The sequence below is a fragment of the Peromyscus californicus genome, unplaced genomic scaffold, assembly GCF_007827085.1.
Source record: "Peromyscus californicus insignis strain IS unplaced genomic scaffold, ASM782708v3 Scaffold_39__1_contigs__length_375310, whole genome shotgun sequence".
In the NCBI taxonomy this organism is placed as follows: domain Eukaryota; kingdom Metazoa; phylum Chordata; class Mammalia; order Rodentia; family Cricetidae; genus Peromyscus; species Peromyscus californicus.
Window position 1 is genome coordinate 180131 of NW_026294550.1, and position 144179 is coordinate 324309.

At 40.7% G+C, this 144179-nt stretch overlaps 1 protein-coding gene across 3 annotated transcripts; it reads left to right on the forward strand.

Annotated features, from left to right (window-relative positions):
• Positions 1-67448: 67448 nt before the first annotated feature.
• Positions 67449-100686, forward strand: LOC128121213 (STAM-binding protein-like). 3 transcript variants are annotated; one of them, XM_052755624.1, is made up of 17 exons: positions 67449-67757; positions 71960-72042; positions 73048-73259; positions 75499-75571; positions 75828-75917; positions 76351-76642; positions 84772-84854; positions 85856-86067; positions 88307-88379; positions 88636-88725; positions 89155-89446; positions 91781-91905; positions 92648-92785; positions 95807-95919; positions 96833-96932; positions 99067-99099; positions 100251-100686. In XM_052755624.1, the coding sequence occupies exons 1-17, from the start codon at positions 67751-67753 to the stop codon at positions 100278-100280; spliced, it is 2046 nt and encodes a 681-aa protein (XP_052611584.1). In that variant the 5' UTR covers positions 67449-67750; the 3' UTR covers positions 100281-100686. The 3 variants fall into 3 exon arrangements, with proteins under 3 accessions (XP_052611584.1, XP_052611583.1, XP_052611585.1); XM_052755623.1 differs by lacking the exon at positions 67449-67757 and adding an exon at positions 68952-70041; XM_052755625.1 differs by lacking the exons at positions 67449-67757; positions 71960-72042 and having other exon boundaries at positions 73146-73563.
• Positions 100687-144179: the final 43493 nt, after the last annotated feature.

A 144179-nucleotide genomic window follows, 5' to 3' on the forward strand; every position in this document is an offset into this window, starting at 1 on the left:
CTTAGGCGTTGACCTCACGTGTTTAAATGACGGTTGAGAGTGTAGGAATTCTGGCCTCTGAGGCCCTGAAATCAGCATTTCAGTTTCCTGTCAGCCACCTCTCAGTACTGTATCACTGAGCCAGCAGGATGAGAAAACCTCCACCGATTCCCGTCTCAGAGGCAGCCACTCGAGACCCAAGTTTCTGTCCAAGGACAAGGATACTCAGAAACACTTCAGTAAGAGCGGCTCAGATTTTAATAACCGTTAAGACTCCCCTAGCATCTGGTTAAAATTAGATTTAGAAACGCTAGGGCCCGGTCTGACATTCGTGTCAAATGCATGTCTCTGTCTCCCCACACCAAGGCTTTGCGGTTATTCTGACAGCCAGTATTTCCAAAATAGACCCTTTCCTTCCCAAGTTATTTGGGTCGTGTGTTTATCACAGAAACAGAAAGCAGACTGAGACACCCCCAACTCAGAGTAGAAAAGACTAAACTTGCATTTGATATTGTCTGCTGTTCTAGGCTTAAGAAAGTCTGCTTAGAAGTGTGCTTTATCAATCTTTTCTACAGGAGAAAATGAAGGCAAGACCGGGCAGCCAGCCTGCCTGGCACACTGAGCTTCTGCATCAGAAGCATGGCACACCATGCTCCTGAGTATGCCAAAAGTCAGAACACTGAATTCTGAAGTAGTGCGGGTAGCTGGGCAGCTGGCCTGCTAAAGAGTCTGCACCCTTGTGGTCTCCTATTAGATGCTTGTCCCGGGACCCCCCTAGTCAAGGAAACCAGGGGGCAGAATTGGAAATTTTCTGTCTGTAAGAGAATAATTCAGATAGAGGTGGTAAAGTGCCTGCCAACAAAGAGAGGAATCAAAGTAAAAATGCTGGAGTTAGAAACGTTTTTGTCTGAGTCCCTATAAATAAATCCTTGGTTTTCTATAGAGAGGCTCTTTAATCTAGAGCTGTGGCAGAGAGCTTTGAATAATATGTGGAGATGGGAAGTTAGTATAGGTTAAAAGATTAGAACCCATTTCTGGGTTTGAAAACCAACCCAAACCCAGGAATCCCTGAGCCCCAAAACACACCTTCCTGAGCACAAAAGCCCATCAATCCCAAAGCTCAAAATCCCACCAATCCCTGGGCTTGGCTTGAAATCTCACCAATTCCTACCCTGGAAATCTCCATCCTGGGAAAATTCCTCCCCCAAGAAACTGTATAAGCCTGTCTCCTGTTCAGTTCCCTGAGGCTTCTCTCCTGAGCAGAGGCAGCCATCCTCCTGGGTGAGATTTGTTGTGCAGTGTGACTTTGTGGTATTCCTTGGCTCCAGGCTGCCAGGGTACCTTTCCCTTCAGAGCCGTAGCACTTACATAGGGGAAACCTCTCCTATGTAAGTGTTGTAACACTTGCACTAGGGAAACATTTCCCTTCAGAGCTGCAACACTTGTATTGGGAAAACATACCCCTCAGAGCTGTAACACAGTCAGAGCTGGACGTTCCTTGTCTGCATCTTTCTATTTTATTATTACAGCTATAATGGGTGCCTTCCTAAGGGAGAGAAAATACTTAAGGCACTACAAGCGTTTCTAGTGGCAGTTTGAGATAGGGAGAATGAAAAATAAGAACGGGGCAGAAATCAAGACGGCACTGATATAAATTCTGGCTGTGCCACAAAAGAGGATGCATCTGACAAGAAGGAGGAAGTCAGTAAGGCACCAAAAGGTGATGGGAGTGAAGGCCTCCTCTTGATGCCAAATTTTTACCCATCCTTGAATGCATTGCTTGAGCAATATAGCTTAGAAAGTGAATCTCAGCCATGACCACATTCAGATTCTTTTTTCACAGCTTTGTGCAAGTTGTGTTGATTGTTGGCTGAATGAAGAATCCAAAGTCTTGGCTTTTGCAGTGACTTATCCTCCTTAGACTTTAGCATGGTATCTGCAGGAACTTAAAACCATTCAGCATTTTGGGGCTGCTTGTTGAGATGAAAGATGTTGATTTCCATATGTAATACAATATTAGAATCTATAGACATGAATTTAAATAAGCCAGATGATTATAAGCAGCTGTCCCAAGTATACACTAGTCCTCAGCAGTTTTGACTTGGGAGGTACATAATTATGATCAATATGAACTTCAGGCTGAGAGAAATCAAAACTCAGGCTTACCATTGAATATGAATATGTTACACAGGGAAGGAGCATTATCTATTGAGCACCTCATCACCTGCTGAGCAGGCTCCTGGACCTACTCAGTATTTTGACCAAGTTTATCTATGTGCCCTAAGAGCTTGGGAGGCTGAGTCCTCTTCAGAGGCACAACAAGTTTCAAAAATTTAAGACAGGAACCGACTGAGTCTTTTACTAAATTTTTGGCTAGAGTATAATGTTGTTGTTTATTTTTGGCTCTTTTGGGGGATCTGCCATGCAGCTCCCAAACAAATCACATGCAGAGGCTTTTTCTTAATTACAAAATGCCCGGCCTTAGCTTGTCTTAGTTTCTAGCCAGCTTTCCTTAACTTATCCCACTGGAATAAGTTGCCTCTGGACTTTTTCCATTCTCTTACTTCTGTAAATCTTACTCTTAATTTGTTGCTCCTCATGTAGCTGGTTGGCTGGCCCCTGGTGTCCTCCTCCTTCTCTGGCTGCTTCTTCCAGATTTCTTCCTCTATATGTTCTTTCTGCCTGCCAGCCCCGCACATCCTTTCTCCTGCCTTGCTATTGGCCATTCAGTTCTTTATTAGACCATCAGATGTTTTAGCCAGGCATAGTAACACAGCTTCACAGAGCTAAACAAATGCAACATAAACAAAAGTAACACACCTTAAAAATAATATTCTACTACATTTCCCCCTTTTTGTTTAAACAGAAATGAAAGGTTTTGTTTGTTTTTGTTTTTTGTTTTTTCGAGACAGGGTTTCTCTGTGTAGTTTTGGTGCCTGTCCTAGATCTCGCTTTGTAGACCAGGCTGGCCTCAAACTCACAGAGATCTGCCTGGTTGTGCCTCTTGAGTGCTGGGATTAAAGGTATGTGCCACCACTACCTGGCTGAAATGAAAGGTTTTAACTTTAACATAGCAGAACAACAAAAACAGTTATCAAGTAAGAATTAATTTACAATATTCTGTCCATTTGTAGTTAGCATATTCAGAGAAAATAATGCATTATTGATCCTATCTTAGTGAATTCAAAGTTTTACACCTAACTTACTTTCTATCATAACTAAGAAAAACTGCAGCTGTAACTATCTAATCTTCAATACCATCAAAGACCCCAGAAAGACAATATTATTTGAGTAAACAAAAAGTGCATTGCAAACAACTTCCAAATCTCTGGCAATGACAGAGTCATCTGACTGCCTGGACAGTCACCCAAAGTTCGTTCTGCAACATTGCGGCATCCATCTTCAGCCTACTGGCCCATAGTATCTGGGAGACTTCTCAGTGAAGCAGGAAATTTGAAGGACTGTCCTGCCTTGTATTGGCAAAGTTTGTCTGTCGCTTTCCTCTGTGTCCTGTAGAATAGCTGACTGACTCTTCTGTGAAGTAGGAATTTTGAAGGTCTGTTCTGCCTTGTTTTGGCAAAGTTTAACAGTTACTTTGTTCTGTGTTCTGCATGTCCAGTCGGCACAGTATATAGTCAGCAGTCAAAGGCAAGAACAGGTTTTTTGCCCAGTGTCTTGCCACAATGAAAGCAAACTCTATAAGGAGTTTCTTCAATGCCTATCATCTTCTCTGAAGAAAATTGGTGCTGCCAGGAACAGATGTGTCTCATTGTCATGAAAAACTTTAACAAAACATTTTAAATGCCATATTCTGTAGGTCTTTGAAAAGTTTGAAGACCATCTATTTATCTAAAATATGTCTCTATTTGATCTGGAAAGCATACCAAACATCTCTACAATTTTGATTGTTATAAATGACTAACCACTAACCTGTTTCCTGTTTATTCTGTATAGTTTATAATAACAGCTTTCAAAAAGCAGAATTTTAACTTACATTTTTAAGTAAACTGCATAGGTACAATACCTTAAACAAGAATAGAAACAGATATACAATATGTTGTAACAAAGATAAGTTTAAATTTTTATCAATATACAAAATCCTTTATCAAGAGTAGAAACATATATACAGTATAACAAAAACTCTCTTGTATTTCCCATCTCTACATGGCTTTTTTTTGTTATTGTACTTCTCTCTTTAAAGATTTTATTATTTTTAAACTATTTCTTTCTGACTGTCCATATCCTTTTTCTTTCTTTATTAGGCCTATGCACATTGTAAAAACACACTGGAACCTGTTTAGAAGTTTTTCCTTCTGGATCTCTTTTACTGTGTATCTTTTATCCTTTTTTGACTACACAAGCAAACTTTAGACTGCTAAGGTACACTGGGATTCCTTTTTTTCCTTTGATGGTAGCCTGGAACTCATGAGGTGGCTGAGGAAGACCTTGCACTCTGATTCTCCTGCCTCTTCCTCCCAGTTGGATTTTACGTGAGAGCCACATCTGTTCTTATGTGGTATGGAGATTGATCCAGGAGCTTCATGCATGCTTGGCAAGCACTCTTCCAACATTCCTGTTCATTTATCCTGTCTCTTAAGTAAATAGTAAATTGGTCTGCACCTCTTGTTTCCTTTTCCTTGTATCCAGTTTAAATCTTGACTCATGCAAGCTGCTTCAGCCCTCAGTGGACACTGGTGATTGCCTCAAAACATTTATTGAATCTTTTTCTGCAATAGTCATTGGACTCTGTACTGCATGGCCTTTATAACATGTTAGTAACTGCTGAGAACTTCTCTTGGATGAGTGAGCTTAGAAAAAATAATTTTGCCCAAGTATTGAGGTTGAAATGTCTTGGACCCATTTTTTATAATTAAATATGTTCTTTCTGTGTTGATATTTCCCATTTGTGAATAGAATGTTGATAGATTTATTACTACTTTTTTAGTCCATTCTGTAATTATATAATTCTACTGAGGGCCTTTTTAATTTTGGGCTGTGTGCTGTGTTAAAGTTTCTCTGATTAAGAGAGTTATAGGAATGGATCCCATGTAAAGTAATGCCAGCAGAGGGATGGCTTTGTGAGTGTACATCCTGTGTGTTGCACAGGGACTCATGTAAGTGAAGGGCTGGTGCTTTCTTACTGTAGTAATTTAATAAAATCTCCCCCTCCATGCTGGGGAGCATACTCCAGCATGTGCCATGTGCCAGATAAGTGCTTCACTACTGTCTGGGCTGTGATTTAAACAGTTTCATAATTTTTGTTGAACAATTGCCACTGAATTCTCAATTTACACTGGACTTATATGTGAGGTTGGTAATCTTCAATTCACTCTACAAAACTTGTAAGAAATTGCCTAGGTATGTAGGCATTTCACGTTTCTATTTCTATCAACTATTGGCATGTAATATTGCTGAATATCTTAAATATCTTTTATTTGCAATATAATTTGCCATGTAAGAGTTGTATGGCATGACTTTCTGTTATCTGTACTTAGAGATAATTATGGAATCTAGGTTACAAAACATTTAACAGATATTTATTCAATTGCACCTGTTTAGATTCAGCTCATTATTCTATCCTGTCATGTGTGTATGTGTGTTTTTTCTGTATATACTTTTTAGTGTGTGTGTGTGTACATATATGAATATGCTCATGTATGCACAGAAGTGTGGAGGACAGAGGTAATCTCTAGCATATGTCCATGCTCCTTCTGTCCCTTTAAGTTTTTGATAGAATCTCCCTGAACATGCAGCTTACTGATTCAGCTAGACTGTCTGGCCAGTCAGGTTCTAGAATCTGGCTGTTCCCACCTCTCCAGCATGCACTGTCACACCCAGCTTCTTATATGGGTTCTGGGGATCTTAAATCTTGTTTCCATGCTTACATGGCAAGACACTTTACCTACTGAGCTCTATCCCTACCCTAGAAAATGTTTCAATTCTTCCCCTCCAGATCACATAGTGACTGGTTAGCATGCCATATCATCCTCCAAACTTGTGGTGGAAGTCTGTGGGGACCAGAGATGGGTGATTTCCTTCTCTGGAGCACAGCACAGAGAGCATCCTTTACCTTGATCATGACCAGTTTGCCTTTGGTTGACTGTTTATTCTGTTACACATTGAACCAATTTGTTATCTTCCAGTGGTCATTATGTCCTACAAATCTCATCTTTATTATAACAGATTATTTTCAGATATCCTGTTGAAACCGAGTCTTGCATTATGCTACACTCCATGTTAAAAATATTGTAATCTAATTTCACTGTAACATTAAAGATGACTTAGATGAATTTTAGAGTTCATATTGCACACAGCATAATCAACCAGATGCAAAAGGATGGGATGGAAGTAAGAGATTTGTTGGATTTCTCTATATTTTCTTACTTGCTCACAGGGATGATGTGCTGCTAAGGACAGACCACTGTGGGTGACTTATTTAGAATGGCAATTAACACCTTGCAGGGAGAACTATTCTGAATTTCAGCACCTAGCTTTCGTTTCTATAAGCTAAAATGAAGGAAAGGTGGAATTAACCATGAGTCAGGACAGTCTTGTAGTGTTAAGTTCTTCGTTCTGCATGTGGTATGACTTCAGTGTTAAACGTGCAGTTTATTAGGCAGATGCATTTGGGGACCAGTGTGGGGTATGCCTTGACATGAGGATTGGCAGTGCTTCAGACCCACTGTCCTCTGTGGGACATCACTGCACCTGGTGATGGTGCTCCACTCATGGGAGGTTTTGTCAGTTTGGAGGACAAATTTGGACTCATTTGAAGATGCTATTGCTAAGTATTTCCAATATATATTGCTTTACTTAAATTTTTCACATACTTTGACTATATTTTTCCCTTCCCCAACGCCTCCCAGATCCTATCCACTTCAGTGTTGAATTTATTTGAGAAAAGCACAACTTTTTAAATTAAGATTTAATGATGGAAAGAGCTCCTTTTGGCAATACTCATAATTCTTAAAATCTCAAGTTGTGAGGGAGATGTGACAAGAAAAAGTGTGTATGTACTCAAACTCTGTTAAACTATGTGAGGGTGATTTCTCATGTGGGTCAGGTTTACATAGAGACAGACAAAGTCACCCAAGGGCACAAAGCCTCTCTGAAATAATTCCTGAGAGTTTGTGAATAATTTTCAGAAACTTTTAGAAGCCAGAATCTACCTATTTTGGAAGATACTACATTGTTTCCTTAACAAGGTGACATGAAATTACTCAGATTGATTAGTGTGTCTTCTTAGAGCTTCCAGCAGATGGCACCAAACCCACAAAAATTACTAAGGTAAAATTTTGTAGTCTTGGAGAGAATAAATAGTATTATTTATTAGATAGAAATACAGACGGAGATGGAGAGAGAAAGAGAGACACAGGATAGCTTCGAGAGGGCCTGGGTCAATACCCAGCCACCCTAGGTTTATTCCAAAGGGCTTTTTTTTTCTTTTTTTTTTTTTAATTTATTTTAATTTATTTTGCAATACAATTCAGTTCTACATATCGGTCACGGATTCCCTTGTTCTCCCCCATCCCGTCCCCCTCACCTTCCCCCCAACGCCCCCCCCATTCCCATCTCCTCCAGGGCAAAGCCTTCCCCACAGACTGAGGTCAACCTGGTAGACTCAGTCCAGGTAGGTCTAGTCCCCTCCTCCCAGGCCAAGCCAAACAATCCTGCATAGGCCCCAGGTCCTCATTCCTCTCTCCTCCCCCAAAGAACCTTTCAACAGGTTGGAGCTGGACTCTGAAATCTAAACAATTTGGAATGATTGAGATTTTGGTCTATCTTTGTATCCATAAAATTATATATTCACACTTTGGAGAGTATAAATAACTCTTTGGTAATAGGCCACTGTTTTAGATTTTGTGGTTTTTTTTTTTTATTTGTCCACTTCTTACCTTCAATGTTAAAATCTTAAATAAGGGAGGAAAGCATAGGAGTCACCACATATGGATGTGGAGAAAAGTATAAAATGAGTAGATATTAAATTAAAACTTTTGAAAACTCGACAAACTATTGGTTGGATATTACTGATATTATTCATATGGTGAAGATGAAGAAGAAAATTGGCTCTATCTTTTTTCCTGGAATCCATCCTGACTCTATATTCTTCACACTATGTCTTGAATAAACAGAGACTTTTATGTGAAGAATATTTCCACCACTGTACTTACTATCCCTTTGAGACAAGAACATTTCCCAGCCTCTGTGTAGCCCTGCATTTGATGGTGTTGTTTTTACATTAACAACTGAGAGCTATATAAACATTTTATTGAACCAAAAAAAAAAAAATAGTATTATTTAGCCAGAAGGTGGCACTAGAAGATCCATCTTTAAGGTAAGTCCTTCTTTTTCAGAAAAAAAAAAAAAAAAAAAAAAAAAAAAAAAAAAAAAAAAAACAGACCTCAGGGATATCAACGGAACATAGCATAAAAAGTTACAATAAGACTAGGCACAAACCCTCATATCAGGGCTGAAAGAGACAAGCTAGTTGGAGGAATTGGGTCCCTAGCATAGGGAAAAGAGCCAGAGACATCCCCATTCCCACTGTTAGGAGTCCTATAAGAACACCAAGCTACACAACAATAACATATCTACAGACAGAAGAGGAGTAGATCTTGGGACAGGGAATGGGAGGAATGGAGGGAGGGGAAATAGTAGTTCAAATGTCGTATCTGAGAGAAGAATATAAGTATAGCATCACATTTGAAGGAAGTGAATTCTTCTGAATCCAAATTGATCATCTGAGTATCAAAACAGTATGTGTCTTCAGCATCTTGAATGTGTCACTTTTACAATAAATGAAGTCCACCTCATTAAATAATCTACCTCATTAAATAAAGAATTATTTCCCTACTTGAAATTTTATCACCAATGGTCTTTTTAAAGATAAAAAATATTTAAACCTTCTCATTTAACTTTTCTGTACTTTCATATGATTCAAGATTATACTTTTTTTTTTTTTGGTTTTTTGAGACAGGGTTTCTCTGTGTAGCTTTGCGCCTTTCCTGGAACTCACTTGGTAGCCCAGGCTGGCCTCAAACTCACAGAGATCCGCCTGGCTCTGCCTCCCGAGTGCTGGGATTAAAGGCATGTGCCACCACCGCCCGGCTCAAGATTATACTTTTTAAAGGTGTATATCAGACACTGCACTCTGCTCTCCTCTTCCTCCCATTCTTTATTTGGGGACATTTAGGGAGACAAGTCAGTCTTTAAGGACCCTGAGAGCCTGCAGTTATACTTTCTGACATGTCCCAATAGGAAAATTGTCTTGGGAAGTTTTTCTGTTGCACTCTGTAAACTTTTCAAAAACTGCTCAGTTTTATTTTCTTTGCTCTTTCTCTAGATCATATGCAAGTCTTTACTTCACATAAGTAGGAAATGTGTAAATAGCTCATAACATTGTCTAAGCTTTATATTTAGCAGCAGAAACTCTATTTTCTGAAAGTAGTTTTCAGATCTTGTAATTCTCAATACCTTTGTGTTAAGCATCTCTGAGATGTACCCTTGTCAGCAATCATGTATCCCCATTTCCCTAAGTTGGGCACCTGACCTGCCTTTAGAGTGCCTTCTTATGAGGCTATTCCTGCTATGTTCCCCAACTTCCAACCACTTGTCATGAGTTCTGAGAAGCATTTTCACAAATGCACAGGTGATAATCTCATCCATGATCTTCCACTTTAAGAACTTTCAATGCTCCTAAACACGGCAGCTCAGAGCATCCACCAAAGACACTCCTCTGGGCCTATTTCATGTCACTTTTGCCATTGTCTACATTCTGGGTTAGGACCTTTCTCAGACTGCTCCATGAATGTACAGGTCTTCTACATGCTCTTCTTTGATTCGGTGAAGCTGTTTTCCCTCCTGAATCTTACATTCTTCATATGAGATGCAGGCATCTCCCCACGGGAATTCACCAGGTGACTGAGGTCAGTGGCAGAGCCCTTGCCATGTACTCCTATGGCTCCATGAAACTCTCAGAGGCACATCCCTCTGTAATACACTCAGTTTATAGTAAAAAATTAGTCCCAATCTTTTTGTCCAAATTCTTCCTCGAACAATATGCTTGAGTATGTACTCAGCTGTCACATTCCCATGATAGGTTTACTGGCTCTGACAAATGTTGGTAACCTGATGGAATGGATAAACAAAGAAATATTGAGAGGACACTGGAACGTTACTGATGCGTAGGAGTCAGGCTGTCTTCCATTAGCAGGTTGTTTTCCCTACAAGAATGCTCAGGTATCACATGGTGGCTGTCAGCAGGTACCTGTAAGGCTGTCAGAAGAGCAATGATGTCTATTTTTCCTGTCTCCAAGGGCTGTCTACGATCAGAGTTTATATGGAGAACTAATCCAAGATTGAAAAAAGAAACCTGAATATATAAAATTAGAACAAACTCTGATAAATGGAGAAGGGATTTTAAGGACAGGTGTTCAGGGGTAATTAGTGCTGCATTTGATGTCAGAGGGACAATTAGGTGAATGTCAATGTCTCTTTGTGCTTTGAGATTCTGTGGAGGCCAGTGCTGAGTGAGGGGAGACTCTGCAGAGACTTGGAATGAACACATTTAGGACTTTGAAGGCCTCTGGTTTGCTAGTGCCATCTGCACCGATAGGACATCATCTGAGAGAGTGATAACTAGAGCCTTTGCTCAGGTATGTTGTTCTGATAACTGAGACTGTCCACTTCAAATGACTGCCATTTTCTTCTAAATTTTTCTGCTTCACTCATAAAATAGAAGTATTCTTTGGGCTTGGTTCATAAACCATGTTCAAATTGCTTTTGAGTGGTGGAGTATATTTTATATTTCAAATATATTAACTTGTTCAATTTTATATATATGTAAAGTACCAGTGAGATCTCTGATTCATGGTTTCATTCTTAGTTTACTTTAGGACAAAGGGCAAGGATTTTATTAGGTCTTGACCAGTTCCTGACCTGGAGACCAAAACTCAGAGTTTTCAAATACAAACATATCAATCACCCCAAGCCTCATGCTTTATAAGTTATAGAAATTGAGGTGGTGCTTCCTCAGGAAGACAGGAATCAACCTATCTCAAGATCCATATATACTCTTGGCTATATACCCAAAGGACACTTCATCCTTCCACAGAGAGACTTGCACAACCATGTTTATTACTGCTCTATTCATAATAGCCAGAAATAGAACATTTCCAAAAACGAAAACCTAATAAGTAGAAGGTTCCTAAGATATATACATCTATGAAGGCAATCTAATTGAAATTGTCAAATAACGAGAGAGACAGAGTCCCAACCTGCCATCTTTTGTAACCAAATGAAGCTTCCAATATTGTGAATGGGTTATATCTAATTGAGTTGGCCACAGAAGTCCCTTGGTAGCTCCCAAACAACCCAGGCTGTTGCCAATATTAGAACAAGAATAGGTTGTTCTCCACAAGCTGACAGCAAGGCCGCATTGATAAAGACAATACCTAAACAGCTCACTGAACAAATAGAGTTTGAGCTGGTGTCTACATAGAACCTAGGTTTGTGTTTCCTTTATTGCCTCTATTTCAATTTTCAAGTCTTGAACTGTTTCTTTCACCTGTTTGATTGTTTTTTCTTGACTTTCTTTAAGGGATGTATTGATTTCTTCCAATTTTTTGTTCATCTTTTCTTCAATTTCTTCAAGAGAATTTTTCATTTCCTCTTTAAGGGCCTCTATCATCTTCATAAAATTATTTTTAAAAGATCATTTCCTACTGGTTCATCTGCATTGGGATGTTCAGGTCTTGCTGTTGTGGAAAAACTAGGTTCTTGTGGTGCCTTACTGATCTTTATGTTGTTGACTGTATCCTTATACTGCTATTTACCCATCTGGGTTTGGGATAACTATAGGAACAGTTGTTGACTCTTGTTATATCTTTGTTCTATGAGTCTTTTGTTCCTTTATTATCTGTTTAATTTATTGTCTTTTGGCCTGAATGGCCAAGGGTTCTGGTGATTGGCTGGTTGTCAGGTCAAGTAGGGTTGTCTCAGCTGAGGTTTGTGGGCATTTGGGTTCCTAGATCCAGTATATTGTGCATTTCTTCTGGCTGGAGTGGGCCTTACTTGTGCCTATGGTGTCTGTTCTTCCAACTGGTATCAGTTGTATCTGTGCCTATGGAGTCTGTTCTTCAGGTTGTGCCTGTACCTATTGTTCCAACTGGTGTGAGTGGTACTTGTACCTACAGGATCTGCTGATGTTGCTGGAGAGGTCTGTTTATGGTGAGGCTGCTCTTCATCCAATTGGTACAAGTGATTCTTGTGCCTCTAGAGGATGTAGTTGACCAGGGGGAGGATGATGGCTTTGGTAGGTCTTACAAGTTACAGGGTCCAGTGGGTGGTAGCAGTGGTGGTATGGCCTGCCTGAAGGGCTCTTACCTGTTGGCTAGCTGCTGGGGCTGAGATGGGAGGAAGAGCCTAGGGCCTAGGGCCTAGGGACTGTGGCAGTTTACCTGGGAGACCAGTCAGTTACCTGCTGTGGTATTTGTTTCTGTATGCTGTGAATATGTGTTGCTCTGATTGGTTGATAAATAAAATGTTCATTAGCCAATTGCCAGGCAGGAAGTATAGGCAGGATAAGCTGACAGGGAGAATTGTGGGAACAGGAAGAGCAGAGTCAGGAGTCACCAGCCAGACACATAGGAAGCAAGATGACATGGCAGAACTGAGAAAAGGTACCAAGCCACATGGCTAAACATAGATAAAAATAATGGGTTAATTTAAGTGTAAGAGCTAGTCAGTAATAAGTCTGAGCTAATGGCCACGCAGTTATAATTAATATAAGCCTCTGTGTGCTTACTTGGGGGATGCAGGTGGGAGAGATTTGTTCTGGCTGGCTTGTTTACTAGATATACATAGATATATTTCAATTAGGTAGGTAATCTTCAAACACTTCAATGATCTACAGAATATGGCATTTAAAATGTTTTAAAAAGATTTTTCTGGACAATGAGACACATTTGCTCCTGGTAGCACATATTAACTTCAAAGAGGTAGATGGGCATTGAAGACACTCCATATGGAGTTTATCTTCTTCTTGGCAAAAATAGCCATTTGGGCAAGAAAAGGCTCTTGCCTGGACTGCTAATAAACTGGACATTCAAGACCCATAGGTAAATGACCACTGAACTTGCCAAAACAAGTCAAAATGGTCCTTCAGTTTCCTACTTTGCAGAGGAGACTGCCATATATTCTACAGGACACAGAGAGAAGCAACTGAGAGACTCTAGGCCTATAGGCTGAAGATGGATGCCCCAACGTTACAGAGGAACTATGGATGACTATCCAGGCAGGCAGCTGTCTCTGTCATTCTAGATTTTTGGAAGTTGCTTAGAATGCTCTTCCTGTTTACTTAGGTAATATTATATTCTTCTGAGATCTTTGATGTAGTTGAAGACTAGATAGTTATAATTTTCCTTGGTTATGATAAAAGAAAATTAGATATAAAACTTTAGACTCACAAATATTGGATAGATGATAGAATATTCTCTTTGAATTTGCCAAATATAAATAGACTAGATACTGTAACTGTAATTTTTACTTGATAGCTGTTTTGTTTTACTATGTTAAAGTTAAAACCTTCCTTTTTGATTAGACAGAAAAGGGGAAGTGCTGTGGGATGTCGTTTTGTATGCTGTGAATATGTATTGCTCTGATTGGTTGATAAATAAAATGCTGATTGGTCAGTAGCCAGGCAGGAAGTATAGGTGGGATAAGCAGACAAGGAGAATTCTGGGAAGAGGAAGATCAGAGTCAGGAGTCACCAGCCAGACACAGGACCATGAAAAAGCAGAACTGAGAAAAGGTACCAGGCCACATGGCTAAACATAGATAAAAAATAATGGGTTAATTTAAGTGTAAGAGCTAGTCAGTAATAAGTCTGAGCTAATGGCCAAGCAGTTATAATTAATATAAGCCTCTGTGTGCTTACTTGGGGAACCCGAGTGGGAGAGATTTGTCCCAAAAACCAGCTGGCTGGGACACAGAAAAACTTCCAGCTACACTTACCTATTCCTCTAGATGATGCAGGTGGTGCTTGTGCCTCTAGGGGTGCTGATTTTGTGGAGGATGGTTGGCCAGGGGGAGGATGATGGGTTCTGTGGGTTTAGGCAGGGTCCAATGGATGGTGGTGGTGGTGGTAGCTGCCTGCAGGCTGGAATCTTAACTGCTGGCCTGCTGCTGGGGATGAGATAGGAGTGGGAGGGTCATGGGATGTGCCCTGTGTTCAGAGTCTAGGGATTGGAGCTGTTTAGCTGGGATACCAGTCACTCACCTCTTCCTCCAGATGATGCAGGTGATGTGCTGTGACTCTTTAACACAGGTCCTCATGTTGCAGTTACCACCAACCATAAAATTATTATGTTGCTACTTCATAACTGTAATTTGGTTCCTGTTATGAATTGTAATGCAGATATCTGATATGCAAGCTATCTGATATGCAGCCCCCAAAGGGGTCAAGATCCACAGGTTGAGAACTGCTGTTCTCAAATGATGACACAAACCCTATGGGAATAACCAACTAATATCTGATTTGACCTGAGGCCCATACCTGACACTGTTTGGGTGGCACACCCAAGAGGAGTAGATATCAGGAAATAAACTAAGGGCTGAAGTCAATAAAATAGAAACAAAGGGAACAATGCAAAGAATCAATGACACAGAGTTGGTTCTTTGAGAAAATTTAACAAGATAGACAAGCCCTTATCCAAACTAACAAAAAGCAAAGAGAGAGTATCCAAATTAACAAAGTCAGAAACAAAAAGGGGGACATAACAACAGACACTGAGGGAGTCCAGAGAAATCATTAGGTCATACTTCAAAAACCTGTATTCCACAAAATTGGAAAATCTAAGGGAAATGAACAATACTTTGGATAGATACCATTTACTAAAGTTAAATCAAGATCAGAAAAACAATTTAAATAGACTGATAATCCCTAAGAAAATAGAAGCAGTCATTAAAAGTCTCCCAACCAAAAAAGCCCAGACAGGACCAGGTGGGTTTAACGCAGAATTCAACCAGACTTTGAAAGAAGAGATAATACCAATACTCTTCAAATTATCCCACATAACAGAAACAAAAGGATCATTGCCAAATTCATTTTATAAGGCCACAGTCACCCTGATATCCAAACCACACAAAGTTTCCACAAAGAAAGAGAATTACATACCAATTTCCCTTATGAACATTTATGCAAAAATATTCAATAAAACACTCACAAACTGAATCTAAAAACACATCAAAAAGATCATCTACCATGTACAACTAGGCTTCATCCCAGAGATGCAGGGATGGTTCAACATATGAAAACCTGTCAATGGCAATTCATCACATAAACAAACTGAAAGAAAAAAAACCCCACATGATCATGATTAGGTGCTGAAAAAGCCTTTGACAAAATCCAACACCCCTTCATGATAAAAGCCTTGGAGAGATCAAGGATACAAGGGATATCCCTAAACATAATAAAAACAATGTTCAGCAAGCCTACAGCCAAAATCAAATTAAATAGAGAGAAACTCAAAGTAATTCCACTAAAAGGAGGAAAAAGACAAGGCTGTCCACTCTCTCTCTCTATTCATTATAGTACTTGAAGTTCAAGCTAGAGCAATAAGAAAACTGAAGGAAATCAAGGGATACAAATTGAAAAAAATGCAGTCAAGGTATCATTATCTGCAGATGATATAGTATATACAAGTGACCCCCAAAATTCTAACAGGGAACTTCTGCAGCTGATAAACACCTTGGGTGAAGTGGCTGGATACAAGATTAAAATAAATCAGTAGCCCTCCTATATGCAAATGACAAACTGGCTGAGAAATAAATTGGGGAAACAACACCCTTCACAATGGCCACAAATAATATGTCTTGGGATAACTGTAACCAAGTAGGTGAATGACTTCAAGTTTTTGAAGAAGGAAATTGAAGAAGGTACCAGAAGATGGAAAGATCTTCCATGCTCATAGATCAGCAGGATTAATGAAGTAAAAAATGGATATCCTATCAAAAGTAATCTACAGATTCAATGAAATCTCCATTAAAATTCCAACACAATCCTTTACAGTCCTTGAAAGAATGATACTCAACTTCATATAGAAAAACACAAAATCCAAGACAGCTAAAAAACAATCCTACATAATAAAAGAACTTCCAAAGATATCACCATCCCTGATTGCAAGCTATACTACAGAACTCTAGTAATAAAAACTGCATGATATTGGCATAAAGACAGGTAGATCAATGGAATCAAATTGAAGCCCCAGGCATAAGTCCACACGCCTATGAACGCCTGAATTTTTTTTATAAGGAAGCCAGAAATATACAATGGAAAAAAAGAAAGCAGTGGCAGCAGGGCTTGTCTCCAACTCTTTTGCCTACTTGTGTGATCCTTCTCCTCCTACAGGTTGCCTCATCCAGCCTTGATGTGATGATATGTTCCTGGTCTTAGGGTAGATTGCTATGCTGTGTTTGGTGGATATCCCTGAGAAGCCTGATCTGACCTAAGGCCCATTCCATGAAATAAAACCCATACCTTACACTGTTTGGGTAACCAAGAACCTTTGACTAGAATGCCAAGAGACTTAAAGTAAACCAAAATATTGCTATTCTAACAAACAAAACAAACTAAAACAGAATACATAGCAATAAAATGACTCCTAATGATATTAGATATAGATCATTGCTTTACTCAGACATCATCAGAGAAATTTCTCCTAGAGCAGATGGGAACAAATACAGAGACCCACAGCCAGACATTATACAGAGAGTGAGAAACCTTGGAATACTTGGCCCTAAAACAGATGTGTCCATCAAAACCTTCCCCTCAGGGCTCAGGAAACCCTGTAAAAGAGAAGGCAGAAAGTGTAAGAGCCAGAGGCATTGGAGGACACTAAGAGACCAATGCCCTCTAACTTAACATGATCAAAGCACATAGGAACTAGCAGAGACTGCAGCAGCATGCACAGGGTTCTTCAGGGCTCTGTACCAGTTCCTCTGTGTATTTATTATGGTTTCCAGTTTAGTGTTTTGGATCTCTGCTTCTTGTGCTTTATCTTAGGCTCTTTTTCTTCTGTTTGTTTTGTCCAATTTAGATGTCTTAGTTTTTGTTTTGTCTTATTATATTATTTATCATCCCTTACTAGCCTGTTAGTGTCCTAATGAGAGACAGAAAGGTAGTGAGTCTTGGAGGAATGGTATGTGGGGAGAAAAATGGGAAGAGCAGATGGAGGGGAAATAATAATCAGGATATATTATGTGAGAAAAATATTTTCTTTTTTTTATTAAGAAAAATTTTTCATTCATTTTCCACACCAATCAAAGATCCCCCTCTTTTATGGGTTAGTTTAAATGTAAGAACTAGTCAGTGGTAGGCCTGAGCTAATGGCTGAGTAGTTTAATTAATATAAGCCTCTGTGAATTTACTTGGGTCCAAGTGGAGGCAGAACTGGCAGGTGAGAGAGATTTGTCCTGACCATGGGCCAGGTGGGACACAGTAACACTTCAGCAACAAATGGCAAGAGTTTCCACCTAAAACCTGAGAAAGCTTAAAAAAATATTCTAAAACTGAGTTAAAAACAGCTTCTTAGTTGTCTCTCTCAAGTTAGCTGCAGCCTGCGTGTTCATGGCGGGTTCACAACATGCAGGCTTGAGCCATGGACATGTAGCTGTATTCCCTTTTCAAATGACCTTGCTTTCCACACCCAAAACATCTGAGATTCCTCAAACCTTTTGAAATTGCTTCTCCTATCCATATATCATCATGGCCATGAGACTCAACAGTAATTGTTTCCCTGATCCAGTCCTCCAAGGGTGCAGATCTTGCCTTTAATGGCCTGGTTATTCTTTTGCATGCTGCATTAGAGTTCTCAAAATCCAAAGATTCAATCATTATCTACCTAGCTTCTGAATCTGGTAAAAAGAAGAGGAAGTGCTGTGGATATCACTCTGTATGCTGTGAATGTATTGCTCTGATTTGGTTGATAAATAAAATGCTGATTGGCCAGCAGCCAGGCAGGAAGTATAGTATAGGCGGGATAAGCAGAGAGAATTCTGGGAACAGGAAGGCTGAGTCAGGAGTCACCAGCCAGACACAGAGGAAGCAAGATGTGAAGGCAGAACTTAGAAAAGGTACCAAGCCATGTGGCTAAACATAAATAAGAATTATGGGTTAGTTTAAGTGTAAGAGCTAGTCAGTAATAAGCCTGAGCAAATGGCCAAACAGTTTTAATTAATATAAGCCTCTATGTGTTTGGGTCTGTGCAGCTGCGGACCCCGGGAGGGACTGGAGAGAAAACCAGCTACACCCCTCTTTCCTCCTCCTGACCCCAGCCTCCCCTCCCAACCCATTCCCCATTCCCCCCCACAAGAAGGCAAGGCCTCACATGGGGAGGCACATTTAGTAGAGGCAAGTCCAAGCCCTTCCCCCTATATGAAGGCTGCACACAGTGTCCCAACATAGGTAGTGGGCTCCACAAAGCCCACTCATGCAGCAGAAATGAATTCTGATCCTACCTCCGGGGGGCCCCCCAAGCAGATCAAGCTACACAACTGTCTCACCATGCAAAGGGCCTAGTCCAGACCCATGTAGGCTCCACAGCCTTTGATCCAACTTTCATGAGTTCCCTCTAGTTTGATTTGGTCATCCCTGCAGGTTTCCCCATCATGATCCTGATGCACTTGCTCATAGAATCCCTCTTCTCTCTTTGACTGGACTCCTAGAGCTCTGTCTAGTGATTGGCTGTGGATATCTACATCTTCTTCCATCAGTCATTGGAGAAAAGTTCTGTGATGACAGTTAGGGTATTCACTGGTCTGATCTCTGGGGCAAGCCAGCTCAGTTCAGGCACACTCTTCACTACTTCTAGTAGCCCAGGCTGGGGTCATCATTGGGGATTTCTGGCAAATTCCCTAGCACCGGGTTTTTCTCTATCCCCATGATGTCTCTCTCTATTATGGTATCTCTTTCATTGCATTCCCCTTCCCTCCCTGTTCCAGTCCAACCATCCCATTCCCTTATGCTCTCATCCCTCATCCCTTACCCTCCATTGCCCACCCTTCATTCCCAGTTTACTCATGGAGATCTCATCTATTTCCTCTTTCCAGTGTGGTCCATGCATCCCTCTTTGGGTCTTCCCTGTTAGTTAGTTTCTCTGGAGTTGTGGGTTGTTGACTGATTACCCTTAGCTTTATATCTAGTATCCACTTATGAGTGAGTACATACCAGGTTTGTCCTTCTGAGTCTGGATTACCTCACTCAGGATGATATTTTCTAGTTCCATCCATTTGCCTGCAAACCTCATGATGTCATTGTTTTTCTCTGCTGTGTATATGTCCCACATTGTGTATATGTCCCACATTCTCTGTATTTATCTTCAGTTGAGGGGCATCTAGGTTGTTTCCAGGTTCTGGCTATTACAAATAATGCTACTATGAACATAGTTGAGCATGTGTCCTTGTGGTATGATTGAGTATTCTTTGGGTATATGCCCAAGAGTGGTATAGCTGGGTCTTGAGGTAGATTAATTCCCAATTTTCTGAGAAACTGCCACACTGATTTCCAAAGTGGCTGTACTCCCACCAACAGTGTAGAAGTGTTCCCCTTGCTCCATATCCTCTCCAACAAAAAGCCATCTGAGGTGCTTTTTATCTTATCCGTTCTGACAGGTGTAAGATGGTATATCAGAATCATTTTGATTTGCATCTCCTGATAATTAAGGATGCTGAACAATTCCTTAAATGTCTTTCAGCCATTTGAATTCTTCCTTTGAGAATTCTCTGTTTAGCTCTATAGCCCATTTTTTAATTGGATTGTTTATTATTTTGATGTCGAGTTTCTTGATTTCTTTATATATTTAGGAGATCAGCCTTCTGTCAGATGTGGGGTTGGTGAAAATCTTTTCCCGTTCTGTAGGCTGTCATTTTGTCTTATTGACTGTGTCCTTTGCCTTACAGATGTTTCAAGAGGTCCCATTTATTAATTGTTTCTCTCAGTGTCTGTGCTACTGGTATTATATTTAGGAAGTGGTCTCCTGTGCCAATGCATTCAAGACTATTTCCTACTATCTCTTCTATCAGGTTCAGTGTAACTGGTTTTATATTGAGGTCTTTGATCCATATGGACTTGAGTTTTGTGCATGGTGATAGATATGGATTTATTTGCAATCTTCTACATGTTGACATCCAGTTATGCCAGCATCATTTGTTGAAGATGCTTTCTTTTTTTCACGGTACAGTTTTGGCTTCTTTGTCAAAAATCAGGTGTTCATAGGTGTGTGGGTTAATGTCAGGGTCTTCAATTTGATTCCATTGGTCCACATGTCATCTTTATGCCAATACTAAGCTGTTTTTATTACTATAGCTCTACAATAGAGCTTGAGGTCAGGGATTGTGATGCCTCCAGAAGTTGCTTTATTGTACAGGATTGTTTTAGCTATCCTGGGTTTTTTGTTTTTTCCATATCTAACTAGAACCTAGGTTCTTTGGAATCTCTCTGGTCAAAGGAAATGCTTACACGCCATTGAGATACAGAGGTCTGTAGAGTTAGAATAGATTTATTTGTGGCAGAGGATGGGTTTCTTACTCCAAGGATTGACTTGAATTTCAATCCCAGAGCATATGAAAAGCCGATCTTTCAGAGATTCATAAAATATTTGGAGATGTGTCTTTTCTGTTTTAACTATTTTGAGACTTAAGCAGTTACCATATATCAGTTTTATGGCACAAAATTTCTGACCAGAAAGAAATCAATAAAGACTGCCATCATTCATTGTAGCCTGAAAAATAACAAGATATCAATTGTAATGATACACACCTCAAAAGAGGTGTTGAGGGCGTCAGATGGTAATTTAATTATCTGTACAAAAAGTATGGCTTGATCCATATTCAGTCTTCTTCTCCAATGTACAGAGCATGACAATCCCCTTCCACTAAGCTCATGGCCAAGGTTGGATTCACAAAGAAAGGGAACATTTTCTGTTTGAAATTAAGTATTGATTTTCAATGATATATATTTATGAGGTACAGCATGGTGACTTGATTAATGTATACCCTGTGCAAAAGCAAATCATGGCCCTTAGCACTGTTGTTTTCATACACATTTATTATAACACCAATATTCAATCCTTGTGAATATTTATGAAAGCAAGGTACTGGTTTGATAAGTGCAGAGAGTGTGTTGTCAGTCTGACCAACAGGTAGGGTGGAGGCAGGACCAGTCCAGCCAGTCTCTCCCTTGGGGCTGAGCGGGATGGTGAGTGTTGATGGCCCAGATGCCCCCTGTCCACCTGAGAGAAGCACGCTGAGCCAGGAGCCTTGTCAAAGCATGAACTTGCTTTATTTCATCAGGAGTAGACTTACATAGGTTGGGGTGACAGGGGGTGAGGATAGCAGGCCAATGAGATGATGCCTTCTCAGCAGTTACTAGGCAGAGGCGATTCTGGGTCAGGTAGTGCTGAGTCACTCGTATGCCGAAGTCAGGGAAGTTACACTGGGCCTCATGCCCAGGCCTTATGGGGCCCAACAGTGTGTGCTAGTCCAATTGGGATAATTACTGTTTTATTTTCATATTATATTTTTTATATGCAGGTTTTATATTCCTCTCTTGTGTTTCAGATGGATGACAGGCAAGTAGCTGTGAATTGGTGTTGTAGAAAACTAGAACACACCTCCTTACAAAGACTTTTGTGCAGTCTCTCTGGCATCTGTGGATGTCTTGGATACTCCTTTGAATGTTAGTTACAGCCCTGTGGTTAAACCTCTTACACTTCACGTGCATCATTCTGCTCTAATGTGGTATTTAGCGCTTTCCCAGCACCCCCTCCATCAAACCACAATAACTATTGTGTAATCATGGTTTGTCTTGATCACTGGATTTCACTTCTCTTGCCCCACATGCTTGCAGTTGTCTTATACAGTCTTGGTTCTTACCTCTCCCTATCCCTCTAATCTAAGGTTTGTAGCTCAGGAAGCCATCACAGAAGGACCATTAAGGTCTTACTTAATGTATCATGAGTATCACGAATAGGGGTGGGGTGGCTAGGAATACTTTCTACTTTTCTCCTCTTTTTGGACCATGTTTCATAAATTAGTCAGTTTATTTTGTCTCTGTATTTCACTGAGACTTTGTCCAATTCTTCTATAAAGGCCTTCTCAACCTTCTCTGTTGCAATTTTCTCATATAGCTAAGTGTAAAATTATGTTTTTCTTTTTCTAGGATACCTCCCTCTTCAATGAATTCTTAATAAGCTTGCACTGTGTCCCATGGTCTTATTAATTTTGTAGTATTAGAACTATTGCCAATTGGGTAATTTTATGTAAATAAAATGTTTGTTAAGTTCATGGTTTCAGTTTCTGTAATGCCCAAGATTGAAGTGCTAGCTGCATATGCTGAGAACTTTTTTGATGGTGGGGACTCTGTAGTCCTGTTGCACATGTAAGGCATGGTACCAATAATTACATCAAGACAACTGATTTTCTAATTCATTAATCCATGAATTGATTGATTGATTCATGAGTGTAAAGTCCTCTTAAATGTAAAGTTCACATCTCTTAATAGTTTAGTAGGGACATTTACATCATAGCCGCCAATCAGTTTAGCACTTAACAATTTTGTTAAATTCTCTCTCTCTCTCATTTCTGCCTGCTGTCTCTTGATGTGTTCCTTTTGCCTTGTTTATAGTTGTTATCATATTTCTTGCTGCTTTCCCAAGCACATTTACACTACTGTTCTTCCTTTACAGAATCTCTTCACAAGCAAATAAAAATATTTAACAATTTTTTTCTCCATTTATAGACATTTTCTGTGATTTCTGGCATATTGTATTGAAATCCCTTTGTGAAGATAGTTAAAGCAATGCTCTAAACTTCTCATTATAATTTTAAAAATCAGTTATTGTGTACTATTGTTAAAAGCACCTGTGCTTAGATGAATAAAGGAACTCAATGCACATGGACAACCTAGAATTCTCCACAGAGCATGCTTATCTCAAAGTAGCAGCATCTTTTGCCTAGTCAAGGAATATAGCAGGTGCCTTTTGTTGCAGATATGTTGTGTCTTCTCAAGGTCATGAGAAGATGAATCCAGTTCATTGCCTTGATAGTTGAATGTGAATGTTCAAAGGGAATCTCAAGGTAGAGTCCAATAATGCATGTGTTACCATCAATCCTTTTTTTTGGGGGGGGGAGGCATTGAGACAGAGATTTTCTGTATAGCTTTGGAGCCTGTCTTGGAACTCACTCTGTAGACCAGGCTGGCCTGGAACCCAGGTCCACCTGCCTATGCCTTCCGAGTGAGTGCTGGGATTAAAGGTGTGCACCATTGCTGCATATAAGCTATGAACTCAGAAAGGTTGTCTAACCCATTTCATCCCACTGAGTATTTAAATATAGAAGGTCTAAACTACCCTTCCTTGTTCTAAGAGTGTCCTTTCCAGATACCATGATTTGGAACATTTACATTTTGCTGAGCTATTTAGTTTTATTTTTCCTTTTTGTTAAATATGTTTATTGTTGAGTTATAGTGGTAATAATATTTATCATAGACTCTGGGATCCATTGACTATGTGATTTAAAACAAAATACTGAGTTATGTTGGTCTCATTCATTTCATACATGAAATTAGTGTATGAGTTGCAGTGATAAAATGTGTATGCAATTATAAAGTTTAGAGCTATAATTCTTATTTGTTTACAGGTATTACATAGAATTAGATGATAATGATTGTGCTTGTCTATCAAATGGATGGCAGTCTAACACCTTGTCAATAAAGTTTTTAGATAAACAATGTTCTGTTTATTCTGAAGGCCTCCCTCTTTGCTGCTGTTATTAGACTGCATCCATTTTATCATAACTTCTGTGTGTTATTATTTTTTTCATAGATCCATGTAGGCCCTGTGCTTACACCTTCAAACTCCATGAAGTCATATACTCCTTGCTTCATTGATTCAAAGGGCCTTGCTCTCCTTCTATCTCTATCCTTTCTGTTCTTATAATCTTTTGACCTCCTCTTCTACAGGAGTCACTGTGCACTGAGGGGAGGGATTTGATGTAAACTTCTAATTCAGACTCTGCATAATGTCTGGCTGTGGGTCTCTGCATCTGTTCCCATCTGCTACCAGACAAAGCCTATCTGATGATGACTGGAGAAGGCACTGATCTATGAGTATAGCAGAATATCATTAAAAATCATTTCATTGAATTTTTTTTAGACCAGTAGTATTTGGTTTTACCTTAGGTCTCTGGATTATCTAGTCTCTGGTTCTTGGTTACCCATACTGTGTTTGGTATGAGTTCCTTCTTATGGAGTGGGCCTTAAGTCAAACCAGACATTGGTTGACTATTCCCACAAGTTCTTTGCCACTGTTGCCCTAGCATATTTTGTATCCAGGATAGATGTAGGTCAAAGGTTTTGTGACTGGGTTTGGGTCCACACTTCTCTTTTGGTAGCCTTCAGGATACATTCCTGAACCAAAGAGTCTAGAATGTAGGGGAAAGGTTCCATGTAGGTAGGCACAAGCTCAACTTTTCCATGTTCAATGAGTTGTTTGCGTGTTATCTTGGCAATGGGGACCTGCTGTTAGTATATAGAGAACAATCCTTTTTCTTAGCAACAGACTGGGTTGTTTGGAGATTTCTATTGGGCCCCCCTTGGCCAACAACTCAACTGAATGCAGTGCATTCCCATCACTGCAAGGCTTATCTGGCTACAAAAGATGTCCAGTTGAAACTCTGTACCCTCTATGATAAAGTGGCCTCATTAGGATCAGGTTCATAGAGTAGAGAAAGTTTTCACTGCATTAGGTTTCCATACCTTGACCCAAATACCCTCCAATTTCAGCTGTCTTTCCCCATATTCTCTGCCTTAATTTTATCCCCCTAACCTGATATCACCACATTGTCCCCACTTGCCCCCAGGCTACCCTAAAAAGTCTTTTTTATTTTACTCTCCCAAGGAGACCAGGTTTCCCCCCTAGATATTTGTCTTTCACTAACCTCTCTGGGTCTCAGGACTGTAGCTTGCTTATCGTTTACTAAGTATCTTATATCCACTTACAAGTGAATATATACCATATTTGCCTTTCAGGGTCTATGTTACCTCATCCAGGATGATTTTTTTCTAGTTTCATCCATTTGATGTTGTGTGATATTTGATTGCATTCTGATGCTCTCAAGACTGACAATAAAGTTTGTTTTGAATCAGAGGGTAGAGCTAGCTACTAACTGACTAAAATTAACCACAGAGGTTTTGGAGGACTGAGGACAGATAGGAGACAGGAAGTAGTAGCATGGGGCTTAGACAGGGTCTCTCCCTTTTTGGATGGAGGAAGGAGAGAGAGGAGGTCACTGGTTGCTTCTCTGATCATTCAGATTCTTACCCCAATATCTGACTCCTGATTTTTCATTGATTAAGAGTAATTAGATAAACACATCAATTTACCTATACATTTCATGATATCATTAAAAAAACTGAGTAATACTTCATTATGTAAACAAATTTTCTTTACACATTTTTCTGTTGAGGAATATCGAGGTTGTTACTGGCTATTATAAATAAGGCCACAATGAACATGCTTGAGCAAGAGTCCTTGTGGTAGGTCGGAGTGTACTTTGGTTATATGCCCAAGAGTTTTATATATCAGTGTCTTGAGGTAGATTGATTATCTACTTTCTAAACAACCACCATAGTGATTTTTGTTGTAGCTGTACAAGTTTGCACTCTCACCAGCAATGAAGGAGTATTCCTCTTGCTCCACATCCTTGCCAGCATGAGCTGTCACTGATATTATTCATCTTAGTCATTCTGACATATGTAAGATAGAATCTCAAAGTAGTTTTGATTTGCACATCCCTGATGTCTAAGGATGTTGAACATTTCTTTAAGTGTTTCTTAGCCATTTGAAATTTCTCTAGTGAGAATTATCTGTTAAGATCTGTATCACAATTTTAATTGGATTATTTGCTTTTTTATATCTAGTTCTTGAGTTCTTCATATATTTTGGATTTTTAAAAATTTAATTAATTTATTTTACATCCCGACTACAGTTTTCCCTCCCTCCTTTCTTCCCATTCCCTTCCCCTTCCCATCTACATCTCCCTCCCTTAATCTACTCCTTCTTTGTTTCTGTTCAAATAGGGGCAGGCCTCCCATGGATATCAACAAAGCATGGCATATCAAGTTGTAGTAAGACTTAGTACCTCCCCTTGTATTTAGGCTGGGCAAAACCATCCAGTAGGAGGAATAGCTTCCCAACAGCCAGCCAAAGCATTAGAGACCCTTCCTGTTCCCATTGTTAGGAGTCCCACAAGTAGACCAAGCTACACGACTATCACATATATGCAGAGAGCTGAAATCAGTCCCATGTAGGATCCCTGGTTGTTGCTTCAGACTCTGTGAGATCCTATGATCCCAGATTAGTTGATTCTGTGGGTTTCTTTCTTTCTTTCTTTCTTTCTTTCTTTCTTTCTTTCTTTCTTTCTTTCTTTCTTTCTTTCTTTCTTTCTTTTTCCTTTTTGTGAAAGGGGTTTTCTATTCAGCTTTGGTGCCTGTCCTGGAACTCACTCTGTAGACCAGGATGGCCTCAAACTCACAGAGATCCACCTGCCTCTGCCTCTTGAGTCCTGGGATTAAAGGCATGCACTACCATTGCCAGGCTCTGTGTGGGTTTTCTTGTGATGTCCTTGACTCCTCTGCCTCCTACTATCCTTCCCTCTTTTCAGCCAGATTCCCCTAGCTCAACCTAATGTTTGGCTATGGGTCTCTATATCTTTTCCCATCAGTTCCTAAATGAAGTTTCTCTGATGACAATTGGGATATTCACCAATCTGATTACAGGGGACAGCCAGTTCAGGCTACCTATCCATTATTGCTATCAGTCTTAGCTGGGGTCGTCCTTGTAGATTTGTGGGAGTTTCCCTTGCATCAGGTTTCTACCTGACCCTGAAAGGCCTCTCTTTCTAGTCCTGTCTTTCTGTATTCTCTCCCTCAAGCCATACTCTAACCTGAACCCTCAAGTTCTCATGCCCACCTACCCACAATCCACCCAAGAGATCTCTTCTGTTTCCCCTTTCCAAGGAGATTCATGTGTGTCTCCTTGGAACCTTCTTGCTGCCGAGCCTCTCTGGGTCTGTGGATTGTAGCATGATTATTCTTTACTTCACAGTTAATATTCACTTACATACATGCCATGTTTATCTTTCTGGGTCTTGGTTACCTCATTCAGGATGATTTTTTTCTTTTAGCTTCATCAATTTTCCTGAAAATTTCATGATTTTTTTTAACCACCGAGTAATACTTGATTGTGTAAATATACCATATTTTCTTTATCCATTCTTTGGATGAGGGGCATCTAGGTTGTTTCCAGGTTCTAGCTATTACAAATAAAGCTGTTATGAACATAGTTGAGTAACTGTCCTTGTGGTATGATTGAGATTCTTTTGGGTATATGCCCAAGAGTGATATAGCTGGGTATTGAGGTAGATTGATTCTCAGTTTTCTGAGAAAACACCATATTGATTCCGAAAGTGGCTGTACAAATGTTCAGTTCCACCATCAGTGGAGGAATATTCCCTTTCTCCACATCCTCTCCAGCATAAGCTGTCATTTGTGTTTTTGATCTTAGCCATTCTGACAAGTATAAGATTGAATCTCAGAGTTGTTTTAATTTGCATTTCCAAGATGGCTAAAGATGATGAACATTTCTTTAAGTATATCTCATCTTTTTGAGATTCTTCTGTTGAGAATTCTCTGTTTATGTCTGTATCCCATTTTTAATTGGATTATTCAGCTTTTTGATTTCTAGTTTCTTAAGTTCTTTATATATTTTGGAGATTATCCCTCTGTTGGATGTGAGGTTGGTAAAGATTTTTTTCTTTTCTGAAGGCTGCCATTTTGTCCTAATGACATTGTTCTTTGCCTCACAGAGGCTTTTCAGTTTCATGAGGTCCCATTTATTAATTGTTGATCTTAGTTCCTGAACTTTTGGAGTTCTATTGTGGAAGTTGTCTCCTGTGCCAGTGTGTTCAAGGCTATTCCCCACTGTCTGTTCTTTCAAGTGCAGTGTAACTGGATTTATGTTGAGGTCTTAGATCCACTTGGACTTGAGTTTTGTGCAGAATGATAGACATGGATCTATTTGTATTCTTCTACATGTTGACATCCAGTTATGCCAGAACCATTTCTTGAAAATGTTTCTTTTCGCCATTGTATGGTTTTGGCTTTTTTATGAAAATCAAGTGTCCATAGGAGTGTGAATTTATGCCTGGGTCTTCAGTTTGATTCCATTGATCCATGTATCTGGTTTTATGACAATACTGTGCTGTGTTTGTTACTACAGCTCTATAGTAGAGCTTGAAATCAGGAATAGTGATGTATCTACCAATTCTTTTATTGTACAGGATTGTTTTAGCTGTCCTGGTTTTTTTTTCCCTTATGAAGTTGAGTATTGTTCTTTCAAGGTCTGTAAAGAATTGTGTTCGAATTGTGATGGATATGGCATTGAATCTGTAGATTGCTTTTGGTAAGATTGCCATTTCTATGTTAACCCTTCCAGTTCATGAGCATGAGAGATCTTTCCATCTTCTGTTGTCTTCTCCAAATTCTTTCTTCAAAGACCTGAAGATTTTATTATACAAGTGTTTTACTTGGTTAGAGTTACCCAACATACTTCATTTTATATAGTGTTACAGTGAGAAGTGTTGTTTCCCCTGACTTCTTTCTCAGTACATTTATAATTTGTATGTAGGATGGTTACTGATTTTTTATAGTTAATCTTGTATCTAGTCACCTTGTTTGTTAGCTGTATGAATTCCCTGATGGAATTTTTAGGGTCACTTACATATACTATTATATCATCTGCAAATAATGATACTTTGACTTTTCCTTTATAATTTGATCTCCTTCAGTTTGCTTTAGCTAAAACATCAAGTACTATATTGAGTAGATAGGAGAGAGTGGAAAACATTATCTTGTTAGTGATTTTGGTGGAATTTCTTTGAGGTTTCTCTTTATTTAATTTGATGCTGGCTATAGGTTCACTGTAAATAGTTCTTATTATATTTAAGTATGTCCCTTGTATCTCTTAATCTCTCCAGGACTTTATCATGAAGGGGTGTTGGATTTTGTCAGATGCTTTTTCAGCATCTAATGAGACAATCAAGTTTTTTTTTCTTTCAGTTTGTTTATATGGTGGATTGCATTGACAGATTTTCATATGCTTAGCCATCCATGCATCTCTGGGATGAAGTCTACTTGATCATGGTCGATGATTTTTTTGACATGTTCTTGGATTTGGTTTGCCAGTATTTTATTGAATATTTTTGCATCAATGTTTATGAGGGAGATTTGTCTGTAATTCTCTTTCTTTGTTGCATCTTTGTGTGGTTTGGGTATCAGGGTGATTGTAGCCTCATAAAAAGAGTGGACAATGTTCCTTCTGTTTTTATTGTGTGGAGCAATTTGAGGAGTATTGGTATTAGTTTTTTTCTTGAAATTCTGGTAGAATTTTGCACTGAAACCATCTGGCCCTGGGCTTTTTTTGATTGGGAGACTTTTAGTGACTGCTTCTATTTCCATAGGAGTTTAGGTCTATTTAAATTGTTTATTTGATCTTGATTTAATTTTAGTATATGGTACATGTTCAGAAAATTGTCCATTTCTTTTACATTTTTCAATTTTGTGGAGTATACATTTTTGAAGTATGACCTGATGATTATCTGGATTTCCTCGTTGTCTGTTGTTATGTCTACCTTTTCATTTCTGATTTTGTTAATTTGGATGCTCTTGCTCTGCATTTTGGTTAGTTTGGATAAGGGTTTGTCTATCTTGTTGATTTCCTCCAAGAACCAATTCTTTGTTTAACTTATTCATTGTATTATTCTCTTTGTTTCTATTTTATTGATTTCAACCCTCAGTTTGATTATTTCCTGTTATCTACTCCTTGTGGGTGAGTTTGCTTCTTTTTGTTCTAGAGCTTTCAGGTGTGCTGTTAAGTTGCTAGTGTGATATTTCTCCAACTTCTTTATGTGGGCATTTAGTGCTATGAATTTTTCTCTTAGTACCGCTTTCATAGTGTCCCATAGGTTAGGGTATGTTGTACTTTCTTTTTCATTGAATTCTAGGAAGTCTTTAATTTCTTTATTTCTTTCTTGACCCATTGGTGATTCAGTTGAGCATTATTCAGTTTCCATGAGATTGTTGGCTGTCTGTAATTTGTGTTGTTGTTGAATTCTAACTTTATGGCATGGTGGTCTGATAAAATACAGGAGATTATTCCAATTTTTTAAATATCTGTTGAGATTTGCTTTGTGACTGAGTATGTGGTCAATTTTGTGGAAGTTTCCATATGGTGCTGAGAAGAAAGTATGTTCTTTTGTGTTTGGTTCCATTTGAGTCATAACATCTGTTAGTTCCCTCATTTGTCTGTTAAGTTTTTGTCTGGCAGACCTGTCTACTGGTGAGACTGGGGTGTTGCAGTCTCCCATTATTAGTGTGTGGGGTTTGATGTACAATTTAAGCTTTAGTAATATTTCTTTTACATATGTGGGTACCCTTTTATTTGGGGCATAAATGTTCAGAATCGAGATTTCTTCTTGTTGGATATTTCCTGTCCTTCTCGATCTGTGTTGATTGATTTTAGTTTGAGGTCTATTTTGTTGATATTAGAATACCTAAACCTGTTGTTCAAATTTCTAAAGGTCTTAAATGGTCTTTTAATAAAAAACCCTGAGTCAGATATTGGGGCAAATGCTAAAAGATCAGAGAGACATTGGAACAAGCTACTGTTGGGTCCAGGGTCGCATAATAATAGTGGACAAACCACAAAGTCTATTAAACCAGAAGCAAACTTTCTTCCAGAAAAATAAAAATAAAAAAAATTTGAAGAAATAAAATAAAACACTTCAAGGCACAAAAGCTTATCAGCTAGCTGAGACCACAGCCAATGTTGGAACTCTAGGGCTGTAGCTACGGAGGCAGGTACTGGCCCCTTTTATAATGTCAGGCACGGGATGCATGCTAGGAGTCACGTAGAAACATCAGGCATGGGATGCATGCTAGGAGTCATGTAGAAATATCAGGCATGAGATTCATGCCAGAAGTCATGTAGAAACAACTATTAAAAGTTAACATTGGTCCAGGCAGTTGTTGGCTATAAGGGGCAAAGGGTTAAAAGTTAACCCCTGATTGTTGACAGAGGAGCTGGCTGTAATGCAGACAGTCATTGTTAGCAGTTAACCTTTAGAGCTGATGACTGTCAGTTTTTATCTTTTAAGCTTATAATTTTATATTTCTATATTCCTGGACCCTTCACCACAGCTACTACTTACCTCGCCAATTCCATGAATCCTCTGACGGAATGTCTCTGAGTCCTCCGCCAAAAGGGATCCAGTTGAAAGGGGCTTCCAGCTAAAAAGGCTCTAGTCAAAAAAGCTTCAGCCAAAAAGGGTTATATCCAAAAGGACTTCAGCCGAAAAGACCTTCAGCAGAAAAGGCTTCAGCCAAAAAGCCTTTAGCTAAAAGGGCTTTCAGTTGAAAAAGGGCTTTAGCAGAAAAAGGCGTTAGTTCGTTAGTTCCTGTCTCCTCATGCCTTATATACATTTATCTGCCCAACCATATTACTTACTTCCTAGTGCTGGGATTAAAGGTGTGTGTGCTTCCCAAATATTGGTAGCAGAGGCATAAGAACTCAAGTGCTGGGATTAAAGGCCTGTGATTCCCAAGTACTGGGATTAAAGGTGTGTGCTACCACTGCCTGGCTCTGTTTCTCTCCTAGACTTAATCAGTCTCATGTAATCCAGGGTGGCTTTGAACTCACAGAGATCCGGATAGATCTCTACCTCCCGAATGCTAGGATTAAAGGTGTGTGCACACTGCTTGGTATCTGTTTAATTTAGTGGCTGGTTCTGTTCTCTGATATTCAGGCAAATTTTATTAGGGTACACAATATATTACCATAGATGAGTGGGTATCTCTTAGTGTCTGCATAACCTCTGTCTAAGACCTTCTGGCTTTTAGAGTCTCCATTGAAAAATCAGGTGTTATTCTGATGGGTCTACCTTTATATGTTACTTGGCCTTTTTTCTTTGCAGCTCTTAATATTTTTCTTTATTCTGTATGTTTAGTGGTTTGATTATTATGTGTCAAGTGGACTTTTATTTTGGATCCAGTCCATTTGGTGTTCTGTAAGCTTCTTATATTTTCATAGGCATTTCCTTCTTTAGGTTGGGAAAGTTTTCTTCTGTGATTTTGTTGAATATATTTTCTGTGCTTTTGAAAGCTGGTATTCTCTTTCTTATTAATTATAAGAATTATAATAATAATTAATTAATAATAAGAATATTATTATTCTTAGGTATGGTCTTTTCATGGTGTCCCAGATTTCCTGGATGTTTTGCATTATGACATTGTTGGCTTTAATGTTTTTTTGTTGTTGGCTTTAATGGTTTTTTGACTAGTAAATCTATTTCCTCTATCCTATCTTCAATTCCAGAGATTCTTTCTTCCATCTCTTGCATTTTGTTGGTTATGCTTGCATCTGTAGTTCCTATTCATTTTCTCAGATTGTTCTGTTTCCAGAATTTCCTCAGTTTGTGTCTTCTTTATTGCTTTTATTTCAATTTTCAGGTCTTGAACTGCTTCCTTCACCTGTTTGATTGCTTTTTCTTGATTTGGTTTTCTTGACTTTATTTAAGGGATTTATTGATTTCTTCCAACTTTTTGTTTGTTTTTTTTTCTTTGATTTCTTTAAGGGAATATTTCATTTCCTCTTTGAAGGCCTCTATCATCTTCATAAAATCATTTTAAGGTTGTTTTCTTCTGCTTCTATGTTGGGATGTTAAGGCTTTGCTGTTGTAATCCACTAGGTTCTGATGGTGCCATATTGCTCTTTGTGTTGTTGAATGTATTCTTACACTGGCATCTACCCATCTCTTCCTCCTATCAGTGCAAGTGGTGTCTGCATCTTAGGGAGATGCTCTTGGTTCCATCAGCATTGGCTGTGTTTGTGTCTCAGGGAGCTTCTGGGGTCTAAGGGGATGGGTGGGTTTGGGGATGGAGTGGGACTTGTAGGTTGCATGGTCCAATGGGGTGGTGGTGGTGGTGGTGGGCTGGCCTTCCTGCAGGAGTCTTGCCTGCTGGCCTGATACTCTTGATTCAATCACAGCTGTTAGAGTCTGTGTCTCAGGGAGCTGCTGAGGTCTAGGGGGATGGGTGTATTTGGAGGACTGAGTGGGGCTTGTACACTACAGAGTCCAATGGGGGTGGTGATGGACAGGTCTGCGCGCAGGAGTCCTGCCTCTGGCCTGCAACTGGGGCTGCAATGGGTAGGAGTAGGGGAGCACAGGTTGTGTCACTGGGCCTAGGGTTTAGGGGGTGGGATGACCTGCTGGAAAAACAGTCACTCACCTCTTGGTCCAATTGGAGCTGGTGGAGTCTGTGTCTCAGGGAGACGCTGAGGTCTCAGGCAATGAGTGGTTTGGGGGACTGAGTGGGGTTTGTAGATTACAGGTTCCAATGGGGGGTTTGGCAGGCCTGTCTGCAGGAGTCTCGCCTGCTGGCCTGCAAGTGGGGCTGCGACAGTGGCATTTTTAAGACAGAGCAATCATGTTCATAGCAATGAAAGTCTGTGTTGTGTGCTGAGTATCAAAAGATAAATTTTCACAAGACTCTATCCTCAAACAGATGCTAAATGGTACAATAAATGCTCTATTATCAACTCTCTATGCACCCAAATGCCCTGAATATAGAAAAAAAGTGGTTCCCCATGTTTGATTTGACTCAACTCTGATTCTCCCTCTAAAACTGAAAGGCTTGACTTTGATGACTTGCACTCAGTAGATAAAACACTTCTAAAGTTTTGTGGCCAGCCTTGCCTTGGAACCTCCCTGCTGAAATAAGGACACCTGGGCAAGTGTTCATCTTTCCTCACAGTTCAACCCTTACGTTTCTCTGTGTCCTAGGGACAGAGTACAAGAACAGCCAGAGTCAGGATTTTTTGTCTTACTCAAGAAGAGAGAACACTGTTGTGTGTTGTATGCAGAAAATAAAAAAAATCCAGTTTTTGTGTGTATTCTTATCAGGCTAACTATTCTAGAGATTGACTTGAAACACAAGTTTCAGCAGCAATTTTGATATGTATGTTAGAACTAAGTTTTAATATAAATCATAGATTGTATTTTTTATCAAAATTTTTATATTAACATTTCAGGGAAATGTTATATTATAACAATATAAAAGGCTTTAGAGAAGAATTGAATTTGAAGTCAAGAGTAAAAATTGAATTGTGTTTTTTTAGTATTAAATTAGCTTGTTGTAAGCAATTACTTTTTAAAATGTCTTCTAGGACAGATTATTATTTTGCCACAGACAACTGCAGGCAGATACAAAGTAAACATACTGAAAGCAAACTGAAAGTGAGCAAAGTAGAATATAGATTCATCTTGAGGTCCGCTTTGCTGTTGTTTTGACATTTGACCCAATTTACTCAGAAAGTTGAGCCAGGTTAACCTTTCAGGATGAAAAATAAGGTATTTTCCTACTGTCTCATCAACGGACTAATGAATTCTTGCCAACAGAAATAATACAAAATCTTCACTGGCTGAAATAACCAATTACTGCACACCACCATTCTGCAAACATGGTACTCTGGTTATTCTTTATCTTGGTGTAAAGTGATGTGCTGTGAAGTTGCTCATCTCCAGAGTGCAGTGAAAAATAGGTGGAGTGTCTTGAGTAGGGAAGGGGCCAGTGTGGATAGAGCCTCCTCCATGAGCTCATGTCTTGGGCGTTACTGCTGGTAAAGGAAACTCTATGGCATCATTGCTCTGTTTGTGGAAGACTTTTTCATTTTAGTAAGGTTCTACTCTTGCAGGAGCAGTACAAAGACATTGCAGAGACTCCCGTCAGGTATCACACTGGAGTGACTTCCCATTGTTAACTCAGTGTCGTGGGCTGAATTAGTCACACAGCATGCGTCAATCTGACATATTATTATGAAATAAAGTAAACATTTCACACACGTTTGATTTTACACACAGCCCCTTTTCTTTTTACAGGTGAAAGTGTGAATGCAGGCTTCACTGCCAAAACTGTGTGCTTGAGTTTGCCTCATCTGTGGAAATCACAGAAGTGAGCCATCCAGAGAGCAGTGGATGAGCCTCTCCATGGGAAAGCCACTTTGTAATGACAGTATTTCCCCTGAGAGGTGAATGCAATGTCCTCTCTGTTGGCTTCTTGGGATTCCACCCAGAATTCTCCATGAAACGTTGTCCTCATGTCCTTGTCCATGCTGTGAAGTACTCCACCACCAAGTTAAAGTCAGCCCACTGTGAGTGGTATTTTAAACTACCCAAATTTGTGCTGGGACATCCTCATCTCCTCCCTGATTCTCAGGCTTTTCTGGGTTGTTAGTGTACAAATAGTACATTGTAGGGTTTTTCAGCTTTTGTGATTATATGGTCAATTCTTTTAATAGCATACAATGCCCATTATGAAAACTGATTACGTGTGCTCATGTTTATATGTTTGTGTGTGATGTGTCTGTCTGTGAAAGAGCATGTATCTGTCTCTAAGAGTGTGTATTCATGTGTGTATGAATGTGTATATTAATGTGTGATTTTGCATGTGCTTATGTGTGTCTATAAGACTGTGTGTGTTCATGCGCGTGAATGTATATGTACATATTGGCAAGCATGTGTGTTCATGTTTGTGTATCCATATGTGTGTGTGTATTCCCATAAGCATATTTGTGTCCCTTTGTGTGCTTGTGTGTATGTGTGTGCTTGTATGTATGTGTATGCTCTATCTTTATATGTGTGTGTATATGAAGTGTGTATGTATACACTTACGTGTGCTTTTATATATATATATGTGTGTATGTACATATATGTGTGTGTTTCTCAGTAAATTTTGATTGAAATACCACTATACAGACAAACTACTGAGTTTCTGGCTTTTTTAGAGTGGCCTTGCACTTGCAGTCTTGGTAGATTCACTTTTTTATTAATTCCTGAAGGATTTTTATCCTGTTGGGAGCACTTTCTTCATAGACAATAATATTTGAGTTTCATGGCTTCTTTCCTCCATCTATATATTGTTGTGCCTTTTCTTGTCTTGTTTTCCTGCGTTTTTATTTCAGCACTAACTGAACAAGAGGGAGTGGCAAGGGAGGACAATTTTCCTTGCTCACCCTGAAGCATGTGGTTGATCATAGGCTTTTATAAACCAATTTATTCTTTTGAGGAATTTTAGAGTTTTGTTTGGAGTGCATATTGCATTTTATCAAGTACCTTTCTGTATCAGTTCATATGATCATCAGTCATTTTCCTGGATGGCTTAAGGCCCTGGTGCAGCCTTTGCCCCTGACATGGCCTTGTGCTCCAGAAGGAACTGCTTATGTTTTCTCTTTCCTCTTCTAGAATCCCAGAAGATCTTTCAGATTCTTACTGTGGGAACCATCCAGGCTGGCTGAGCTTGAAAGGCTGAGGTCAGCAAAAAAGTAGCAATTCCAGAAAGGCCTCCCAAAGGTTTTTTGGTCACAGTAGCTTCTACTCCAGGTAAGCAGATTGGAGTTGTATGTCTGTGGCTGGAACAGTCTCCGCATTGAGAAGTGAGTCATTGCATAAATACAAGTTCCATGATGTGTCTAAGAAAATCACAGGTTTTCATTTCAGAGGATTTTCTGGTTACTAACAAGAAGCTGATTCTAAGCTTCTCACAACTTTCAGATGAAGCAGGTCTTCCCTTGTGAGGCCCCATACATTGTGTAGTCAGTGACACTACAAATGTCTTCATAGTGTGGGTTTTTTAGGAGAACATGTTGTTGTCAGAAATAAAATAGGAGATACATCTTTCACATGGAAACATGAAAATGATTGGGTTTTTAAAACATACCTATGGCTGAGGTTGAAAACATACAATTTATTAAATATCTCTTGTGATAAATATATAAATTCATAGCCGGGCGGTGGTGGCGCACGCCTTTAATCCCAGCACTCGGGAGGCAGAGGCAGGCGGATCTCTGTGAGTTCAAGGCCAGTCTGGTCTACAAAGTGAGTTCCAGGAAAGGCGCAAAACTACAGAGAAACCCTGTCTCGAAAAACCAAAAAAAAAAAAAAAAAATCAAAAACCAAGTTATCGACAACAGATTCTTCCAGAACACAAACCCCACTACCAAATAAGCTCAAAACAAAATGCTTTTCACTTTCATTTTTATCAATCAAGAATACTGTATAGTAAAATGTGGAAGCTCACAGAGACTCCATCTTGACTCAAGGTCAGAGAGTCTGAGCTTGTTTTGCCCAGCAAGGCTGCATAATAGGATGTTTTGGCCTAAGGCGTGGTTACCAGATGTCTTATACTTCAAGGCCTAATTACAGGATGTTTTGCAGTAAGGCATGGATACTAGATGTTTTGAGAATTAAGGAAGTGTTTACACTTGTCTGTACTTTGTAGCTTGAACCATGGTGTCCTTGAGAGGGGAAGGTCTTTTCCTGCTCCCTTGCTGGTGTATAAAAAGCCCATGAGGAATAAACTCAGGGCGACTGTGGTATTTACCCAGAGTCCTCCCCTGATTACTTTTTAGCCACTTTTCAAAATACCTGGACCAAGACACATAGCATTGTCCTCCTCAATGGGGAAGGACTGTGCTGAAGCTAATGTCCACAGCGCCCATGGAATCTGGTGTCCTTTCTTATTGGTATTCTGTGTCAATTCCTGTCTTAAGCATCCTGCATGGTCATTGGCTTGTCCCTGTGTATTGACATTTTCCAGCTGTGGCTGCTCTCTCTTCACACAATAGACAGGTGGAAGAGGAAGTGTTGGGAGTCAGTCCTCTAGAAGGTAGCCTTCCTCCATATCCAGTGTTGTCTCGTGGATTGGTAACTACAACACACTAGTTAATTTACTTTACCATAAAATGTTACTGCACATTGACACATTTCTCTCACTCAGTGCTTTTTTAAAAGATGACTGGCTCATGGTCAGGACAAATCTCTCTCACCCTCTAGTCCTGCAGCCACTCAGACCCAACTGAGTAAACAGAGACTTATATTGCTTACAAACTGTATGGCCGTGGCAGGCTTCTTGTTATCTAGTTATTTTATCTTAAATTAAACCATTTCTATAAATCTATAAGTTGCCACATGGCTCGTGGCTTACCGGTATCTTCACATGTTGCTTGTCATGGCAGCAGCTGGCAGCATCTCCTGACTCAGCCTTTTTGTTCCCAGAATTCTCTTCTCTGCTTGTCCTACCTATTCTTTCTGTCTGGCTACAGGCCAATCAGCATTTTATTTATACAGAGTGATATCCACAGCACTACATTTTTATTTACTTCATTCATTTTGTGTGTTCATATGAATGCACATGTCATAGTGCAGATGGGGAGGTCAGAGTATCAGAAGTCTGTTCTCTCCTTTAACCACATGGGATATGTAGATGAAGATCCAGTTGTCAGGCTTGGTGGCAGACACCTTTATCTACTGAGTGGTCTCACCACCTTCACTCCACGACTTTATCTATTTATTTATTTTACAAACATAAAACCTGGTTGTCAACTTGAACATTTAGACTGCTAATTGTCCTCATTTTTTATTCTTCTCCAACTCAATTAAACAGTTTCCTTACACTCCACCAGAGTGGACTTCCTGCTATCCAAAACACAATTACTGTTAGGCACTCTGGATCTGTTAAGTTGTGTGAATAATTAGACTCTGAATTTTCAGTGCAGTAGCACAAAGCAGCCCAAGTTTTGCTCCCTCAAAGGTGATTCTGGATCAAGAGGTGTAGGCCTCCTGGAGCAATCTATCCCACACAGGTGGCTGCTAATGTTGCAGTGAATTAGAAGGTCAGTTACACAGTCTGTTACAACTCATGAAGCCTCACAGCTGTGTCACACTCTGTTTGAATGGCCCCCAGTTTCATATATTTGCACACTTAGTCCCCAGTGATGGATTGTTTGAGAAGTGTTAGGACGTATGGCCTTGTTAGAGTATATGGTGTTTATTGAAGGAAGTATGTCACTGGGGTGGGCTTTGAGGTTTATAATGTCCATTCAAGTCTCCAAGTCTATCTCTGTCTCTGTCTCTCCCTCCTTCCCTCCCTCCCTCCCTCTTGTGGATCAGGATGAAAAGCTCTCAGCTATACTGTAGAGTCATGACATGATGTGTGCTCTTGACATGATGATCATAGACTGACTCTAAAATTGTAAGTAAGCCCCCAATTTAATCTCTTGTCAGAAAAGTAGCCTTGGTCATGGTGGCTCTTCACATCAGTAAAACAGTGTCTAAGACACTCACCAAGGACATCATCTGTGCATATAAATACATTGTTATCTGTTGAAATGTGAAAATCATGTGTCAATGATAAATGACTTTATTAATGACCACTTGTAAGAAACACATGACACTCTTCCTGAAATAAGGGTCTGGGAGTAGAAACTGTCATGTCTGGTCTGTGTGCTTTCAGCTGCCCAGATTGCAGCCATGTAAGGATGCTCTAGTCTACCTGCAGGTATCCAACTGTCCCTTGTTACACATGGCTTCTGGGATACCAATATGTTTTAATCTGCTTTATGTTACCATTCCACCTTTCAGCCAATTAGCACCAGATAGTCTTGAGGTTACCATGGAGTTTACTGACCAAATTTGCCTCCATGCTGAGCAACTCTGATGCTGTACATATGTGATTTTTTTTAACTGTGAAACCTAACAACCTGCTCTCTCATCCCTTTATCCAGATCCTACTCCTGTTTTGTTCCTGACTTGAAGATGTCAGGTAGGAAAAGAAACTTTAATGTTTGTTTAATTGGACAGTTCACTAAATTGGGAAGCATCAAAACAATGTGGGATAAAGGGGAAAGTGCTGAACAAGAGGCTGGTGCCCTAACGTGGTCTCGGCTCTGACATTTCCTAGGGTTGAGATTTGGTTTGGACAGAGTATTTCCTCATCCTCTCACTAAATCTTCCTTCATCTTCCTTGGTGAGATAACCGGCTGGCAGCGCTCAGGGCTCTCTGAGGTATTGAGTCTTAAGGAGCATGATAAAGAGAAGGTAACCAAGAGTTTCTGGGACTGTTTCAGCTGAAGCAGAGAGAGAGAGCTGGTAGGCATATAGTCAGGAGAACTGAGGGCCAAGACACTTCCCTCAACACAATATAATAATACTTCACATTTGGTACTGGTCAACATTAGTGGTGAGATATGAGAGAATTCAAGAATATATCTGGCAATGTTCAATCAGCAGCTGAGATTGGCCTACATTTTCTAGCTAGGCAGATGTCCCTTCCTCCTCTGTGGCTGCAGAGTGTACTGAGTAGGTACATCACCTTCCTGTTCCACAGAGGATACACAGCTCTGGTTTGGAGATGAGCTCAATTACCACAGTTTGCATTTCCCAGCTTGTACAACTCCTAGAACATGGTTTCTTTTTTTTCCATTATTGGTGTTCTGCAAGGTGAAGGCAGACTCCCGAGATCATAGTAAACATCCCTCTCATTTCCTCTCCTTTCCAAAGACAAAGTACTCTTACCAGGGCACTCGTGTGTTCTCACAGACATCAGGTTGTCACACTCAGTTTTTTCATCACACCCTCCACTCAAGAAGACTTTCTGACATAATTGTGAATCTTTCTTGGTTCTTGTACTGATGTGAGTGTTGAAACAGGTTAGCAACTTTTCTGGGTGCAGCATCTCACTAGGTTCCGCAGCATAGCTCCTCCTAACTCTGAGCACCCAGAGTGTCTCCTGTCACTATTTAATGCTCTCTGAGATGATGTTGTGCTCTGTTTGGAAACAGTACACTAAGGTGCTGTATGTGCAATGATCTGTATAGGTATTGAGAGTGGAAGAAAAATATCACTGTATTTATTTCCTGTTTTGAAGTTCAGGATGATGGCCTATTTTCTCAAGGTTCTGTAGGTCCACTACCTCTATCTGCTGCCTCCTGAGTGTTGGGATGACAAACATGCACTGCGTCAGCTTAGCTATATTTCTTGATAGCTGATGTTTGCTGAATGTACCAGTTTAGGAGAGTGAGGACCTTTCTTTCTCTAGGCACTAGGACAAAAATGGATATGGGATTTCAGTGTGTGCCTCTTCTCACTCCAGGAACTTCTGAAACCCTACATGGAGAGGCCAAATTTCCTCAGGACCTCAACTAGTCATTTGGAACTTTTCTGTACATCTTAGCCACTCTGCTCTACTTCTTTAGACTCCTTGTGGTGAAACTCAGAAAGCCCCAGAATATCAAAACTCTCTTGCCCCTGGAAAAAGGTTCAAAATCCTCAAGGTGGGTCTTCATTGTCTATGTAGCTGACATAAAATCTCCAGTGCAGCAGGGAGATACTTAGAGAAAAGCTATAAATCATGACCCTGGGTAGGATGGGAGCTGATGCTGCCTTAGCATAGCAGTACAGGGTAGAGGGATGGCAGGAAATGGGGTTCAAGTCATGCATGAGATACTACTGCCTCTCCTCATTTATTTTCTTTCCCTCTTTTCTGACATTTAGAACTGTTTTAACTCTTCATTTCAGGGTTTTGTACTGCAGACTGTAAATAAGGTTTTCAAAAGGGCTGAGACTCTGAAGGGCTGAAACTCTGAAGAGCAAACTCCTAAAGCAGTACACCAGGGAGTATGAGGGCTACCTGGCAGACAAGATCAGTATGTGAGCACAGAGACAGCGTATTGTATGTCACTTAGTCAGCCTGTGTCCTGGGACTGTGTTGTGTTGTTGTTTCAGTGAGTCTATGATTCAATGGATAGGCTCCACCCTCACTTGAACACACATGCACTTTATCCAGACAAGCCAACACTCAACACACACACACACACACACACACACACACACACACACACACACACACACACACACACACACAAAGTGCAGTAGGGCACTGAGAATATTGAGACTTGGTTGTCACTGAAGGTGGCTATACAGGAACTAAGGTGGTGGTGGCTGTTCTCCATAGAACTGCTGCTCCATGAGCCCTATGCTGAGATGTCAGACCTAAACAGACCTGTACTTTGAAAATCTTTTTGCTGGTAAGACTTTTTCTTCTGGGATTTGAAGACGTAGCCTAAATCTGTTTCTCCTTCTGTAGAAGAAAAGAAAAGAGGAAGAGGCAAAAAAAAAGACATTCTGGGAGGATAGAAGAAATCTCGAACAAAACTCCCCAGACTTCCCCAAATTCAGCTCTCTTCTGCATAGATTTGTGCGTCGTGGAAAGGTGGGTCCCAGCCTGATGTCAGCATCTACAAAGGCTGAAGAGCCTTCAGGAGGAAGCACACCTGTGAAACAACCAGTGGTGTGTGGCCTACAGGAAGCCATTGAGGAGATAACCCCACCCCTTCAGCAGACACTCACTGTGGGGAGACTAAGATGATGAGAAGCCCAGGTGAGTCACCACAGGTCCATGACTTGGAAATGACTTGTGTATAAGTGTTTCCCATTGCACCTGGGTCAGCCACACAAAACTGAGACTGCAGTTCTCCAGTAAAGTAAGGCGGTGCTGGTGCACAGGTGTCTGAGGTCTAGAGCACTGAGCAACACAGAGAACGTTCCTTCCCCTTGTCCATGTCCTCAGCCGTTTGCTTCCATGGATCCACTTTGCTGTGGTAACAGAAACTCATGTGATGAGTGTTGTCTCATTCCTTCCTGCCATCTGACTGTCTTGTCAAAATAACCTTTAACTTAGTTTACTCAGATAAGTTTCCTCAAAACTTGTTGGACTTCAGTCCTCATCTTTTCTGAGCTCTGTAGAAGAAGCACATTAAGAAAATACTAAATCATCTCCCATCATAAGGAATGTGCTGTGCATTGTTACTTTATGAAAGTCAGAATCTCAGATAATCTTAGGACATAATGGAGAGATGTGAAGGCAACAGAATTTCGAGTGCATGAGATTATGTTTACAGCCTTTGGTAGACTCTCACAGGAAATCCTCAAGTAGGGCCAGGGAGATGATGACTCTGTGGGTGAAGCGCTAGCAGTGACAGTGTCAGAACCTGAGATGGAATCTCCAGAAAGCACGTGACAATGAGGTATGTTTGGCCACCTCTACATTCAAGGTTCTCTTCAGGTGAGATGGGACAGGGAGACAGGAGAAGACCTGGTTTCTTACAGCACAGCTAGCTGGGCAGACACGGAAGCACAGACGAGATTCTGTTGGATCAAAGGGGCCAGGGAAGATCAGCACTCCAGGCAGTCAGTTCACATCTGCAGATGTGCTGAAGCACCTGTGCATCCTTGCTCACACATCGATGTGCACATTCCGAAAAACAAACACAGATCATGGACACATGCAAACACACTTAGAGTTCATACATAAAGGATTTTAAAAGGGAAATTCACAAATATTGCAGAAAAGAAGTTCTCAAATATTTTAGCTAATATGTTTTATTTTATTTTTTTCCATTTATAACATCTGGCTTTAGAGCCTGAATAAACCTGACTTTAGATCCTGCTGCCTCAGCAAGCAAATGCTGGAATTCCAAGTGTACATCACCAGGGCTGGGTTTTCAAAAGTTTATAAAATATTGGTTGATTCTTGTCTTATCTTGCATAATTCAAAATATCTTCTTGAATGAGGAGGAGCCTGAAACCAAATTGCAATGCTCTGTCTCAATTAGGCACAGGTGAGAGAGTCGGCCTTTCCCAGCCATGAGCCTGTGCAGTCAACAATCCACACATCTGTATAATATAATGAAGAAGCAGGAGTAAGATGATTAGTTCTTAAGGGACTGGGAGAAATAATCAGGAAAGGGATGACTGGTCCCAGCTAAGTTGAGCAACCTGTCCCTGTGGCTTTGTTGGGCTTAGTGCATCATCTTCACTCATGGTTTGTAGTCTTGAGCTGAAATTTTCTAGGGTGATGTGCACAAGGATTGTCCTGATGTTCCATGGTCTCAAGGGTCTCCCCCTTGCCTCCAACATGCCCTGTTTGAGACAGTGAGTGTTGTTCTGATCTTGAGACAAGTCTCTGCGTATGTTTCTATGAAACTGCAACCTTTGATGGTATTTCTCATGTCCTCACAGCTCTTGGGAAAAATGGTCTACATGGCTGAGCATGTCCACAATAGGTGTTCTTTAAGGTGGAAGTTCTGGAATACTAGTAGTTTGGCTCAGTTATTGTCTGAAAGGCACAGACCATGGCAGATACTTTTTGAGACTCAATCTCAAGACCCATGAGGACCCAGGGAAACAGAAGTCCAGGCCTGAGATTCTAGAGGCCAGCAGACCTGGAGATATGAACAAGAAATAAAGATGTGTCTGTCCTCAGAGAGACACAGCAGAAGTTTACATTTTCTCTGTTTGTTTGTCCTGTTTAGCTTCCTTATGCCTTCATGTTACCCACCAGAGTTGAGAGGGCACTTTGCCCACTGAGTCTGTGATCCCACACAGAAATTTCTTTACAACCAACTCACAGTCATACCCAGAAATATGTTGTTCCATCCACTCAAGCTGACAGTAAAGTCCATGCTCACAGCTACCACTCAGCTGTGGCCAGAGCTTAGAGAAGAAACTCCCTGCCTGCTTTATAGTTCCATCATGGGGAGAAGGGATGCTGGAGAGAATACCAATGACTGTGTTTTTCCTCCATGCTGCCAGGCTGAGTTCTGCTCAGGGACACCAGGCTCTGTAACCTTAGACTTCTCTTTTCCATTGCAGTTCTGAACTCCAAAGGCCTCCACCCTGTGGTCTTTCTTATGGATTTATGGGATCAGTTCTTCCATTCTGCAAGGAGAAACACCAAGAAAGGACTAGAAACATGCGGTGTCTTATGTGGTACCATGGTAAAGATATGAAAACTCCTTCTTGATCTGAGAGTGTTTCTTCCCCCTTGGCTTCCCATGACTCCCAGAAAACATATCCAGGGGCTGTGTCTATACTTATCACTCCACAGAAGGAACCATGGATGACAAGACCTGGCCACCTTGAATTTGATGATTTTGCAATTGGTTGCTTTTCAGAGTCCCTTGAATTGAATAATTTGTTTCAATGCTATAGTTAGAAATTTTCACTCTAGTGATGGCTAGTGCCTGTAACCCCAGTAATTGGCAAACTGAGGCTGGAGGCTTCCTACAAGTTCAAACCTGGCTCACATACAGAGTGAGACATTGAAGTAAAAGCAGGCAGGCTGGCAGGCAGAATGTCAGGTGAAAAAGCCTCTGTGAGTGAGGCATCCCCCCCATTCCCCAAGCCGGTTCCTGCCCAAGCTCCTGCCCAAGCCTATGGCTTCTACCATCTCACTGTATCTCTGAAGCTGCTCAGAAGCTGCTTGGTTAAAATAGATGCTGAAGCTGTCCCCTGGCTGGCTCCATGAGGGCGCTGTTCCCAAAGTTGCAGAGGCACTGAGAGGGGCTCAGAGTGATGCCTGCCAGCTGTCATCCTTGTCACTTGGAGCTCTCCATGCCCTGAGCTCAGGCCACTCAACCTCATATGCCAGCCTCTTGGCTGAGGGAAGGGTGCTGAAGGGCCAAGCAGGCCATGAAAGCCAAGCTGAGCCCTGAAGCTGCAGGGAGTCATCGGAAGGTCTGCCACTGCCTTGCTGCTGCTGCCCACAGCTCCTCCACTCATGCACATGGGACACTCAGCTCCCACCTGCAGCTGCTACCAGCCAAAGTCTTCAGCAAGACTTGCTTTAGCGTGACACCTGCTGGCCAAAAAGCACTACTACACCCAAAAAAACATCACAAGGACAGTAAGATAAGCAAGTCAGTGTTTTACTTCAGGTAAGAGTACTTGATAATTTTACACCTTGAAACTGACTAACAAATTTTGAGTATTTCTTATAATATGGCTGAAAACATTACTTCACAAAAATTTAAAAAACTTTTTTGCCTGTATGATGAATGACATTTTCCTGGAACTATACAACCTTCCTAAGGCATATCTGGCCTGTACCATTTTGGCATTTACCATAATAATTCACACAGCATTCAAACACTGGTTTAATAATAATAACAAAGATGAGTCATTATTGGGACTGATACAGGCTGCACAAGATAGCACTGAAAGCTTACATAAAAAGATCCTTTCTCTGGAATCTGCTAACCAGGGATTTACAAGATAGTAATAAAAATTTACAAAACAGGCTTTTTCGCTTAGAATCTACTAACTTATGACAAGAATTTCAGTCCATTAATAATAAATGTATATCCAGATTTGATTTTATTGATAATAAATATGAATACTTAATGGATAGCACAATAACTCTCCAAGGTGAATTTGTCACTACTCAGACATTTTATAAGGAAGAAAGATTATCATTAACTGATAAAATAAGGTCTATGGAATCGTGTTTCAGAAGAACATAAAAGGTTGTATGATTCCATGAGAAATCTGGAATCCCTTGTAAGAGAGGAGGTTCACTCCCTAGAACAGATCCTAGGTGCTCGTTTGCAAGCCCTGGAAGAAACTCTCAGGAAACATGACAAGGGACCTAATAAGCAGAAGGGCAAGATGACACAGGTTGTAACATCCCTAGATGGCTCTCATACAATGGCTTATCCTGTCATCATCCATGAAAGGCCAGTAGATGATAGCTACCCTGAGCCATATGTAGCATATACATTACAACCAATTTCGATGAGAGATTTTTAAAAATATGAGGAAAGTGATAGTCACATGTGACATACACTCAACATATGTGAGACAGATGTGAAATTCATGGTCTACCTCACATGGAATCATTCCAGATGACTGGAATCAGTTAATTTAAGCTGTTCTAGAATATAGCCAGCAGTTACAATGGAAAAGCTTGTTGAGAGAAAAGGCAAGAAATTTAGAGCAACAAGGTAAACTCAGAGGTTTTGAGATCTCCCAAGATCAAATTGTTGGTGAGGGATGTTTTGCTGATAGGGATGTACAGGTCACTTATGATGAGCATACGATATCCCTGTGCTGTACAGCAGCTCTAAAGGCTTGGGAAAAATTCCAGAACAAGGGAAACCAACTGAGGTATACACAAAGGTATTTCAGGAACTGCAAGAACCCTTCACTGATTTTTTTTTACAAAGGCTGACCACAGCTATAATGAAAGCTGTGTCAGATAAAGAATTAAGACCAATTTTAACTGAGTTCTTGGTATTTAACAATACTAATACAGAATGCAAAAGAATACTTACACCATTAAAGGTCAGATCAGCTCCTTTGGAAGAATGGATTCAGTGTACTAATGGTGTTGAGTCTCTTAACTACAGTAATGAGGCTTGAATAGGAGAGGCAATTCCCAGAGGTGGAAGAAGGCCCCATGGTACCAAATATTTTAAATGTGGTGCACCAGGTCATATAAGTAAAAATTGTAAATGGGGTGCTCCTAGAAGTAATACTCCTTCTAGAAATAACCCAAACAGAAGACCCCAACCTTCTGGATTATGTAGAAGATGTGGCAAAGGCTGACATTGGACCAATGAGTGCAGATCAATAATAGATATATGAGGCAACCTTTACTGGCAGGAAACACCTCTGGAGGCCTCTTGCAGGCCCCCAGGGGTCTCTTGCAGGCCTCCAAATCAAACATGGTCCAAACATTTTCAGCCACTATGGAGGAAATTTCTCTCTAGGACAATTAAATAAACCAATGCCTAATGTAAAGAACAATACTGCACTGGATGATAGAACAGCTCTGATAGATGATCAAAAATTCCAAAGAACACAATAAAATGAATAATTTGTCATATTTCCATAAATGAACAAAGACCAAAGCTTAGAATTTGAATTAATGGCTTTGTTCTGGAGGGCCTGGTAGACATGGATGCAGATGTGACTATAGTTACACTGAAGTCATGGCATCCAAATTGGCCTTTTCAAGAGGTAGATGTCCAATTTTTGGGGATTGAAACCCTATCTCAGATAAAACAGAGTTCAAGATGGGTTGAATGCATAGGGCCAGAAAGACAGAGAGAAAGGCTGAAGCCATATGTAGCAAATGTAGCAGTGAATCTTTGGGGCCAAGATCTGTTACAACAGTAGAATACCAAGATTAAAATTCCTACACTCTCAGAAAAGGAATACAGACCAATGCATGTTTCCAGGAATAATATTATAACTTGCTATTTAAAACAATCACCAACCATTCAGGCTGTACATAAACAAAGTACAACTTGCTTTTAAAATAGCTAGCTAATAAACCTGTCTGGGTTGGACAATGATCTTTGACAAAAAAGAAGCTACAAGCTTTTGAACATCTCTTTCAAGAGCAGTTAAATGTTCAACACATTGAAGAATCTACCAGCCCTTGGAAATCTCCTGTATTTGTTATTAAAAAAAGTCTGGAAATTGGAGAATGCTGACAGATCTGAGAGCTATTAATAAAGTGATTCAACCTATGGACTTCCTACAGATTGGGATGCCCTTGCCCTCTCTGCTACCCAAAGAATGGCCTTAAATGTGAAGACTGTTTCTTTACCATATCTTTACAAGAAAGTGATAGAGAAAAATTTCCCTCCACAATACCTAATTATAACAATTCCCAGCCAGTCAAGAGATATCAATGGAAGATCCTTCCACAGGGAATGTTAAACAGCCCTACCCCGTGCCAATATTTTGTGCAAAAACCATTGGAGATAATTTGTGTGAAGTCTCCACAATCCATAATTTATCATTATATGGATGATATCTTATCAGCTGACCCAAAGTTAGGTACATTAGAAATCATGTTTGAAGAATTAAAAAAAATTGCCTTGCTGGGGACTGCAAATTGCTCCTGAAAAAATAAAAAGAAGAGATTCTATTAATGATTTAGCATATAAGATATAGCTAAAAAAAATTAGACCCCAAAAGGTACAACTAAGGAGAGGTCAATTGCAGACTCTTGATGATTTTCAAAAATTTTTAGGAAGCATTTCCAACTTACTGGGTATCATGGGAATACCCAAAGATGGACTACAAAATTTGGCTAATACTCTAAAAGAGGACAAAGAATTAAATAATAATGACTCCTAGAAATAGATTGCATAATGGTTTATTAACCTTGAATTTTCTCAATACTGATGAGAAAGGAATGACAGCTGTGGAGAGACACTGCATGACAGACAGAACTTGTGAGCTAAATCAACTGGTTTATTTAAAAGATGTGTTGACCTCAGAATGGAAATCAGGATATGTACTACAATGGGGAAGGAGTTTTGCTTTTGCTTCTGCAGGAGAAGAAAAGCTATGGATACCAACAAAATTAAAAATTCGATTTGAACAGGAGAAACCCCTTGACAAGGAGAAGTAAAAGCTCATTCACCAATGTGACATCTCCACAAGTTTTAAGAAAAATTTAACAAACAAGGGTTGGAATAGGGTTCTGTTTTTGTCTTTACAGGACAATAGAAATACCCATCTTTCAGAGATCCTAAGGCATTGGATATCCAGACATCTACAGCAGAAAGAAAGAATCTGTTGGTACCAATCTACACAGGGTGATATCTCATGTCTAACATCTATATCTCTTTAAATCTAGAAAAGTTGTGGTTCCATTCAATTATATACCAAGCTGGTGTTGAAGTTGGCATTGGCTCACTCCTTCTCTAATCCCAAGCATATTGCTAAAAGAAAAGGTTGAGAGATTCTGTCTCATATCAGAAAAGCAGTCTGGTATGGGACAGAAGAAAACCAATAAAAAGGTACCATTGTCTTCAAGATTTTACTTCTCTCCTTGCTTATTATTGATTTCTCGGAATCCTTTCTTACATATCATGTTATCTTTAAATCAAAACTTCCCATTTTGATACTAATAATGTTCAAGGTTTTTGCAGTAAAAAATAATTTTTTTCCAATAGCAATCCCTGAAGTCTCCAAAAGAAAGATGGGGCCCCACAACAACAATGCTACCCAGACCAGAATGATGCCATGGTATTCACAAACAACACTCAATGATCAAACTTGGACTGAAAACTTTACAAGATAATTCCATTATAAGATAATTCATCATACTACACATCTAGCCAGAATCTCAAGCAACCTTGCCCATTACTCTGAGATTGGCTGCAGAATCTACAGTTAGTCCAACTTAGACTTAACTATCTGAGCTTTCTTTTTTTTTTTTTTTTTTTTTTTTTTGGTTTTTCGAGACAGGGTTTCTCTGTGTATCTTTGTGCCTTTCCTGGAACTCACTTGGTAGCCCAGGCTGGCCTCGAACTCACAGAAATTCACCTGTCTCTGCCTCCCAAGTACTGGGATTAAAGGCGTGCACCACCACCGCCTGGCTATCTGAGCTTTCTTACAGAAAACCACAGAGATACCATTGCCCCCTGAACAGCAGGAAGCAATTCTAAGAAAATTATGTCCCCTTTCCCCAAAGGTTTCACATTTCTGAGGGTTATGAATAATGGTTATAGGGTTGGGGGTGGAAGAAAACATTGGACTCAGCATTCCCCTTAAGAAAAGAAAAAAAGGGGAATGGATAGGTATAGAATATTAAGGTAGATTATTGTATAAACTAGTAAACTAATTTAGTAAAGTATCAGCCTTAGATAAATTGCACTGTTATAAATTCTTGTATATTGATACAAATGTAAACTTTTTTATATTTCTATTCCAGATAATTTGTATATTGATACAAATACAGGACCATATTTGTTGTAATGTACATATATTTCTACTCTTATTTGAAATGTTTTGTATATTGATACAAAAGTAAAATTATATTTGTTATACTTTATGTTATAACTCTGTTTAGGATATTTGATATATTGATACATATTCAGGATTATTGTCATATTGCATGTTGTACTATACATTCTTACCTCTGCTTTGGCTATTTTGTATATTGTTACAATTTTGAGGTCACTGTCCTTTTACTGTACATTTGCTTACAGACTTTTTACCCTGTATAAATGAAGCCTTAGTTTATCTAGGTAGATAAGACTTACAGATGTATAGTCACATATACTTATCATCTCTATAGTTATGTTAGTTAGGTTCTCCAGACTTACAGAAACATATGTCAGATGGATAGGTAGTCTTATATACACTTCATATACTTAGAGAATATAGCATTTAAATGTTTTGATAACTTAGAATTCTGTTTAATGTGAGACACAATTTTTCCTGGCAGCACCGATTTGATCCAAGAGAACATTGGGCTTCTGAAACATTTCCGTTTGGAAGTTTGTCTTCACCTTGGCATAAAATGGCCTACAGGGCAAAGAACTCAACTGCCTCAACTGCTGACAGTAAAATAGTCTGACAGACACTCTAGGCCTGTAGCCATTTTGAATGCACCAGCATCACGGAGAAACTTCAGGTGATTGTCCAGGCTGCCAGCTGTCTCTGTCTACTCTTGCAAGACTCCCAAAAGTTGCTTGCATCCTTCTCTCATTTCTCAGGTATTATTATATTCCTTCTCAGGTCTTTGATGGGATTGAAGACTAACAGTTATAGTTACAATCTTCTTGTATCTTAGCTAGATATTGAGTATTAGATTTAGGTTCTTTAGGATAGGACACCTTTTGGAATAATCTCTGTAATGTGCCATTTACCTATGCTCCAGACTCCTCTGGACTTTAGTATTTTAGTGTGTGTCTCTTGTTTGATATTGTTCATGTTGGCTGTAGTTCCATCTTGTCTAGGTAATTATCCCTCATTCCTTCTGGACAATATTTGATAATCATTCCCATTGTAGATAGTTTTGTATTAGATTAAAACTTTCTTATTTAGACAAAAGGGGGAGATGTAGTGGGTAGCTGTTCCAGTTTTGACTTAGAAGTATTACCCCTAGTGAGGCTTCTGATAACTGCCACACCTATCAATGACCTGCCTCTGGGGTGGGCCTGAGAAGAGAGCCCTTAAGACCCAAGATCCAGAAGTGCTGTCCCTCTTGATTCCTTGTAATCCTGGATTCTGGATGGTAGACTAAGCAGAGTTCTCTAGAGAACCTCACTGGACTGTACCTCACCTCTCCTGGATCCTGTAACCAACCCTTTTACAGGCTGTAAGTCACCCCAAAATAAACCTCCTTTTTAACTACATGGAGTTGCCTTGATAATCATCACAATAACAGACATATGCAAAGATAGGTTTAGGGTTTTCACAGGATTAATAAAAGCAGTTTTACATTAGTGGGTAGTTGCTGTAAAATCATAAAATGTATATGTAAGTGTGAAATTTTCATTGGAAAAATACTATAAAAGGGCACTTCCAATATCAAATCAATGATATATTAAATGCTTAATTTTATTAATCTCTGGTTAAATAATAGTTATAATGCAATAGCAATACAAGTGTGCAAGAATGACTGCAAGTATAATCCTAACACGACCATAACAGAGACTGTGTGGAGCTGGAATTGCCTTGCATGTCTTCTGGAAGCTTAAAATTAGCAATCAATTTATTAAATGTTCAGTAGTATCTTCTAAAGATGATCATTTTTTTATGATCTAACTCTTGTGATCCCCATTATGGGTGTGTAGAAATCACATTGAAAAGAGCAGATTATGGCTACCAGTGCCTGTTATGTAAGCACCAATGCAGAACAATGATGAATTTGAGCAAAAACGCTTTGATAAATAACAGATCACCACACCATGAGAAACCAGTCCATACTGAAATTAGAGGATTGGTTTCACAATGACATCATTCATCTCACAGTTCAATGACTTCTCATGTCTAGAATTTTCAATTCTACTCTCTCTATCAAAGTGATATGGTGAGTACTTTTGGTCATGAAATTTGGTGAGGGAGAATAAAAAGGAATTTTATCAAGACAGCTTCATCTTTAGCATTTTATTCCAGAAAATCATCTCAAATCATGTTCTCCCCATGAATGGCAGAAAAAATAAAACCATTCCTAAATGAGACTAATTATTATAGATATAGATAGCATTTGATTTTCATTGAACATTATTTACTTATTTATTGTTTATTAATTTTTTATGTGTACTTTAATGTATTTTTTCTTATAAATCATTTATTAGTGCAATTTCTGAAAGATAAACAAGCTAGTAAGTAGTTTCTTCATTACACTCTAGCAAACTTGTGTAAGGAATAATTCTGTTGTGTAGAATATAACACGTGCCCTTCATTTTCACAGTTGATAATGATGCTGTAGAATATATTCTAAGTGTGAACTTAAACAAGATATAAAAATAACTATTTCTAATACTGACATCTGATAGAACAATAGTTTAACAAAATATTACTTTAGTTCACTTGCGAAGACTGTATTAAAAATGTCAGCTATGACACTTGTAAATAAAGTTTAAGGCTCATATTGAAAAACTGACATCATTGAAGAATAAGTAATTAAACTGAGCATGGTGGTGCACATCATTAATCTCAGCACTCAGGGGGCAGAGGCAGGTTGATCTCTGATTTTGAGGCCAGCATGGTCTACAATGTGAGCATGTGCATTCATATTAAAAGGTAAATTTCTAAGGAACAGAAACACTGTTGGATTACATAACTGATGGTTTGAATAAGAATGGCCCTGTGGTACATATACACAATGGAATACTACTCAGCAGAGAAAAACAATGACGTCATGAGGTTTGCAGGCAAATGGGTGGATCTAGAAAAAATCATCCTGAGTGAGGTAACCCAGACTCAGAAAGACAAACATGGTATGTACGCACTCATAGGAGGATACTAGATGTGGAACAAGGATGACTGGACTGCTACTCACATCACCAGGGAGGCTACTTGGAAAACAGGACCCAAAGAAAGACACGGGGATCACCCAATGACAGAGAAATGGATGAGATCTACATGAACAACCTGGACATGAGTGGGGGTAATGAAGGGCAAGGGTCGAGAGAAAGAGAGCTTAGGGGAGCGGGAGATCCCAACTGGATCAAGAACAGAGAGGGAGTACAAGGAATAGGAGACCATGGTAAATGAAGACCACATGAGAATAGGAACAAGCAAAGTGCTAGAGAGGCCCACAGAAATCCACAAAGATACCCCCACAATAGACTACTGGCAATGTTCGAGAGACAGCCTGAATTGACCTACTCTGATGATAGGATGGCCAAACACCCTAATTGTCGTGCTAGAAACCCCATCCAATGACTGAGGGAACCGGATGCAGAGATCCACGGCCAGGCCCCAGGTGGAGCTCCAGGAGTCCAATTGGCAAGAAAGAGGAGGGTTTGTATGAGCGAGAATTGTTGAGACCAAGGTTGGATAAAGCACAGGGACAAATAGCCTAACGAATGGAAACACATGCACTATGAACCAATAGCTGAGGAGCCCCCAACTGGATCAGGCCCTCTGGATAAGTAAGACAGTAAATTACACACACACACACACACACACACACACACACACACACACACACTTACACATACACACACACACACATACACACACACACACACACACATACACACACACACACATCCACACACATACCACACACACACACACACACTCACACACACACACACACATACCACACACACACACACACACACACACACACACACACACTACACACATACCACACACACACACACACACACACACACTCACACACACATCCACACACATACCACACACACACACACACACACACACACACACACACACACACACATATTCATAGACAGTAACAAAAGTGATAAACTTCATTAACAAAATATCTTGTGAGTTCATTGAAAACCTGTCAAATCGAAGCATCAGTTAATCTCCATGCCTGTGGTGTTGTACATGTGTCTTCCTAGGACTCTCCGTTAATCTCCATGGATGTGGTGTTGTACACAGGTCATCCCAGGACTCTGAGATTTGTACCAGGAGGATCACAAATCCAAAGCCAGTCTGAGGAACCAAGGGTTCTTCTGTCTCAAAAACACCAAAAATTTAGCATTCACAACAAAATCATTAGGTAATATAAAAAGACAAAGTTAATATGAAAGTAAATAATTTATACATATAAACAAACAAACAAACAAAAACCAGTAGAAGTAATGGAAGACATTTTATTTGACAATGCATATAACACACATGGATAATTAATCAAGACATTCTCAAAGCACATATATGAAAATCACACTGAACATCTAGTATAGCTGTTTTATCTATCTATCTATCTATCTATCTATCTATCTATCTATTTATTTATTTATTTTTACTCTTTGTGAGTCTGCCATCTAGCTCCCAAATAAACACACAGAGACTTATTTTTTCTTATGAATGTCAGGCCTTAGCTTGGCTTGTTTCTAGTCAGCATTTCTAACTTAAATTATCCTGTTTCTCTTTAACCACATTTTGCTTCTGGGCTTTTTGCTTTTCTTTATTCTATATATCTTTCTTTCCTTCTTAATCTGTGATTGGCTGTGTGGCTGTGTGGCTGACCCCTGGTGTCCTACTCTCCTTTTCCTTTTCTTTTTCCCTCTTCTCCTTTCTTTTGAGCCTAGATTTTTTTCTCCTGTTTATTCTCTCTGCCTGGTATCCCCACCTATTTCTCTCTCCTGCCTAGCTATTGGCCATGCAGCTCTTTATTAGACCAATCAGTTATTTTAGGCATGCAAAGTGTTAAACAAATGCAATACACTTTGCATCATTAAATATCGCACAGCATAAATGAATGTAATATATCTTAAACTAATATTCCACAATAATTCAGACAGCCTCAGAAAACACACACACACACACACACACACACACACACACACACACACACACACACACACACACACACACACACACACACACACACACACACACACACACACACACACACACACACACACACACAGCAACTAGGAAAATGAGTCAAGTCCATGATAGAAAAATAATACTTTGCAAACTCAGCCTTTACAATGAGATTTAGCTGTTTTACAATGAAACCAATCACAATAAAACACTAACAGAAATTTCATAAGCTAATTTATATAATCTACCACTTAGTTGCCAGGAAAATTTTTTAACATATAAAGATTGTTAAAATATAAAGTTTCCTATATTTAGAAGCAATCACTACTATTTTAACATGAATGGGTAAAAAAACAGTGTTACAGAAATTCCAAAACTAGAACAGATTGATCTGTATAAAATGACCTTATGTTTGCGATTTGTTACTTAAAGTGCACCTAAAGAGTTACAGGAGGCAAAACTAGTAAAGCTTGTAATTCCATCCTCTAGGGAGGCTGAGGCAGGAGCATTTCATGTTCAAGGACAGTGGACTCAACAGTAGCCTGTGCAACTAAGGAAGAACTCACCTCCTGATAAAACATAAAAGAGTAAAAAAGAGGTGAACACATCTCAGTGGTGGGTGTTGTCTGACATGCGTGAGGCCTGAGTTCAGTCTCCAGCACTGGAAAAAAGAGAGGCCAGAGGGCTAGTTAAAACAAAACAACAACTTGGAAGTCTTAATACACCATTAATACATAACTACATATAAAACTAAACAAATCCATAATTAACAATCATTTTGTGCCCATAGATAACTTTCTAAAATAAAAATCACAACTGAGGTAACATTTCATAGTCTGTTTTCCTTTTTTCCAGCATCTTTCTGTCTGTCAGTGACAACCCTTCCCCTCCCCTGACAACCATTTCAGTTAAGAGTCTCAGCAGTTTCTGAAGCCTCCCTTTCTTCATCTGCCCACGGGTCCGTTTTGAAATGGAAAAGAAGAAAAGGGAAGATGAAGGAAGGAACTAAGGCCTGCAGACAGCATGTTGCATTTTTCCTGTTGAGGGACTGCTGACAGGAGAGGTGAGTGGAGATGCCCCCTCCTGTGCGTCTGGAGTGGGGACACGGTCTAAACAAACTGGAGAAAAGCACCAACGTCTTCAAAACTGAGATTTGTGCAACATAGCTGTTTATCCTAACAGAAAAATAATAGAGGGTTAATTTTTTTCCTATTAGTGGCCCTCAATTAAATGCCAGACCAAAATTAATTGCATTAAGGTAGAATTCTCTCACCTCTTTGCATGCCTAGAGTAACTTACACAACTCTCCAAATGTAACCTTCATATCTTACCTGACTACATCAGGGACATGAGCAGTCTCCATGCTTCTGGAGCACTGCAAATCACAAGCACTCTATGAGGAAGGTAATATGAGATTAAATAAACAGGATCAAATGTCCTATCCATGTAATTAAGAGACACTCATTTTTATCTAACATCCACAAAATTTAAAGAATAGTTTCAATTTATCAACCTTCCATGATGTTCTCCAATTTTTCTAAATGCATTTATTAAATGGTTCATTTTTAACACCTGGAGAGTAAATCCCCATATGACTGGAATTCCCTCAACATGGTCACAGAAGCAATGGGATGAGATGGTTCATGGTCATTTGTTTTGTGGATGTGTAGTTACTTGTCTTGGTGCTGTAACAAAAGACTTGCCAAGGAATCCTAGGAGGAAGAAGTGTTTGCATTAGCTGACAATATGAATACAATATGAATATAAATACAGAGACAAACTAAATGACATGGCGAATGTTAATCTTGTGGATATTTGCCTCAGGTGAAGTTTTACTTACGTAAATACAGTTAAGTGTAATATAACAGATACCTTCTGCATAGGGCATTCCTGTCTCTATAGGAAATTCTGTCTGCTATCTGTTGCAATGCAGTCAAGAATAACATCGTAAAGGATAGAAGGGGGAAATGGAACAGGAAGATTAAATATGTTGGGGAATGAGAAGAGCATGGTAGAGGAAGGAACATAGGGAGGAATAATTAATACTAAAGGTCTTCAAAAGTGTAATATGGAAACCTACTACCATTGATGATGTTATCTTTAGACTTGCTAGAGAGGATCATCAATAAGATGAGGTGTATTTCATTTGTACCTACATTGTTAAGGTACCTAAATTTGAAAGCACATGGACATTATCATGTGCTTTTTCCCCTGTATTGAGTTGATCCTGTGATTTTCATTCTACATTAAGGGCATGATGTATCTCTTACTGATTTGCAGATGGTGAAGGATTTTACAACTCAATGATTAGACCCACTTGATGACAGTGCACAACTAGATTGGGGTCCTAGATTCTGTTTGCTGCTATTACACTCAGAGGTTTTACCAAGGAATACTGATTGCCTGTGATTTTCTTTCCTTGCAACACCTTTGCCTCATTTGGTTAAGTGTAATTATGCCTTAAGAAAACTTAAAATGATCTTAATTTTTTGAGGTTTTAGAAGACATTGAAGGAGTTTTGCACTAGTTGTTTTAAAAGCACCTGATACAATGAAACAGTGGTATTTTATGTCCTGGTCTTTTCTTCATTGTATCTGTCATAGTCAGCTTCTGCTTGCTATAATGAAATTCTTGGAATGATTAACTTATAAAGAAACACAGTTTATCTTTTTGTTTCTTATAGAGAAACAAAGTTATTTTTGGCAATCCTAGTCCAAGATTAATTAGCACCAAGTTTAGGGACTATGGGATGTACAGCACATTTTGGCAGGATTACATGGTAGAAAAAAATTGTTCATTTCATAAGCCAGGAAGATGAGTGAGAGGCTGGGGTCCCACAGGAGGCTTTGAAACAGATCTGAGCCTTCATGATCTAAGGTTCTGCACTGGGACCTAGGCTCCTCAAGCCCCATTGCTCCTCCTAAGAGCATCACCGTGGAGACAAAGTCTGTGACACCTGTGCCCTTTGGACATCCCACCTCCAATGTGTAAGAAGATAATTAATCAGTGACTGCATCAATTCATTAGTTAAATATTTGGATGTTCTGTTTCTCCATTTACGAATATTGAAAGATTATCAATTCCTTCCAGGCTTTCCAGTTTGACTTTTTATAAGTGTTAATAATCATCTCTCTTGAACCTTTGCATTTCTGTGGTATCATTTGTCTTCATTTATATTTTTATTTGACTTTTCCTTTCTTTTTTATTTCCTAAAATATTTTCCACTTTGTTTGTATTTTCAAAACACAGCTCTTAGTTTTATTAATATCTTCAACTGTTCTCCATGAGCCTATTTTATTTATTTCTGTTATGATCTATATTATATTTTTGCACATTTTTGCTTTAAAGACTATTTTGCATGCTGTATGCAAATACATCTCCATTCAACCTTGGTGACAATTTAAGTGGGTTTCATTTCCCATCATTCCTTTTCTGCCTATATAGAGCCTTAACATCTGTCTCTTGAATGTAACATATCATTGGATCTTATATTTTCATTCATTCCATTATTCTATATCTTTTTATTTGATAATTCATTGTTATTTAATGTAATTATCTAGGGGCTGGAGAGATGGCTCATCAGTAAAGATCTCTCACTAGGTTTGGTTCTCAGTGCCCACTGGGTCACTCACAACCATCTGTAACTCTAGATTCAAAGAATACAGTGCCCTCTTCTGGCCTCTATAGGCACTGCACACATATGGTACACAGACATACATGCAGACAAGAAACACACACAAAATAAAAAGAAATCATTAAAGCAATTATCCATAGAAAAGGATTTATTATTGTAAACAGTCAAAGAACAAAATTGTATTAATTTATTGTGAAGTGCTGTGTATTCTGTTTATTTATTTATTTCATACATCAAGGAAGTGTTCTTTGAAAATAGTCTCCAGCTCTTTCATGCATTATCAGCTTATCCATTAGAATTTGAAGCAATTACTGCTGGGTACTTTTCTTCTGATAGTCTCCTTCATGGTTTGTTACTGCCACCACAGTTTGAAACTGAGATTAAAAGTCTGTTGAATTGTCTTGGTAGTAGTTATTTTCAATATTTTTTTCAGCTTTTTCAATAGACTAGCAGATTATTTATGCAGCACCATTACGATATTTTAATATGATTTGGATAACATTCTTGCTTTTACAATAAATTACACTTTCATATGATTTTTTGTTTGCTAGCTGATATTCTTTCATCACTTGAAGGACTTTCTGTTCTATTTCTTATGAGGTGAAACCCCTCCTTTCTTCTCTGGGAAAACCTTGCTCTCCCCTGATCTTTCAGAGAGAACTTGCTTACATATGATACCCTTGATAGAAGTTGCTTGTTTTCTTCTCAATATTTTGAGAATTCCTAAGGAGATGACAAATAAACTAAAAAATTTATATGAAAGACGAAAACAACAAAGCATCATAACCAAGATAAGTTATTATGAATCATGTATTTGGCTTAGGGTCTCAGAAGGTTAGAGTCTGTGATGGTGGAGCAAAGGCATGGCAGAAGAAACATCTGAAAGCTTACATCTTGTGACAAAAACACAAGGTGGGGAGAGAGAGAGACAGAGACAGAGACAGAGACAGAGACAGGAGAGAGAGAGGAAAGAGGAGAGAGGGGAATAAAACAGAGACAGAGACAGAGAGGAGAGACCGAGAGACAGAGAGAGAGGAGAGACTGGGATTGGCACGAGATTATTGAAACCTCATAGTCCACTCACATTGACACATCTCCAACCAAGTCCTACCTCTTAATCCTTCCCAAACAGTTCCAATGAGGGAACAAGTATTCAATTGTAAGATTCTATGGAGCTATTCTCATTCAGACCACCACACCCTCTTATGCAATATGTTACCTTTTCCTTACTTTTTGCTTTTGAAGAATCACTGCAGTCTGTGGTGTGGATCTCTTGAAGTTCCCTCTATTGGAGTTATTCATAGATGCTATGGATCTGGCTGTTAAGTTTCTTCTTCTGATTTGGAAGTTTTCAGTCATCATTACTTATGCTAATTTCCAATGCTGTCTTTTATTCTGGTCCTGCTTAGTTATAGTCAAAGGAAGCTGGGAGAAGTGGTGTGAGCTCCTTCTCAGGACAGCACTCAATCCTTTAATGGATGGTGCCTTCACCAGTCTCCTTTTTTGACTGAATTGAGACTGGCCCTGCAACATAGAGATAGAAGGATGGAAAGTTACCAGGAAGAAGAGTCTTAAATACTCAAAGTGCCCTATGCACAGAGAATGCTCTCAGGCTATCAGGAAACCCTGGTTTCAGATTTAAGGAAATAAACATTGATCACATGTGAGCTGTTGTAGGTGGGGGCTTTTGTTGACTTTCATTAGCTACACAGCATATGTCTAAAATATAAGGCAAGTATGCCACTAAAATATAAACAAAAGTGCTAAATGTGCCTCTGGAGGAATATTTTTTAGCTAAAGTTTTAAATTTACATATACTAAAAATATTTCATCTTAAAGAAACAAAATACAGAAGTGAGAAGAAAGAAGAAAAGTCCTTGCATGTACAGAAGAAAAGGCCTAATGGAAGAGGGGTAACAGATAATAATGCTTTTAGTTGCATTTACACCCTTGCAACATTTTCTTTGAGACACTCCTCACAACTGTATGAAATGATAATATCTTGTTTTCCTTACTGTTTTGATATCATGTATTCTTTATGCCATTCTATTCCAAAATGCTGTGTCACAGGTCAGAGATGTAAGATCCTTTTTTCAAGGTGGCTAAATAATAATATTGAAAAATTTATATTGCTCAAACTTTTTAAGGAACTGGAAGATGTTGGGCTTATCTGGAATGAATGATTGTTGGATGAAATGCTCCTCAGAAACTATGGTTTCTTCTGTGACTGTATGCTACTTATGTCCAGCTGCATGGTAGAGGGCTCCTTAAAATATTAAAAGATGGTACCATTCATTCAATGTGAATTGCAAATGAGGATGCTCAGCTAATGTTGTCCCTTGAGTTGGGATTGGTATTAATAGTACCCAAATAATTTCTAGGCCCCGTAGATAATTTGAAAAATACCCCTTCTAACATTTGCCAGAGATCACTTATTTAAACATTTGCAGACATGGGAGGTTCATGAAATATATTGCCACACTTAAGCTTCACTTCAATTGGGCTTTATGTGGTTACATAAGGTTTATTTTCTGCCTAACAAATTCTATATATTTTACTCTGAACTTATTGATAAAATAAACAGTCTTAAAATGACTTTGGGAACCATAGTATACTTTTCTCCAATTAAGTTATCGGAACAAACAGAGATAGAAACTTAAAGAAGTTTACATTTAAATTTTAAATTTCAATTTTCTGCCATCGAAGATCAGAACAAAAGGCATGCATGTTAGCTCACACACATAATCTTAGCACTTAAGAATCTGAGGCATAAGGATTATCATGAGTTTGAGGCCAATATATGCCATAGAGAGAATTTTAAGCCAACATAACATAGAATGTGATTTTTCTCAAATGTAAATAAACAAATAAATAAAATAAATTAGAAATAAAAGTAGAACATTAATGCTTTTTCTTTGAGTTTTATTTTTTATTGTTGCACATTTTGGTGGAAAATCAGTTTTGGAGATAAGGAACTATTTGTTCTAAGACTTCTACCTCAACAGTTTTTAGACTCTACAGCGAGTTTTTAATTTTAAGGTCCTATATCCCTTCACATTTAGTTATGTTCTATTCCTGGGGCAGGAAATCAGAGCAGGAGACCAGGACATTGGACCTCCACATGTCAGGCTCTCAATGGTAAAACTTGGTTCAGTTTTACCATCCCTTACTCTAGACACACTTTGGAATTCCTCTGTTCTGAAGTCCCAGTACATGGCAGCCTTCGACTCTCTGGTCTGTATTTTTTAATAATTTTAATTTTTTTCTTTATCTTTCTTTTTATTGGAAATAGATTTTATTTTCTTACACAATACGTCCTGATCATAGTTTTCCCTCTCTCCATTCTTCCCATTCTTCTCTACCTGCCCTTCCATCTGGATCCACCTCTTGTCTCTCATTAGAAAACCAACAGGCATCCAAGGGATAATAATAAAATAAGGTTTAATAATATAAAATAAAAACTAACACATTTAAATAGAAAAAACACACAAAACAAACAGAAGGAAAAGAGTTCAAGTAAAGGCACAAGAACTAGATGCAGATGTAGATACCCACTTGTTCTCAAACTCCAGAATAACACAAAATGCAAAATGGAAGCTGTATGCACAAAGGTCCTGTGGGGAATAAGAGAGAAAAAAAGATTTATAAATAAAATGAAGTAAAAATACTAAGTAAGATAAAGTTTATTTGTTTGTTTTTTTAAGAGGAAAAATACTGACATAGCATTATGAGACAAGGAACCTCCAATGATGAGGCTGAACTCTTATTCTATTGGCTATATATTGCCGGGCAGGCAACCTACCCTTAAGAGCAGTATATTTCCCCAGTGAGAATCTCTTGGATGCTGTGGGATATTGCTTTTATACACTGGTTTAATAAAATGCTGATTGGCCAAGAGCCAGGAAGGAAGTATAGGTGGGGCAAGTAGATGAGGAAAATTCTGAGAAGAGCTTGTTTAAAGTATTTCGTTTGTGCAACTCATTTGAAATTGTAGTATATAGTTGAGAAATACAGATTAGTAATTAGTCATCTATGATAATCAAATTTATAGTCATGTTAGTTAATTTTTCTAGGTATACATAGATATACTTCACTTAGGTAAGTAATCTTCAAACACTTCAAAAACCTACAGAATATGTCATTTAAAATATTTTAAGAAGTTTGACTTTCTGGACATTGAGACATGTCTGCTTCTGGCTGCACCAATCTACTACAAAGAAGATAATGGGCATTAAGAAACTCATTATGGAGTTTGCTTTCTTTGTCACAAAAATTAACAACTGGGCAAAAAAATGCCCTTTGCATTGACTAACTGAGTATATGTTGTATAAAGTGGACATGCAGTACCCATAGGAAGGTGACCACTGAACTTTACAAGGTGAGATGGTCCTTCTGGTTCCTGCTTTGCAGAAGAAACTGCCAGATATTCTACAGGACACAGAGAGAAGCAACTAGGAAACTCTAGGCCTATAGGCTGAAGAAAGATGCCCAACATTGCAGAGGAACTTTGAATGACTATACAGGCAGGCAGCTGTCTCTGTCATTTCCAGAATTTTTAGAAGTTGCTTAAAATGGTACTTCCTATTTACTTAGGTAATATTATATCTTTCTGAGGTCTTTGATGTAGTTGAAGACTAGATAGTTATAATTCTCCTTGGCTATGATAAAAGATAAATTGGATATGAAACTTTAGACTCACAAATATAGGATAGATGATAGAATATTTTCCTTAATTTTGCCAAATACAAATAGACTAGATATTGTAGCTGTAATTCTTGCTTGATAACAGTTCTATTATATGTAATTTTACTATGTTAAAATTAAAATATTTCTTTTTGATTACACAGAGAAGGGAAAATGCTGTGGGATATTGCTTCTGTACACTGGTTTAATAAAATGCTGATTGGTCAATAGTAAGGCAGAAAGTATAGGTGGGGCAAGCAGAGGAGGAGAATTCTGGGAGAAGGAAGGGTTGAGTCAGGAGTCACCAGCCAGACACAGAGGAAGCAAGATGACAAGGCAGAACTGAGAAAAGGTACCAAGCCACATGGCAAAACAAAACTAAAAGAATTATGGGTTAATTTAAGTGTAAGAGCTTGTCAGTAATAAGTCTGAGCTAATGGTCATAGAGTTCATAATTAATATGTCTCTGTGCATTTATTTGGGTCCGAGTGGCTGCAGACCAGGTGAGACACAAGGAAGCCCTCAACTACAATTGGAGAAAAGTAAATTTTCACTTGCAATTAGTTATCAACTGGAAATAGCTTCTGGGTTATGGATAGGGTTATGTGTCCAGATTTCTTTTCAGGTCTAGGACCCAATTTGGTGTAGACTCATGCAGGCCCTGTGCATGCTGCCACAGTCCTTGTGAAATTCAATTGTGCATCAATATTCTTGATTTAGAGAACCTGTGCTCTTGGTTTTCTCCATCTATACTGGGCCCCACACTCTATCTGCCTCCTCTTTCAAAACACCCCCTGAGGCCTGAGGGGAAGGATTTGATAGAGACATCTGTTCTAAGCTAAGCAATCTAAATTCTTTCACTCTCTGCATAGTGCCTGACTGTAGGTCTCTGCACCTAAACCTATTGTCCACTGGGGAAAGTCCTCTTGATGACTGAGCAGTTAACTATGAGTATGTCATAGATAAGCCGTAGATATATTTGAGTATGCCATACTCTGAGTATGTGGAATATCATTAGGAGGTTTTTCTTGCTATGTTTTGTTTCATTTGGAAAGGTGTTATTTGGTTTCATACTAGATCCCTGACCTATCTAGTCTCAGGTTCTTGCTTATCCAACCAGTGTACAGTATGTGTTCTATATCATGGTGTGGGCCTTAAGTCCAATAAGATATTGGCTGTTTACTCCCACAAGAATTGTAGCACCATTGCACTAAGGATATTTTGTTGGCAGAACACCATTGTAGCTCAAGTGGTTCATGGCTGTGTTACTGCTTGTGTTTCTCCTTTGGTAGAGTACCACCTTGTACCAAAGATGCTAGACTCTAGGTGTGAAGGCTGTATGTAGGCACTAGTTTGACTTCTCTGGGTTCATGTTCAGTGAATTGTTGGTGTTCTCCTCAACAGTTGATGTCTTGCTGTCAGTTTGTGGATGACAACCTATAGTCCTGGCAATAATCTCAGTTATTTGGAGATTCACAAGAACCCCTTTGGTCAGCAGCTCAATTAGATGTAACCCAATCCTGGTATTGAAAGCTTCATTTGGTGACGAGACGTCCAGTTGGAGTTCTGTCTCCCCAGTATTTGGTGATTTCATGTAGATCATCTGCATATATGTATATATTTTAGGAATCTTTTTCTCTGTCAGATTTCTATACTACCCGTTCAGATGGCTGTTAGTTTTAGTTGTCTCTCCATGTATTTCCTTCCTTGTCTTCTTCCCTTCTCCTCTCCATGATCCTCCACTTCCAGCGCCCCCCCATCTATCCATAACTGTTCTATTTCCCTTTCCTAGAGAGATCTACCTGTATTCAGTCCTTTACTCTATAACAAACCTTTGTGGTTATATGGATTTTTGCTTGGTTATGATTATGATTGCCTTATCAGCTAATATTTACATATAAGCTAGTATATACCATATTTGTCTTTCTAGGTGTGGTATACTTCACTAAAGATGAGGTATTTTTTAATAAATATTTTTATTTTATAATTTAACTTTTTTATCAGTCATGATTCCCCTGTCCTCTCTCCTCTCACCCCCCAACCTTCCCCCCTCCAATCCACCTCCCATTCCCACCTCCTCCAAGGCAAGGCATCCCCTGGGGAATCAGCTTTGCCTGGTAGATTCAGTTGAGGCAAGTCCAGTCTCCTCCTCCCTGCACCAAGGCTGAGCAAAATGTCTCAGCATAGGCCCTAGGTTCCAAAAAGCCAGCTCCTGCACTGAGGACAGGTTCTGGTCCCACTGCCTGGGGGCCACCTAAACAGTTCAAGTTCATCAACTGTCTCACTTATCCAGAGGGCCTGGTCCATTTTCATGGGGGCTCCTCAGCTATTGGTTCACAGTTTATGTGTTTCCACTAGTTTGGATATTTGTCCCTGTGCTTTATCCAATCATAGTCTCGATATCTCTTACTCATATAATCCCTCCTCTCTCTCACCAACTGGACTCCTGGAGCTCCACCTGGAGTAGTCTTGGCTGTGGTGGCTCTTCACAGCAGTAAAACTGTATCTAAGATGCTCACCAAGGACATCATCTGTGAATATAAATACATTTTTATCTGTTGAAATGTGAAAATCATGTGTCAATAATAAATGACTTTATTAATGACCACTTGTGTGAAACACGTGACACTCTTCCTGAACTAAGGGTCTGGGACTAGAGACTGTCATGTCTGGGTTGTATGTTTTCAGCTGCCCAGATTGTAGCCATTTAAGGCTGCTCTAGTCTTCCTGCAGGTGTCCAACTGTCCCTTGTTATACATGGCTTCTGGGAATCCTATTGGCTTTCATCTGCTTTATGACATCATTCCCCTCTCAACCAATCAGCACCAGATAGAGTCTTGAGGTTGCCATGTGTGACCAAATGTGCCTCAGTGCTGAGCATCTTTGATCCTGCACAGACGTGATTTTTTACTGCAAAACCTAACAACCCGCTATCTAATCCCTTTATCCAGATCCTACTCCTGTTTTGTCCCCATTCCTTTATCCAGATCCTACTCCTGTTTTGTCCCCATCCCTTTACCCAGATCCTACTCCTGTTTTGTCCCCATCCCTCTATCCAGATCCTACTCCTGTTTTGTCCCCATCCCTCTATCCAGATCCTACTCCTGTTTTGTCCCCATCCCTCTATCCAGATCCTACTCCTGTTTAGTCCACATCCCTCTATCCAGATCCTACTCCTGTTTTGTCCCCATCCCTCTATCCAGATCCTACTCCTGTTTTGTCCTCATTCCTATATCCAGTTCCTACTCCTGTTTTGTCCCCATCCCTTTACCCAGATCCTACTCCTGTTTTGTCCCCATCCCTCTATCCAGATCCTACTCCTGTTTTGTCCCCATCCCTCTATCCAGATCCTACTCCTGTTTTGTCCCCATCCTTCTATCCAGAGCATACTCCTGTTTTGTCCTCATCACTCTATCCAGATCCTACTCCTGTTTTGTCCCCATCCCTCTATCCAGACCCTACTCCTGTTTTGTCCCCATCCCTCTATCCAGAGCATACTCCTGTTTTGTCCTCATTCCTATATCCAGATCCTACTCCTGTTTTGTCCCCATCCCTTTACCCAGATCCTACTCCTGTTTTGTCCCCATCCCTCTATCCAGATCCTACTCCTGTTTTGTCCTCATCCCTCTATCCAGACCCTACTCCTGTTTTGTCCCCATCCCTTTACCCAGATCCTACTCCTGTTTTGTCCCCATCCCTTTACCCAGATCCTACTCCTGTTTTGTCCCCATCCCTTTACCCAGATCCTACTCCTGTTTTGTCCCCATCCCTCTATCCAGATCCTACTCCTGTTTTGTCCCCATCCCTCTATCCAGATCCTACTCCTGTTTTGTCCCCATCCCTCTATCCAGATCCTACTCCTGTTTTGTTCCTGACTTGAAGATGTCAGGTAGGAAAAGAAACTTTAATGTTTGTTTTATTGGACAGCTCACTAAATTGGGAAGCATCAAAACAATGTGGGATAAAGGGGAAAGTCGTGAACAACAGGTTGGTGCCCTAACGTGGTCTCATCTTTGACATTCCCTAGGGTTGAGGTTTGGACAGAGTATTTCCTCATCCTCTCAGTGAATGTTCCTTCACCTTCCTTGGTGAGATAACCGGCTGGCAGGGCTCAGGGTTCTCTGAGGTATTGAGTGTTTAGGAGCAAGATAGAGAAGAAAATCAGAGTTTCTGGGACTGTTTCAGCTGAAGCAGAGAGAGAGAGAGAGCTGGGTATGTAATGAGGAGAACTGAGGGCCAAGACACTCCCCTCCACACAGTTTTCCACAATGATACTTCACAGTTGGTGCTGGTCAACATTAGTGGTGAAATACGAGGGAACTCGAGAGTGTGTCTGGCAGTGTTCCATTCGCAGCTGAGATGAGCTGACCTTTTCTGGCTAGGCAGATGTCCCTCCCTCTTCTGTGTCCTCACATGTGTCCTAAAGCAGTGGGGGAGAGGAAAGTCTGCTGTCCCTGCTAAAGCAGGACTGTTTGTTACAGTGAACGACAGGAACACCTGTGCTCTCTCTGGCACCTGCACACTGGGATAATGACAGGCACCTTCCTGATAATAAAAGTCCTCACCCATGTTTTGTGCAGTTTACAGATAGCTGTACAACCCTGGCCCAGACTCCATACAAGCTCCTAAATTGATTAGTCAGAGCATGGTGCCATACCCCTGCAATCTTGGCCCTTGGGAGACAGAGACAGAAGAATCAAGGAGACCATGCCCATCTCTGCTGCACAGTGACTTTGGTGATAGCCTGGGTGTTAAAGACCATTCCTGAAGAAATACAATAAAACCAATGGAGTTTTAAAAATCAGCATTCCCAATGTTTGGAGTCTTCTGTCTAGTTAAAAGAGAACTAGAGAGGAGGAAGAAACACAGGGCAGGGAGGCTGAAGCTATTGGAAGAGCACTTTGGGGCTTTTTACAAAAAAGAACAGGCCACCTGGACCTGGAGATAGTCAAGAAAACAGAAAGATGCAGTGGTGGGGGATAAAATAGAATGGAGGAAAGGGAGAGCATGGAACTTGGAGGTGTCAACCATGGTAACACAGGATTTATGGGACTGAATGCTGAAGGGAGCCAAAAGACTTCATTGAATAATAAATTTTTCTGGTGATTGAGTAATTTGCTCAGCACGGGGCAAACAGAGACGGATTTAGTGAACATGTAGGTTAGTAGACCAGGAAGTAAACTGAGGCTGGGAAAATGTGTAACTAGGACGGCAAACTTGTCAGGAAAGTAAACTTTTGTGTTTGTTTTTTCTCTGCTGTTTTCTTGAATGCTGGTGATGCTTAACAATTATGAAAATGACCTGGGTGGTGGTGCACGCTTTTAATCCCAGCACTTGGGAGGTAGAGGCAGGTGGATCTCTGTGAGTTCGAGTCCAGCCTGCTCTACAGAGTGAGATTCAGGACAGGTACCAAAACTACACAGAGAAACCATGTCTCTAAAAAAAGAAAGAGAAAATATGAAAATAAGCATGCTATAGATATATCATAACAATTCTGAGCTGAGTGTCTGGGCTCATAGGTGAAATCTCAGCACCCAGGAGGCTGAAGCTGGAGGACTGATGCTCGTTGTTGGCAAATCTAGGCTAAATGGTGAATCTCAAGCCAGCTTCAGTCACAAAGACAAACTTATTCCTGAAAAAAAATAAGAAAATAGAATTCTTTCTGCACACACTGCTAGCTCAGTTAGAAAGGACTGAGAGAAAGTGCTGGGTCCTTTATTTCTCTGACCTCTGGAGAACACATGAATTGTCGAATATGTGGCAGAGCCTATGAGTCTTCAGGATCAGCTTTCAAACTGAAGCTGCTTCTTCATCTTCACAGTCATTGTCTTCACTAGAGTACAGACTTGTAGATCGTAAGGAATCATAGAAGTACAAAGAAAAGATAGGAACCCAACAAAACTCAGGTCTGCATCTCTAATTTATTTGCTCTTTTTTTCAAGAAGTCTTTGACTAGGGTACCAGTGTAGATTTATGACATCACTCTACCTCTTAGCCAACCAGTACCTGAATGGTCTTTCGGTCTTTATGATGCTGACAAACTTAATTTTCCTCAGTGTCCAGTATCTCTGACCCTGGACATGTGGGTTTTTTGTTTCTGAATCCTGACAGTGTTTTTGTCTCTTTATCTGATTCTTATAACTGTGTTTTTATTATCTTCCCAACAATGTCTGGTAAGTAAAGAAATTGAAAAATTCCTTTCATTCAATTTTCCCACACATTTTGACAAGTCCAGAAAGTGTGGAATCATGGGTAGAATACTGAACTAGAAGCTGTTGTCCTAACTAGAATCTTATCCCTGATATATGTGGGGTTATGATTTTGGACAGAACATTTCCTCTCTCACTAAATGGATCTTTACATTCCACAGTGGAATAACTGACAGACTGGGCTCTGGGCTCACTGAGGTGTTAAGTGTTTATGAGCTCAGTGTAGACAAAATACTCAAGTAGTTCCTGAGAGCATTTCCACAGAAGCAGGGAAAGAGCCAGGTGTGTAGATAGGCACACTCAGAGCCAAGATGCTCCACTGCAGCAGCATCAACCCTCCACTCAGTTTTCCACGTTAGCATTTCCATGTTAGTGCTGTTGAGCAGTAGTGTTGGGATGTGAGAGGAACTGGTGGCCACATCTGCCACTCATCCATGAGTAGGGTTGCCTTGGAGGAGCTGGCTGGATAGGCAGCTGTGTCCTACCTAGAGATCAATGAGCAACCCTCAGGACAGGACCTTCAGGGTAGAGAATTGGGACTGTCTAGGGCACATGAGCAACTGTGTCTCCTGCTGTGGTCCCCAAAGAAACTCTCTAAAAGTAGTTCAGGGACAGGACTGCTTATTCAGGAGTGTCCCCTGAGCTCTTGGGAGCTGAGATAGCTGAGTAACCACTAGTTCATGGCTAGCACCCTCTGTTGCATAAGGAGTTCCTGGAGAGCATGCCCTAAAAATAAATCCCTGTAGAGTTTTAAGGGAATCTTTTCTATTCATTGTACTTTTTTTCTAACATATTTTTACTGATTATTTGGCAATGTTATATAATGCACCTGATCAAAATAGCTTCCCATTCCTTCCAGGGGCATTCTCCCACCCTGTGCCTGCCCAAAAGAAGAGAAAAAAAATACATAAATTCTAATTTGTGTTTTCCACGTAGTTAGTCATTGGTGCATGGTGAAAGTCTCATTGGCCAGCCCCTTTAAAATAACTGAGTCCTTCCCCACACTCAACAGCCACATCTCCTGCTGGAAGACATCAACTGAAAAGAGCTACATTTCAGCATCTTTATAACAATTTAAGGACTCTCTTCAGTGGCTTACTGTCTAGACTGTTTCCTTTTTTATTTGAAGGTGGGAAAAGTCTTCTGTGATAGGTTTCTCATTCTCAACTATGAGGCTACAGTCATTGTTACCACTGCAAAAGAAGCTTCCTTACCTGGAACAGCCAGTGGCAGCACAGCTCATTGACTTCCATATGGTTTCTGGTGGCAGCATGGTTTATGGACACCAACATGGCCTCCAGCTACAGCACAGTATCTGGAGGCTTTTTGAGGAAAACCGATCCAGAAAATGAACCATTCTCCATCGCCATTAGTGTGAGCTTCAGCAGCTTTAGGCTCACTTATCTCTGGCCCATGTATGGAATCTGCTCTGCTATTCTTCTTCTTCTTCTTCTTTTTTTTTCAATTTCATGAAACCACTTCTTAATAGCATCTTCCCATACGACCTACCATATTTTAGTTGTTTTTGAGATTCTTTGCTCTCTCAGATTCATCCTCTGCTGCCCTATCTCCAATCTGACCCTCCTTGGGTCTCTCAGGCTCCTTAGAGCTGCTCCATGGGCCTGTGGATGCCAGCAGCCACTGTCATCTTGAATTGATCTCCTTTGTAAACTCTTGAAAAAATTTATTTAATCCCAGTTTTTAAATTAAAATAGAATTCAGGTTGTAACTACTATCTCAGCCATGAAATTGCAGGATTAAAGCCTGTATCTCCATGGCCATCATGGTCAGTGAGCTAGCAATATGTAAATTAACATAAACTAATATTGATTATTGGAGAAGCAAAGTAGCTCCTTTCCTAACTACTTGTATCTGCTAACAGGTGATATTCTCACACCTTGGCTCACAGACCATCAGAGCTGTCCAGATATTAAAGGACCTTTCATTGCTGGAGCTCCAAAGAAGGTAAGTCTCATTGCTGCTGAAAAGAGAGGTCATTTGTATGTAATCATATGGAGCAAATGTAAAAGCCTGGTGCCCTTTTCTATCTTTAAACTAGTGAACCTCACTTTTTTTTCTCCCTGGTGGACATGTCTTACTTACTTTGTCTTTCATCAGAAGTGTGATCACAGAAAGCAGGTCAATAGTGTGAGCAGTTTGTCTCTAGAATTCATTACACTTCTGCTCTCAAAGACACTGAGGGCCAAGAAAGGTTCAAGAAAGGCTTGTGCAATGCTGTGGTCCACGGAGCTCACAGTTCCCAAAGGTTTTTGTTTTGTTTTGTTTTTCTGCTGCTTCTGAGCCTTAGTTCCTGGAATCTTTAAATAGCAGGAACTGAGTTTTCCTTGCTCATTGTCTCACCAAGGCTCTTGGAGACTTGAGTGTCCTAAGTACTAATTAAATCACTTTGGGCACCCCATCACAAATCCTTTTGCTTCTAGCTGGGATTGCATTGTGGAAGGCATGAGTAGGGTTTCCTCCAAGCTTGGGTGCTCTCTAATTGCCTTGGCAACATCAAGAGAGGCCCGTGTGGTAACTGCTGGGTTTATGCTTAAGCACAATCCTCTGATGTGTGCATAACCACTCATAGCTACGTATGTCTTCTAGTGCAAATCTTCTAGTGAATAGGCAGTGTGTAAGGCCTGTTCCTTAGGTCAAATGCTAATCAAGAGCTCCTTCACATTGTTTTCAAAGGACACAGACATCCCTATTCCCAACTCTACCTCTTTACTACTGTAGTAAGAGGATCCCAGGCTGGGTTTGTTCATACATTTATTGAGCTGAATCAGCAATGTGGTGTTTTATTTACTCTAATTTCATTAGGGAGATGTATGTTTGTGTGTGTGTGTGTGTGTGTGTGTGTGTGTGCGTGTGCACGTGTGCATGTGTATGTTTGTGTGTTCTAGACTGCTGGAATGGCAGGATGGCAGGAGATGCATTTTGATGTTCCCCATCTTCTCTTTTTCTTAGATCAGGAGCACCATTCGCAGACATAACAATGCCACTCTTCTGATCCAAGAGCAGTTCCAACTTTTAAGCTCTTTTGAGAAGAATATTTACATCAATGATAACATTACCTGGAAATCTTACCTTGAACTGAAGACCTATCAGATAAAAGCAGAAGTCCTGCTAAATCAAGGCCTCACAGAGGAAGCACTTGTGATGTATCACAAATTTTCAACGTGAGAACCTGCAGTTTTCCACCTCCTTTCCCATGACTGATCCCTCGCTCATCCTATCCTCCTCTTCATGCTTCTTACCCTTGCTGACCATATGGAACTCGGAAAAAGTCATCTTTTAATCAGATGACAGATTTCTCTGGCAGATCTGACACATGCTTTTCCTTACTGTTCAAAGACATGAGGACCAAAGTTGGTGGTATCACATCTAAGGGATTTCATGAGTAGGAGAGTTCTTGAGGTTGTGTCCACAGGGCCCAGCTTTTAGACAAAAGAGTTGACAGATGAACAGGATGTGTCTGCACTGGTGAGTGTTTTGAGTGCTCTATCTCTACCCAGGCAGCCAGTCGTAGGCTTATTGCTGTGTGTGGCAGAGCCAGATTCCTCTTCTCTACCTCCTGTAGCCTGTGGATTGGTATAGCAAAGAGGTTAGCCTTTCCTGTAGCTACACAGCCACCAGAGGACTGGGCTGTGGACCACCTAGTGTTGGAGTGACTCAGCACAGTCCCTGAGCTGTTCACCACACTTGGGTAGGCAGAATAAGATTGCAGAGCTGTTCCCAGGGAATGACTCCTATAGTTTTAATGACAAGAACATTGTGTGTTTGAGGAAGGGAATGATGGTAAAGGTCTCACCAGTCATATTTAGCCTTGAGATCACCAGAGTAGGTCAGCTCAGGCACTCTCTCGACCATTTCCAGAAGTCTATAGTGGATTTCTGGGAACTCTCTAGCACTCTGTTTCTTCCTATTCCCACGGGGTCTTTATTTATCATGGTATCTTTTTCCTTCTTCCCCCACTGTGTTTCTGATCCAGCTGGGACCTCCTGCTCCCCTAAGCTCTCTTTCCCCTGACCCTTTCCTCACTCAGGATGATGTTTTCTAGTTCCATCCATTTGTCTGCAAGCCTCATGAAGTCATTGTTTTTCTCTTCTGAGTAGTACTCCATTGTGTATATGTACTACATTTTATTTATCCATTCTTCAGTTGAAGGGCATCTAGGTTGTTTCCACATTCTGGCTATTACAAATAATGCTGCTTTGAACATAGATGAGCATGTGTCCTTGTGGTATGATGGAGCATTCCTTGGGTATACGCCCAGGAGTGCTATAGCTGGGTCTTGAGGGAGGTTGATTGCCAATTTTAAAGAAAGCGCCATACCGATTTCCAAAGTGGCTGTACCAGTTTGCATTCCCACCGACAGTGTAGGAGTGTTCCCCTTTCTCCAAATCCTCTCCAACATAAGCTGTCTTTAGTGTTTTTGATCTTAGCCATTCTGACGGGTGTAAGATGGATATCTCAGAGGCATTTTGATTTCCATTTCCCTGATGATTAAGCATGTTGAGCAATTCCTTAAATGTCTTTCAGCCATTTGAGCTTCTTCTATTGAGAATTCTCTGTTTAGCTCTATAGCCCATTTTTTAATTGGACTATTGGTTATTTTGATATCTAATTTCTTGAGTTCTTTATATGTTCTGGATATCAGCCCTCTGTCAGATGTGGGGTTGGTGAAGACCTTTTCCCATTCTGTAGGCTGTTGTTTTGTCTTGTTGACCATGTCCTTTGCCCTACAAAAGCTTCTCAGTTTCAAGAGGTCACATTGATTAATTGTTGCTCTCAGTGTCTGTGCTACTGGTGTTATATTTAGGAAGAGATCTCCAGTGCCAATGTGTTCGAGACAACCTACTTTCTTCTTTCAGGTTCAGAGTAGCTGGATATATGTTGAGGTCTTTGATCCACTTGGACTTAAGTTTTGTGCACGTTGACAGATATGGATCTATTTGCAGTCTTCTACATGTTGACATCTAGTTATGCCAGCACCATTTGTTGAAGATGCTTTCTTTTTTTCCACTGTACAGTTTTGGCTTCTTTGTTGAAAATCATATGTTCATAGGAGTGTGGATTAATGTCAGGGTCTTCAGTTCAGTTCCACGGTCCACATGTTTTTATGCCAGTATCAAGATGTTTTTATTATTGTAGCTGTATAGTAGAGCTTGAAGTCAGGGATTGTGATGCCTCCAGAGGTTGTTTTATACTTCTTGATAGCTGAAGTTTGCTGAATGTACCAGTAGATAGAAGAGTGAAGACTTTTCTCTCTCCAGGCACTGGGGATAAGGGGATGTGGGATTTCAGGGTGTGCCTTTACTCACTCCATGAACTTCTCAAACCCTGAATTTCTTCAGGGCCTCATTTTGATACTTGTAACTTTTTGTCCATCTTAGTCACTCTGCTCTATTCCTTTAGACTCTTAATGGAGAAACTCAGAAAAGGCCCGAAAAAGTGTCTTTCAGCTCGAATAAGATCCAAAATCAACAAGGTGAGTCTTCATTGTCTAAGTGACTGATCTAAAATCTCCAGAACATCAGTGAACTACTTAGAAAAAAGCAACAGATCATGACCCTGGGTATGATGGGAGCTGATGCTGCCTCAGCATAGCAGTACAGAGGAGAGGGATGGCAGGAAATGGGGTTCAAGTCATGCATGAGATACTGCTGCCTATCCCCACTTGTTTTCTTATTCTCTTTTCTGACATTAGAACTGTTCTAATTCTTCATTTCTGTTTTGTATTGCAGATTATAAATTACATTTTTGAAAAAGCTGAGAGCCTTAAATTCACACTCCGAAGAAATCATAATAAGGAGCATGAAGGCTACCTAGATAAGGTCAGTGTGTGAGCATGGAGGAAGGAGGATTGTGTGTCACCTGCTCAGCCTGTGCCCTGGGGTTGTGTTGTGTTGTTGTTTCAGTGAGTCTGTGATGCAATGGATAGGCTCCACACACAATTGAACTCACATGCACTTTATCCAGATGAGCCAACACACACACTCACACACACACACACACACACACACACACACACACACACACACACACACCCAAAGTGCAGTAGGACTCTGAGAATATTGAGACTTGGTTGTTACTGAAGAAGGCTATACAGAAACTGACTAAGGTGGTGGTGGCTGTTCTCCATAGAACTGCTACTCCATGATCCCTATGCTGAGATGTCAGACCTATACTTTGAAAATCTTTTTTGCTGGAAAGGCTTTTTCTTCTGGGATTTGAAGACGTAACCTAAATCTGTTTTTCTTTCCGTAGAAGGAAAGAAAAGAGGAAGAGGCAAAAACCAAGGCGTTCTGGAAGCATAGAAAAAATCATGGACAAAACTCCCGAGACTTCCCCAAATTCAGCTCCCTTCTACACAGACTTGTGAGTCGTGGAAAGGTGGGCCCCAGCCTGACACCAACACCTAGAGAGGCTGAAGAGCCTTCACGAGGAAGCACACCTGTGAAACAAACAGTGGTGTGTGGCCCACAGGAAGCCTTCGAGGAGATAACCCCCACCCCTTCAGCAGACACTCCTGGGGAGACTAAGGTGGTGAAAAGCCCAGGTGAGTCACCACAGGTCCATGACTTGGAAATGACTTGTGTAGAAGTGCTTCCCATTGTGCCTGGGTCAGCCACACAAAACTGAGACTGCAGCTCTCCAGTAAAGTAAGGCGGTGCTGGTGCACAGGTGTCTGAGGTCTAGAGCACTGAGCGACACAGAGAACGTCCCTTCCCCTTGTCCATGTCCTCAGCCGTTTGCTTCCACGGATCCACTTTGCTGTGGTAACAGAACCTCCTGTGATGAGTGTTGTCTCGTTCCTTCCTGCCATCTGACTGTCTTGTCAAAATAACCTTTAACTTAGTTTACTCAGATAAGTTTCCTCAAAACTTGTTTGAGTTCAGATCCTCATCTTTTCTGAGCTCTGTAGAGATATGAAGAAGCACATTAAGAAAATACTAAATCATTTTCCATCATAAGAAATGGTTACTTTATGAAACTTGGACTCTCAGATAATTTTAGGACATAATGGAGAGATGTGAAGGCAACAGAATTTCGAGTGCATGAGATTATGTTTTCAGCATTTGGTAGACTCTCACAGGAAATCCTCAAGCAGGGCCAGAGATGTTGACTCTGTGGGTGAAGCGCTAGCAGTGACAGTGTCCAAACCTGAGTTGGAATCTCCAGAAAGCACGTGACAGTGGGGTGTGGTTGGCCACCTCTACATTCAAGGTTCTCTTCAGGTGAGATGGGACAGGGAGACAGGAGAAGACCTGTTTTCTTACAGCACAGCTAGCTGGGCAGACACAGAAGCACAGAAGAGATTCTGTTGGACCAAAGGGGCCAGGGAAGATCAGCACTCCCGGTAGTCAGTTCACATCTGCAGATATGCTGAAGCACCTGTGCATCCTTGCTCACACATCAGCGTGGACATTCTGAAAAACAAAAATTCAGATCATGGACATGTGCAAACACACTCACAGTTCATACATAAAGGATTTTAAAGGGAAAATAGACAAATATTTCTGAAAAAAAGTTCTCAAGTATCTCATCTCATGTGGTTTATGTTGTTTGTTTCATTTGTAACATCTACTTTTTTTTCTTTTTTTTAATTTATTTTAATTTATTTTGCAATACAATTCAGTTCTACATATCAGCCACGGATTCCCTTGTTCTCCCCCCTACGGTGCCCCTCACCTTCCCCCCAAACCCCCCCATTCCCATCTCCTCCAGGGCAAAGCCTTCCCCACAGACTGAGGTCAACCTCTTAGACTCAGTCCAGGTAGGTCTAGTCCCCTCCTCCCAGGCCGAGCCAAACAATCCTGCATAGGCCCCAGGTTTCAAACAGCCAACTCATGCAATGAGCACAAGATCTGGTCCCACTGCCTGGATGCCTCCCAAACAGATCAAGCCAATCAACTGTCTCACCCATTCAGAGGGCCTGATCCAGTGGGGACCCCTCAGCCATTGGTTCATAGTTCATGTGTTTCCATTCATTTGGCTATTTGTCCCTGTGCTTTATCCAACCTTGGTCTCAACAATTCTCGCTCATATAAACCCTCCTCATTCTTGCTAATTGGACTCCCAGAGATCCACCCGGGGCCTAGTCATGGATCTCTGCATCCAGATCCCTCAGTAGTTGGATGAGTTTTCTAGCACAACAATTAGGGTGTTTGGCCATCCCATCACCAGAGTAGGTCAGTTTGGGCTGTCTCTCGACCATTGCCAGCAGTCTGTTGTGTGGGTATCTTTGTGGATTTCTGTGGGCCTCTCTAGCACTTTGCTTCTTCCTATTCTCACGTGGTCTTCATTTACCATGGTCTCCTATTCCTTGTTCTCCCTCTCTGTTGTTGATCCAGCTGGGATCTCCCGCTCCCCCAAGCTCTCTTTCCCTCAACCCTCGCCTTTCATTACCCCCACTCATGTCCAGGCTGTTCATGTAGATCTCATTCCATTTCTCCGTCATTGGGCGATCCCTGTGACTTTCTTGGGGTCCTGTTTTCCAGGTAGCCTCCCTGGTGATGTGAGTAGCAGACAAGTCATCCTTTTTTCATGTCTAGTATGCTGCTATGAGTGAGTACATACCATGTTTGTCTTTCTGAGTCTGGGTTACCTCACTCAGGATGATTTTTTCTAGATCCATCCATTTGCCTGCAAACCTCATGACGTCATTGTTTTTCTCTGCTGAGTAGTATTCCATTGTGTATATGTACCACATTTTGTTTATCCATTCTTCAGTTGAAGGGCATCTGGGTTGTTTCCATGTTCTGGCTATTACAAACAATGCTGATATGAACATAGCTGAACAAGTGCTCTTATGGTGTGGTTGAGCATTTCTTGGGTATATGCCCAAGAGTGGTATAGCTGGATCTTGGGGGAGATTGATTCCCAATTTTCTAAGAAAGCGCCATATTGATTTCCAAAGTGGTTGCACAAGCTTGCATTCCCACCAGCAGTGGAGGAGAGTTCCCCTAGCTCCACATCCTCTCCAGCATAAGGTGTCTTCAGTGTTTTTGATCTTAGCCATTCTGACAGGCGTAAGGTGGTATCTCAGAGTTGTTTTGATTTGCATTTCCCTGATGATTAGGGATGTTGAGCAATTCCTTAAATGACTTTCGGCCATTTGAGTTTCCTCTGTTGAGAATTCTCTGTTTAGTTCTATAGCCCATTTCTTAATTGGACTGTTGGGCATTTTGATGTCTAATTTCTTGAATTCCTTATATATTCTGGATATCAGTCCTCTGTCAGATGTGGGGTTGGTGAAGATCTTTTCCCATTCTGTAGGCTGTCGCTTTGCCTTGTTGACCGTATCCTTTGCTCTACGAAAGCTTCTCAGTTTCAAGAGGTCCCATTGATTGATTGTTTCTCTCAGAGTCTGTGCTACCGGTGTTCTATTTAGGAAGTAGTCTCCTATGTCAATGCGTTCAAGACTACTTCCTACTTTCTCTTCTAGCAGGTTCAGAGTAGCTGGATTTATGTTGAGGTCCTTGATCCACTTGGACTTAAGTTTTGTGCACGGTGATAGATATGGATCTATTTGTAGCCTTCTACATGTTGATATCCAGTTTTGCCAGCACCATTTGTTGAAGATGCTTTCTATTTTCCATTGTGCACTTTTGGCTTCTTTGTCAAAAATTATATGTTCAAATAGGGAAAGCTTGACTTCTTCCTTTCCAATTTGTATCCCCACAGTTCACAGTTTATGTGTTTCCACTAGTTTGGATATTTGTCCCTGTGCTTTATCCAATCATAGTCCCGATATCTCTTACTCATATAATCCCTCCTCTCTCTCACCAACTGGACTCCTGGAGCTCCACCTGGAGTAGTCTTGGCTGTGGTGGCTCTTCACAGCAGTAAAACAGTATCTAAGATGCTCACCAAGGACATCATCTGTGCATATAAATACATTTTTATCTGTTGAAATGTGAAAATCATGGGTCAATAATAAATGACTTTATTAATGACCAGTTGTGTGAAACATGTGACACTCTTCCTGAACTAAGGGTCTGGGACTAGAAACTGTCATGTCTGGGTTGTGTGCTTTCAGCTGCCCAGATTGCAGCCATGTAAGGCTGCTCTAGTCTTCCTGCAGGTGTCCAAGTATCCCTTGTTACACATGGCTTCTGGGAATCCTATTGGCTTTCATCTGCTTTATGACATCATTCCCCCCTCAACCAATCAGCACCAGATAGAGTCTTTAAGTTGCCATGTGTGACCAAATGTGCCTCAGTGCTGAGCATCTTTGATCCTGCACAGACGTGATTTTTTACTGCGAAACCTAACCACCTGCTCTCTCATCCCTTTACCCAGATCCTAATCCTGTTTTGTCCCCATTCCTTTATCCAGATCCTACTCCTGTTTTGTCCCCATCCCTCTATCCAGATCCTACTCCTGTTTTGTCCCCATCCCTCTATCCAGATCCTACTCCTGTTTTGTCCCCATCCCTCTATCCAGATCCTACTCCTGTTTTGTTCCTGACTTGAAGATGTCAGGTAGGAAAAGAAACTTTAATGTTTGTTTAATTGGACAGCTCACTAAATTGGGAAGCATCAAAACAATGTGGAATAAAGGGGAAAGTGGTGAACAACAGGTTGGTGCCCTAACGTGGTCTCATCTTTGACATTCCCTAGGGTTGAGGTTTGGACAGAGTATTTCCTCATCCTCTCAGTGAATGTTCCTTCACCTTCTTTGGTGAGATAACCAGCTGGCAGGGCTCAGGGTTCTCTGAGGTATTGAGTGTTTAGGAGCAAGACATAGAGAAGAAAATCAGAGTTTCTGGGACTGTTTCAGCTGAAGCAGAGAGAGAGAGAGAGCTGGGTATGTAATGAGGAGAACTGAGGGCCAAGACACTTCCCTCCACATAGTTTTCCACAATGATACTTCACAGTTGGTGCAGGTCAACATTAGTGGTGAAATACGAGGGAACTCGAGAGTGTGTCTGGCAGTGTTAAATTCGCAGCTGAGATGAGCTGACCTTTTCTGGCTAGGCAGATGTCCCTCCCTCTTCTGTGTCCTCACATGTGTCCTAAAGCAGTGGGGGAGAGGAAAGTCTGCTGTCCCTGCTAAAGCAGTACTGTTTGTTACAGTGAACGACAGGAACAGCTGTGCCCTCTCTGGCACCTGCACACTGGGACAATGGCAGGCACCTTCCTGATAATAAAGGTCCTCACCCATGTTTTGTGCAGTTTACAGATAGCTGTACAACCCTGGCCCAGACTCCATACAAACTCCTAAAGTGATTAGTCAGAGCATGGTGCCATACCCCTGCAATCTTGGCCCTTGGGAGACAGAGACAGAAGAATCAAGGAGACCGTGCCCGTCTCTAGCTGCACAGTGACTTTGGTGATAGCCTGGGTGTTAAATACCATTCCTGAAGAAATACAATAAAACCAATGGAGTTTTAAAAATCAGCATTCCCAATGTTTGGAGTCTTCTGTCTAGTTAAAAGAGAACTAGAGAGGAGGAAGAAACACAGGGCAGGGAGGCTGAAGCTATTGGAAGAGCACTTTGGGGCTTTTTACAAAAAAGAACAGGCCACCTGGACCTGGAGATAGTCAAGAAAAGAGAAAAATGCAGTGGTGGGGGATAAAATAGAATGGAGGAAAGGGAGAGCATGGAACTTGGAGGTGTCAACCATGGTAACACAGGATTTATGGGACTGAATGCTGAAGGGAGCCAAAAGACTTCATTGAATAATAAATTTCTCTGGTGATTGAGTAATTTGCTCAGCACGGGGCAAACAGAGACGGATTTAGTGAACATGTAGGTTAGTAGACCAGGAAGTAAACTGAGGCTGGGAAAATGTGTAACTAGGACGGCAAACTTGTCAGGAAAGAAAACTTTTGTGTTTGTTTTTTCTCTGCTGCTTTCTTGAATGCTGGTGATGCTTAACAATTATGAAAATGACCTGGGTGGTGGTGCACGCTTTTAATCCCAGCACTTGGGAGGTAGAGGCAGGTGGATCTCTGTGAGTTCGAGTCCAGCCTGCTCTACAGAGTGAGATTCAGGACAGGTACCAAAACTACACAGAGAAACCATGTCTCTAAAAAAAGAAAGAGAAAATATGAAAATAAGCATGCTATAGATATATCATAACAATTCTGAGCTGAGTGTCTGGGCTCATAGGTGAAATCTCAGCACCCAGGAGGCTGAAGCTGGAGGACTGATGCTCGTTGTTGGCAAATCTAGGCTAAATGGTGAATCTCAAGCCAGCTTCAGTCACAAAGACAAACTTATTCCTGAAAAAAATAAGAAAATAGAATTCTTTCTGCACACACTGCTAGCTCAGTTAGAAAGGACTGAGAGAAAGTGCTGGGTCCTTTATTTCTCTGACCTCTGGAGAACACATGAATTGTCGAATATGTGGCAGAGCCTATGAGTCTTCAGGATCAGCTTTCAAACTGAAGCTGCTTCTTCATCTTCACAGTCATTGTCTTCACTAGAGTACAGACTTGTAGATCGTAAGGAATCATAGAAGTACAAAGAAAAGATAGGAACCCAACAAAACTCAGGTCTGCATCTCTAATTTATTTGCTCTTTTTTTCAAGAAGTCTTTGACTAGGGTACCAGTGTAGATTTATGACATCACTCTACCTCTTAGCCAACCAGTACCTGAATGGTCTTTCGGTCTTTATGATGCTGACAAACTTAATTTTCCTCAGTGTCCAGTATCTCTGACCCTGGACATGTGGGTTTTTTGTTTCTGAATCCTGACAGTGTTTTTGTCTCTTTATCTGATTCTTATAACTGTGTTTTTATTATCTTCCCAACAATGTCTGGTAAGTAAAGAAATTGAAAAATTCCTTTCATTCAATTTTCCCACACATTTTGACAAGTCCAGAAAGTGTGGAATCATGGGTAGAATACTGAACTAGAAGCTGTTGTCCTAACTAGAATCTTATCCCTGATATATGTGGGGTTATGATTTTGGACAGAACATTTCCTCTCTCACTAAATGGATCTTTACATTCCACAGTGGAATAACTGACAGACTGGGCTCTGGGCTCACTGAGGTGTTAAGTGTTTATGAGCTCAGTGTAGACAAAATACTCAAGTAGTTCCTGAGAGCATTTCCACAGAAGCAGGGAAAGAGCCAGGTGTGTAGATAGGCACACTCAGAGCCAAGATGCTCCACTGCAGCAGCATCAACCCTCCACTCAGTTTTCCACGTTAGCATTTCCATGTTAGTGCTGTTGAGCAGTAGTGTTGGGATGTGAGAGGAACTGGTGGCCACATCTGCCACTCATCCATGAGTAGGGTTGCCTTGGAGGAGCTGGCTGGATAGGCAGCTGTGTCCTACCTAGAGATCAATGAGCAACCCTCAGGACAGGACCTTCAGGGTAGAGAATTGGGACTGTCTAGGGCACATGAGCAACTGTGTCTCCTGCTGTGGTCCCCAAAGAAACTCTCTAAAAGTAGTTCAGGGACAGGACTGCTTATTCAGGAGTGTCCCCTGAGCTCTTGGGAGCTGAGATAGCTGAGTAACCACTAGTTCATGGCTAGCACCCTCTGTTGCATAAGGAGTTCCTGGAGAGCATGCCCTAAAAATAAATCCCTGTAGAGTTTTAAGGGAATCTTTTCTATTCATTGTACTTTTTTTCTAACATATTTTTACTGATTATTTGGCAATGTTATATAATGCACCTGATCAAAATAGCTTCCCATTCCTTCCAGGGGCATTCTCCCACCCTGTGCCTGCCCAAAAGAAGAAAAAAAAATACATAAATTCTAATTTGTGTTTTCCACGTAGTTAGTCATTGGTGCATGGTGAAAGTCTCATTGGCCAGCCCCTTTAAAATAACTGAGTCCTTCCCCACACTCAACAGCCACATCTCCTGCTGGAAGACATCAACTGAAAAGAGCTACATTTCAGCATCTTTATAACAATTTAAGGACTCTCTTCAGTGGCTTACTGTCTAGACTGTTTCCTTTTTTATTTGAAGGTGGGAAAAGTCTTCTGTGATAGGTTTCTCATTCTCAACTATGAGGCTACAGTCATTGTTACCACTGCAAAAGAAGCTTCCTTACCTGGAACAGCCAGTGGCAGCACAGCTCATTGACTTCCATATGGTTTCTGGTGGCAGCATGGTTTATGGACACCAACATGGCCTCCAGCTACAGCACAGTATCTGGAGGCTTTTTGAGGAAAACCGATCCAGAAAATGAACCATTCTCCATCGCCATTAGTGTGAGCTTCAGCAGCTTTAGGCTCACTTATCTCTGGCCCATGTATGGAATCTGCTCTGCTATTCTTCTTCTTCTTCTTTTTTTTTTCAATTTCATGAAACCACTTCTTAATAGCATCTTCCCATACGACCTACCATATTTTAGTTGTTTTTGAGATTCTTTGCTCTCTCAGATTCATCCTCTGCTGCCCTATCTCCAATCTGACCCTCCTTGGGTCTCTCAGGCTCCTTAGAGCTGCTCCATGGGCCTGTGGATGCCAGCAGCCACTGTCATCTTGAATTGATCTCCTTTGTAAACTCTTGAAAAAATTTATTTAATCCCAGTTTTTAAATTAAAATAGAATTCAGGTTGTAACTACTATCTCAGCCATGAAATTGCAGGATTAAAGCCTGTATCTCCATGGCCATCATGGTCAGTGAGCTAGCAATATGTAAATTAACATAAACTAATATTGATTATTGGAGAAGCAAAGTAGCTCCTTTCCTAACTACTTGTATCTGCTAACAGGTGATATTCTCACACCTTGGCTCACAGACCATCAGAGCTGTCCAGATATTAAAGGACCTTTCATTGCTGGAGCTCCAAAGAAGGTAAGTCTCATTGCTGCTGAAAAGAGAGGTCATTTGTATGTAATCATATGGAGCAAATGTAAAAGCCTGGTGCCCTTTTCTATCTTTAAACTAGTGAACCTCACTTTTTTTTCTCCCTGGTGGACATGTCTTACTTACTTTGTCTTTCATCAGAAGTGTGATCACAGAAAGCAGGTCAATAGTGTGAGCAGTTTGTCTCTAGAATTCATTACACTTCTGCTCTCAAAGACACTGAGGGCCAAGAAAGGTTCAAGAAAGGCTTGTGCAATGCTGTGGTCCACGGAGCTCACAGTTCCCAAAGGTTTTTGTTTTGTTTTGTTTTTCTGCTGCTTCTGAGCCTTAGTTCCTGGAATCTTTAAATAGCAGGAACTGAGTTTTCCTTGCTCATTGTCTCACCAAGGCTCTTGGAGACTTGAGTGTCCTAAGTACTAATTAAATCACTTTGGGCACCCCATCACAAATCCTTTTGCTTCTAGCTGGGATTGCATTGTGGAAGGCATGAGTAGGGTTTCCTCCAAGCTTGGGTGCTCTCTAATTGCCTTGGCAACATCAAGAGAGGCCCGTGTGGTAACTGCTGGGTTTATGCTTAAGCACAATCCTCTGATGTGTGCATAACCACTCATAGCTACGTATGTCTTCTAGTGCAAATCTTCTAGTGAATAGGCAGTGTGTAAGGCCTGTTCCTTAGGTCAAATGCTAATCAAGAGCTCCTTCACATTGTTTTCAAAGGACACAGACATCCCTATTCCCAACTCTACCTCTTTACTACTGTAGTAAGAGGATCCCAGGCTGGGTTTGTTCATACATTTATTGAGCTGAATCAGCAATGTGGTGTTTTATTTACTCTAATTTCATTAGGGAGATGTATGTGTGTGTGTGTGTGTGTGTGTGTGTGTGTGCGTGTGCACGTGTGCATGTGTATGTTTGTGTGTTCTAGACTGCTGGAATGGCAGGATGGCAGGAGATGCATTTTGATGTTCCCCATCTTCTCTTTTTCTTAGATCAGGAGCACCATTCGCAGACATAACAATGCCACTCTTCTGATCCAAGAGCAGTTCCAACTTTTAAGCTCTTTTGAGAAGAATATTTACATCAATGATAACATTACCTGGAAATCTTACCTTGAACTGAAGACCTATCAGATAAAAGCAGAAGTCCTGCTAAATCAAGGCCTCACAGAGGAAGCACTTGTGATGTATCACAAATTTTCAACGTGAGAACCTGCAGTTTTCCACCTCCTTTCCCATGACTGATCCCTCGCTCATCCTATCCTCCTCTTCATGCTTCTTACCCTTGCTGACCATATGGAACTCGGAAAAAGTCATCTTTTAATCAGATGACAGATTTCTCTGGCAGATCTGACACATGCTTTTCCTTACTGTTCAAAGACATGAGGACCAAAGTTGGTGGTATCACATCTAAGGGATTTCATGAGTAGGAGAGTTCTTGAGGTTGTGTCCACAGGGCCCAGCTTTTAGACAAAAGAGTTGACAGATGAACAGGATGTGTCTGCACTGGTGAGTGTTTTGAGTGCTCTATCTCTACCCAGGCAGCCAGTCGTAGGCTTATTGCTGTGTGTGGCAGAGCCAGATTCCTCTTCTCTACATCCTGTAGCCTGTGGATTGGTATAGCAAAGAGGTTAGCCTTTCCTGTAGCTACACAGCCACCAGAGGACTGGGCTGTGGACCACCTAGTGTTGGAGTGACTCAGCACAGTCCCTGAGCTGTTCACCACACTTGGGTAGGCAGAATAAGATTGCAGAGCTGTTCCCAGGGAATGACTCCTATAGTTTTAATGACAAGAACATTGTGTGTTTGAGGAAGGGAATGATGGTAAAGGTCTCACCAGTCATATTTAGCCTTGAGATCACCAGAGTAGGTCAGCTCAGGCACTCTCTCGACCATTTCCAGAAGTCTATAGTGGATTTCTGGGAACTCTCTAGCACTCTGTTTCTTCCTATTCCCACGGGGTCTTTATTTATCATGGTATCTTTTTCCTTCTTCCCCCACTGTGTTTCTGATCCAGCTGGGACCTCCTGCTCCCCTAAGCTCTCTTTCCCCTGACCCTTTCCTCACTCAGGATGATGTTTTCTAGTTCCATCCATTTGTCTGCAAGCCTCATGAAGTCATTGTTTTTCTCTTCTGAGTAGTACTCCATTGTGTATATGTACTACATTTTATTTATCCATTCTTCAGTTGAAGGGCATCTAGGTTGTTTCCACATTCTGGCTATTACAAATAATGCTGCTTTGAACATAGATGAGCATGTGTCCTTGTGGTATGATGGAGCATTCCTTGGGTATACGCCCAGGAGTGCTATAGCTGGGTCTTGAGGGAGGTTGATTGCCAATTTTAAAGAAAGCGCCATACCGATTTCCAAAGTGGCTGTACCAGTTTGCATTCCCACCGACAGTGTAGGAGTGTTCCCCTTTCTCCAAATCCTCTCCAACATAAGCTGTCTTTAGTGTTTTTGATCTTAGCCATTCTGACGGGTGTAAGATGGATATCTCAGAGGCATTTTGATTTCCATTTCCCTGATGATTAAGCATGTTGAGCAATTCCTTAAATGTCTTTCAGCCATTTGAGCTTCTTCTATTGAGAATTCTCTGTTTAGCTCTATAGCCCATTTTTTAATTGGACTATTGGTTATTTTGATATCTAATTTCTTGAGTTCTTTATATGTTCTGGATATCAGCCCTCTGTCAGATGTGGGGTTGGTGAAGACCTTTTCCCATTCTGTAGGCTGTTGTTTTGTCTTGTTGACCATGTCCTTTGCCCTACAAAAGCTTCTCAGTTTCAAGAGGTCACATTGATTAATTGTTGCTCTCAGTGTCTGTGCTACTGGTGTTATATTTAGGAAGAGATCTCCAGTGCCAATGTGTTCGAGACAACCTACTTTCTTCTTTCAGGTTCAGAGTAGCTGGATATATGTTGAGGTCTTTGATCCACTTGGACTTAAGTTTTGTGCACGTTGACAGATATGGATCTATTTGCAGTCTTCTACATGTTGACATCTAGTTATGCCAGCACCATTTGTTGAAGATGCTTTCTTTTTTTCCACTGTACAGTTTTGGCTTCTTTGTTGAAAATCATATGTTCATAGGAGTGTGGATTAATGTCAGGGTCTTCAGTTCAGTTCCACGGTCCACATGTTTTTATGCCAGTATCAAGATGTTTTTATTATTGTAGCTGTATAGTAGAGCTTGAAGTCAGGGATTGTGATGCCTCCAGAGGTTGTTTTATACTTCTTGATAGCTGAAGTTTGCTGAATGTACCAGTAGATAGAAGAGTGAAGACTTTTCTCTCTCCAGGCACTGGGGATAAGGGGATGTGGGATTTCAGGGTGTGCCTTTACTCACTCCATGAACTTCTCAAACCCTGAATTTCTTCAGGGCCTCATTTTGATACTTGTAACTTTTTGTCCATCTTAGTCACTCTGCTCTATTCCTTTAGACTCTTAATGGAGAAACTCAGAAAAGGCCCGAAAAAGTGTCTTTCAGCTCGAATAAGATCCAAAATCAACAAGGTGAGTCTTCATTGTCTATGTGACTGATCTAAAATCTCCAGAACATCAGTGAACTACTTAGAAAAAAGCAACAGATCATGACCCTGGGTATGATGGGAGCTGATGCTGCCTCAGCATAGCAGTACAGAGGAGAGGGATGGCAGGAAATGGGGTTCAAGTCATGCATGAGATACTGCTGCCTATCCCCACTTGTTTTCTTATTCTCTTTTCTGACATTAGAACTGTTCTAATTCTTCATTTCTGTTTTGTATTGCAGATTATAAATTACATTTTTGAAAAAGCTGAGAGCCTTAAATTCACACTCCGAAGAAATCATAATAAGGAGCATGAAGGCTACCTAGATAAGGTCAGTGTGTGAGCATGGAGGAAGGAGGATTGTGTGTCACCTGCTCAGCCTGTGCCCTGGGGTTGTGTTGTGTTGTTGTTTCAGTGAGTCTGTGATGCAATGGATAGGCTCCACACACAATTGAACTCACATGCACTTTATCCAGATGAGCCAACACACACACACACACACACACACACACACACACACACACACACACACACACACACACAAAGTGCAGTAGGACTCTGAGAATATTGAGACTTGGTTGTTACTGAAGAAGGCTATACAGAAACTGACTAAGGTGGTGGTGGCTGTTCTCCATAGAACTGCTGCTCCATGATCCCTATGCTGAGATGTCAGACCTATACTTTGAAAATCTTTTTTGCTGGAAAGGCTTTTTCTTCTGGGATTTGAAGACGTAACCTAAATCTGTTTTTCTTTCCGTAGAAGAAAAGAAAAGAGGAAGAGGCAAAAACCAAGGCGTTCTGGAAGCATAGAAAAAATCATGGACAAAACTCCCGAGACTTCCCCAAATTCAGCTCTCTTCTACACAGACTTGTGAGTCGTGGAAAGGTGGGCCCCAGCCTGACACCAACACCTAGAGAGGCTGAAGAGCCTTCAGGAGGAAGCACACCTGTGAAACAAACAGTGGTGTGTGGCCCACAGGAAGCCTTCGAGGAGATAACCCCCACCCCTTCAGCAGACACTCCTGGGGAGACTAAGGTGGTGAAAAGCCCAGGTGAGTCACCACAGGTCCATGACTTGGAAATGACTTGTGTAGAAGTGCTTCCCATTGTGCCTGGGTCAGCCACACAAAACTGAGACTGCAGCTCTCCAGTAAAGTAAGGCGGTGCTGGTGCACAGGTGTCTGAGGTCTAGAGCACTGAGCAACACAGAGAACGTCCCTTCCCCTTGTCCATGTCCTCAGCCGTTTGCTTCCACGGATCCACTTTGCTGTGGTAACAGAACCTCCTGTGATGAGTGTTGTCTCGTTCCTTCCTGCCATCTGACTGTCTTGTCAAAATAACCTTTAACTTAGTTTACTCAGATAAGTTTCCTCAAAACTTGTTTGAGTTCAGATCCTCATCTTTTCTGAGCTCTGTAGAGATTTGAAGAAGCACATTAAGAAAATACTAAATCATTTTCCATCATAAGAAATGGTTACTTTATGAAACTTGGACTCTCAGATAATTTTAGGACATAATGGAGAGATGTGAAGGCAACAGAATTTCGAGTGCATGAGATTATGTTTTCAGCATTTGGTAGACTCTCACAGGAAATCCTCAAGCAGGGCCAGAGATGTTGACTCTGTGGGTGAAGCGCTAGCAGTGACAGTGTCCAAACCTGAGTTGGAATCTCCAGAAAGCACGTGACAGTGGGGTGTGGTTGGCCACCTCTACATTCAAGGTTCTCTTCAGGTGAGATGGGACAGGGAGACAGGAGAAGACCTGTTTTCTTACAGCACAGCTAGCTGGGCAGACACAGAAGCACAGAAGAGATTCTGTTGGACCAAAGGGGCCAGGGAAGATCAGCACTCCAGGTAGTCAGTTCACATCAGCAGATGTGCTGAAGCACCTGTGCATCCTTGCTCACACATCAGCGTGGACATTCTGAAAAACAAAAATTCAGATCATGGGCATGTGCAAACACACTCACAGTTCATACATAAAGGATTTTAAAGGGAAAATAGACAAATATTTCTGAAAAAAAGTTCTCAAGTATCTCATCTCATTTGGTTTATGTTTGTTTCATTTGTAACATCTACTTTTACAGCCTGAATAGACTTGACTTGAGATCCTGCCACCTCAGCAAGCAAATGCTGAAATTCCAAGTGTGCATCACCAAAGCTGACCTTTCAGGTGTTTCTAAAGTATTGGTTGATTCTTGTCTTGCCTTGCAAGAGTCAAAAATCTCTTCTTGAGTGAGGAGGAGCTGTAAGCCAATTTGCAGTGCTCTGTCTCAGTTAGGCACAGGTGAGAGAGTCGGCCTTTGCCAGAATTGAGCCTGTGCACTCAGCAATCCACACATTTCCAGATGCAAGTAAGAGTTAGCCTTTCCCAGCTGTGAGCCTGTGCACTCAGCAATCTACACATCTGTGTAAATGTAATGAAGAAGCAAGAGTAAGCTGCTCAGTTCCTATTGGACTGGAGAATAATCAGGAAAGGGATGACTGGTTCCAGCTAAGTGGAGCCATCTGTCCTTGGAACTTTGCTGGGCTAAGTGCACCATCTTCACTCACATTTGGATTTGAGGCTGCAACTTCTCTAGGTGGTGTGTGCCATGGATGACCCTGTAGTTCCAGGGTCTCAAGGGTTTCCTCCATCCCTACGACATACCCTATTAGGGGCAGTCTGTGATAGTATGACCTTGAGAAAATCTTTGTATGCTTTCATGCAACTGCAACCTCTTGAAATCTGGTGGGGTTTATTGTGGCCTCAAAACTCTTGGGGAAAATGGTCTGCATGCCAGAGCATGCTCACAACAGGCTTTCTTCAAGTGGAAGTTCTGGAATACTTGTAGTTTGGCTCAGTCTAAGTCTGAAAGCTACAGACAATGGAAGCCAATTTTGTGAGACTCAGTCTCAAAACCCATGAGGACCCAGGGGAACCTAAGTCCAGACCTGAGAGTCCAGTGGCCAGCAGACCTGGAGATCTGAACCACAGATAAAGAAGACATGTCTGTCCCAGGAGGGACTCAGCAGAAGTTTATATTTTCTCTGCCTGTTTGTCCTGTTTAGTCTTCATGTTACCCACCAGAGTTGAGAGGGCCCTTTGCTCACTGAGTCTGTGAACCCACACAGAAATTTCTTTGCAACCAACTCATGGTCACACCCAGAAATATGTTGTTCCATCCACTTAAACTGACAGTAAAGACCATGCTCACAGCTACCACTCAGCTGTGGCCAGAGCTTGGAGAAAAAACTCCCTGCCTATTTTGTGGTTCCATCATGGGGAGAGGGGCTCCTGTAGAGAATACCAATGACTTTGTGTTTTTCCTCCAGGCTACCAGACTGAGTTCTGCTCAGGGACACCAGGCCCTGTAACCTCAGATTTCTTTCTCTTTTCCATTGCAGTTCCGAACTCCAAAGGCCTCCGCCCTGTGATCCTTCCAAAAGATCTATGGGATAGGTTCCTGCATTCTGCAAAGAACAACACCGAAAAAGGAATCGAAACATGCGGAGTCTTATGTGGTACCCTGGTAAAGATATGAAAACTCCTTGATCTGAGACTGTTTCTTCCCCCTTGGCTTCCTATGACTCCCAGAAAACATATCCAGGGGCTGTGTCTATACTGATCACTCCACAGAAGGAACCATGGATGACAAGGCCTGGCCACCTTGAATTTGATGATTTTGCAATTGGTTGCTTTTCAGAGTCCCTTGAATTGAATAATTTGCTTCCGTGCTATAGTTAGAAATTTTCACTCTAGTGGTGCCTAGTGCCTGTAACCCCAGTCATTGGCAAACTGAGGCTGGAGGCTTCCTAAAAGTTCAAACCTGGCTCACATACAGAGTGAGACATTGAAGTAAAAGCAGGCAGGTTGTCAGGCAGAATGTCAGGTATGAGACATGGGGACAGGCACATTGACTACTTCTAAAAGGAGGAGGACTCAGTTCCTTTTGTAGCCTGGTCTGACCACTTACTCTGTGGTAAGCCTTGGAATATAAATTAAACACTTCAAGACCCTCAATCAGACCTATTGGCTGCTGCAGGGAAGACTCTAGTCTCAGGATGTGCTAGGAGGGACATGTCAGGTTCATCTTATCCTCTGTGCCTTCATACAGTTCCCAGCAAAGCACTGGAGCAGTTAAGGTTGGGAAACACTGAGGTGAGGGAGAAGGATGAGAGTCATTCACTGGGGTGGGGGCTTCACTTACTTGTGTTATGAGAGAGTGGGTTGACAGTGCCAGGGAATTGTAACAAGTTGTTTTCTCTTGGCAGGAAAAGGAAGAATACCACATCACGCATGTTATAATACCACTTCAGAGTGGAGAGTATAATTACTGTTCTATGGAGAAGGAGGAGGAGCTCCTTTTTGTTCAGGAAGAGCTGGGGCTTCTCACCTTAGGTTGGATTCATGTAAGCAAACTGACCTCCCTGTGGCAGCTCCTCTTCTAAACACACTGCCTATTTCTTTCTCATCACAAAGTCAATCCATTCCAGATCATCTGTCTCCGAGCACATGCAGTCACTAGTGTTTCAGCGTTGAGTCAAAGGCATGTTTCCTGGTGTATTTCCAGCTCTTCTAATTTTATCTCTTACTCAAAGTAATTCTTCAAAGTTCCAATACTTTGTGAATAGATGAATAATGGTAGCTTCCCTAGGATGTATGAGAACATGGTTTAGAGACCATGTCCCTAAAAGCTGTATGACTGGACATATTTTAACGTCAAGATAATTCATTCTAATGATTGCATTTTGTCTTTGTGGAGAAGCACTTGCTTTGTGCACACCAAAAGAGCACCTTCATGCAAGATTTTCAAGTAGTTGGCCATGCTGTGCAGGCTTGTGGTGATCTTGAAGGAAATAGAGTTCCTTCCCTAGAGAGTTCTTCTGAATGATTCTCTCATTTTCATGGCTTCAAACTCACAGAACATGCAGTTTCTCTTAGAATGGGACAGGTGTAAGCCACAATCAGTTGGTTATTTCTAGGTTTTGCGAGATCACAAGTACTTTTATACTCACAGCATGGGAATTGCTGATATGTGAGGCAGTTTCCTGTATCTTTATGCTCCAGTTACATAAATTCTTACTGCTTTGCCTAACAATAATATACCATGGCAGATGGAAATTTGTCCTTTTGTGCCTGGAGATCACACAGAAAATGAGCACCAGTTTTGATGAGGCAGAGTCCATTCTACTTTTCAGGAGATAAATATAGGGCACTGTGGGTTTCATGGAAAGAGGAATCCCACTTGAGGTGACTTATAATGACTTACAAAGAAGCCCAAGGAGAGCTTCATGGGGAAGTGGTCCTGCATCAGTGAGCAGTCTTGTCCGTTGGGATTTGTGGTTGATATTAGAAAAGGATGGCAGATTTGTGTTGACATGACCCTTCAGAGCCATGCTCTCCATTGTCGGGTGAGGGCAGAAAGAAAAGACCTGTTTTTGAGTAAAGGGAGAACTCTTTGGGTGTTTTGGGCAGAACAATGATGTGATCAAAGCCAACTCAGAAGGTAAAATGAAGGAATTGCAAGGCTGGTAACAGTGGGGAGGTCAGTTAACGTTTGGGAGCTGGTGACTTCCAATGACGATGAGAGGGTCATGGCCATGTGCAGAGGAATGTGGGATTTCAGGGATCCAGGGGCTGAAAATAGAGGTTGTCCAGTCTGTGACAGGGCAGGCTTGGAGTCGGACCCATGGGGATGGCAGTTATCATAAGCATTAGTAGGGCATCTAGAGGAATATGGACTTTGGAAGTGGGCTTCAGTCCTACCTTGTGGAATTTAAGGCACTTGTGAGATATCACATCTATGGAGCCTTTGCTGGCAGTTGGATGGAGGTTTGGGGAAGCCCAGTGAAGGTAGGAGAGGAATCTGTGTGGCTTCTGAATGGAGGTGGTCCAGAAAACCTGGTAAATAAGGAGTGTTGACAGCAAGAGAAGTGATTGGCTGACAGCTGAGGAGGAGATCTAATGAGGAGAGCAGGAACACAGTGGGGGATGACAGAGACACAGGATGCAGGAGAAATGGTTATGGGGTTCACAGAAGATGCACAGCAGGGACAGTGGGGGAATGAGTTCAGTATGTGACCCAGGGACAGGCTCCAACAGAAGAGGATCAGCTCATTGAGAATGGTGGCTAATGACTTTTACGCCTTGGTTGGTAGAGACTGCAAGGTTTAAAGAAGCCATGGAAAGCTTGGTGTATGGCACAGTCCTGGAAGCCTAGCCTTCAGGAAGGTGGGCCTGCTGGATGGTGACTTTGGCACCAACCTGTGCTACACAGGCAGACCGTGGCTTGAAAACAAAGTCATCTGATGAAATTACTGCTATTGTGGAGCTTGTCAGGACTGCCATATTGAGGATCACATCTATCTAGGCCACGATTCTAGACGAAAGGGAGAGAGATGAGGCTGCTCTTTGCAGAGTTGGGTTAACAGAGTACGGACATGCACAAGAATTGGGAAATGGTTTCATCATGGTTTTGTCTAGTTATTTTTTGTTTTCTTCACTTTAGTTTTTTCTTTGACTTTTAGTTTTACAAGTGCTTGATATTTTAAAATATAGCTTACTTGTAGTGTCCATATATGAACAGCATAGCTTAATGACCCCTTGAGGAAACAGGAATTTGCTGAGAGCCTGGTCCATCTTTCCAAATTCCTTCCTCTGAGATTGATCTTCCTCTTGCTCTAACCATCTCTACTTTGATCTCTATAGAGTTAATTTCCTAAGTGTGCCCCCCTCCCTGCTATCAGTACTTCATATCTGCTTATGTCCTGAAATGCAATGGATAGATACATGACTTTCACATCTGGCTTTCTTGGCTTAACATCTGCAAGGTTCCTCCCCACTCTGGCATGCAGTTGTTTGATGTGTGTTTACACCTGGTGAGCAAGTGAAGGAGGGGAGGGAAGGGAAGGAAAGAGGGGTAAGATAATGTGGCAGTAGTGTTTACAGTGCCACACCCGAAGGGCAGAAGGGTCTCCTCTTAACAGGGAGAAATCACATAGGGAGGTCTCAGAGGCAGGTTTGAAGGCTTGGAGCTGAAGACCCTGAGAGTCCGTTGAACTGATGTTTGAAGTAGTCATGGGAACTCTGAGGGAGATGGAATCAGAGTCTGCTGTTAGCAGGAGGGAAGCAGAGGTAAGTTAGATGCTGAAGGACAAAACTTGGTTACTCTTTAGGCAGTCAGTATAACTAGGCTTGGATGAATAAAGGGATCTTGTCCTCAGTGAATGACCAGCTTAGGACCTTTATGGATCAGGAAGACAAAAGAGATAATTCCTTCTTTCTTCTCCACCTAGTAGACCAGAGTGTTTTCCTGGCGTGATTTCGGGATTCATGGTGGGAACCAGTTGTTGAAGCTCCTCGGGACTGCTTTCCTTTGTGGATCAGGCATGGGGCTCACTGGGAATTCTTGGCTTCTTTTGTCTTCTCAGACCCATCCAACCCAGACAGCCTTCTTGTCGAGTGTGGATTTACACACTCATTTTGGTTACCAGAAGATGCTCCCGGAATCCATTGCAGTGGTGTGTGCACCCAAATATAAACAGTGAGTATGTAGGATTCAGGTCTGGATGGTACAAGAGCAAAATGCTCCATGGCTCAGAACACTGAAAATGAAGTAATATCCAGAGTGTCTTAAGTGATTGCTATGAAAGCCTCCCTATAAGGTGCATATTCTAATTAAAACCAGCTGCTCTTAAAAGACGTGCTGACACCATTGCTGGGCTCCATCTTCAAGAAGTGACCTCAAGAGCCAGAGGTTAAAGAAATTCCACACTGGACACTGCAAAGGAGTGTCATCTCTTATCATTCCCAATGTCATGTTAATCTGAGTTTCTCAGCAGAGCTAATGTTGGGAAAGCAATGAATCATCTTGTTTTCTTTTGTAATAAATTTTTGTACACTGGATATTGTCTCACAGGGGCTATTGGACCCTGGTTTCAGCACACCCCCAACTTGCTACTCAAAATGATTGTCCTAACAGACCTAACTTTTTGTTTGATTCTTCTTCCTTCTCATTTCTACTGTTGAGTTCCTTTGCATCATTAGGCCAAGAAAGGGATCCAGAGAGAGTGAGACAGAGAGGGCGGTACACATACAGGGGTAAGAAGAAGGGGAGGAAGGAGGAGGAGGAGGACAAGAAAAGGATGAAGAGGAGAAGAAAGAGAGGGGGAGGGAGGGTGGTTGAGACTATGACAAAGAAGACAAGGTCTAACAGGACAATGACAGTGATGACTAGGAATAGGAAGAGGAGTTCCACATGGTCCATGAGGGAGGAAGAGTTGTGCAGAGAAGAGGAGAGACAGGCAGGAGAGGAGGGGAGAAGGGTAGAAAGGTGAAGAGAAAGGGGAGGAGGAAGAGGAGGAAAAGAAGGGGGACAAGAGGAAAGATGGAGAGGAGAGAGCAGAAAGAGACGGGGGATATCTGCTCGACTGTAATTTTACTTTTTCTCATTTCAGAGTCGGAATTTTTACACTGACACCTTATGGATTAAAAGAAATATCATTCTGTCCCCAGAGAGGATTTCATTCTCATAATCAGGACTCAGCTCTCTTCTGTGTATGTATCTGTGTACAAGAAATCAAGGCCATATTCCCAGCCAGGACATAGAGCTGATATGGTTGAACATCTTTTTGATCCTCATGGAAGATCAACCTCATGACCCACCTTCCTAGAAATCCATAATAACCGTGTATCTAGGAAGCAGTGGGCTGTGGATATCAGTTTCTTATATTTGCAACCTGGTCATTTACTGTCTTTGAGGGTGCTGGCCATCTGGACCATTTTTCCTGATAACTGGGGATACTAATACTATGTACTTTACAGGCTGCTGAGAGGATAAAGGAAGAGGGACTGGGGTGGACTTAGGGGCAGAGTGTGTCCTCAGCATGCTTGATACCTTGGATTCCATCCCCAGTAACATGGGGAAAAGAAATAACCCACAAAGTATGGAATCCATTAGCTTATTCAAGGCTTATTACTTATTAATTTGTTCTTTTTCAATGTCAGTTACTAGGTTTCAGGGGGTGATCAGAATGCCAAAGAAAAAGCCATGTAAGATAGATAAATTAAGCATATTTCATTCTGAAGTTTTGTGCTCACCTGCCTAGGGAGGTGGTTTTTTTTCTCCCAGTTTGTATCTGTGATAACAACACACTTAGTATGATCAGGCCTCAGGGCCTCAGATCAATGAGATTCTGGCACTTTACTTCACATTAGCCTGGACTTTTTCATCCACTTTGATTCAGAAGGAATGCAACAACATAGTGAAAAGACCAGAACCCAGTCCTATAAAATATATAAGATTGAGGGATACAGTCACAGAGATTGAAGGAAGGCTAAGATCCTGAGATCAGAGTGCTAATTCCAAGTGGTAGAACTCTGTATGTGTTTTCTATGTATCATACTGAACGCGTGTGTGTATTTATATAGAGTTTGCATCATACTCCTGATCCTAACAGTAAAATAAGACCTAATGAAACTTCAGCTTTCTTTAAAAAGTATATATATATATATATATATATATATATATATATATATATATATATATATATACTTTTATTTCATTATTTTTATTTCTTTAACTTCATTGTGTAGTCTTTTAAAAGTAGACCCTGTTTTGACTTTAATTCTCTTTCTATTTGGATTTTCACATGAGTTTAGTGCCTGTGTGGTTAGAAGAAGTTGGCAGATGCCCTAGATCTGGAGTCAAGCCATTGCTCACTGCCCACTTCCCTGCAAGAGCAGTGGGTGTTGTTAAACACTGTACCATACTCCAGTCCCTGTTTTCTAGTCTCATGGATCAAACCAGGTTTTCAGTTGAATGTGGGGAAGATCTTTCTAAAAAAGATCTGTTAAAAAATAGATAGCTCTATCTTGGAATACAAAATGATTAGGTGCTAGAATTTTGAAAGATGTTGCACAAGTAAAAAAAAAAATGTCTAAAACACCAGCTCTCAAGTTCCCAATTGGCAAGACCTCCTCCAAACCTGACCATGGTGAAGCACACCTGTAGCGCCAGCACTTAGACAGCTGCCGCAGGAGATCACAAGTTTGAGGCCAGCTGAGGCTACATAGCCAGGCTTTCAGATTGGTAAATCCTTATGACTTTGTATGCCAAGTGTGAGTATCTCCTCAAGGACTATTAGGTCCCCTTTACCATCTGATTGACATCGTGACTCCAATACTGCACTGAACTTCCTGGTCCCTTTTAATAAAGGAATGTTTCACAAGTGACTCTGGAAAATAGATGCAAAGATACACGGGGAGACACTGAATCCGACCATGTGGAGAACTTGGTAGGAGTGTTGGGTGCCAGATCTTTTGACATTGCTTCTATTGACATCAGGATTTCAGTGCTAGGATGAGAACTATGTAACTTCAGTGAGCTTCTCCAATCAGAGGCTTATTGCTTGGGATGTGGCTCAGTTGGGAGAGTGCTCCTGTTTCAAGCACCAGGCCCCGGACTCATTTCCCAGAACTACTGAAATCTGCCATGGTGGTGTTTGCCTATAATCCAGCACTTTGGAGCTAGTGGCAAGAGAGTAATTTCAGGATCCCTCTGGCATACCTAGGTTACGTGTTCTAGCCTGGGTCACATGAAGCTCTCTTTTGGTATAATATAAAAGGTATAAGCTGTTTCAAAACAGGAGTTGTCCATGCCTTAACCACATTTCCTTTTCTCTAATTGCAGGACTGCAGTCACGTCACCATCCAAAACAGCCTGGTGACTGTCACAGATTTGCGATGAGTTAAATCCCACACACCTACATCAGTGGGAGCGTGTGTGTGTGTGTGTGTGTGTGTGTGTGTGTGTGTGTGTGTGTGTGTGTGTGTGTGTGTGTGTGTGTGTGTGTGTGTGTGTGTATTGTGCGTGTGTATTTTGTGTATATGTGAGTGAATGTAGGATGGTGTATGTGTATATGTATATGTGTTCAATCTATGTTGTGTATGTTACATCTGTTTCGTGTATGTTACATCTTTGTCATGTATGTTCACTGGTGTGTATGAATGGAACACTCTACTCATTCACAGAGCCCAGAGGAAGACACTGATGTGTGCTCTATTAATGAATTAGAATAGTATATCAGTCATTCATAATGACTAGAAATTGATTTTATTATATAGTTTACTTGTTATTAGTTTTAGATGATATTTTCTGGCCAGGATCCAGTATAGGAGTAAGGGCCCAATGCACGCACTTACTGGCTTGCCTCACCTGCCTCAGGGAGCCTAGAGGACAGGTTGTAATGCCAATGCTCACTAAACAACTGAAGAAGAATGAAGGTCTCCATTGATCCCAGACATCAGCCTACTTGTCTCACTTTGCTTGGAGGCTTCTTTGACAGACAAATGACTTTTTGAAGAGATTAGGCACAGAACTTGAAACTAACTGATAATGACATAATTTAAAGAGAAATTTCTGACTCAGATGAGTCTTATTGCTTTTTGAGTGGCTGTATGCCCTGATGAGGTTTACCAACAATGTACAATTTCACATAGACTTTGGAGTTCCTGATGCAGACTACATGGTGTCTCCCTGGGTGAGATGTTGCACTATAGTCTGGCACATGGAAACTGGGAAAAAATGCCAGAGTTTAAAAGAGAATATTCTATTAATGGGGATTCTCTGCTGGGCTACAAGAAGAACCTTTGGGCATCACATGTGAGGCTTAAACTCTTTATTCATTGATGTTTTGGCTTTTGATGAGTGATTTTGAAGCTCCAGGGCATCTCGTATAGAATAAGGATCTCTGGAACAAAGTGGACCACCTCACAAGCCTAGAAAGGCAAGAGAAGAGGAGTGCAGCTCTGTGGACTGTGTCATAGTTGTGTAATGTAAGATAGCACGAGGTAGCCTTCCTCTCCTCCTCATAGATGATCCATTCTACAACCATGTTGTCCTGAAGACAGTCCTCCTGAGTGACCACTCTGCCTACAACACAACTCTAAAGGATATTTGGCCAAGAGAGAAAAGTCTACTTACCTAAAAAGCTTGGTTTGAAGTATGTAAAGTTCCCTAGCTGTGATGAACTCACCACTGAGGCTAATGCTTACAGCAAACTGCAAACAAAAATGCTGTCCTGCACAAGGGATGCTGGGACAAATTCACTGCCAGTGACAGTCTGGCCAAAGCAGCTCACCATAAACTGTGCTTAGGCGCACACTCTCTGCTCATGTTGGCCCTGTCTAGAAATTTTCCATAAATTTCACAGAAACTTGTATTTTCTTTATATAAGTGTGTTTTAAAACAGATTTGTAGTTTCTTAAAAATTCTATTTAGTTCTATAATTAAAGTTGAGTTTTGTGTCAAGCTCTTGAGTCTTCCTTCTGATCAGGAGTCACATAACCATGTTAAGTGAGAGGTGTGATTGTCAGCTAATAGGATTAGTAGGTACTGGTGGGCAACCTTGTCCTAGTTGCCTATTTCTCCTTTATTTCCTTTTTCATTTTTCTGTCTTTCTTATTTATTGTGACTGGATCTCAGTGTGAAGCAATGTCTAGTCTGAAATTCACTTTACAGTCCAGGCTGACCTGGAACTTATAAAAACTCACCTACTTCTGCTTCCCAAGGGTTGGGATTAAACATTTCATTGCTGTGGTTTTAAATTTTAAGCATCTGACATTGTTCTTCTGTATGTCTATAATTGATCTTGATCATACTTAGTCCTCACTTCCCTCACCCACGCTCCTCCAACCCCATCTGATACCCCTATTCTAAACTTGTCAGGCTTGGTGTCAAGGGTCTTGTTGTATGAAGCCAAGTTGCCTGCCCCGTTTTCTATTTTGAACAACCCACTGAGTTTAATCAGGGTTTCTTGCATATGCATGCTTGTGGGGTTCTACTGAATCATGGGCAACTTCCCATTTTCTACACCCCTAAAGAAAAATGACTCCTCCTTCCCTCTAAAGAAGCATGAATCACTCCTCAGCTAGGGTTAGAGCACTAACCCCTACACCATGCATTCTGGAATACTGAAGCGCTCCCCCTTGAGAAGCTTTAGTGGAGATAAACACAGCTGTTGGGTTTTCCTGAGTGCAAAGCCCTTGTCCTGTCCAGAAAAGAGGTTTTCACAGCACTCCTCTCCAGCTTCCACCTCTTAAATTGTTTCAGCGTCATTTTACACCATGCCTCTGAATGGTGACGTGTGTGTGTGTGTGTGTGTGTGTGTGTGTGTGTGTGTGTGTGTGTGTGTGTGATATGTCTCATTTGGAACCAAACACTCAACACTTTTTCTCAACCATTTGACAAGTAAATGATTCAATGTATTAACCACTCCCCATGCCAAGAAGCTTCTCTGACCAATGGGAAAGTAGTACTAATCTTTGGACACATACATAAGTATTTGGGAGGCATTTTGACAACATGTCCATTTAGAAAAATGACAGTAGCATGTTTCCCCATTGTCCTCTTTATGCCCCAGTGTGTGGGCTTAGCACTAGAAGTATGGCACCCACATGAATTACATCCTGGGAAGAGGCCAAATACCCAACTAGAACATGCTTGGTTACTGTCATAGCAATAGTGCCGTGATCATATCTGTGGGCACATCATCTGCAGCAGGTCAGCAGTAAAGTATGTAGAATGCATAGTTAATTGGAACACTGATGCCTACTTTCTCCCAGCACTATGCATAGCACCGCCCTGCACAAAGAAAGCTAGGCAGCATTAGAGGAAGTTTGCTCATCAGTTTCAGCTGATTTCTCTGTGTGCTAAGAACTAAAGGTGGGTGTCTTCAACAGTAGGGTCTTACCATCTACTTCTGGTGTGTAACCAAGAGAAATAGTACTAGCCTGTATTGTTTTAGAAGCCTGGGGCCTCCCTGACTAAAAATGCTTAGGAAGTATCTCACAGCAGGGACTTGAATGTTTCTATGATAACCCATGAATGTGGAAGCAGCATGAGAAGAACATACAGGTGTTCCTGTTTGCTTTCTTCTTAAGGCTCAGGATCTTCATCTTGGGCATTGAAACCTTTCCAGAATCCCAGACTACATTCAACTTAATGGTTCAGTTACCTAGACACCCACCCTGCTGCATTTGCTTGTTGACTCCTCCAGGACCAGACCTAGGATGGTCTGTAAACCTGCAGCCAATACTGAACATTTCTTTATGAAGTCTAGAAATTAGTGAAACATGACAGGAGTGAATACCTTGTGTAGAGAATGATTCCTGCTGGGATCCTCAAGTGCAGCCAGGGGTGGTAAGTATTGCCCTAGCCATTCCTGCATGAGAGTAGTGAGTCCTCACCCATTTCCATAAGTCAACACTCAACAAATGGATCTTCTATGGAAGCCATACTGATGACCATTCCATCACTACAGTGCATGGCTTTTTTACCACTGGTCCCATGGATATCTGTGGCTAGATCAGTGCAGGAAATTGTCTGTAGGTGTCCTCTTTGTATATGCTCCCATTCCACCCCACCCCTGCTCCAGAAACCGTTTCTTTAAACTTCTCCATTTCTGTCCTTCCCTATTGTGTTCTCCCCCACTGCTTGCTGGTCTGGCCTAAGTGAAGACAGGGTTATATCTTTTCACATCAGAGCTGGCCCTGGAGACACAGCCACCCCACACCCAAGACCCCACCTATCCCCCACAGTCAACATGCTGCAGGCCAGTGCATAGTTTTAAGAGAGGTTGCTCTATTTGTACAGGACTGGCCTGAGTGTCCCAGGCCATCCCTTGTACATGCTCCTAGATAAACAGACCAGGAGAAAAGAAAGCATTCTGATTTCCAGCGCTTCCTAGAGCACCACTCACTTTAATGAGTGTACACAGGGTTTGATAAGGCTCAGTGCTGAAGAGAATTGAGCTCAATCATGAGGTTCACAGTTTACATATCAAGCACCCACACGGTAGGTCACAATACCCTGTCCCCTAGTTCTAGGGGATCTAACTCCCTCTGGTGACCTCAGCTGTCTCCAGAAATGCACATACCTAAATGAAGGACAAACACTCACACTCATAAAAAAAAGCAAAAAAAAAAAAAAAATAGAAACCTGTAAGCACAGGACTCTTGAAATTTGTACTGGTGCTCACGGGTCTTGCTAGGTGTGCTCAGTCTTGAGGCAGGTCCATCATTCTGCATTTTCCAGCACGGGGGGACTGGCAGAGCAAGTCCAGGATGACAAGCTGTAGAGTTACAGTTCTAGTTGAACCTTAAGGCAATTGCTGACCACAAGGCAGCAAGAGAGTGAGGAACGGAACATGGAATTTTTTAACCAAGTGCATATGGACTTTCTCCTCAGCCATCAGCTCTCCCCGATTTTCACCAGACAAACCACAGTGACACTCTTTTTGCATGAGGCTTCCAGGTAGACCCTGGGGTGGCAAACAGAGGGTTTGATGAAGAAAATGGCAGACAGGAGGTCACTGCCGTTCCTGCTGTAGTTTATTGTCCTGAAGCACAGCCCTCTCAGGCCTAGCACTGGGAGATTATTAGGCTAAAGATGAACTGTATTTATAAACACATGACCTTAGCTTAGGTCAATGAAGAATTTAAGCAGTATTTGAAGGCTCTAAGCTCATCATGAGATGAGGAAATTCAGCGATGAGGGAGGGACAAATGTCCTGGGTTTCCTGAAGTTTTAGGACTGGACAGTGGCTAATGTCTTCTCCTTTGTTTTCACTGAGGTCCAAGGCAATTTAGGTAATTCATCCAGAAGACAAAAAGAAAAAGCTTGCTGGGTTTGCTGGTTCACCTGAGTTCCCTATACCGGAGAAGAAAGGCAGTAATGTACCATGACTTTTAGCCTGTTTGGAATCCATAGTGGGAACTTATCTCAAATAAAGTCATTATAGAGAGAAGGGGGGACACCTCCTGAGATGCTGTTGCTTGTCCACCAAAAAGTGCAAAGAACTGCTCAGGTGCTGTCCTTAACACAGGTGACCATGGCGCTGTTTCTCCTCCCTGCTGCTGCTGACATTTTCTTGTTAGCATGGGAAGTGACATTAGTAGTCTCTGAGAGGTGGAGGGTACTGATATTTCTAAATAGACACTTAGTCAAGCTCATTTTTGTGAGGTAGAATCTCTATATAAGGTAGTCACAGATATTTGGTGATTCTCCTGCCTCAGCTTCCCTGAGCTTTGAATGGCAGTGATATTGATGATCTGTTTAGGTCAGAGCTAGAGATTTAGGTTGCTGATATTTTGGAGTAGCAAGGAGCCACAAACATCACTGTGGCTACCAAAAGCCAAAGACACTGGATAAATCGGGGGAAGGTGCAGGTGACTGTGAACAACTCATTGCAGCTTGCAACCCAGGGTCAGTGCTCTTGTCTCTCTGGCCACTTCTCCTTTAATGGTTGACAGAGCCTTAGAGGGAACAATGGTATGACTGACTGGACCCACCTAAGGAGACAGAGGTCCTCAGGTAGCTGGGAGAAGTAACATGCCTATCATTAATTCTTGAATGACTGGTCCCCATCTACCCTGAGGTAACTTCATGCATCTGCCTCAATCTGTGATATGGATAGCTAAGCAGCAGTAGCAGGCTGTAACACAGGCCACCACAGGGGTTGTGCTGTTGGAATTCCAGGGCCCCCAAGCCTTCTCATCCAGAGATTTCTGAGAGTGAGAACATGACTGAATAAGTGTTGGGGTCCCACACATTGGGATGGGAGCCCGAAACAAGGAAGAAGCCATAGATCCCACAGTTTTCATGAAGTGACAACGGGGCCTGTTTATTTTATTTTATTTTTTTTTTCTGGGGACAAGGGGCAGTTTCTCAGGCAAAAGAGAACACAGTGGAGGAATAGCTCATACCCATTACAAAAAAGTGTGTTTAAATGTGTGTATATCTACATGCATCTTCACCCCCATGGGCGGTTTTTACATTTGTGTGTGACATGGAAATGTGTATCTTCATGAGTGTGAGGATGTATTTGAAGTTGTGAGCATTATTCATGTGTGCTTGGGCATGTGTGTCTGTGTGTTCACATTCATGTGTGCTTTTGTGTATGGATGTCTATGGGCTTGGGAGTGTGTGTGTGTGTGTGTGTGTGTGTGTGTGTGTGTGTGTGTGTGTGTATGTGTGCCTTATAGGTGCCTCTTTTCAGGTCAGAGGACATGTTTGGTGTTGGTTCTCTTCATCCATCTTTACATGGGCTCAGGAGTTGATCTCATGTCCTCAGGCTGGGAAAGCAAGTGCCTCTATACTTAACAAATTTCCTGGACCTGAACACCAATGTAGAGATGGGCAGGATTGGCTGATTAGAGGAAAGTGTAAAATATTCCGTCCTCTGACCAGTCTTCTCATCAATCCTCGATACTCTAATTCAGTGCTACATTTCTTTACCAATTCTTGTATTCATTTCCAGGACCATTAGTCTGTGCCCCTGTACCCTCACCACACCCAATAGATGGACACTCCTATGGAGTCTGCCCAAGAGCCAGTTATCAATGGCTCTACTGCTGCCCTGGGAAACTAACCACAGCTCAAAAGGCACTAATGTCAGAGAGAGGAGAGAAGAGTGCAGGGTGCACTCGGGAGGTGGGAAGGCCCATGAGCTTTAGAAGAGGGATGCTTCTGTGGATTCCTTCTGCAGGACGAGGCTGTGAGCTGCAGGGTCTATTTCCCAACTGCTTCTTACCTCACTCCTCTGCATGCTATGGGATAATGCTTTTGTACACTGGTTTAATAAAACACTAATTGGCCAGTAGCCAGGTAGGAAGTATAGGTGGGGCGAGCAGATGAAAAGAATTCTGGGAGGAGGAACAGAGTCAGAAGTAGCCAGCCAGACACAGAGGAGGCAAGATGACAGGGCATAACTGAGAAAACGTACCAAGCCACATGGCTAAACATAGATAAGAATTATGGGTTAATTTTAGTGTAAGAGCCAATCAGTAACAAGCCTGAGCTAATGGTTCAGCAGTTATAATTAATATAAGCTTCTGAGTGATTATTTTGTAAGTGGGCTGCTGGACTGCAGGGGCTTGGTGGGACTGGCGAAACCTTCCAACTGGATCTGCATGCCTAAAGGAGCTGGACCCCATTACCATTTTGCAGGTGTGCATTGTTGTGGGCATGGTGTGTGTGTGTGTGTGTGTGTGTGTGTGTGTGTGTGTGTGTGTGTGTGTGTGTAGCATTAGGTGTAGAGGTCAAAAGACAAACTTGGATTCTGCTTTTCAGGTACCTTCCACATTCTGAGACAAGTTCTCTCAATGGCCACCTGAGATTCAAATTCACGTTTTCTGGCTCCTGAGGCTGAGCACTTTACTGACTGAGCTTTCTCTCCAAACCCCTAGAGCCTTCTGAGCCTCCCCAAAGTCCTGCCTTTCTCACAGTCTTCTCCCTTACATCCCTTACAGATTCTAGGACTGGGAGTCTAGGATCTCCTCAGGTTGGCCCTTATACACCTTTCATGACACCTCTGAAAAAGTCACCAGAATGGAGTCATGACTCCCAGCAATTCCTCCACATGTTCTGAAAGCCTCCTCTGCTGGCCACCTTTACTTTGGCCCCTCTCCATCTGTCTAGACAATAGCAGAGCTCCTATATTCTCTGGTATAGAAACTGTCCTTGCTATCAGAGCCCCAGTTTACCTCATGGACTGTGCCAGACAAGGTGGATGGGTGCAGCCACACCTTAGGCTCCGCTGCTGGAGGGGCCAGCTTCCCGTGTCTGTGAAATGGCAGTAGCTAGAAAAGACCCTCTTGGGACTGATGTGGGGATTGGAGCCACTGCATAGACTCTGCCTGGAGGTACATGCATGGGATTCCCCACTTGGGAGGTAGAGGCACAAGGATCAGGAGTTCAAAATCATCCTCCATGGTAGCAAGTTAAAGGCCAGTCTGGACTTTCTGAGACCCTGTGTAGTCAAGTAGCTACAGAGGGTGAATTTAGAATCAAGTTTGACTCATAAATCCTGTCATCCATCTGTGCAGTGCTCACTGTGTTTTCCACATAGATCCTATCACCTTCGTGTGCAGTGCCCACTAAGGTGAAGACAGGATTTCTGACTCCCTCCTTGCTCCATGGAGACTTCTCTCTAACCTGGCCCTCAGCAGATAGAGAGACAATGCTTCAGAACTTCAGAACATACACAAAATTTCGTCGAGACACCTCTGGCCCTGTCTGCTCTGGCTTCCAGCCATGCCCAGAGTAGTAGCAACTTCTCTGTGTCCAAAGCACACACAGGGCTCTGCACTGGCATTGCCTTGGGAATAGTGGCTTTGAAGGCCCAAGTGGAGAACAAGAAGGGTTTGTCCTGAGGGTCCTTGTGAGGAATGATCTTTGGATTTTCCCTAGGGAGAAAGTGAGCCTAGCGTCTGCATTCTGCTCCACTACTCTGTTTTGATTGGACAAGCACTTTTGACCACTGTGAAGCCTGCTGGTGGCCAAGATAGTTAACCCAGCTTGCATCTGGGGAAATGTAGGAAGAGGAAGAGGTTGATTCTTTACTGCATTCCTTCTAACTCCCTCTGAGTGAACAAATACCTTCCTTAATTTTATCTTACGTTATATTTCTTTACCTATAAGGTGTGGCTTGACCTGCCTGAGACTCTAGTATTCTGGAATACTTGTACCCAGAAATTCAGACCTATTCTGGGCAGTGCAGGTAGAAGTCATAAATGCAAGAAAACAAAATTTGACATATAGTTAAACTAGTTTGGGAAAATAGTGAAGATGGTAAGTTAGGAAGAGAAAGAAGTTTCAGAAAGTATCAAGTGTGTGGCCTGAAAAGGGTGAATTTCTCCTTGGGGCTCAGGGCTCTTTGCTAATGTTCAGGCAACTTTGTCTGCAGCCTGGTAGTTTGGGCTAGGGATGAAACCCAGGACTTCACCAGTGCTGGCCAAGCATTCTATGTCTGAGCTACCTTTTTTCAGCTTCCTTTTAAACATGTCCATAGAATGTAAACTTGTATTTGTACAAATGTGTGTCTATATATTTGCACACAACCAGGAACTCAGGCCCATGAAATCAGAACCTTGAGCACAAGCACCTCAGTATGCATGTGTTAAAGAAAACCAGACTCCCCAGTGATTCCAACCTGAGATCTGGTGCTGTGATCCAGTGCTCACAATCAGCACTTGGCCAGTATTAGAGGCTGTCCTCTGGTGAGGTCCACAGTAGGTGATGAGGTGTTATTTCTCCTCCTACTCCTTCAGAAAATGGGCCCATGTTAATGTCTCTTGACCACGGCTTCCACTCATTTCTACCATCTCCTGTCTTGCAGGAGTTGTGAGGTGAGCTAGGCAAAAGGATCTTCTACTGTGGCCCTCCCTGTAGCCCTCTAGTCCTTCCCTTTCATCCTGCGTGTGGAGGAGGGGAAGAAAATGTAGGACCTGTCAATCAAAACCCTTCAAAGGACCAACATGGTCCCACCCTTCTGCTCTCCCTGTCCTGGAGTCCAGTGCCCCAGGTATTAAAGTGGTAAGAATCTCAGATGGTAGAGTTCTGTGTGAGTGCTCTACCTATCATGTCCTTGCCTGGCCCTTGCTCAACCCAAGTGAGGAATGTTATGGTCCTTCACCACTCTCTGCAGGATTGATGACACCCCTTCACCTGGTGCCAGATGCCCCATCCTGCCTCCACACAGGTGTAAGGCCTAAGGACCAGAAATCTCTGCAGGATCCACCCAGGGCACTCTTCAGAGGCCCAGTCCTCCAGGTGTCCCCTCATGAACCCTCTTTTCCCTGAGCCCTGCCTCCTGCTCCTGAGGGAACCAGGCATAAGCCCACAGACCATGGCCCTCCGTGTGCTCTGTCACCCTTGTACTTCCACACACTCACCCAGAGCTCAAGGGATGGCGAGTACAAGGCCTTTTGCTTTCGTTTGTTTATTTTGCCTATGGGTGTGGGTACATGTGCCACAGCACATGAGTGGAGAGCAGAGAATGCTTTGGAGTCAATTCTCTCCTACTACCAAGTAGGCTCCAGGGAGGGAGTTTGGAGTCATCTTCCCAGACTCAGGTGTATAAGGCCCTTTGTTTGATTGCAGACTTCCACATGCCAGCTCCACCCTTTCCTGCCTTCAATCGGGCCTTGTGGACCAGGGTGCAACACCTCTTCACCACCGCCTTTCAAGGGTCTCTTCTTCATCTGCTTTGTCCCTGAAGGTCCACCCTGGCCATCTTTCTGTAGCTTAAGGAGATGTGACAGGTGTAAAACCTCTTGACCATAACCTGAGCTTGCCACTCCTCTCTCTACCTTGTGCTCTTCCTAAGGCCCAGGCCCTCTACAAGCCCCTCCCATCAAAGGCTCTGCTTCAACCGAGACACACTTTACACACCCAGGTGTGAAGTGTGCTGGGAGAAGCCCTTGCCATGGGTCTCTGTGTGCCAGCCCCACCATCACCTCACACCCTCTTCATGTCCTGCCCTCCAAGGCTTGGGGAACCTGGGACACAGCAGATGCAAGGCCCTGGTTTGCCCGAGGCCTTTACATGCCACCACGGCCATATCACTTGCATCCTCAGAGCCCTTTCTGGCCTCCCAGAAGGCTGTGGTGCTGAATGATCTGCTGCAGGAACAGCTGGGTCCCTGCCCTGGCTGGCAACAATCTGTAGGATCAAGCTCTGAGCTAACGGAGCTACTCTACCAGGGACTATTAGCATCTGATGCTGGACCACATGAGCATGGGCAAAGCCAAAGAGCAGAAGTAGGTGAGGGTCCAGGGCCACCTTGTTTCCAGTGCCATGATAGGGATTACTCAACACCCAACACTTGTGCATTCCCTGGGTGCCTTCCTAGGTGACTTTGTCTTAGCAAGATTTGGCCCAATTACACTCCACCTGCAAGTTAAGGGCCATGGGAGTGGTTGCCTCACCTGCTCACCTTCCTAGAAGGTGTTGGTTCAGCAGGATTAGAGGGGAGGGAGCTCTGCCGACTTCAGCAACAGGACAGGTGCATTACAAACAGTGCACCAGAGCTGCTCCTTGGCCTCACATCTGTAGGCACAACTTGGATGCTAAAGAGGTTCTCTGAGGCCTTTTCCCTGAATGGTACACCCTGATCTCAAATAAAGGGTAGGGGTGGGGGCTCTTGTGGAAGCTATAGTTATTTATTAATTAAAATGTTTAAAAAATTTATCTGCTTATATTGTAAATGATCATTTTGCCTGCATACAAGTATGTGCATCATGTGTGTACCTTGTCCCCAAGGAGTCAGAAAGGGGGAGGGGGTCAGACTCCCTGGAACTGGAACTATAGCCAGTTGAGAGCTGTCATGTGGGTGTTGGGAATTGAACTTATGTCTTCTGCAAGCAAAGTACTTTAAATTATGTGTATGTGTGTGTCATGTGGATATGTGCACCCAAATGTAGAGCTCAGAGAGGGCCTTGGAGCTGGAGTTACAAACAGTTGAGAGCCTACTGATACTGGTGCTGGAAACTGAACTCATGTCATATGCAAGAGCAACACATGCTCTTATTCACTGAAACACCTTTCCATCCCTCATGGAAGTTACTGAAAGGTTTTGTGATTGTTTTTTGTTATGGGGGAGTACACCTGTGAAATGTGGTGGTCATAGGATAACTTCATGGAGTAGGTTCCTTCCTTCAATCTTTATATTGGATTTGAGATCAAACGCAGGCTGCCAAACAAAAGTCATCACATTGAAGGTGAGTTGGAGAAGCAAACCATAGAAGGAAAAGTGGCCAAGAGAAATCACAAGAATCAGAGACACACTTGTTCACAGACTCAGGCGTCCCATAAAAAATGCTAAACTAAGAGCTAGAATAAGTTCACAGAGGACCTGCTGCAGACTTGTGTGTGCTCTGTGCTTGCTCCTTCAGTCTCTGTGAGTTCCTATCAGCTTTCCTCAGTTGATTGAGAGGGCCTCATTCTTCTGGTGTCCTCCATCCCCTCTGGTACTTAATACTCTGCCTTCTCTTCTTCAGAGTTCCCTGAGCAATGAGGGGAGGGAGCTGGTGGAGACATCCCTGTCTGTCTCTTCTTCATATTGTCTCTCTCTGTTTCTCTCTCTCCCTCCTCCATCTAAAATATTTGTTCTTTCAGAAATTATTAGTTCTATTGACAGCATGAAATCAGATATGTCAAGAGTTGGAAGATAATAATTTAGCCAGGGTATGTCCCTGGTAATAGGCAAGTGAAGGCACACACACACACACACACACACACACACACACACACACACACACACAGTGCGATAAAATAAAGCCAATGATTGTGTGTGAAAGCACAGCATTTATGCAATATTTCTGCTGGAGATCTTATCCCAAATCTCCTCAGGACACCCAAGAGGGATATGGTAAATATGCAACTGGTGGTTCTCATCTCAGGTGGCTGGTTCCAGGTGGTTGGCTTTTTATTCAAGGAATTAAAGGCTCACACAGATGTGAAAAGAAGCAAGAAAACTTTATTCAAAAGCAAAGCAGTAGTAGGGATCAGAATGGAATACTATCAAGAATGACAATGTAACATTAGTGAAGACACCCAAGCACCCAGAATATTGTTAACAGCTCTCAAGAGAAAGAAGAGCTTGGTTCATAAGGACATACCTTGTGTGGATCTCTATTTTGGCTGACATATATAAATTGTGTAATGTTTTTATATTTTCAATGTGGTTATGGCTTTCCCTTTTAATCTTGTGCACACCCAATTATGCATAGACATACAGTGGTAAATAATTCTCTTTAAAAGTTCAATTACAACACACCGTTTGCTTTATATAAATGTACCCAAAACAAATTTAGCATAGATTTCCCTCTCTACTCTTTTACTCAGACATAGCTAGACTAGTGTTCAATTGAAACTGTTGGATGACTGTCAGTGGTTGGAGAATTTTGTTCCATTGTTCAGAATGTTGGTGTGTACATGCAGTTCCATGAAGATGGCATCCTCGACTGCCAACATATTGCTAGGAGATCTGTTAGAAGAGTGGTATTTGTGCAAAGTACATGAAGGTAAAGGATCCTAGATTGGCGAGTGCATCATTAGAAGATGGGTATGTACATAGCCCAAGTCAAGTGGAGTCCAAGATTGCTGAGCTATCCTCCATGCTTTTCTTCCTCAAAGAGACTATGTCAGCTCATTATCAGTATTGTACTTAAGGAAATTTAGTATTTAAAGTATTATAAAGTAATTTTAATCACTTATTTTCCAACATCAAAATTTTAAAGAGCCCATTTAGTAAACTCAAGTGCAAATATAATTCAGCTTGGTGTGTATTTCACTGGGTGCTTCTATCTTATCAATAGGCAAAGTATGAAAACTAGTTCTAGCTTCTGTTTTGAACAAACCACTAGCTCTTCTCTTTACTTAACTGTCATAAAAATAATTTCAATATTTAAGCAGAAAATAAATTAAATAGAAACAATTAATTTCTGACATGTTTCATTTACACCTAAGGGATTGGTTCTAAGCTAATGTTCCATTTACTACGATCAAAATATCTCAAAGTGAACAGTGCATTTGCATTTGCAAGTGCAGTTTTCCATTTAGATTTGTAGGTAATAGAAAGAAAGATGACCAACTGATACACAGATTCACTTATAGATTGACGATCAATGGCATATAATAATAGACAAGTTGATTGATGATGAGTAGATAATTGCCAGATAATAGATGACAGATAGACAAACCCACTGTTGTACAGAAGAGAAAAAAATGTATGAAAGAGCATATAAAAAGGAAAAGAGGATGAAGAGAAACAGAGGCTAGAAAAGACAAAGTGCAGGAGGGTAACAGTGCAAACTTAAAGAAGAGCATAGAATACAGAGTGTTAGGTTTTCTCTAACAAGATTGCCTGTAATTTGCATCTGTGAGTAACAGATGAAATTTTGGATGTCTAGACAACCCATCCATTACCAGTGAAGTAGAACCAGAATACAAGAAGAAACCTTTCTTAATTTTAGGTGACTGCTCTCTACTTTTGGAAAACAAACCAAGGATAACTATGTTTTTCATACTCTATCTGCCCCATTAGTTTTATCTTCTTTTAGTTACTCAAATACTATATTTCTGTTCTTACCCAATTCTTTGAGCCAGACTCTCTCTGATATTTTCAGTCACCAAAAATGTGTATGGTTGTGTTTTTGGTCAACAACCACATAATTCCTCATCATATGTGCTGCATCTAGAGATCTGACCTGTAGAATATAATCAGAGTCACTGTTGCTATTTACATTGAAACCTCTTGTCTCATGGATAGGTTTTATTAAGTGTTCAATACAACAGGTAAATAGGAAGGAATATGCCAGGTGTATTTCATAGTGATCGTCAACACAGTCATTTCTTCTACCTATAAGAAAATAAAGCACAAGGCAGTACTTGATAGGAAAGAAAAACAATGGATAGAACCATGAAACCTATTTGAAACAGAATTCTCTTCTTCACTAGAAGGGATTTCTAGCTTGACTTTCAAATTGAGACTTACATAGGGTTAGAAAGTCAGACAGCCCTAGAAATCGTGTATGTAAAAGCCCACAGGCTTGTTTTGTCGTAGTGCGTATATGACTAACATGGTAGCCATGTTTCATAAAGTGCTGTATTCAATATGGTGACAAGTGTACTGTACAAAGCACACAGAGAAAGGTTCTTAGTGAGGACAAAGACTCACAAAATATAAACCCAATACCTATAATTTTAAGTCTGATGTAAAGGAAGCCTGTGTGTAGCTAAACTGTACATGTACAACTAAAGTTGCTAGTGTTTTGCTCATGGGAGTTCCTTCCCTGTGGAGCTGATGGAGCGGGAGGAGTAGCAGGCCCAGTGAATTAATTGAGTCAGATCTTGAAGAATGGTTCTGTGAAGTTTGTTAAGTGACTAAATTAACTTGGGTTTCTCAGTTGCCCAAGTTCTCTGTGTTGTTCTAAACCCACTGCTTGTTTCTAAAGAAGAATTGCAAAAGTGATCCACTACAATGTCTGAAAACATGAATATGAGAAAAGCAATTGGATTTCTCTTATATTACAGGTGTAGTCACTAACAGATCTATGCCTCAGAACATTGCCCCTTGTCTGTGATTAGGTTTTGTTCTTAATATGGATATGAAATTCCAGAACTTTTAAATTTTTAGGATCTCACTTTATCATATTTTAGAAGTTCATTCATCATACGCATTTGTGAATATGTTGTTTCTGTTATTGAGAACAAAACACATGAAAAATATAAACTAGGAATATAGCTTAGTGGTAAAGTGTGTGTCTGGGCCCTGAGAGTTATCCTTGACACTCCAAAGCAAATACACAAAGGAAAGAAAAGAAAAACACCATCTTGAGGCTAGAAATTTATCTCTATAGGCAAAGATGATTGCCCCAAAGCCTGATAACCAGAGTTGTATCCTAACAACATTCATGGTAGAAGCAGATGTGAGAGCTGGATCTCTGGGTTCAGAAAAATGACCATGCATTCTGAAGTATTTTGGCAGAGAAAAAAGTTTTGCTTTTGCAAAAGGAAGCATAAACAAGGTGAATAAGAATATCCAGTGGAGGTACTGTTGAGGTTTTCATTCCTAATCCAACTTGAGTGATCAACATTCAGATTCACATATAGTAGGTGCCTAGTTATAGCTTCTAGAAGATTCTGACCATTCTGATTTCCTTAAAGGGCAGTGATATTCATTATATTTCTTCCAATTTGCTGTGTATATAACTCTTTTTCTTGGGTTGGGAATATGGGAGGCTTAGCAGTCAGAGAGAATACATGACTTAGGAGAATAATCCATGATACTAATAATGACAGAGATAAAAGGAATGAATGTAACAGCCTAAAATAATGACTGAATCTCTGTCTCAGCCCAGCTAAAGTGACCCAAGGATTTACCAGGTGAAGCTGCCTGTAACTCCACTCTCAGGTCCTCTATGCACAGAGCTGTGGTTGCACAAGGAATTCATGGTGGATGTGATCCTCTAGGTACTTGGCATCATCATCACTCACACACAGAAAAGAAACTACAGCGCTGCCTAGCTTCACACTACAATTCAATACGGCAACTATGAACACCTGCTTCTCACAGTGCAATTTAGGATAAATTGGAGAAGTTGCTGCTTGAGTAAGAAAACTGAAACACTGTCATTTCCCATAAAGAGTCACCCATTTCCTTTTGTGGTAGCTGCATATGTATCAAAGAATAAAATCTAGAATTTGCAAAATCATGGTATGTGTTGAAGATAATACTTTCTATTTTAATTTATAATCTCATGGTGACCCACATTTATGTATCTTGTGTTTCTTGAAGGAGCAAATTACACACACTGAGTTCCCTGTTTTCTTTTTTTTTTTTTTTTTTTTTTTTTTGGTTTTTCGAGACAGGGTTTCTCCGTGTAGCTTTGCGCCTCTCCTGGAACTCACTTGGTAGCCCAGGCTGGCCTCGAACTCACAGAAATCCGCCTGGCTCTGCCTCCCGAGTGCTGGGATTAAAGGCGTGCGCCACCACCGCCCGGCTGAGTTCCCTGTTTTCTATATGCCATTGAGTCTTATGAAATTATAATTCTTACTGTGAAGCATTATTGCCTGAGAGTTAGCAATCAGTGATTTACTTTATTTTTCATTATTCAGCAATTGACTTGCTTCATAATTTTTGAATTTAACTTTACACCCTGTATGTACCCATCCCTGTCTATAATTCAATGGTTTCCAGGCACACCTTGATTTCTGTCTTAAGATACAGGCTCTAAGAAGTCCGTGTGTTAATTTTATAATTCATGAGATAGTGTTTAATAAAGGTAAGATGGTGACATGAATAGAAAGTCACACACCAGTATCAAACACTGTTTTTCCAAGTATTCTCTGAACAAAATACATGTTGTGATGTCAGGTTTGGGGCATTAGGTAAAGTCACCACCTGGATGCGCAGTTCAGAGAAGATGAGGCCAATTTGATCTAATTCATTCTCAACACCAGGATAAAGGGATGCAGTTCCATCTCATGCATCTTTCTGATTGCTTACTTTAGTGTAGTGTGATTCTAGTGTTCATCTTTCCATCTGAGAATGTCTTCACAATTATTTTATTTTGTGGATTCTTCTCACTCTTCAGGGCTAAGGTGATATCCAGGGAAACCACTCTGATATCTTTCACAAATACCTGCTTTTCTTCAGTACTCTGCTGTTCCGAGTCTCCATCTCTACCACACACTTAAGGTGCCCACCTGTGCAGTGCTCAGTTTGGATACATCTGCCTTAATCCTTGAGGTCACCCACCCTGCACCAGCAGGTCCTCTGAAGACAGAGATCAGGAGCTGAAGTTTTTCAAAGACTCCTCACATGTCTACCTTTTGTTTGTTCTCTCATTTCTCATTTCTTTTTGATACACTATTACTGAGAGCACTTGAAATTCTTTTGAAGAAAAGTCTACTACAATGGAAGGTGAAAGTAGCATTTATACAACTATATCAAGTATGTAATAAGCATCATTATTTTGGAGTCATTTTTATATAGAAGATAAAAGCAAGTAGGAAGTGATACCAGTGATTTTCACTGTCAGTCATTCCATTTGCTAGAGAGGGTATCCTCCTTGTTAAAGAAATTAAAGCTCGACCAGGTGGTGGTCGCATGCACCTTTAGTCCCAGCATTTGGGAGACACAGGACAGGTGGATCTCTGTGAGTTCTGACCAGGCTAGTCTACAAAAGGAGTTCCGGGACAGCCACAACTGTTACACAAAGAAACCCTGTCTCAAAATAAAAAAACAAACAAAAAACAAACAAACAAACAAAAAAGCCAACCAACCAAAGAAATTGAAGCTAAAATCTATTAGTATTAAAACTGAATTAGAAAGCTCACTTGAACTCAGCAATTCAAATATGTACTTTTAGGAGTTCTTTCTACTGAAATGGCTCAGAATTGACATCATTCCAGTAGGCATCAACACTTCAACTCAGCAGCATTCTTTCTTAGTGTCTCCTAAAGTAGAGAACAACATGGAGAAGGGGCCAATTTTAGGTCTGCTTCTTCCAGCCATTCTATGTCAGAGGATCCCAGGTCTGTATGTTCACTTCTGCTGTCCATTGCTAACTCTTAAGAAGAGAATTTTCCTCATTACCGACTTTTATGCTTTCCACACCCATATTTTCAGGTTTCCTCTGCTAAGAACTGCTAAAGGTGTTGAATTTTTACTTTATCAGACACTGTGTTACTCAGCTACCAAAGGGAACTTCTCTGATTCAGTTTCCTAGTCCACATCATAGGGTGGAGAGTATTTCACTACAGCAATCTCACAGGACTGTCACCTAAGCACGTGTGAGGTAGAAGACTTGGGCATTTCTCCCTAGACCACACTTGGGTATGGAATCACAGAGTTTATCAGGAAACAAACAAACAGAATCGTTGCAGGGATTTGAAAAATATTGGAGGTTGAACAGAGGATTTGAGGTCTGAAGAAAGCAAATTCACACATTGTTGGTGAAATACACATGCACTGTAGTCCCAGTTTTCAGGACAAACTTCTTGAGCCCAGAAGTTCAAGGCCATCCTAGGAAACAGAGAGCTGCTTGCTCATACATCAAGGAAAGGAGAGGACAAGACTGGGTGAGTAAGGCAGTGGCAGTTTGGAGAGAGGAGAGAAGAAAGAGGAAATAGGAGAGGACGACAAGAAGGAAAGAAGAAGAAAAGAAAGAAATGTCTCCCTCTGCTGATGTAGGTGTAGACCGCAGACTCCCTCAGTCCTGAAATGTGCTTTTCATATTTATTCTCATCTCACTCCCATGGCCACCTAAGAGGAACTCCATATCTTCAATAAACTTTTAAGTTGTTCAACAATTGCACCTATCCTTATACTGTCTGTCCCCATTCTCTTTCAAAATGAAAGAGAGAGAAGGGGGAGGGAAAGAAAATTTAATATGGGGTTTTAAAGAGTTTTCTAGATACACTCCTATGGGATCTTTTTTCTTTATTATAGGAATTCAAGACTGATTTCTGTGTTTTATAAAGGTTCTCTTTCAAAACACAGGCCATTCCCACACAGGCCTGTGCAAAGGCTTGTAGATTTGCCTAGAAAGATCATTCTGGAGAACAGAAAACAAGTTGCTGTAGATGTTGAACTTAACTTCATTTTCCTCCCTTTGGTGCCTGGCAGGTAATTACATGGACCACCAAAGACTCAAACAGATAAATCAGTCATGACAAAAGAAATAATCTTAGTTAAAACTAATGAGAAAGCTAATTATAGTCATTTATCTTCATATCAGATCCATTATTACAGCAAAGATCTGTGAGTGAAAATGGTCAAGGTGTGCATGTGAATAAAGAGTTCATGACCCACAGCATTGCTGAGGTAAGGATATAGAAATGGACCTTATATTTGCTAAAAAGATTCTGAAGAAAATATCAGATGAAATATACCACTCTCCTTGTTTGCTATAGTAAAACTATATGTATATATATGCTCCATTATATATTCAGCTGAGCTCCAGAGTTATTTGTCCTTTTGGGGACCATTTCTCTTTATGTATTATTTTTAACATTTCAGTCAAAGATGGTTTTTGGTAGGATTTAGTGGATATTGCAAAAAATAAGACTAAGCAACATTTCATAGGCTTTGTTTAATGACACTTTCATATAAAAATAAAATTTTTTCAATAATTTTTCTTTTTAAAGAATATTTCTTTAAAGATCAAATCACGATACTTTGACAAATAAAATATTTCCCTCCAATTTTTGCCTTGGTTTATTGAATAACAAATAATAAGTGACATTAGAGATTACAGTGTCTGCCACGTCTCATAACTGATACATTACAAAGGTGAGATTTAAAGGAGCCTAGTGATGCCCAATGCCAGGACCTGGTCTCTATATATGTCAGGAACACAGCACATCCAGGTGTTTTGCAGAGGGTTGAGGCTATATTGTAAAAGCATGTGGGAAAGGGTGTTTAAAGAGAAAACTAATGAAAAATCTAATGATGAAAACAATGATAAAGAATAATGAATAGTAGAGGGAAGTTGTTCTGGGTCATGGATTGCGAACATGTAATGATTATCACAGCATCCCAGAGATTTTATCACTGAATTTAACTGACTTAGCCTCTTGTATTTGCTGTGCTTTCTACAAAGTAATATCTAATCTCCATTGGAATTGAAGGCCCTGGAAGATGGTCCACTTTAACTTTGATTTTACCCTGAGGTGTTTACCAATAATTGATCTTTGTTTCAATATGCTAGCTTTGGAAAAGGAAAAGGCCTTTCTCCATTACAAAGGAAAAACTAATCTTATTATTTAAGGGTCCTTTGAGTTTCATGTTGAGCACTCAAGAGTGACTTATTTCTAATTCAAGTTAATACTGTACTTGTCTAGAGGCTAAAAAGCTAAGCTAGAGATACTTCCTCTCTGTGGACTGTGTGACAGATATCTCCACATATTAATTAAAGTAGAACAGAGTCATTACCATATGACTAACCATTTGAGAGTTGGTTCTACTGCTAAAGAGCAAGCCTACTCTAGTAGATTAACTGTCAACATTGACACCCTGCCAGTTTGGCATCCAAACTCATTTCTTTTATCCATATGATTTAACTACTGGCCTTTATATGATCACGGCCATGGCAAAATACAAAATGCATCCAAATGGAACTAAGGAGTCCTACAGATAACAACACTTGAAAATGTAGCTGAATGTTTTCCTATGTCCTCCTGGTCCGCAGCCGCTCAGGCGCAAGTAAATGCAGAGGCTTATATTAATTAAAACTGCGTGGCCATTAGCTCAGGCTTACCATTGTCTAGCTCTTACACTTAACTCAGCCCATTTTTGTTAATATATATGTTGCCATGTGTTCCATGGCTTTACCTATTTGTCATTACATGCTGCTCCCTGGACAGCTGGCTGGCGTCTCCCCATCAGCCTTCCTCTTCCCAGAATTCTCCTTGTCTGCTTATCCTGCCTATAATTCCTGCCTGGCTACTGGCCAATCAGCATTTTATTTATCAACCAATCAGAGCAACACATTCACAGCATAAGACCATGGACCACCAAAGACTCAAACAGATAAATCAGTCATGACAAAAGAAATAATCTTAGTTAAAACTAATGAGAAAGCTAATTATAGTCATTTATCTTCATATCAGATCCATTATTACAGCAAAGATCTGTGAGTGAAAATGGTCAAGGTGTGCATGTGAATAAAGAGTTCATGACCCACAGCATTGCAACATCACCCATCATGAAAATTCCATTCTCCTCTAAGACTCAAGGTTGTCTGTTATCCATGGGCCTTGCAAAAGCAAGAAGTTTGAGCCATAGGCCATGGTCATGCAATTTGTAATTAATATAAGCCTCTACATATTTACCTGGGTCTGAGCAGTTGCAGGACCACGCAGGACACAGGAATTTTTTAAGTGGCTGTGGGACCTTGATGCTGGGCAAGACCAGGAAAACTTGCAACTATAGCCTGAGAACTCAGCATGTATATTATATAAAGTTAAAAGAAAAGGTGAGAGCTGGGCAGTGGTGGCACATACCTTTAATCCCAGCACTTGGGAGGCAGACGCAGGTGGATCTCTGTGAGTTTGAGACCAGCCTGGGCTACAGAGTGAGTTCCAGGAAAGTTGCAAAGCTACACAGAGAAACCCTGTCTCGAATAACCAAAAAAAATAAGAAGGTGGGTTTATTAAACACAGCTGAACAAGGAGGTGGGTCATCTAATCTCTGTAGAGGAACAGTCTCAGGAAGCAGTGAGTAAGAAGAGGAAGCTACAGTTGGTATTTTGTGCACATTCTATTAGCCGCTATACTTGGATCACTGGGAGGTCATTCCATTTTACCTAGCCTGATCTGGGGAAGGCTTTCTCATTTCCATGAGTCTGAGACTCTGATGTCCTAGACATGCCATGCTCATGCCAACAACAGAAATTTACTCAGGATCTCATCTACTCTCCTGTTGATTATAAGCAGCATTCATCAGGAGGGATGAACATCAGAAAAATCTGCCTGGGTTTGCATACCTTGGGAAATTTTGAAAAATCACAAGTCTAGAAGCCTAAGAAAGGCTCCCAGTCCTGTCTAGTCTTTTGACTTTGCAACACCATGTTATCACTCATACTTGCAAACCATACAATTGAGTTACAAAGCAAAATCACAAATACAAAATCATAATGTTGTAAGTTTGTAATTTTGTGTTGTGTCATGTTCAGTGCCGTCTTGGGGTAAATGGATGCTGCTGGCTGTCAAGAGGATTCACTTTTAATGTCCTTCCAATTTTCAATATTCCTGCAAGACTTTAATATTTTGTAAGTTATAAGCATATGTTTTGCAAGACATAGCAACTGTGCCAGAAAACCAAGTAAAAAGATGGTTGGTTTATGACTAAGACATAATGAATTAATACCTGCTAGAAAAAAAATCCCTGAATATTTATAAACTCAAATTATGTAAAGTATATTACTCATCTATGTTACTTTAAATAAAAGAATACTATAAAATTAATGACATTTAACAATATTTAGGATTCCCCTAATGCCTAGGGAATATGTTGGTACCTTTTTACTAACGCTTGTACGTACATCATGTATCATTTTAGGCAAATGTGTGTACATGACATAATCACATACCATGTAATTTGTATTGGACAGTGGGGTGAGAGAAAGATTTCTGCCATTTTAGAGTGTGGAATATAATCAATGAATGCAATCCTCATAAAAATATTCCCATTCAGTTCTTTAAAATTGATCTCTAGGAATGACTGGGGGTGGGGATTAAGACTTTACTCTTTTTTGCAGAAGATGCACATTTGATAGCCAACACTCATTATTGGTTGTAGTAAGGCAACTCTACAGAGTTAAATGGAGGTTTATCTTGTGGGGTAACTTACAAGTAAAGGGATAGGTTACAGTGTCTGGAAAAGGTGTAGCACCGTCCAGCTGTGTTCTCTGGAAAACTCTTATCAGTCTACCTCCAGTGTCCAGGATCTAGGAACCAAGAGGTGGCACAACGGGATCTCAGGTCTTAAGGGCTCCTGTCTTGGCTCTGCCTTGTATGCGTGACAGTTACCAAAGCCTCAATGTGTGTAGTACTTCCAGGTCAAAGCTGGAACAGCTACCCACTACAAACCATGTCTGGCTGCTCACAATAGCCTATAACTCCAGCCTTTGACATTTGCCCTGTCTTCCCTTGGTGTTTTGTGTATTAATTCTTTAGTTTAAAATCTCAAATATATTTCAGCACTTTGGGACAACATGCTTTAGTTGAGGCTGCACTTTTTTTTGGTATGAAATATATCACTAATCCAGTCATTTCCACAGACATTGTTTAAGTATAGAGTTTTAGAAAATGTTGTGTCATTTGGAAAAACACAAATCAACCAACTTCATGTCTTATTCCTTTATTGTTTTCACTACCATGCCTTCCTTGTTGCAGTATCTTGTTATTTTATATAATTTTTAAATTTTTATTCTTTTATTTTCTGCATAGGTTTTACTGACATCCTCTTTCTGGATTCTTCTCATTCCTTCTATATTTTACTAATAATCTAAGTGAAATGGCACATAGGAAGTAGAAAATGTCCCTATTGAGGATTCTCCTGCAGCCAGGGCTTCCTTGCAGGACACACTCTCCTCCTGCACCTTGCTAGGACTTTCTTTTTAACGCAGGGATTGAGAGCTGTGGCGGAGGCACAACTGCCCAAGGTGCTGATGACCTGATTCGTGAGATGACAGCGACGGGGCACATGCAGCTGGAAAGGTGTGGGAACTTCTCCCTAGAGTTCAGAGAGTCCTGAGAGTTTCCACAATGTGTTTGTGAAGAAAGCAAAAGGATTTCTTTCCTCTACCAAGAAATTCGTACTGCTGAGTGATGAGAGAAATCGTTGGTGGCCAGAAGTTCATATAAGAGAGCTGACCAGGGAACCTACAGGCTACAGAGAGCCTTTCGGAGCTCTGTGGTAACTAGTCTGGCTCTTTGGTCCTGACAATGCTTGTGCACATGGACTTGCTCTGAATTGTGTCCTCTTGAAGGAATTGGTCCTTTGCTTCACTTTCATGTCAATCTGCAAACTTTCTGACATTAGAACTTTCTTCTTCAAAATTTAGAACTATATTATTTATATGTGCTGCGTGGTTTTTATGTTAATTTGACATAAGCTACAGTCATCTGACAGGAGGAAACCTTGACTGGAAAACTTCCTTCATAAGATCAGGCTGTAGACAAGTCTTCAGAGCATTTTCCTAATTAATGATTGATGCCTATTGCGGTGGTACCTTCTTTGTTCTGGTGGTCCTGGGTTAAGAAAGCATGCTGAGCAAGCTGTGTGAGCTAGACAGTAAGTAGTGTTCCTCCCTGGATTCTGTATCAGCTCCTGCCTCCAGGTTCCTGCCCTGTTTGTGTTCCTGCCCTGACTTCCTTCAGTGATGAACAGAGATGTGGAAGCATAAGCCAAATAAAGCTTTTTCTCTCCTAGTTGCTTTGGTCATAGCATTTCATCACTGCAATATTAAACATAACTACAGCAATATGGTTATTTTGTACTCATATGTGTGTGCACATAAGCATGTGTGTCATCCCATGATGTGAGGGTACAAGTCACAGGACAAATGTGGTTCTTTTCATCCACCATGAGGGTCTTGAGGATGGAATTCAGGTAATCAGACTTGGTGGCAGGCACCTTTACTCAGCAAGCCATCGCACCAGGTTCAGACTATTTTTAAACTATGTTTTTTTGTACTTGGAAGACTTTATTCCCATCTTCACCTCTTCATTACAGACTTTTTATTTGTCTTAGTTAGAGTTAATGTTGTTAGGATGGAACACTATTGCCAAAATCAAATGGAGTAGGAAAGGACTTATTTTGATTATACTTCTGCATCGCTGTTCATCATCAAAAGGACTCAGGACAGGGAATCAAGCAGGGCGGGAACCTAGAGATAGAAGCTGATGTAGAGGCCATGGAGAGGTGCTGCTTACTGGTTTGCTCTTTATTATGGCTTGCTCAGCTATCTTTCTTATAGAACCCAGGACCATCAGCATAGGGTGGCACCATCCACAATGAGATGGGACATCCACAATTAATCACTAATTAAGAAAATATTTTACAGGTTTGCTTACAGCCCGTTCTAATACCAAGACTTTCTCAACTGAGGTCCCACCTTCTCCAGTGACTCTAGTTTGTGTAAAGTTTACATTAAAACCAGTCAGCCCATACCTCTACCTTGAGTGTATGTTCTCTGAGTCTGTTGATTCAAACAGCTACCTTATAAACAATGCCATTGTTCTCTTTATGTGTTGCCTTTTTCATTTCGATAATCATGTCATTTCATCCTACATTACTAATTGTCGTGTTCACTTGCTTGCCCTCAGTGTTTTTGTTTGTCTATGATTGCATAGATTGAAATGTGCAATGTGCACACATATACAAAAACACAAATGCACACGTACACTGTATACTCATGAAGTCATACAGATAAATACATAAGCATATTACTAATGCATAAATATATATACACATATACAGATAAATGTGCAAACAATGCATATATACATGTGTATGCATGCACATACAGAATCATACATGTGTACACGACTCAGAAAACAGGCAGTCAAATATTCACATACACAAACACAGGTGCCTTCACTGGTATATACACAAAAATGCAATCATATACATATGCTTACACACAAATACATATACACATACACACAAAAATAGACACATACATGATCTATACTGTACCTAGAGTTTTTCTGCCTGGCCCACGGTCAGGGCAAATCTCTCTCACCTGCCAGTCCTACAGCCACTCAGACCCAACCAAATAAATACAGAGACTTATATTGGTTACAAACTGTATGGCCGGGGCAGGCTTCTTGCTAACTTTTCTTACAGCTTAAACTAATCCATTTCCATTAATCTATACCTTGCCACATGGCTCGTGGCTTACCGGCATCTTCACATGCTGTTTCTCATCGTGGCAGCTGGCAGTGTCTCTCTGACTCAGCCTTCCACTTCCCAGCTTTATTCTCCTCCTTGTCCCGCCTACACTTCCTGCCTAGCCAATGGCCAATCAGTGTTTTATTTATTGACTAGTCAGAGCAACACATTTGCCATACAGAACATCCCACAGCACTATACTGTACAACACAAGAATGCATGCATACACACATATATATAATACACAAATATGTACATAAACACACATGCATAAATTTATACAAAACTCATATAGAACAAACTCATATGTACAATTACACACATACACAAGCACACACACAAATACACACTTAACACACATATACATCCACACACATATAAATATAAATACACACAAATACATACGTATTTACAATTCACACATACACATGCACATACATAAATGCATACCTAAATACACATACATGTTTATAAACACAAAACACATACATATACAATGCATACATACACAGGCATACACATATACACACACATGCACATGCACATGCACACTTGCAAATGTTTGTATACACCTGCGCACACAGAATGAACTAGGTGCTGAAGCCAGCCTGATGACCATACCCATATCCTCACTGACTTTGATGCTTTATCTTTGTAATAATTTATTTTCCCTCCTCACTCAACTGTGAGTCTTTTAAATACAGTTTTCAGGGATGGTATCTTCATATGATTTCAGAGGAAGATGGGTTCTGGGTTGTGTGAAATCTCATGGTCACCACTTCGTTTCCTGCTCTTTGGGTCAGTAATGATCTTGCTGGAGACTAGCAGAATATGTTCTGTAATCTTTAGTGTTTAGGGCCTCCTCCACATGAATACTATGTATTTATGCCATTCCGTCTTTAAGAGGGACTCACAGCCCAGTCGCATGTGAAAGGAGGATTTATCCCTTATACACTCTATGACAGAATTATTAAAGTGAGGTTTCTTTACTTTCTGTTTGATGGAATGTGTGTAAATGCTCACGAGGGATTATCATTACTGATAAGCCTGGATGTTTTGCAGCTCAGTTTTAACTCACACACTGTTAAGACTAAACCTCTCTAGGAGTAAAGAGAACAGATGCCACAGCTCATTTGCATGAAGATGAGAGGATTCTGGGTAAAGTGAAGTGGTAATTAGGTCCATGGAAAGGAATCAGCACAGCAATGGTGCCTCCCAGCATATGCTTGAACTTGCTGAGCACCTGGGCAATTGTGGACACATCCTCTTCTCTTTCGTGGGAACTCCTGGGTCTTCACAGCCTTTGGCTATCTGGAGAAAATACGTAGTCTTTTCAGCTCTTGGGGGTGCAGACTGTTCTCTGAACAGTAAACAGATATATTCATTAACTTGATGTTCTTTGCAATTATTTATTTAAAGGCTTAAGGGAATATGAAAAACAAAACCTTTATAAGTTGAAATGAGACTTGCTACCTAAGCAAAAGTCTGTTGGAACCCATTATTTATCTTCTTTATTATCTTTCACAGAAGCACGATGTGAGAAGAAAGGAGTTGTTGTGTAATTAATTGAGATATTTAAAAGGGAATTTTCATGTGATAAAAGCCTGGAGTTACATATCAAGTGTTACCTTAGGAAGATCTTCAACTTTCCATCAAAATTATAATTTCAGAGAGATGTTTGAATATTACATTTCCCATAGCACACTGAAGGACAGAGTCAAAGAGTTTCAATTTTACACAAGTAAATCTACAAAATGTGTTAAAATTCCAGCATCAGAAATACACATTGCCCAATATGTGTGAACAGTAATTCCACCAGTAACATATGTGCACACCAAATTGTGAACCAAGTACCTCTTCCCTTTACACATTCTAGTCAGAAATGAGGAAAAATATATACCTAAGGAGAATCACCTTGGTAAAGACACTAATTTGGGAATCATTCATAAAGGAGCATGCATACATCGCACCCCATCCCCCACTCCTGCCAGTTAGAAATGCAGTTAACAGTCTACTGCTTGTGACTGTGTCAGAGTGGAGAGAGAGCTTATGGGACTGACTCTGTACTCCAGGGGTAAAGTGTCATGTGGAACTGAATTAGAGGACCCCCGGGCTCTGCCAGTGGGGAATTTCTAGCACATGGAGACGTGCCCCTGTCAGCAGTGAATGTGTTAAGAAAGTAAGTGTGACATTTTGTTTTCTCTTATCTCATTAAGAGAGTGTTTGAGATTTACTAAAGAAGATATCTCTACCCTCCAAGATCTCCAGTGCTTCATGACTGAGTTACAAAACTAAGAACAGTGGTTACTGGAAAAGGATCAAAGGGTAGCAATTAGATATGTAAGAATACAGAAATGGACCTTGAGAGGGAAGGCTAGACAGCTCTCAACAGACCTGTCTGGAACAGCAAAACTTGACCTGATTTATTAACTTATTTTTCATGGTGGAAATCAAAGCTAAGATCCAGTGCATGTACTTTAAAACATATTTATTAATTTTTTGAAAACTTAATACAAAGTATTTTGATCATATTCACTGTCTATTACCTCAGTTCCTTCAAGAGCTTCTTCAACCTCCCTACCCTCTCAACTTCATATTCTTTCTTATTTTTATGTAATAACTTATCTAGGTCTATTAGTGATCCTGTGTACTCTTGGTAATGAGGCACTCCAGAGCAGCACCAACCATAGATTTACCAGAAGCCACAGCATTAAAGGAATCTGACTTTCCCCCTCCCATCAGCTATCCATTGTATGTTTGAGCAACGCTTGATACTCACAACCCAAACTCATGAACTTCCTTTTCAAACTTCACTATGTCTGTAACTAGAGTTTTCCTGCCTTGCCCACAGTCAGGACAAATCTCTGTCACCAGCCAGTCCCACAGCTGCTCAGACCCAACCAAGTAAACACAGAGACTTATATTGCTTAAAAACTGTATGTCCATGGCATTATAGCTTAAATTAATCCATTTCCATAAATCTATACCTTGCCACATGGCTCGTGGCTTACCGGCATCTTCACATGCTGCTTGTCATGGCGATGGCTGGCAGTGACTCCCTCCACCTTCCTATTCTCTCAATTCTCCTCTCTGTTAGTCCCACCTATACTTCCTGCCTGGCCACTGGCCAATCAGTGTTTTATTTATTGACCAATCAGAGGAATTTGACATAGAGACCATCCCATAGCACTATGACGGTACATAAATCATCATTAATTTTATGACTTGTCTATTCTTCAAATTCAGACAACATTTTCTCTTCCTAGGGCACCTACAGCCTAGCCAGTCTTTATTTATTGAATGTAATTCACCAAGTCTAGGATATCCTACCTTTGTATCAAAACACACACCACTTCTACTTCATGAAATATCTTCCTTCTGCTCCTTTATGCTTTTTCTGTTGTTGAATTAAATTTATTTCTTAACCAAAGACTTACCAGATATTTTCTGTGGCTCTAATACAAACGGAAAGCTTCTTTCCCTTTGCTCAATTTCATATTATCTTTATATTTTGGTTTATATTTTATATGAATTTCTTTATTTTGTTATATTTAAGGTCTTTTTTAGTATATAAATAAAAGAGTTTCTGGCATGTAATACTACTGAGTAAATAGATACATTTTCAGAATTGATAAAATTATCATAGAAAAATGATGAAAACAATCTGCACATCAGCCCAAGCTAAGGTACTCTCTGCTTTTTTTTGTCTTAATATTCCTGCCCACTTCTTTTGCTAAAACATCACAAAAAATGATGACATAGAGTTATATCACCCCTCTATGTCAAACTCTTTCCGTGGGCCACAGAAAAAAGAGAGGAAATGTGCAGGACGATATTTTCAAAGCAAGATGAAATGAGTTGCAGCTTCAGAATCACAGCCTGAGCATTCACTGCTGAGACTGATGCCGTTGTGTAGAAAATGCAACAAGAGACCTGATTCTTCAGGACTTTGGAATGCTACAAACCTAAAGTCAGAAACAAAGTCACTTTGAGAATGCTCACATAGAAATTCTCCTATTCATTGTGCTCTACTATGTGAGCAATTATTCTTATTAAATTATGAACTTAATTCAACTTGTGAGCCCTGATTCCGGCAAGACGTCCAGCCAGGTAGAGCCGCCTTCTTCTTCTTCCTCCTCCTCCTCCTCCCCCTCCTTCCTTTTCTTCTTTTTCTCAAGACCAGGCCAGTTTCACACTCACAGAGATCTACCTGCCTCTGATTCCAGAGTGCTGAAATTAAAGGAGTGGCCCATCACACCTGGCTTCAAGTAGAGCCTTCTTATCACTGTTTCAGGAGTGTAGTTTTCTTATAAACATCTAAAATTAAATAAACTCTTGAACAAGATAACTCCCTGCCCAATAAGTATCATGATTGTGAGATTCTCCTAAGTGCCAGTCGCAACTCTTCACACTTCATTTGACTGAATTTCTAACCATTTAATTATTTTTATCCTTCTCTATCCATGTTTCTACTGCCTTTACTTCATATACAACTGGATTTTATTTCCATTTCTTTCTGAACGTTGTGTATGTCTTTAGAACAATATCTTTCTACTTAAACTAAATATGTTTGAGGGAAATCTTCAATTTAAGAGAGTTCAAATCTGTTGCAAATCACCATCTCTTTCACCATTTCATTCATTTTCTCGATTTCCTTTTTGATTGTATAACTGGGCCAAGATTTCAAGTATTCCTGGAACCATTTCTAAATATGTCCAAACTTGTTGAGATCCCATGGGAGACATTCTATTCTCATGGCGTGTGTTAATCACATGGACAGCCTGTCTCCAAGAAGACATTGCTTTGCTGTATGACACAGGGCACCAGACACTCAGACTGGAGATTATTAGCAAGCAGCAGGCTAGCCATTGAAGTTGACTCTTGGCTCAGGAAGCATTTACTATACTTAGAAAATGTTGTTCTTTATAATACTTTATATTAACCTGATGTCAGGTAGTTATGGGTTATTTCCTGTGTATTAGTGATTTCTTGCATGTATATCTATGCACCACAAGCATGCATAGTGGCCTCTGAGTCCAGAAGAGTTTGTCAAATCCCTGGCAACTTGAGTTACATGTAGTTGTTACCTTTCATGTGGGTGCTGGGAATCAAACACAAATAACCTTCAGGAGCAGTGAGTAATTTTAAATTTTGAATTCATCTTTGAATATCTTGAATCTTATTTTGAATCCATCTCTTCAGCTCTAGTCATTGATTTTTTTTAAACAGCTTATTTTAAACTCAGGCTGTTGCCAAGGCAATACGTTGCCCTCCACAAATTGATAGCAAGGTCCCATTGCTGAAGACAATAAGAGGTTGAGCTGGTGGCTACACAAATCTGCTCATCCCCACATTCTAGTGTCTTTGACATGGAACCATACTCTGCAGGCTACCAAAAGAGAAACAACTTAACCACCAAAGTTTTGATCTACGAAGATATACATATACATGCTGGTAAAATATACTAGGGCAATGGTAGAGCAAAGTCTGTGAGAGTAACCAACTGATGTCTGATTTGACTTAAAGCCCATTCTGTGAGAGAGCACCCATACCAGACACTGCTTGTGACCAAGAAACAGACTAGTTAGCTAAGAGTCCTAAGGAAGAACCTAATGTTATTGCTCTAAAAATAAGTAACAATAAAATGACTAAAGTGACTCCTAATGATATTTTACAATACTCCTAGAATGGTGCCTTATTCAGTCATCATCACAGAAGCAGATGGGAACAGATGCAGAGACCCAAAGTCAGACATTGCAGAGAGAGAGAGAGAGAGAGAGAGAGAGAGAGAGAGAGAGAGAGAGAGAGAGAGAGAGATCAGAACACACAGCTCTATATGAGATGTCTCTATCAAATCTCCCCACCTCAGAATTCAGGAAACCCCACAAGAGAAGAATCAGAAGGAGCAGGGGTGACAGAGGGCATGGAGAACACCAAGAAAACAAGGCCCTCTAAAACTGAGAAAATCTTGTATGAACTCACAGAGTCTGAAGCAAGAAAGCACAGGGCCTACATGGAGCTGCACCAGGTCTTCTGTATATACACTATAGCTTTCGTTTCCTATTTTATGGAATTCATGAATGTGAAAATGAGTGGGTCTCTGATTCTTATGCCTTCTCTTTTATTGTTCTGTTGGCTTGGATTATCAAACTTCAGTATGATCTTTTTTGTTTTATCTTATTATATTTTGTTATGTTTTTTGATATCTCTTAGAAGCCCGTTCTTTACTAAAGAGAGACAGAATGGGAATGGATCTGGATGAGAGAGAAGGTGGGAAGTAACTGGAACAAGTAGAGGGAGGAGAAATTGTATTCAGATTATATTGCATGAGAAAAGAATTGGTGTATAATAAAAAGGAAAATTCAATAAATTTTAAAAAGAATATAAAGAAAATGTGGTTATGAATTTGAGTAGGAGCAAGGTAAGTAAACATTGGATGAGTTTGAGGGAGGAGAAGAAAAGGGATGCTTTGTTTTTTGTTTTTTGGCTGCTTTGGGGGGACCTGCCACCCAGCTCCCAAATAAATCACACACAGAGGCTTATTATTACTTATAAACATCTAGCTTTAGCTTAGCTTGTTTCTTGCCAGCTTTTCTTAACTTATCCTATCTACCTTTTGCCTCTGGACTTTTCCCATTCTCTTACTTCTGTAAATCTCACTCTTACTCCGTGGCTTGCTGTGTAGATGGGTAGCTGGCCGCTGGAGTCCTCCTCCTTCTCTGGCTACTTCTTTTCTCTCCTTCCCAGATTTCTCCTTCTATATATTCTCTCTGCCTGCTAGCCCTGCCTACCCTTGCTCCTGCCTTGCCATTGGCTGTTCAGTTCTTTATCAGATCATCAGGTGTTTTATCTAATCAAGGTAACACAGCTTCACAGAGTTAAACAAATGCAACATAAACAAAAGTAATACACCTTAAAATAATATTCCCCAACAGGGATAAAACATATAAAAATAAGCGGGGCGGTGGTGGCACACGCCTTTAATCCCAGCACTTGGGAGGCAGAGCCAGGCGGATCTCTGTGAGTTCGAGGCCAGCCTGGGCTACCAAGTGAGTTCCAGGAAAGGCGCAAAGCTACACAGAGAAACCCTGTCTCGAAAAACCAAAAAAAAAAAAAAAAACCATATAAAAATAAATAAGAATAATAAAAGAATTTATTTTAAATCCCATTACCTTCTCAGGGATCTTTGTTGTCTATGAAAGTTTGGACATAGACAGTTGGTGTTTGTGAGTTTTACCTTTCAGACATACCAGATATCTATCAGAATTTTACAATTTAGAGCTAATACATTGTACTTTAAAGGTGTTCTAACCACTGAAGAGCTCTAGTTTCTAATAGATGAACAATGATTAAGCAAGGGAGAGCAAAGCTTTCCCCTTGAAGCATATCAAAATGAGTACTTTCAGGGGGTGTTGAGGGACTAGAGACAATGTCTCTGCATTTCTGGCTTTCCTGGAGACGACTGTGTAGACCAAGCGGGCCTCTAGCTACTGAGATCCTCTTGACTCTGCCTTCAGACTGCTGGGGTTAAAGGTGCACATCACTATGCCCTGCTACTAGTTTTGAGATTGCACAATCTCTAGTTTAATGTTCTATCTCTGTCCTACTGTAACCATGTAAACATGGTTGAACAAGCATGAAATGAGTGCCTTTTTGATGAGAGTGTGAATTGGTTTTGAACAGAAGTTTAGAGTCACTGACATACCGAGTTTGCTCCTATGAACACTTTCTCAAGCAACACTAATGTTTGTTTAGATTACTCTAGATAAAGCATGTCTGATTCTAGTCCATCCTTACCACAACTTCCTGTCTCAAATAAATACCACACAAGGATAAAATGTTCTGAAAAACAAGACTCTATATGGTCATTCCACAATAGCTCTGCTGTCATGCTGTTGATTTAGCAGAATGACCTCTCCCAACTGGAAACAAAGTATTCCAGGGGGAGGAACTGATCAGTGAACATGGGCACTCATATTGATCTTAGCCCAAAACTTCACAAGAAAACAAAAGCAGCTTTGGTATGTCAAACATAAAACCCTCCATGAAGCCTATGGGTTTTTTTAATTGAATACTTTCCAATAAGTCTGATTTATTGTGAGTTGAGTTGAGGAAACTACAACCTCAATTAGCCCAGCTCACCCCTTTAACTCAACAGGCAATTAAAGAAAGACAATGAACACTTTGGTATACAGTTTCCTGTAAAGGGCAAGACTTTGAATTTTCTCTTAACTCACCAGACAGACATTGGAAGTTTTAAAAAAACAAGAAAAGGTAAAGAATAAAGGAGAGATGAATATATGTATTCAAAATAATAATCTTTTGTATGTTTTAATGGGAAAGTTTCCATATACTAACAGAAAATGATAACAAATTCATATATAACTTGTCATAAGTAGAAGTTATATATAATGTGCCACAAAATGAGAATATAAATATAAAACTGAAATTGTCAATTAAGCATCATCAAATTACCAAACCAGGGATTATTAAGCATTTAGGAACAAAACAAAAAATTAAGTTTATAAATATGAAAAATATATCTGAGAGAATATGCATTACATAATATTTCTCCAATTTGGAAATGCTGAAACAAAGGACAGATGATGATAATTACAAGCTGAGAAGAAAGAAAATTAGAAAAAATGAACTCAGTAGTATGGAAACCCTATAGACAACATCAATGCAGAACATGAATTGAACTTAAACCCAGAACGGGTAGAAGTGCACAGTGGTCTAGTTGATGACCGTTACACATGCAGAAGTTCTGATTTGTATCCCTGTCTTTGATGCTGTTTTTATTCTGCCCGCTGCCCTCAACAGTGTTCACCTCCACTGCTTAGCATGCTCAGGTTGTGGTGAGAAAAACCCATAGCCTGGGTGACTTGAGAGCAAACACTTATTTCTCCAGGTTCTGGGGGTTTTTGAAGTCTAAGGTCAAGTTACCCACAGATATAGTGCCCGGTGAGCTCTGCTTCCTGCTATGCAGGTTTCTTATGCCTTCTCAGAAACAGGGGCGTGGGAGGGATTATGATGCTTTCTTATCGGGGTATGACCTTCTCATGAGGGCTCTAGCCTCATGACCAGATTAACTCGACAAAAGCCCCACTTTCTAGTATTTGAGTACTGTGAAAGAGGATTTTATTTGTATTTATCAGGGAGATGTGAACAAAAATGTTTTCTTCCAAAATAAAGCATCAAGGACACATTTAAGAAACAATTCTAGGCAAGTTCAACTTTGGTGAAGCAGTGAGTCTGTGGGGGTGCTTTACAGAGGCATTATTTACAGAGGATGGCTGAGGGGTTTCTTACAGAGCATGGATGAGGCAATATTCTATTTTTTATTTTTATTTTTTACATATGTTACAACCTGGCCTCAGTTTCCCTTTTTTCCACTTCTCCAAGCTTCTTTACCTCCCTCTGCCCAGATCCACTCCTCTTCTGTTTTCCTCAAAAAAAAGAAAAAGAAAGAAAGAAAAACAGGATTCTCAGGGACAGCAACTGAACATGGCATAACAAATTACAATAAGGCTAGGCACAAACACTCATATCAAGGCTGGTTGAGGTGACCCAGCAGGAGGAAAAGGGTCCCAAGAGCAGACAAAAACATCAGAGATAAGCTCCCCCCTTTCACTGTTAGGGGCTCCACAAGAATACAAAGCTATAAAACAATAATGTGTATGCAAAGGTCCTAGCTCAGACCCATACAGGGTTTGTGATCAGTGATTGTCACATCGATCTCTGTCAGCCCCTAAAAATTCTGCTCAGATGACTCTGGGTTGGTGTCCCCAACTTCCCTAGTTCCTAGAATCTTTCTGGGTGAGGTGTTCTTTACAGGACAAAATGGTTGAAAAATGGGTGCTTCACCAGTAATCCAACTAGAATACTTGGCAACTGCATCAATAGAATGAGTCCACAGTCAACTGTCAACCTTCTCCATATTCTAGTGTCTCTCTCATGACCACTTTCATATAGTAGGATACATGGAAATATGGTGGAGGAAGGGAGAGGCTGGAAGTTCATGGCATATTCCTTGCTAATAGGTCTGATCTTTGGTGGTGTCGTGTGGGTTAGCTCAACTGTTGTGATTTCAAGATTCCAATAAGCATGGCATGCCTGAAGGAAAGGGTTCCACAATAAAATGCTTTAGCATATGTTTTTGAGAGAATGTAATTTCATATCACAACATTGTATAATATCAAGTTCTATGAGGAAAACTATTAAAAACCTGTATATCTATAGTTAATGCTATGTACTTAGTATGTATTTAAAAGCAAGTCTTGTTTGTTTGGGTACTGGTGAGGTTAAAGTACAAATTCTCTTATAATCTATGGAACACAGATATGGGAACTAATGGATAAATAGAAGCCTACTAGAAGGACGTGATTTGGAAGGTTTTTTCTAAGTAAGACAAAAGCTGTGTTTAGCCCCACAGCTTTCCATTTCCTTAGCAACTCAAACAAATACAGAAGAGAAGAGATTGAGGCTGTTACAGAGCAAAGATCAAAGGATACATTGAAGGAGGCTGTGAGAAAGGAAAGCTTCTACAGATGGACTGAAGAACATTCTAAGATCTAGAAATGATGTAGATGGATTGAAGATGCCCATGAAGCAGTAGTGCTGGTGTCTAATGAGTTCTGCAGGGGTTTTAAGGCCAATAAGAGTGTGAATTACCATGTCAAACAACTGACCAAAATGAAGCAAAACTAATGCAAGAGGTTTTCAGCTGATACCCTCATGAACAGATTTGGTTGCTGCATGCAAAGAGACAATACCCAGTCCTTACAAGGGAAGCAGTTCTGGCACAGGATAATATGAATGAAACCTCAGGGCCTTAAAATCAGTCAGTCATAAAAACAGAATGAATAATTCCTTAAATGTCTTTCGGCCATTTGAGTTTCCTCTGTTGAGAATTCTCTGTTTAGTTCTATAGCCCATTTCTTAATTGGACTGTTGGGCATTTTGATGTCTAATTTCTTGAGTTCCTTATATATTCTGGATATCAGTCCTCTGTCAGATGTGGGGTTGGTGAAGATCTTTTCCCATTCTATAGGCTGTCGCTTTGCCTTGTTGACCGTATCCTTTGCTCTACAAAAGCTTCTCAGTTTCAAGAGGTCCCATTGATTGATTGTTTCTCTCAGAGTCTGTGCTACTGGTGTTCTATTTAGGAAGTGGTCTCCTATGCCAATGCGTTCAAGACTACTTCCTACTTTCTCTTCTAGCAGGTTCAGAGTAGCTGGATTTATGTTGAGGTCCTTGATCCACTTGGACTTAAGTTTTGTGCACGGTGATAGATATGGATCTATTTGCAGCCTTCTACATGTTGATATCCAGTTTTGCCAGCACCATTTGTTGAAGATGCTTTCTTTTTTTCATTGTGCACTTTTGGCTTCTTTGTCAAAAATTATATGTTCATAGGTGTGCGGATTAATGTCAGGGTCTTCAATTCAATTCCATTGGTCCACATGTCGGTTTTTATGCCAGTACCAAGCTGTTTTTATTACTGTAGCTCTATAATAGAGCTTGAAGTCATGGATCGTGATGCCTCCAGAAGTTGTGTTATTGTACAGGTCGACCATTCAGCCTCAGTCATGAATCAAGAGACTTTACAAATACTTTGGGAAACTGAACAGCTGATTTTGAGGTCTTCAAATAAGAGATGCCTGTTATTATAGGGCTAGGGAGAAGGAAAAAATATCCAGGTTTGTAAAGATTCTGTGATAAATCAGTCAATAATTAGATGCAGACTAATTTTCTGAAAAATTAAAAAAAGATACAAGAAGCAAAAGATTACTAATTTTAAAGGGAAAGTGGAGAATATAATATGGCATGTGTGGCAAGTTTTTATTGAAGTGCAGAATACAATATTCCAAGAGATAGTTGAGTTATTCCAACATGTTAATACACATGCAACTGAGGTTTCATAGGAAAAAGACAAATAAAGGAGAAAAGCTAAATATAAATCTAAATCATTCAGTTTTCTAAAATTAATAGAGGGCCTTAATGCAAAGATTCAGAAAGATAAGCAAATGCAGCTGGCCTACAGACAGAACATTTCCATGTAATAGTACAAGTGCAAAAGCAGAAAGAAAATAAAAACCTTGAGAGTATACAGAAAGGAAAAATAACAACACAAACAAGGAACTACCAGTGGATGTGTATATTTCAACAGTAACAGAGGCCAGAAGTAATACAGAATCATTATATAAAATGAAATAAGATAATAAATAAATGGACATTATGAAAATCATTCTGTTCATTTAAATGTATTTTTCTATATGTAGAAATTTACAAAGAAGGCATCAGATAAAGTAAAAAATCTGAGTCTTTTTATGTTATTTAAATGTAATTGCATTAAAATCTACTCTCAAAGAGAACCAGATGATGTAATGGAATGATTCTAAAACATTTTAATAAAAATTAATATAAATATTTCACAAAATATTAATTGTGGAAAATTTCCAAAATCTCATGATATAAGATATTTGACCCCAATACTTGGAGAAGTGAGATTTGGAAATAAATACTCTCAAATATGAATATAACTATAAATTCCTTTATAAAAATTTGAAAAGTGAAACATACTGATATAAAGAATAAATCAACATCATTAGAAAAATTTTCTTTCAAGGACAGAAACACAGCTTGTCCTCACATTAACTCATGCAATTTAGACTGTTGCTTTAAGGAAACATGATCATTTCAGCAGGTTTTTGCAGAGCTAGTGAGTAAACTAAATTTTCTTACGATATACTCTCAGTAGAGTTGAACTTAAGGGAAATATCCCTCTTTCATGCAAATTCATGAACAAAAACCCCTATCAGAGTGAAACAAAAGAACCCAACACACTTGACTGAAGTCACAGAGACTCTGGCCCATTGTAAACTGCACATAGGTAAGAACCAATGTGAAGTGTGAATGCCCCTCAGCACCAGGTCTACTCTGGAAGCAGAGAAAAGGGGAAGAATGCCAGAAATTAAAGTTATGGATGGTGAAGCAGCTTCAAAAACAAAACAATAAAAAATTAGCAAGATGGTTTACAACAAGATCTCTTCAGAATAAATTTATTTGATATGAGCAAAACAATAGCTATGCAAAGTATAATCACACATTGGTTCATTTATTTTCATGTACTTGAGAAATGTGTAGAAAATAGAGCGGCTACACTGAAAAGAAAAAAATGAGAAAAAGAATAGAGAACAGAGCCAGGCGGTGGTGGCACATGCCTTTAATCCCAGGACTCGGGAGGCAGACTCAGGCGGATCTCTGTGAGTTCGAGGCTAGCCTGGTCTACAAAGTGAGATCCAGGGCAAGCTCCAAAACTAAACAAAGAAACTCTGTCTCGAAAAAAAAAAAGAAGGAGGAGGAGGAGGAAAAAGAAGAAGAAGAAGAAGAAGAAGAAGAAGAAGAAGAAGAAGAAGAAGAAGAAGAAGAAGAAGAAGAAGAAGAAGAGGTCGATGAATGGAGGGGTGAACCATTTACAGAATGGAAAACTGAATTTTAAAATGAGGCCAATAACCCTCAGTTGAACTTTACATAACTTACAATCTCAGAGATCAGATTTCATGGTTATTGAAGACTGAGACATTTATACATATCAAAGGGCAACGTGTAGATACTATACCAAAGCTAAACACTGTGTTGGTCCCTGACAGTTGTGAAGATCACTGTAAGTGTAGTATATCCATGCCCTGGACACAATGAGTGAGAAATGTAAAATACCAGAAATAATGTCACTCTCAAGGGACTCATCATTCTATTAAAATGGGATGTTTTCGTGCAGTGAAGAAAGGATTCTCTTTTGAGGAACCTGGATGAATTAGCTATTGATACAGGACAAATATCCACCAAAACTAATCCAAGAAAAATTATATATTGAAATATCCTACATCAGAAAATGTAAAATCCACAAATGCGATCTTATAGATCAATGTATAAGATAGAATCATCATAAAAGTGAGATCAATAAATAAATAATGATACTATGCCCACACACTTAAGGGGATGGTGTGCACATAGTTTAGTCAACAGATTGCAGACATGAATGCGGGAAAAGAGTGCTTTTGTTCTGAATTTGACAAAGACAGAGGAACATCAATGTGCACTTGTGCAGTGACGGGGCTCATTAGGTTCTGTATCTCATTACTTTTCCTTCATTCATTTCTGAGGAGTCCATTTCTATCTTCCTCTCTCCACAACAGCAGAGATATTCTTGTAACACCCTTCTCAGAAAGCCCTGGACATTTAATTCGGCTTGATCTGGCTGGCTTATTTCATCAGTGGAGGAAAGCACTTTCAGGGATCCTAAAATACTTACCACACACATCTGCATTCCTTATGCCAAATTCCTGTGAAACATTAGATCCAAATTTTGTCCCTTTTATTTCAAACTGCTTGTGAATGTGAGAGATTCTGACCTCCAAGAGCAGCAGTGGGTGAGATAGGCATTGATTCAGGGTAAGGGTTTTTATTTTTGTTATTTTTATTAATTCGTTGATTAGCTGTTTGATTGAGTTTTGAGACAGGGTCTAATTAGCCCAAGTTATTCTCAAGCTAACTGTGTAGCCAAGAGTGAACTAGAGCATTGATCCTCTTGACTCCACATCCTGGGTGCCTAGATGATAGGTGTGCACCACCACAGTTGGACTAGGAGGCTGTATGTTGGGCAAGAGAAGCCTACTGGCCCCTGCAGTGTAAGGTGTGAGGAACTGAAACCCAGCCTCATTTCCTGGTGGGGAGAGGGACATCCCAAGAAGAAATAACATCTTCCACAGAGAAAGTCAGCATGGACTGGTTCTGCTAGGGCAGGAATTTGTGTTTTTCACAGCAGATCTGAATAGTTGCTGATGTCAGAGCCTTGAGTCCAAAGGTAATGAGAGTGAACTTGAGCTTTCTCTTCACCTCTGTTAGAAGAGCTAGCCCTCTACAGTCTTCAGTGGAGGCTGTGGGCTCCTTTAACTTCTGCTACCTCTGTTACTATGGTAACCACTCAGATCTCCCACTGTTAAGTTCACCTGGGAAAAGGTAACATTTTAACCTTTTCTGACACAAATTGGAGCTCCTGGTTGTACTGTCTTAGTATGAAGTCTGGTAAACCAGTAGGAATCATGTTGTAGGGCAATTAAAAACACCCGCTGCTTAACTGAAAGTTCCTCATATAAGATTCTGCCTTCAGGAATGTGTGCTGACAGGCTTCCAGTGTGTGAAATGTGGGTATCATTGCTGTTCACTAGCATGGTCCGACTCAATAAGGACTTTCTATGAATATGGAAAAGTAATATACTGAATTATTCAATTCATATCCAATGAACTGACCTGAACACTCACCCAAGGAACTTGTGTGGCAATGGTCCCTAGGAATTATGCATCCACACAGCCAAATGGAGTTTAGTTGGCAGTAAGGGCGCTGTCAGCAGCAAGCATGAGTTCCTAGTGAAAGTAAAACCTGAGGTGACTTTTTCCACCATGACTACACTAAGATTCTGAGGGTGCTGGCAAGGGAAGTTGTAGGAGATGATCAAAATCCCCTCTGACTTTCAGAGTAGCTGTGGACAGGGTGGTTGAAGTAAAAACTGGAAAGGTAGATAGAACTCATTTAATCGTATTTTATATCAGCACTCAAGTCATTTAATAATAACAACAATAACAATGACAACAATAATAGTAGAGCCAGTTGGGATGGCTCATACATATAATCCAACTCTTGAGGACAGGCTGGTCTACTTTGTAAAGCCCTGTCTCAAACAACAGAATTAGTAAATGTGAGTGTGATAGTTTTAAAAGTCAGCTTGTGAAAGCGTACTGAGAAATTGTCTAGTGCAGATTAGCCTGTGGACCCATCAATGGGGATTATCTTTATTAGTTGATCTAACGGACTCTTTATTTCACCATTCTCTACAACGGGCCCTGAACTAAGAGTGAAGAAAACAACTGAGAACAAGCGAGCAGGCATCACGGGTGCCTGTGTTTCCAGTGCTCTTGATTGTGGGTGTGCTGACACTGGCTGCCTGAGTCTCTGCTGGGACTTACCTGAAGTGACAGAAGAGAACTTGGAACCCCTTTAACCTCTAAAGTTGATCTTTTCCAGTGTTTCATCACAACAGAAAAGAAACTAGAACAGTGTGTCATGTCCTTTGCATGGTATCTATGACAGGTGCTAGATATGAGTGACAATAATTATTGCTGCTGTTGACACAAGCTACCTATCCTAATATGATTTTTGTTCACAATCCTACATGTACATATTATATACATTGTACATGTATATATTACATATACGCACATATGCATTACATATTACTAGCTACGCGGCCTGTTTTCCATCTTTGACTGATTCCTCCTGTAAGCAGTGTGCTGATCCATGAAGTCATACACTGTCTTAAGCACTGTGTTCATGGGTATTTAGTCCATCATTTCTTAGATTCTGATATTTGTCCCATTTTCTTTCATCAGTGAGCTCCACTTCCCATTGCCTTTCTCCAGTTCATGTCTGGATGGGATTATCCTGTGTGAACTGCTTTATCTGATAGTCATGTAATCTTCTGATCAGTATTTCACAAGGTCACCAAGGAATTTTATTAAAACTCAAATAGGATTGTACTATGTTCCTGTTTAATATCCCATGCTCCTTCATCTCTATTTTTACAAACTTCTAAGCTCTGAAGTCTGCGATTTAAATGACACCATACCTAGGAAGACTAAGATGTGTAAGCCAAATGAAAAGCCTGGGTTAATTTGAAGTGAGGTTGGAGCTTCCTATCTCAAAATGTTGTGGTATGACCCACTTCCCTGTTCCTGACCTGAAATGTGAGGTGTCTCTGTGATTTCTAAGGACCTATGCAGCTTATTTTGAAAGTCTCATTGTCATAACAAAGACAAAGAGCCCTGGGATGACCTTAGGCTATGAGAGTGCTACATATGTCCTTTATATCATGAGAGAATGTCATTGCTGTGTAATTGTTTCCCTTTCTCTGAGGCTCAGGGGGCTTATGGGAGACTCACAAAATGCAAAAGGCTTGTTAGGAGCCTGCCTGCTGTTTTTACAAATGTTAAAATGCTCCTAAAGGAAAGAAGACTCTTCAGTGGAGTTGTCTGCACACTGAACAGGAGAGTGTAGTTGAGTGAAATGAGAATGTGACCACTCCAAGGTGTGGTTGAGAATGTTTTTATTGTAGATATGATGGAGAGTACAGCCAGAGGCATCTGGAAGAGTCTAGAGTAGGGAGAGAAAGTAATAGACTGAACATGGTCAGGAGAGGACAGGGAGACTGGGAGAGTGAGAGAGAAAGAGAAGAGGGAGGGAGCAAAGAGAGGGGACCAGGACCCAAGAAAAGAGGCCAAGAGAGAGTGAAGAACCAAGAGAACAAAGAGAATGTGTGGCTGAAATGGGAGGCTTTTGTAGGAACCAGAAGCTGGAGGAAGGGAAGCGAAATTCAGGGCTGGAAAGGTTTAGAGTAGGGACAGAAGACAGGGGTGAGAAATGCTGAGAGGAGCCAGGACTCTGTAATAGGTACTTGTAATGCTCAGAGAGCCTGACTGCTAGTGTGCATTTTGGTAGGTTAATTGGGCACCACAGTTAGTCATTTGTCCTGAGTTTCTTTGGGACCTGACCGTACGTAGTAACACAGTTTCCATAAGTTGCAACCATACCAGGGTGGCCTTTCCCTGATGCTGCTATCCAGGTCACCAAGCTCCTGCCATATTCTCAGTGAGTACATTGGCTCATTCAGCTTGGCTTGGATAAGACGGTGTCTTAGGCCTGCCATTATCCCTTCCTCCTGGGAATAACAGAATAAACTCCCTAGGAAAATATTCACAGAGCCATTACTTTAAAGAAAGGGCATGAAATGACAGCATAGCTCTGTAAGAACGGCTCTGAATCTGTATGCACCAGACTTTCCAAAGCAATAAAAAAATAAAATGTTTTCCACAGAAAATTTGCAAAGATTTGAATTGAATTTTTAATAAATTAAAAATTGATTAGTAATACACAACTTCTTGAGGCTCTGGAAAATGTGATTTTTCATGTGAAATATCTTTTTTTCATTTGCTCTTCTGGAAAATTATTTTGTGTTTAAGTACAAGAGATTGAAATTTTCATTCTAGAGACATGTGTTCTCAAAATCATCTGAATATTATGTGGTAGTTCAAGTTGCTAGAAATATCACTAGGAATTCTTTTATTTTAAATAAGATTTGAATTGTATTGAATCACAGAAACACTTTTTAAAAAAATTAGATCAACATAGCATGGTAGAGGGAAGAAATTCAGAGGAGAGCATCCACTGACCCTCACAACAGTGCAGCTCACTATTTCAATGTGTCCATCAAGAGCTCAGTTCTCTGCTTCTCTGAGGAGGGGCTCAATCTCTGTTGAAAGACTTTCATGTCCTTACAACTTCTCAGGACAATATCCTTCCCGATTAATCCGAATCATCAGGTTTGTGACCCTGCTAAGAATTTTTAGATATCTTCACTTTTGTCAAATAACATAAAACACAAGAGCAATAATGTCCCATTGTTTTGGTGGGTCCAGGTGGTCATCCAAAGAAGGAAATGTTGAAGGCATTTATCAACAGTGCAGGTGTCATAGAAGCCATTCAGAATTCTGTCTGAAGCAGAGCCGGAGGAGCTCCCACGGCTGCTGTGCTCACCAGTGCTTGAGGAGACACATGAACCCAAGGGTAGTCTGGGAAAGGTGAGTCCTTGGCCTTATGCATCTGCACATCTTTCACATCTTAGGTGGTGTGTTGTTCTGAATGAAAGAAATAGATTCATCAATAAGAGAAGAATACTCTTGTTTTCAGTGGAGAAAAGAAACTAGCTAGCAAACATACAACTTTATATATTGCTAAGTATTTGAAATAAACACCTACCTGGGGACTTACTTGTTTAAAAGCATGAGGGAGCATTGGAATCAAATTTATTAAATCAAAACAAATAACAAATGACTTGCAAAACAAATGGTTTTGTTGGCTGGAAAAACACATTCCATTTGGGTGTTATTTATTGTACTGAAGAAAAGAATACGTAAACGATTACCTAGAAATATATGT

Excerpts from the sequence above, each read along its gene's own strand:
- LOC128121213 (XM_052755624.1), top strand. Across the intron at positions 95,920-96,832 it reads TGTGCACCCAAATATAAACA|AGTCGGAATTTTTACACTGA; the intron begins GTGAGTATGTAG and ends TTCTCATTTCAG. Across the intron at positions 96,933-99,066 it reads AGGACTCAGCTCTCTTCTGT|GACTGCAGTCACGTCACCAT; the intron begins GTATGTATCTGT and ends CTCTAATTGCAG.